Source organism: Gobio gobio, assembly GCF_949357685.1.
Source record: "Gobio gobio genome assembly, chromosome: 13".
Classification (NCBI taxonomy): Eukaryota; Metazoa; Chordata; class Actinopteri; order Cypriniformes; family Gobionidae; genus Gobio; species Gobio gobio.
The window spans coordinates 32,202,991-32,320,748 of NC_137106.1; the positions used below are offsets into that span (position 1 = coordinate 32,202,991).

At 38.2% G+C, this 117,758-nt stretch overlaps 4 protein-coding genes across 9 annotated transcripts; 2 read left to right on the forward strand and 2 right to left on the reverse strand.

Moving 5' to 3' along the window:
- The first annotated feature begins 49,148 nt into the window (after nucleotides 1–49,148).
- Nucleotides 49,149–73,894, forward strand: pnoca (prepronociceptin a). The gene is made up of 3 exons (XM_079833694.1): nucleotides 49,149–49,236; nucleotides 61,521–61,673; nucleotides 71,927–73,894. Exons 2-3 carry the CDS (start codon nucleotides 61,548–61,550, stop codon nucleotides 72,515–72,517), a joined length of 717 nt encoding a protein of 238 aa, XP_079689820.1. The 5' UTR covers nucleotides 49,149–49,236; nucleotides 61,521–61,547; the 3' UTR covers nucleotides 72,518–73,894.
- A 4-nt stretch (nucleotides 73,895–73,898) lies between these two features.
- znf395a (zinc finger protein 395a) lies at nucleotides 73,899–85,737 on the reverse strand. 4 transcript variants are annotated; one of them, XM_079833690.1, is made up of 10 exons: nucleotides 85,420–85,737; nucleotides 82,442–82,675; nucleotides 82,172–82,359; nucleotides 81,979–82,085; nucleotides 80,298–80,491; nucleotides 80,104–80,204; nucleotides 79,769–80,000; nucleotides 79,502–79,600; nucleotides 76,516–76,634; nucleotides 73,899–75,303 (listed from the first exon to the last, which is right to left on the reverse strand). In XM_079833690.1, the coding sequence occupies exons 2-10, from the start codon at nucleotides 82,583–82,585 to the stop codon at nucleotides 75,192–75,194; spliced, it is 1,296 nt and encodes a 431-aa protein (XP_079689816.1). In that variant the 5' UTR covers nucleotides 82,586–82,675; nucleotides 85,420–85,737; the 3' UTR covers nucleotides 73,899–75,191. The 4 variants fall into 4 exon arrangements, with proteins under 4 accessions (XP_079689816.1, XP_079689818.1, XP_079689817.1 ...); XM_079833692.1 differs by having other exon boundaries at nucleotides 82,442–82,652; nucleotides 85,420–85,467; XM_079833691.1 differs by having other exon boundaries at nucleotides 85,312–85,426.
- A 1,156-nt stretch (nucleotides 85,738–86,893) lies between these two features.
- LOC307136552 (uncharacterized protein) lies at nucleotides 86,894–100,380 on the reverse strand. 2 transcript variants are annotated; one of them, XM_079833698.1, is made up of 8 exons: nucleotides 100,286–100,380; nucleotides 99,798–99,896; nucleotides 97,286–97,424; nucleotides 96,394–96,457; nucleotides 90,465–90,534; nucleotides 90,273–90,350; nucleotides 90,019–90,082; nucleotides 86,894–88,856 (listed from the first exon to the last, which is right to left on the reverse strand). In XM_079833698.1, the coding sequence occupies exons 3-7, from the start codon at nucleotides 97,411–97,413 to the stop codon at nucleotides 90,036–90,038; spliced, it is 387 nt and encodes a 128-aa protein (XP_079689824.1). In that variant the 5' UTR covers nucleotides 97,414–97,424; nucleotides 99,798–99,896; nucleotides 100,286–100,380; the 3' UTR covers nucleotides 86,894–88,856; nucleotides 90,019–90,035. The 2 variants fall into 2 exon arrangements, with proteins under 2 accessions (XP_079689824.1, XP_079689823.1); XM_079833697.1 differs by lacking the exon at nucleotides 100,286–100,380 and having other exon boundaries at nucleotides 99,798–99,973.
- Nucleotides 100,381–101,849: 1,469 nt separating this feature from the next.
- On the forward strand, nucleotides 101,850–117,081 carry map7a (microtubule-associated protein 7a). Of its 2 annotated transcripts, XM_079833695.1 has the most exons (15): nucleotides 101,850–102,255; nucleotides 106,763–106,873; nucleotides 107,120–107,194; nucleotides 107,290–107,453; nucleotides 108,870–108,969; nucleotides 109,100–109,213; nucleotides 109,422–109,546; nucleotides 109,658–109,770; nucleotides 110,152–110,342; nucleotides 110,849–111,005; nucleotides 111,289–111,460; nucleotides 113,748–113,849; nucleotides 114,362–114,412; nucleotides 114,485–114,677; nucleotides 115,760–117,080. In XM_079833695.1, the coding sequence occupies exons 1-15, from the start codon at nucleotides 102,123–102,125 to the stop codon at nucleotides 115,768–115,770; spliced, it is 1,812 nt and encodes a 603-aa protein (XP_079689821.1). In that variant the 5' UTR covers nucleotides 101,850–102,122; the 3' UTR covers nucleotides 115,771–117,080. The 2 variants fall into 2 exon arrangements, with proteins under 2 accessions (XP_079689821.1, XP_079689822.1); XM_079833696.1 differs by lacking the exon at nucleotides 109,100–109,213 and having other exon boundaries at nucleotides 102,034–102,255; nucleotides 115,760–117,081.
- The last annotated feature ends 677 nt before the right edge of the window (nucleotides 117,082–117,758 follow it).

Here is a 117,758-nt window from a genome sequence, read left to right on the forward strand (position 1 = left end):
TGTGCGTGTTGTGGCTTCACAAATGCTTTGCTGCATACCTCGGTTGTAACGATTGGTTATTTCAGTCAAAGTTGCTCTTCTATCAGCTTGAATCAGTCGGCCCATTCTCCTCTGACCTCTAGCATCAACAAGGCATTTTCGCCCTCAGGACTGCCGCATACTGTATGTTTTTCCCTTTTCACACAATTCTTTGTAAACCCTAGAAATGGTTGTGCGTGAAAATCCCAATAACTGAGCAGATTGTGAAATACTCAGACCGGCCCTTCTGGCACCAACAACCATGCCACGCTCAAAATGGCTTAAATCACCTTTCTTTCCCATTCTGACATTCAGTTTGGAGTTCAGGAGATTGTCTTGACCAGGACCACACCCCTAAATGCATTGAAGCAACTGCCATGTGATTGGTTGATTAGATAATTGCATTAATGAGAAATTGAACAGGTGTTCCTAATAATCCTTTTAGGTGAGTGTATATACAGTGGGGCAAAAAAGTATTTAGTCAGCCACCAATTGTGCATGTTCTCCCACTTAAAAAGATGAGAGAGGCCTGTAATTTTCATAGGTTACACTTCAACTATGAGAGACAGAATGAGAAAAAGAAATCCAGAAAATCACATTAATTTATCACAAGAATTTATTTGCAAATTATGGTGGAAAATAAGTATTTGGTCACCTACAAAAAAGCAAGATTTCTGGCTCTCACATACCTGTAACTTCTTCTTTAAGAGGCTCCTCTGTCCTCCACTCCTTACCTGTATTAATGGCACCTGTTTGAACTCATTATCAGTATAAAAGACACCTGTCCACAACCTCAACAGTCAGACTCCAAACTCCACTATGGCCAAGACCAAAGAGCTGTCAAAGGACACCAGAAACAAAATTGTAGACCTGCACCAGGCTGGGAAGACTGAATCTGCAATAGGCAAGCAGCTTGGTGTGAAGAAATCAACAGTGGGAGCAATTATTAGAAAATGGAAGACATACAAGACCACTGATAATCTCCCTCTATCTGGGGCTCCACGCAAGATCTCACGCCGTGGGGTCAAAATGATCACAAGAACGGTGAGCAAAAATCCCAGAACCACACGGGGGGACCTAGTGAATGACCTGCAGAGAGCTGGGACCAAAGTAACAAAAGCTACCATCAGTAACACACTACGCCGCCAGGGACTCAAATCCTGCAGTGCCAGGCATGTCCCCCTGCTTAAGCCAGTACATGTCCGGGCCCATCTGAAGTTTGCTAGAGAGCATTTGGATGATCCAGAAGAGGATTGGGAGAATGTCATATGGTCAGATGAAACCAAAATATAACTTTTTGGTAAATACTCAGCTTGTCGTGTTTGGAGGAGAAAGAATGCTGAGTTGCATCCAAAGATCACCATACCTACTGTGAAGCATGGGGGTGGAAACATCATGCTTTGGGGCTGTTTTTCTCCAAAGGGACCAGGACGACTGATCCGTGTAAAGGAAAGAATGAATGGGGCAATGTATCGTGAGATTTTAAGTAAAAACCTCCTTCCATCAGTAAGGGCATTGAAGATAAAACGTGGCTGGGTCTTTCAGCATGACAATGATCCCAAACACACCACCCGGGCAACGAAGGAGTGGCTTCGTAAGAAGCATTTCAAGGTCCTGGAGTGGCCTAGCCAGTCTCCAGATCTCAACCCCATAGAAAATCTTTGGAGGGAGTTGATAATCCGTGTTGCCCAGCGACAGCCCCAAAACATCACTGCTCTAGAGATCTGCATGGAGGAATGGGCCAAACTACCAGCAACAGTGTGTAAAAACCTTGTGGAGACTTACAGAAAACGTTTGACCTCTTTCATTGCCAACAAAGGGTATATAACAAAGTATTGAGTTTAACTTTTGTTATTGACCAAATACTTATTTTCCACCATAATTTGCAAATAAATTCTTTAAAAATCAGACTGTGATTTTCAGGATTTTTTTTCTCATTCTGTCTCTCATAGTTGAAGTGTACCTATGATGAAAATTACAGGCCTCTCTCATCTTTTTAAGTGGGAGAACTTGCACAATTGGTGGCTGACTAAATACTTGTTTGCCCCACTGTATATATATATACAGTGGGGTTAACAGTTATAAGGTTGTTATAACTGTTATAAGGTTAACAGTTTGTAATATTAAAATAGGGGGATTTATATGTCAGATGCGACCAGAAGAGGCTTTTCTATAGTGTAGATTTAAAGTTATATTTATTTGAGATAATTATTTGTTGTCTTGTCCAACAGTTTATTGGTTATGTAATACATTTATACCCCACTAGAGGATGCTGCATTCTCAAATAAAACCAGCCAAATTCACTTTTGTGATACCAAAGGATATTAATGTAGTACATTTTCCACAAGTTCTAAATTTATATTATTAAATTATTATTCACTTATATAAAAACTATTGTTTTGAAAAGTGAGCAGGAATATATTGTCAAAAAAGTTTGGTCAAGATTTGTCACTAAGTTTGCTCGAAGCCGAGTCACTACAATCACACCCACTGCACTTACATGTCTGTAACTGAAAGGTCATGGTCCACCCTATACACAAAGGTTTAATTTGACTGTCCTTTAAGTAAAAGAAAAAAGTTGTGTGCACATGTTTAGGCCTATTCATCAGTGTTGAAGTGAAAACATGTCTGCTCAAGAACATGGAGAAAACCCAACACAATTAATACAGCTGAAATGCAAATACAATTTGACGTTTGCTGATTGTATCATTTATTTAGAGTTGCCGCAATTGTGCAATTATTGGCAAAGACCCTATTAAAGTCTAAATTAGATTTAGATCAGCTTACGGAACAAATCACATACATTAATCACAAGGTACGCAAAATTCCACAGAGAAATTGAATCCTCGTGGGGTTTTTTTCAGCATCATTGCAGTCTGGGTACATACAGTGCACTTTGAAGCTTGGTAATTTAGTGTAAATGTTAGAGCGTGAGGGGTCTGACGGGGCCTGAGAGGGAACTCCTGTGATCTGTGTGGCTACAAGAGGAGGGGCCTTCCAGGGGAAAGGGCATCTGCTTTGAATCCCACCCTGCGGGCAGCCTACACCCCACTGTTATGCTTTCTCCTCCTATCAGACCTGAAGATACATAAGATCAGCAAACCACATCCACTTCAGACCAATATTAATGAGCTCAGTTCCATTGCATTACTATGAACAAATATTTGTTTATTGTATAAGGTTAGGCAAACCTGTGTTAAATAACATAATAGTCACACACTATTACAGTTTGGTTCATTTCTCGAACCATCCTTAAAATTTGAAAACCAGTAAATGCATTTCTCGAACCAATTTAAATGATGACAATGGTTGGAAATGCACAAGACTGCAATATTTCCTGTATGGCATATATCAATTTTAACTACAAATTGACACATTACTGTTGAGACGCGAAGGCTGAGGATCCAAGCACAGCTTTATTAAGGGGTAATCCACAATCGTAGACAAAAAACAGGCAAAAAGTCATACACAGACAAGCAGTCCAAACAGGCAAACAAGACAGGAGAGACAGGCAAAAGGGTAATCCACAGAATGGGCAAGTAATCCAAAACCAAGAGACAAGAAACCAGGGAAAACGCTCAGAAATGCAGTAATACAACAAACAAGACTTTGCAGTGAATGACAGGGTGAACAGGCTAGATATAGGCAGAGGTAAAGTGGTAAATCAGACACAGGCGTAAACAATGAGTGCTTAGTCAGATGACCACCATGGCGGAGCAGACGACCACCACAGCAGTACCGATGGGCTTGAAGACCCCCACGGTGGAGATGACCACCACAGCAGTGCAGATGGTCTTTAAGAATCCCATGTCGGAGCAGACGACCACCGCAGCTGACTAGATGGGCTAGAACAGTGGTTCCCAAACCTGTCCTGGAGGACCACCAGCACTGCACATTTTGTATGTCTCCCTCATCAAACACACCTGATTCAACTCATGAGCTCATTAGTAGAGACTACAAAACATGAAATGGGTGTGTCAGATATAGGGAGACATACAAAATGTGCAGGGCTGGTGGTCCTCCAGGACAGGTTTGGGAACCACTGGGCTAGAAGACCCCACGGCGGAGCAGGTGGCCCGGCCAGAGCACTTTCTGGACTCGGAGACGGAGTCTTCTCTGGACTCGGGACTGGAGACGTAGTCCTCTCTGTACTCGGGACAGAAGACGTAGTCCTCTCTAGACTCGGGACTGGAGACGGAGTCAGGCAGGCGGCCAGGGCAGGATGCCGGGACTGGAGACTGGAGATGGGGTCCTCTCTGGTATCAGTATATGGTATATTGATTTCCAGAGAGTGGACAGGATTCACGGTTACACTTTTACTGTTGGTCTGTCAAAAAAAATTACAGTACAATGTCATTGCGATATATACAAGAACAAGACAAGACTATTTATATATACAGCATTTTTTAGAGTGTATGTATACGTGTGTTTGTGTGACTTGTATCTACAGTAAAGTGTATTTACTGTAATAATGCTACTGTAATATGAATTACAGTTTTTCTCAGTTGCTTTGGTACATTTCTCAAAACTACTTGTTCAACCTCCACATCACCTAGTCACTTGTGCACATCATAAAGCAATTTCTCATCATTCTTAACAAATTGCAAATGCTTTGGTACATTCATGCCGCTGATTATGTACAATTGTCTGTTGTTTCCTACATTATCAATGGCTTATGTCATGTTGATCAAAATATATTATACTGGTTCTCTGTTGAATAGTCTTACACCTCAAAACAAAAGCATTAGATCATTGCATTAGTCATTAAATACAAAATGGTTGAACTAGTTGTCATGAACTGTCAACCATATTTTCTATACATTTCTATTAGATCCTTTTTTTCTTTTTTTTTTGTATATGTGCCAGGGCTAAATTGATAAATTCTGGAGGAGAGTTTTGAATTTCACTAATGAAGGGAAACATCATTAGATCAACAAATGATCAACAAGTTCTGTAAAATAGCTCAGAGGTGCATCTCATGAAGCTCAGTTTGGAAAGCATAGACAGAGCACAACACAGTGTTACACATTCTGACAATGGAAGAACAACAAGGAAACAAACATGCAGTGTCAACAGCCGGGAAGAAGAAGAGGAGTAAGGATGCCTGGTGGAAGAGTCTGGAGGAAAAACAGTGGAAGAGGTAGAAGAGGCCAAGATTGTAGACATATTTTATTTGACTATTGTGGCCCATGTTCTCAATGTTCGAGGTGGGTCTAAAGGTGCATCTGAATATTGGGAGAACAACTTTGTCCTCAATTATTCAAACGTTTGTTGACAGAACAGGGAGCCCGATCGCATGAAATGTGGAATGTATACGCCAAAATGAGTTTTGGCATGCATATGGTACACAGTTTTTTTGCGTGCGTATGATACGCACTTTATGGCGTAGCCCCCCCCCCCCCCCCCCCGCAATGAAATCGCAATGACATTGTACTGTACTTTGTTGACAGACCAACAGTAAGTAACTGTGAATCCTGTCCAGTCTCTTGCAATCAATATCCCACATAGAGTAATGTGTACAATTACTCTATGTACTGTTAAAATGTATATGTGCTATGCAGTTAAAGTGCAGTCTTGTGCATTTTCATTCATTGTCATCAAAATCGTAGCTGTTATATTGACATATTGATATTGACAACATGACTAAGCATTTTGGCTATCTTGTTTATGATGACACTAATATGTTCATTGACATAAATACTTACTTTTTAGAGATGAACTAAGGATTTTGGGAAAGTTACAGACTTTTGCAGGTAATCATTGTGAGGTGCTGTTTGTATGAAGTGTTTTGAGAAATGCACTTATTGGTTTGCAAATATGGATGATTCAACAATGTACCAAAGCGACTGAGAAAAACTAAGTATTAGAATCCAGTGCACATTGATGAAACGCAAACCTGTTCTGTTCTGCACTCTTCGTCCACAATATAGTCCTTATTTCATCAGAAACGTGCCTTATCTTCCTCTTCCACTGTTTTGCCTCTCTACCCTTCCACCACATCCTTACTCCTCTTCTTCCCAGCTGTCTGAAACTGTTTGTTTCACTGAAAAAAAAATGTCACTGTTTCCACAAACTGTTTTCTACATTGATAATAATAAGAAATCCTTCTTGAGCCCATAAATCAGCATATTAGAATGATTTCTGAAGGATCATGTGACACTGAAGACCAGAGTAATGATCAGGGATGTGGACTCGAGTCACATGACTTAGACATGGACTCGAGTCCCAAATTGGATGACTTGCGACTCGACAATGACTCACGACTTTACTGGGACTTGAGCCCTCTGACTTGGAAAGACTTGACCTAACTTCTAAATGGTCAAAGAATTGTAATCATCACTGTAGGATTGTCTCCGCAGAACATGATCACACCGCTAAGATTAGCGCTGCTTTCACACTTTTGGCACTGAGCCAGGCACTCGTCAGTTGCCATTTATCACAACTGTACAGTGTTTTCAACCATATTTTTTTTCTTCAGGTATTTAAATACACAAGTACTAGCAAACCATTTACCATTTGAAAAAAAAAAAAAAAAACATGGATGTCTGCATGTTTCCTCTCTCAGTAAAAAGTAAAGTAGCAGTTATTTTTTATGCATCTGTGTTTCTCACGTTTTTCTTAATCTGTTTATTTGAGGTTCCAAATAATGGGCAGACAAATTCTCTCTCATGTACACATACAAAGTGAATAGCAGTTATTTCTATGAAATTTAGTTTTTGTTACTCTCAGTTAGCAATATATTAGTTTTTTCTCACTGCTTTTCCTTATTTTGTCACACATAAGCACAATCCCTAAATTGAACCGATGGGTGCCCTTGGTGAAAATTGTTTATACCTCATCTCACAAGAAATTGAGCTGTTAAATCATAAACATATTTTAAATGCCTTCCTGATTTAAATATACGTTTCTACTGCGACACTAATTTGTGATAAAAATCACTGATTACTTGTTTAAGACTTGAAGCTTACAGTTTTTTTCAGTCGCTTTGGTACATTTCTCAGATCAGAATTGAAATTCTCAAAACTACCTGTTCAATCTTCACATCATTGCGTCACTTGTGCACATCAAAAAAGCAGTTTCTCATTTCTTTTAATAATTTGCAAGTGCTTTGGTACATCCATGCAAATGATTATGTACATTATCTGCTGTTTCCTACATTATCAATTGCTTATGTCATGTTGATCAAAATGTATTATACTGGGTCTCTGTTGAATAGTCTCACCCCACACAACATTTAGGCATTAGTTCACAAAATGGTTGAACAAGTTGTCATAATATGTCAAGCATATTTCTATACATTTCCATTAGACGTTCAAATTTCTACTTTTGTTTTTCTTTGTGCTATGCAGTGCTGTCTTTTCCTTTCTGTATCGCAATGACATGGTCTGGCAACAAATTACAGTACAAACAGTAAAAGCGTAAATGTGAATCTTGTCCAATCTCTTGCAATCAAACTCTTACATGCACTACGGTGTAACCTACACTTTACAATAATTGTCTTAATAAACTTTAGCCATAGTTAACATCAGAACATCTCTCCAGAGTACACTATTATATTGACAACATGACTAAGCAATTTGACCGTACACAATGACTTGTCATTCTGATGGCACGGACATGTTCATTGACACAGATATTTACTTTTGAGAGATGAACTAAGGATTTTGAGCAAGAGACTGGCTTTTACAGGTAATCCATCGTGTTTTGCTATTTGTACGAATTGTTTTGAGAAATGCACTTACTGTTTTGCAAATGTCGAGGATGATTCGAAAATGTACCAAAGCGACTGAGAAAAACTGTAAAGTTGAGGATTTGCAACTTGACTTGGACTTGTCTATCTTGACTCGGTACTTGACTCTTGGCTTGAATGTAAAGACTCGAGACTTACTTGTGACTTGCAAAACAATGACTTGGTCCCACCTCTGGTAATGATGCTGAAAATTCAGCTTTGCCAACACAGGAATACATTGTTAAATTTAAATGGAAAACAGATATTTTTTATTGAATTAATATTTCATCATATAAATACAGCCTTGTTGAGCAGAAGAGAATTCTTTAAAAAAAAATTAAAAATCTTACCAACCCCAAACTTTTGAATGGTAGCCCACTTATAATTCAAAAGTTCCAAACTATATAGAATAGAGAATTGAGGGTGGGCTATTTTGACATGGGCCACATAGCAACCACCTACAACACTCTAGTAACAGCATAGCAATGTCCTAACAACCATTCAGAACAGCTTGGCAACCACATACAGTAGCAACAGAATGCCAAACATGGTGGCTAAATTTGCATGGACTATTAACATTTAATTAGCCCATAGGAAAAATTTAAAAAATATTGTTTTTTTTTTTGCATACTACAAGCTAGTTATTAACTCATTTTTTTTTTGCTAACATTGTTTTTCCACACATTAAACGTTGCTCGGTCATGATGATTTAACTTAATAGCTTGATTCTGAATTAGATAAACCATCAACTGTCAATAACAAACAACTGTAAACACCCGCAATGGGAACTTTATGTTGTCTTCTCCTCGACTTAATTCATCTTTTTATGAAGGGCGATAAGGGACAGTATTCTGTGTAGGCGAAGGTCTTCTGGATTACTGGCCCCAAAGGCGGCTTATCGTGGGGGTTCGTTAAGATGACACGATTAAGATAATTGTTCCGGCAGCTAATCAGACGGAAGCGTGGCAGGCAGAGGGTTCGATTTCAGGGACGACACTTATCTTTACAGAGAGGGTTCAAAGGGGGTAGGTGGCATGGGTAATCAATTAACTGTTCCCCAGGCTTAGAGAAGTGCAGTCTTATGAATGGTCCTGTCGACAACCTTACAGAGAGGACAAGATCTAAAGCCGAACATCTGATGATGAGTGCAAATGTTCTCAAATTTGGGTATAATTACTTTTCACGCTTTCATAAGTGTGATTGTTTGCACTATCGACATAAATGTAACACTTCATCAAATATTTTGCTGTGCCCAAAATAGACCTGAAATCACAGTAAGCATGAATCATAAACCTGAGTAGGTTAAACCAGCGGTAAAAAGATGGAAATATACATCAGCAGTTTTTCAAGAATAAACTCCAAATTAAATGCAGTCTCCTGCCCTTCTTGTCCCGTAGAGAACGCAGACGAAGCTGCGCTGCTCCATGTGTTAGATGACTCATGCTATGCAAAAGCAGGATTAGTTGATGGGAAATGGGTTTCCGGAAAATCAGAGGTGAGCAACCATCTTCTCTCACTCAGCACGATGTTTCATTTCTCAGCTTTGTCTTCTCTAAAGTTGTTTTACACAAATTATAGCCTGAACACAAAAGAGACATCAATGTTAGGGAGGTGATAGATCGATATGGGAGAAAAAGGATGGATGGATGGATGGATGGATGGATGGATGGATGAACAATGAATAGCCTCCAGCATTTGGGAGAACAATCTCACAAAAAACATCAAGAGATGCCTGGAACATATTTCACTGCCAAATCTAAAAAAATAAATAAAAAAAAACTTATTTTACAGACATTTTTTATTTAATTAATGTATTTATATAGTGCTTTATACAACACATATAGTGTCAATGCAGCTTCACATTAATAAAAATAGTAAAATAACAGTCTTAACAGTATAAAACAAATTAATTTTTAACAGTATTTTAAAGGGGGGTCTAATGCTATTTCATGCATTCTGACTTACACTGTTAAAGAGTTGGATTCTCATGCTAAACATGGTCGAAATTGCAACAACAAAAAAATTTGTGCCAAATACACTCCTTCAGGATTCGAACAAGTTTCAGGAATTTTTTTTGAGTATGGCCCTGTATGAAGTCAAGGGCGGAATTGCTTGTATGGGGACTTCTTTCGGATGAGCGCGTGCACACATCAACCAGAGCAAGAGCATGTCCATTACATCAACGAGCATTGTTCGCTTACCAGAGTCGTCGGCAGTGCTGTCATTTTGTTTTTTTGACCACGAAATCAACAATGTCACTAAAGAAGACAAGATAACCTTGTTCAGCTTCCCAAATAACCCTGAGTTACGGAAACAGTATATGCAGTTTGTTTTTCCAGAACATCAACAGAGTTCTGCAAGTGTGTTTGTTTGTTCCGATCATGAGTCGAAACCGCAAGTGGCGAGTGAAACTGCATCAAATGTTTGTGTTTTGTTGGAAATCGGCACGCAAGTGCAAATAATGTAAACAACACAAACGTATAGTTAATCGAAAGTTATCCAGGGAGTGTATGTGTGCTCGAGATTCTTTTGCTCCGCCTTCATGAGTTCGGCTGTTTTCGGCAAGCATCGGTACAGTCTTTTATAAATATAATAAAACTATAGACTCTTCATGGATATGAAGGATGCAATACTACTACTTGAGTATGGGTACTCAAGATTAACATGAGATTGGCAGAAACTGTGTGTTATGCCCCCTTTAACAGTATTTTAGCTGTAAAGCAGCTCTATAGAAATAGTGTCATTATCCAGCTAAATTTAGGGTGCTTTCACACCTGCCTCATTTAGTTCGGTTGAATCGTACTAGAGTTTGTTTTCCCCTTTGGTGTGGTTCGTTTGGTCAGGTGTGAAAGCAGCAGTTGCACTCGGGTGCGCACCAAAAGCGGACCAAACAAGCGTACCGAGACCTCCATGAAGAGGTGGTCTCGGTATGCTTTCAAACGAACTCTGGAGCGGTTCGTTTGTGGTGAGAACGTGATCCGACCCAACTGCAAAAAGTACTGATCATTTTTGGACTACCAGCTGCCGTAGTCAATGCATTATGTGATGAGGAAGTGTTTGTTGACAGTTTGGACTTTAGCATGGCAGCTCGCGGACAAAGTTGGAGTAGTGAGGAGGTGCGGAGTCTCATAGAAATTTGTTCTTATGACCATATTAGGTCCCAACTTTCGAAAACTCACAAGAACAGCGTGATCTTCGCTTGAAGTGACGAGCGAAGCGTGTTCGCAGTGCATTAGAGCGTTGTTTTAAAGCCGCATCCGCGCTTCATTATAGAAATGTATTTTTGCATATTGGGGTATATAAAAACAATGTAATAGATTATGGCCAGGGACAAAACCAGCCCAATTAAACCTGTTGGTTGGAGCTAAACTCTGCAGGACAGCGGCCCTCCAGGACCGAGTTTGGAGACCCCTGAGTTTGAAGATCAAGGTAAATTGTAGGCCTACTCAATTTGTCTTCTGGGAAACATGCAATAATCTTCTGTTGCTTCTGAAGGGCAGTACTAAATTAAAAAAACAATTATATTTCAACAACATAAGAAAAATTTGGACATCTTCATCCTGCTCAAAAGTTTTCACCACCGGCTCTTAATGCATCGTGTTTCCTTCTGGAGCATCAGTGAATGTTTCAACCTTTTTTTAATAGCTGTGTTTGAGTCCCTCAATTATCCTCAGTGTGAAAAGATGGATCTCAAAATCATACAGTCACTGAAAAGGTTCAAATATGGAAAGGATGCTGGAAAACTGAACTGAGTTTGAGGGACCTGGAGGATTTGTCTGAAAAACATTGGGCAGTTTAACTGCACAGGACAAACAAGGGACTCGAACAACCATCACAAAACAAAAAAACAGCCGTGGATCATTCAGGGAATGACACTCAGTATTGAGAATCAATGGTTCATAAACTTTTGAATGGAGTATATTTTAATCAATTCAGCTATTTTTACAGGTATTTCTTGTGGACTAGATGTAAACATTTTTTTATGTAAAATTTCTTATTCAGGACAGCTCAAAAAAAAAAGCATTTTGTATGTCTTTTATTTTGTTAAAATTATTCACATTTTCACAGATTCTGCAAGTAGTTCACATACTTTTTCTTGCAACTGTATATATATTTATGTATTTTATTTTATTTTTTGTGGTGCAATATGGCCTAGACATTTCCAGTTTTCCATTGGAAATTCAATTCTGAGGTTTGTGTTCGATGCATTAAAACATCCGCTGCATTAGTGAATTTCAAAAGGGATGCCATACACACAGAGCTCTCAGTGGTGCAGGTGTATCGCTGTGTTTTTATGGTCCCTTTCTAATGAGTCCTGTGGCAGAATATTGTTTCACATTATGCGGGAGTCAAATGAATTGAGCACGTTTATGGGGAGGAGTCATTGCCTATGACAAAGAACCTCATCTGGGCCTTTACCATACGCAAAATGACTCAAATTAGATTGTGGGTGATGTAAGCTCTACTAAATTCAGTGAGTAGCCCTCTGGGTACTTTTCTTATTCTGGTGATATTGAATGAGGTGATGGAGAGTGTGATTTGTGTGATTTGATATTTGGCATATAAGAGTTGGACTATCAAATGTACAGTCAACAGCAAGTTCCCATTCCAATGCCAAATATACATAATATTTACCAGATTTTTTTTTAAACAAACGTGCTACAGTAAATTTAAAAATCATATTTGAAAATAATAAGTACAACAGTGAATTTTATTAGCACTATTCTGTTTGACATTTCTTTTTCAAAACAAGTTTTTTACCAAACATTCTAAATGTTGAATATATATATATATATATATATATATATATATATATATATATATATATATATATATATATATATATATATATATATATATATATATATATATATATATATATATATATATATATATATACATATACACACACACACACACACACACACACACACACACAGACATAAACAAATACATTTGTTAAATAACTTTACTTTTTACAAGTTCAGTGTCCTCTTCGTTTCATCAGTATAAGTCATGGGGACACAAACAGAGCACAAATGGCAACATTTCCCGTGAATGACCAAAGAGCAGATGCAGTATCAAAGCCCATAAGAGCCTCGTGTCAATTGAAAGTAGCTCTGGAAATTCACTTTTGTCCTGGAAATGGAACAAACGTGCCACCTTTCCTTCAGCAGTTTGTCTAGAATATCACCCCTTGACCAGGTGCATGGGGCAATAGGGCAGCTCTCTCCATCAGTTTTTACAATTGTATTAGCTTTATTTTTTACATATTTTTATTACAAATGAATTACAGTAGTACATTTTTAAAAATCTAAATCCAGTCTTAACCTGCCTACAAAATACACCAGATTATTGATACTACTACTATTATTTAGATTTTTAAAAAATGTACTGCAAGGGAATACTAATATTTGTTATATTTTAAAAGCTATTTGTAATGAAGGGTCAACAGGGAGTGGATCCATTTGCAGCTTTATTAGAGACAGCAGAAGTACAGACAGGGATAGAGCAATACCGTAAACAGGGACAGGCAAGGGTCGAGCAGGGTTGCTCGATTGCTCCTATGCCACATTACAGCCTAAACACAAAGAGCAAGAGTGCATCTAACATTCATGCACAAACTATTCGTTGAGAACTAGCAAAAGTGTTTGTTTTCCAGTAGATGGCAGCAATCTTCCACTAAACTATGAGCATTCATGTTTTCACCAGGAATTCAACTGAGAAATTTTGATATTTAATGTGAATTTTCCATAAAATGTTGCTATTTTAAATAAACCTGTATATAAATATCATTACTAATTTCAGCAAATACATTTTAAAATTGCTATACACCCCCTTAAAACTGCACAACTGAAGATTAAAAACATTAGGCTATTAAAAAAAGTGATATTAAATGCGTTTAATATTTGTATAGTATTTATTTTTTACAAAATCACACTGGCTGTGGCCTCTGGAGAACCCAGAACAGCGGCTTGCATAAAGTTTAAGGTAAAAATAACTGGAATGAATTAGCAAACATTAGTATTTTACTACTATGCAATTAAATAAACTGCTCATTAATTTGCCTACATCACTTTACTTCTGTCTTTACACTGCAAAAAATGCTCTTCTTATTTAGAATCTTTTTCTTGTTTCCAGTCCAAATAACTAAAAATTCTTAAAACAAGTTGCATTTACTAGATAAGTAATAAATTTTTCTTGTTTACTTGAAAATAAAATCAAAATTAAGTGAGTTTTTGCTTAAAACAAGCAAAATTATCTGCCAATGGGGTGAGAAAAATAATCTTATTTCTGTTTGGGACACAAACAAGATTTCAATCAGAAACAAGATTATTTTTCTCACTCCATTGGCAGATAATTTTGCTTGTTTTAAGCAAAAACTCACTTCATTTTGATTTTATTTTCAAGAAATCAAGAAAAATGTATTACTTATCTAGTAAATGCACCTTGTTTTAAGATTTTTTTTTTAGATATTTAGACTAGAAACAAGACACAAATACTACGTAAGAAGAGCAGTGTATCCCTTATCTTCCCTGCATCAGAGGGCTTTTGTCTTTTTTGACACTTCAATTCGGCACATCCGTCATAAATAGGCCTAATCAGGCAACTTACACCGTGTCAACACCTGGCGCGAACGGCCAAGCACCCTAAAAAATTAAAGCAATCCTGTCTACGTTGGATGCGGCGAGAGGCGACGAAACACAACAAATTCCCCTAACGATAAACTGATCGCGCGTTGTATTTCTGACGCACTTCAAGATCGGCGGGGGGAGATTGATGAGGCGGACCGGGAAGAGGCGGGGGACTTAGTTACGGGTTTTTTTGCGCTTTATTTGGTAATATTTCAAAATAACTAATATTAATAAAATAGTATCAGTAATAAATTTTGGCGCCCCTATGGATGAGTGGCGCCCCTAGCATTTGCCTATTCCACCTATGCCACGGGCCGGCACTGGGGTCGAGGCTGGTAGCAGGAATCAGAGTCGGGTCACAGGCAAGGATCAAGACAGGCGGCAAACAATCACAGTCCAGTATACAGGCAAGGTTCAGGGCAGGCGGCAGATCACAGCAACAAACAGTCCAGGTAACAACAAGATATCAGTCCACAGCAAACGCTCAGAAATGACTACCGTAGCAAATCAAGACATCACGAATATGTGCTGTGTGTGTGTGTGTGTGTGTGTGATCAGTCCCAGGAATGAGGGCCTATGGGCCTATGGAGCCTGACTGATCGTGAATCAATATTCCGGTGATGGCTCCTTCCGGTGGTCCGGAGGATGAACCGGGGAAGCGCTATTCATGACACTATTACAATAATGAAAATATGACACGTTTTTTTGGTGTTTATAATTCAGAGAAAATTATTACATTCTGAACATTTTATTATAACAATAATGTAATACTTATTACATTATGTACAGTTTGTACATTATGTGCAGTTATTACATTACGAGTTGCTACAAACCTCAAACTGCCTTTCTTGTGAATCACTGCAGTGATAAAGAAATCCCATTAAGATTTTGCCAGTTAGGACACCACATCAATCTCACTTGTAGCAATGAGGAAGTCAAAGTGTGTGAGAGGCAAGTGAATGATCGTTGGACACATGCAGGGACTTGTTTAAAGCCCATTGCTTTCACCCATAAAAAGTCTGAAAGGAACACCAGACACTCTTTGCTTTGAATTTTTTTCTTTCTAAATGAACTATCAAATATATTGAAATATTCTTTCAAATATCTGAGTAAAGAGTGATATAAAATAGCCAGACACCCAGGACGTCCTCTGCCTGCAGCTGTGAGACCATCGCCAAGCTGCAACAGGCAATGATAAGACGGCATTGACATCTCATTGATTCAGCTTCATCTCATTGATTTGGCTCCTGTCATGTGCGTCACAGAGGGACAGGAACCTTTGGATCTGTCTGTGTCTTTCTGCTCCTGCTAGCCCACTGGAGAGCAATGGGGGTTACAAAATAATTAAATATATACAAAATTAATAAAACTATTTCCAAAGATCGTTATAGAGACATTTGCCATTTAATACAGCATATAAATCTTGTGTAAAATTGATTACATGATTATTTATGAATGCCCATTTTTTCTCTTTTTGGGGTTATTGATATTGAGTGCATTATCTATAAAAATCAATAACTTTGCTCTACTCTAATATTGCAAAGGTTTATTTGAGTTTTCAAAATGAATTCTGTAAAAAAGTAAATAAATTAAAGAGAAGACAAACTCACATTGCTAGAGCTCAGTAGTGGCAGCGCAACAGCAGAGAAAACGCTGTGATCTAATCTGTTCAGTGACGTCGATGAGCATGTGACTGCAATTTCACTGTCACGCAGAGACCACTTCGAAAAGTCACACATTTATTTTCAGGATTACAATGTATGCACATCTGAAGGTTAAACTACATTAGCATAACTCTAAAAATCATATTATTAGTGCATATCTCTATCAAAGGTATTTATTTTCCAAACAGAGAGATGTGCAGCTGTGTGTGTTTAGTTAGCTATAGTTTGAGGACAAAGCAGTCCCCAGAACTTAATTGTCATGTTGGTTTCGATTTTGGTTCAAGTTTATGCTTTCATGTCTTCTAATTTGTAATTTTGCCATGTGTAATTTGTAATTTTGCCTTAGTCGTGTGTAGTAACTCATCATGTAAAAACTGCACATAATTTAATTATCACAGCAGTGTTTCCCACACATAGACTTTGTGGCGGTGCGCCACAGAATCAACAATTTTTTTAACGCTATTTAAAACACGCAGCGTATTCGTTCAGCTGCATTTCGTTTCCCTGCTCTCCCTCCGTCTCTCTGTCACTCACGCGCATCTCTCGCTCTCAAATTGCCAAACCTGCTTTTGATATGAGGTCTAAGCTTTTAAGTTTTAATACCGTATTAAATAGGCCTACTATTTGTGCAATAATTATGGTCCATTAACGACCATTTAATGAATTAAAATATATTTCTTCTGATATTTTTCTTATTTATATTACAATTAGTGTAGTAATTAAGGATAAAATAGAGAATTCCAATGCAAAGAGGCAAATTAGAGTCATTTTGTGGCTGGAAAAATAATACATTTCATTTGTAATGCCATGGTTTACCCACTATAGGTGCCTGTATGCACTCTAAAAAATGCTGGGTTAAAAATAACCCAAGTTGGGTTGAAAATGGACTAACCCAGCTATTGGGTTGTTTTAACCCAGCATTTGGGTTGTTTTAACCCAGCGGTTGGGTTAAATGTTTGCTTAAAACAACCCAATTGCTGGGTTAAAACAACTGAATCGCTGGGTTAAAGCAACCCAATTGCTGGGTTAGTCCATTTTCAACCCAACTTGGGTTATTTTTAACCCAGCATTTTTTAGAGTGTGGCTCTTCAATAAATATGCATGTATCTATTTGCTCAAAAAAGTATTGCAGATCATAACTGCTTACTTATTTTTAGGTTTTATTCATATACATATGAATTGATACTGAATCAAGATCGAAATCGATATTTGTGCCAATCACCAACCCCAAATATCCCGCCCTCGCATTTATTTGTAAAATTATTACATTATAAACTCACCAAAAACATGTCATATGTTCATTATTGTAATAGTTTTTAAAACAAGAAAAAATGTAGTATTCCCTTGCAGTACATTTGTAAAAATCTAAGGCCAGTCTTAAACTACCAGAGAAATGCAACATTTAATTATTCATACAATTTTCATTATTATTATGTTTATTAAACAAAGCATTAGCATTCCTTTGCAGGACATTTTAAAATGCCATTTCTTTGTTTATTGACTTTGGACTTTCTTGAATATTGACAATGCTTTATTGTTGAGCAGTTCCTCGTTTACTGTGGGAATTGTGGATGAGGGACTCCGCAATCCCGCAGTACCCACCATGCCAGAGCTTTGTCATGTCATGGCCACAAAGCCAGAGCCTCGTCACATCATGGCCGCCAAACCAGAGCCTCGTCACATCATGGTTGCAAACCAAGAGCCTCATTACGTCATGCATGACAAGCCAGAGCCTCGTCACATCATGGCCACAACGCCAGAGCCTCTTTACGTCATGGCCGCCACGCTAGAGCCTCTTCACGTCATTAGTATCTGTGTATATATAACCCTCATGTTACCATTGTCTCTAGTCTAGCTTTGTTCCCTGTAACCACGGTTGGCGAGTTATGTTTTATGTTCATGTTTAAGTCAAGTTGTCAAGCCAAGTCCTTGTTTATTTTGCTCATGCTTATTTGAATAAATCTGCAAATGGGTTCTTCAAACTTGCCTTCAGTGGATATTCGTTACATTATTTAAATTGAACAAAATTTACCTACATTGTTGAGACCTAATGTCCCCATTAAGACAGTTAAACTTGAAATCACCTACATTGTGAAAACCAGTCACCATGAGGAAAACAGCTCAATAAGCATTCTAAATAATGTCTCAATAAAAAAATCGGAAAACTTTGAATAGGTTCAAAGTTAGGGAATAGAAAGTAGAAAAACTACTCTATAAAGTAATTAACAATAAATCTAATTAAAATAACATTAAAAAAGTAAAAACATTTGCAAAATGCTACTATTAGCTAGTCCTTGAGGTAGAATCTATTTAGAGAAGTATAATTCAAGGCCAGAACCACTATGAGTCTCGCAGGCCCAAGACGGCTGCCATCTGTGTCGCCAGCAGACATGTTTTTGACCCCAATTAGCTCCCCTGTCTCTCCCTAGCACCTCAATGACAGTCTTCTCCACCACACACAGACAGGTCCTTGCTTTTACAACTCCTGTGAAGTCACTATGGTTAACAAACAGGTAAATATATTACTCTCCTCTAACCAAAAAAAGAAAAACTGATATCTGAGGCTTTGAAAGTGTGTAGCTTTGAACACTGAACTGTCTGATCAAATGTTTACTTCCTAGGAAAAACAACCTTGAGGTTAAATATGCCCTTTGATTTTATTTTATTTTTTATACCAAAACGCTAAATAGCAATTAACATTATCACAGCACTTATCTAAACGCTGTTTGAGACTATGCAGTCTGGGCAATCCAGATTAATGAGGCCATCGGCTGAAATGACAAAACATCAAATTTGAGGCAATTTAATATATTTTTTAAAATGTGTATTTTTAATGTAATTTTTGTGTGTGTGTGCATATATATATATATATATATATATATATATATATATATATATGGATTTTGTCCCTTTAGCTGCTTTTATATTTACATGACTTTTAATCAGAACAAGCTTTTTTATCATTCATTAATCAATATTCAATAAAAAATTATATTTTTCAATTGTCCAAATTTAGGACCAGAAATCTTGTCTGATAGTTTTGTTTACCAATTGCAAATCCATATGCTGCTTGAGTGACATCTGTGCAAATATGATAAAAAATGCAGTAACTACACTTTCACTTGTTTTTACACTAATAGGCATGTTATTTTTGTATTGCTTTCTATCTAGCTCTCTCTAAAATTGAAGGCAGCACCCTGACCCTCACCAGCTGTCCATCATTACCGTGTTTAGTAAGCCAGTTAATAGACTGCCGCTCGGATCACAGGTCAGCCACTCGCATGAATGTTATCTGAACTCTGAACAGTCTCGTTATTACTTTTTTGTATTTGAATTCCTTACGCAGACTTAGTAAGCAGAAACAGAAATGCATGACTGAATCACTTGTTAAACCCAGTTGAAATAAACGTAAATATAATTATTTGCATCCCTTAAAGTTAACCCTTTTTTGGCATATTGACTGCTTTTATGATTTTTTTTTATTTCTTTATGTATGTTTTGGTGAGCTTGACAACGTTTCCTTTTTTTCTCTATGCATTTCTGTTTTACTGAAATAAATTACAGCATTAATATAAATTTATCAACACAAGTCAATATTTTTCATTTTTAGGTGAAATATCTAGCTCAGCCATGAAACTAGAGGGCACAGACTGAAATGTCCTTTACATGTAATCTGCAAGAAATCACATCATTTCCGCATGGCACAAGCTGATTGGCCTCTGCTGATCCAGCAGCCAATAAGTTTTGCTTGCTCAACATTAGGGCTGCACGATTAATCGAAATCAAACCGCGATCGTGATTTGGCTTTTGTGCGATTATGAAAGAGTAAAGGCTATGATTTTAATATTCAATCTAAAACTATTTTGAGAATTGTCATGATTGAACTATTCAGGTATTTCCTGATATGTGGAATATCTAAACAAAAAGAAAAAAGGTAATTAATGCACTTTGTTGCCTAATTATTCAATAGTCATCACCACCACTCCTTTAAGTCAAGCTGCTGGTTTCTTTTAGGAATTGATGTTGAATTCAGCTTCTGCTGATTATCTTAAACCCATTCGCTCTCTCACACATCACAGAGCATTTATTTCATCTTTGGGCTTATTCACCTCACAGCCCTCGTCTTGTAGCCTATGCAGTGCAGCAACAGAACAGTAAAATGCATTTTCAGGTCCGTCAGCTGCTGAGTTCAGTCGATTGGGAGTATTTATCATGGGGGTGCTTTCTATCTTTAGAAAGCCTATCAACACGTCAGAGTGTTCAGGACAAGTGTCCACAGAGCTCTGTCATCGGAAGACGTCCATGTCTCCCGGCCAGGAGGGAAAGAGAACTGGTGCGTCCGCTTGGTTCAGTGAGCTGATGATTGCCTCAGTGAGAGAATGGCCCACATTACATCTCAAATGGAAGATTCAGTCAAGGGGAACAAGTTAAAACAAAGCTTTTTGTTCAATTTCATCGCAACACAGATATCATCTGATCAATGCAGTTACACATACCCGAATAGAATGTTTCAACTGTAAAGTCACAGAAACACTCGCCTTCTTATTCTATGTAATCACTTCAAAAACAGTTTGCCTACCCAAACCCTTCCAGTATCCAAAGGCCATTTCTCTCGAGCTGTTTATGGGCAAGATACATGCAGTGATTCATTTCCCATTGTTATTTCTCATCTCGTATTTTCTTTGTTTTCAATAACCAATTATGCTTCCATTACTGCTTTTGTGGCACCACATGTCGCAAACAATATGACATACAGCTCTTGAAGATAAAAGCCATAAACGATTAGCCATCTGAAATATGATTTGCAATAAAACCAAGATAGTCTTCTTATCTATTCAATATGTCTGCAGCACTCTTTGAGAAGATAATGGTGATGAAGGATCAATACATGTTCATATTCATCTCTCAGGGTCACAGAGGTTATTGCTAATACAAATTCCCAAGCCAATGATGTTCAGAGCCATTCTAAAATGGAATGTCTTAAAGGGACAGTAAACCCAGAAAAAAATTCTGTCATCATTTACTCACCCTCATGTTTCTTCAATGGAGTCCGTAGCCACTGCAAAAAAAATACAATAAAATAAAAATTATATATACAGTGAGGAAAATAAGTATTTGAAAACCCTGCTATTTTGCAAGTTCTCCCACTTAGAAATCAAGGAGGGGTCTGAAATTGTCATCATAGGTGCTAGGGATGGGCGATATGGACTTAAAAATTTATCCCGATATTTTCTTGTATTTATTGCGATAACGATATCAATGACGATAAATGTAGTATCATTCCCCATGTTTTTGGATACAAGTGAAAGCTGCATGCATTCTTGCGAGTTTCAGAAAAACAAACAATGATCTAAAGTAAAACGTACATGTCATCAAATAGGCTCCTATAATACATTAAAAATAATAATAATAAAAAATAAAAAATAAAAAATAAATATATATATATATATATATATATATATATATATATATATATATATATATATATATATATATATATATATATATATATATATATATATAATATATATATATATATATATATTTAATTAATTAATAAAACAAATTTTTTTATGTAAAATTCCACACCAGCCTTTTCAGAAATGGACAAGTTGCAGATATAATTGTCTTCTGTAAAAGTGCAGGTAATGTTTAAATAGTGCAACTGTGCTGAAAAACATCACACAATACAAACAATAATAATTCAAATCAATGACAAGTTTTACATGTAAACTGATTCTGTATTTATTCATACACTCATGGTGCAGTGGTAAAAATAGCAGAAACAGCAAAAGTAATAATCCCAAAAATGTCTTCAGGTACAAAAAAGTTATGATTTAATAATGATTTAATGATAGAACTTCAGTAATTTGAGTTGATAAGATAATACCACGAATTCTTCTACTAATAAAAATAAACTGCACTAAGGAATAATGAGCTTCTGGGTTCATGAATATTAATCACGTTGTCAGCGCTCATTCTAACTGATTTACTGAAATCAAAACAGGCACCGTAATAGGTGCACGCCAGCCAATGAGATTCCCGTCTGTGCATTCGTTTCTTCCTGTTCATGAAAGGCTGAATAATTCCAAATAAACGCCATTATTTTACAGGAAACTACAACAAAGGATATTGTTTACATGTAGCACGTCAATTCTGTGTGGTATATGAGACTCTCTCGCTCTCTCTTTGAGTGTGTGTGAAACACTGAGCGCTCTCAGTCGCGCGCCTCACACTGTTTAATGTGATTGTGCGTCAAATACACTGCGCATTCATTGAGATGAACTGAAATAGTATGCTTTACCGATCGATTGAGACAGAGCGAATCTCTTAAGCGCTCAGTCCAAGTGCTCAGCGAGTGAAAATACATCTGTATGTACAGGTTCAGATTACCCTCAGGTGCCCCTCGTTTAGCTATGAACTCTTCCGCAGCTTCTAGTTGTTTTCGCTCTGCACGTGAGATGCGGATTCAGTGCCGCCGCTCCCATTGCGCGGCGCTTAGGGCACCGAGTGCTGCGGGGGGCACCACAAGTAAATTCTCTCTCCAACCCCCGTTCAGCTATACAAATTGACGAACGCAGCCACCGCGGCCATCAAAAAGTAATAACGCTTAGGGCATCAAGAGACGGCCAGCGGTGGCACGGTGCGGATGGGTCGCGCTATCAACTAGGCTTTATCGTTATTATCGCGGGAAGACAAATTCTTATCGTGGGGAGAATTTTTACCGGTATATCGCAAACGATAAGATATCGCCCATCCCTAATAGGTGCATGTCCACTGTGAGAGACATAATCTAAAAACAAAATCCAGAAATCACAATGTATGATTTTTTAACTATTTATTTGTATGATACAGCTGCAAATAAGTATTTGAACACCTGTCTATCAGCTAGAATTCTGACCTTCAAAGACCTGTTAGTTTGCCTTTAAAATGTCCACCTCCACTCCATTTATTATCCTAAATTAGATGCACCTGTTTGAGGTCGTTAGCTGCATAAAGACACCTGTCCAACCCATACAATCAGTAAGAATCCAACTACTAACATGGCCAAGACCGAAGAGCTGTCCAAAGACACTAGAGACAAAATTGACAAAATCTCCCTCGGACTGGGGCTCCATGCAAGATCTCACCTCGTGGGGTCTCAATGATCCTAAGAAAGGTGAGAAATCAGCCCAGAACTACACGGGAGGAGCAGGTCAATGACCTGAAAAGAGCTGGGACCACCGTTTCCAAGGTTACTGTTGGTAATACACTAAGACGTCATGGTTTGAAATCATGCATGGCATGGAAGGTTCCCCTGCTTAAACCAGCACATGTCCAGGCCCGTCTTAAGTTTGCCAATGACCATATGGATGATCCAGAGGAGTCATGGGAGAAAGTCATGTGGTCAGATGAGACCAAAATAGAACTTTTTGGTCATAATTCCACTAAACGTGTTTGGAGGAAGAAGAATGATGAGTACCATAAGAAGAACACCATCCCTACTGTGAAGCATGGGGGTGGTAGCATCATGCTCTGGGGGTGTTTCTGCACATGGGACAGGGCGACTGCACTGTATTATGGAGAGGATGACCGGGGCCATGTATTGCGAGATTTTGGGGAACAACCTCCTTCCCTCAGTTAGAGCATTGAAGATGGGTCAAGGCTGGGTCTTCCAACATGACAATGACCCGAAGCACACAGCCAGGATAACCAAGGAGTGGCTCTGTAAGAAGCATATCAAGGTTCTGGCGTGGCCTAGCCAGTCTCCAGATCTAAACCCAATAGAGAATCTTTGGAGGGAGCTCAAACTCTGTGTTTCTCAGCGACAGGCCAGAAACCTGACTGATCTAGAGAAGATCTGTGTGGAGGAGTGGGCCAAAATCGTGTGCAAACCTGGTGAAAAACTACAGGAAACGTTTGACCTCTGTAATTGCAAACAAAGGCTACTGTACCAAATATTAACATTGATTTTATCAGGTGTTCAAATACTTATTTGCAGCTGTATCATACAAATAAATTGTAAAAAAATCATACATTGTGATTTCTGGATTTTTTTTTTTTTTAGATTATGTCTCTCACAGTGGACATGCACCTACGATGACAATTTCAGACCCCTCCATGATTTCTAAGTGGGAGAACTTGCAACATAGCAGGGTGTTCAAATACTTATTTTCCTCAATGTATATATATATATATATATATATATGTACATCTTTTGTGTTCAACAGAAATTATTAAAGATAAAAAATATGAAAAAAAAATGTAAGTAAACTCACTGACACTTTTATATGGAAATGTAAAATATTTGTAAAAACAATAAATACATACATTAAAAAAAATGCAAAAAAAAAATGTACTTAATAAATTGACAAAACTTTGAGCAAATTTTTTTTCAAAATTCCATCTAAAAAATCCATATTTTTACAAAGACTTGGGGTAGGTATACAAAAGTATTTTCTCTGAACCTTTGATTAAAATATGTAAATTACATCGCTGAGGCTAACAAATTGTATGAATTTTTAAAGTACAAGGGGGGGGGGGGTTAATTGGGTCAAATGAAAAAAAATTGGGTCAATTTTCCCCCGTTATGTATTCAATATTAAGTAAATATGGCTATTTTGGTTTCATAACAACCCTCTCTAATGTGAGTAAATCACTTGCATATGTGACCAGATTTCACAACTAAAAGATGTCTTTAATTAGCCAATGGCTAGTAAATTGTACGATTTCACTCTTGAGTTAGAGGCAAAATATAAGTTTAGCACAAATATGATTTCATTGCATCATTGCACCGTCGCTTGGCTGAGAGCACCCTCTATTACTTTCTCACACATGCACACTCAACGTGAGAGAAACAGAGATGCTCACATGCCACAAAAAGAGAATTGACACACTAAATCTAAAGGCAGGGCTCGACAACACTGCATCATCTTGAAAGTTATTATTTGCATATGTTTTTAAGCCTTGCCAATTTAAACGTTCAAGCACAAGACGACTCAAAAGAGAACTAAATTCTGTACTTGCACGCTGTGTGAGAAGTTTTTGTGTGTCCAGAAAGCCAAGCCTGACAGCACGCGAATACTGAATTTATCAGGAGAGCACACCAATCACTAACAGATTCCATTCACAAACAACATGATCCCTCTGTGAACACAGGAAATATTGCAAAATCGATTGTATCAAACATTACTTTAAAGAAAACAAACTGCAAAAAAAGAAATGCCGCTTCTAGTGTATGGACTGCTTTTGGGGGCTGGGGGGAAGAAAAATAATTAGATGAAGTAGTGGAGATGGTGTGAACATGGACTCAGCTAGATGTGAGTCTTCAGTCAGCTTGCTTTCTGATTGGGTATTGTTTCATTTCACATGATAATCTTCTCCCCACACAACAGAATTTCTGTTCTTACGTTCTTCCGAGCAGATTCAGTCACTCTTAACCCACCTCACACAACAGGAAAATAGGATAAAATAGAACTATCAGAATAATCAGGACTAAACCTAGGATTGTCGGAAGGGGAAAAATCGGCCCAAAATCTCCCTGATTATCTTGTAGTATGTACTAGGGATGGACGATATGGACTTAAAAATATATCATTGCATATATTGCTATAACGATATCAATGACGATATAAATTTAGAACCATTCCCAGTGTTTTTTGGCTACAAGTGAGAGATGCATGCATTCTTGAGAGCCTCAGAAAAACAAACAATGGTCTAAAGTAAAACGTACCTGTCATCAAATAGGCTCCTATAATAAACAAATTACATAAAAGAATAAAATAAAAAAAAACTGTAAAAATCCAAACACCAGCCTTTTCAGAAATGGAAAAGTTGCAGATATACTTTTCTTCTGTAAGAGTGCAAGTAATGTTTATATAGTGCAACTGTGCTGAAAAACATCACACAAAACAAACAATAATAATTCAAATCAATGACAAGTTTGTAATGTAAACAGATTCAGTATTTATTCATATTCTCATGGTGCAAACAGTTGCAAAAACTGAGCTCCGATTGCCCCCCTATAACAGGCAAAATTGTACAAAAGGAGGAGCTGGGGAGGAGGAGGGATGCTGCAAGTACTAACAACAGGAAGAGGTAAGCTGCTGGTTTTATACCTTGGTATTAATTGAAAGATTAGATGGGCGTACTCCTCCTGAAATTACATTTAATACACTAATTTTGAAATGAACGCCATTATTTTACAGGAAAATACAACAAAGAATATTGTTTACATGTAGCACGTCAATTCTGTGTTGTATAAGACTCTCTCACTCGCTCCCTGAGTGTGCAAGAAAAACTGAGCGCTCTCAGCAAAGCTGAGCATCAAATACACTGTGAATTCATTGAGATGAATTGAAATAGTGTGCTTTAAGGATCACTAGGCTTTATCGTTATTATGTAACTTTTCCGTCCACTAGAGGTCGCCCATTCAAAACAAAGGCATAGTTTGATGATGCCACTTTTGAGCGCAGAATCTTGGGACGTGGTCTTCACCTCACAGCAGGTGGAAAAGAGTTGGGATAGGACTCAGGCAGAAATCATGTTCATGGATGTAATTATTATCGTTACTGTAGTATGAAGCAGAGCAGGACCGATTGTTAATAAGAAGAGCGCAACACAAGCCTCGCGAGCAGCGGGACCTTTATTATGGCATAGTCGCTGGTGGGACTTTTATTATGCCACAGTCGCCGGCGCCATTTGCGCTTTTCCGGCCATGAGTATGAGATAACGCAGCTCTGTTTATCATATTAGATACATCTGAGTGTGTTGAAAATGAAGTTGTGACGTTACTCTGTGCGTTCGCTCGGAGGCTGCTATGACACTTGTTGCACAATGTAGCCTAGTAATAGTAAAGCGTTTCTGCAAAACAGAGGATAACGCAGATATGACGCAATCGACAGGCGAATTCCTCACACGTCCCGGTTCCTTGGTTAAAATAGCAATTTCTCACGATTTACAAATAGTTGGAAACATTTGGGATATTGTAAGTACTAAACTGAACAACATATAACACTGGCCTAGTGGTTTTTGGATATTTTACTGAACAAATGTTACATAGTGCACCTTTAAGTGAACGTAAACAGTCAAGAAAGATAACGAATGTGGCATGTGTAACAGCATCAGTATAAGGTATCTGTGCATTATGTCTTCATGTGTTTTGGTAACAAAAGACAAAAAAAAAATTACTCACTGCTCTTGACTGAAAAAATTAATCTGTATTTAATTTGTGAAGACTAAAACTTTTTAAATTTTCTGTGCCTAATCGAATCTGTATCTAACTACTATTAGATCTACCTGAAAAGCACTGTTTATTTAATTTTTCTGTTGTTTATTTATATTATATTTATATAGATTTTTTTGTATTTGCGTTGTTCTTTTAAGAACTTTAGCCAATGGCATCTCGAGCTTCAGTGTGTCCATAGGGTGAACGTGATTTTACCAAGTACAGTTTATAGGCTTACAACCGGGGTTAGGTTCTTCTACATAAGTGTTATTCACCTATCATTTCCCTCTTATTTTAGGGATAACTTATAGGGTTAGGTTTAGGGCTGAATTCTCTGACAGGAATGCTGTTCCAGAATCAACTAAATATGTTGATCCATATGTTGATTTTGCCAAGACGCACTTTGCCAGTAACCATGTCCAGGGTTGCATTATCTCTTTTTTTTCTTCAAAAACTTGCCTGGAATAGTTCCTCTGGGAGGCATTATGGAAAGGCAGATAAATTATAGCCACGCTGGCCCGTGAGATGTATTTACGTATACACAGAGTAATTATCAATTAAGCCCAAGTCTAATGGACCTTTCCTCTCATCTAAATTCATTCCTACATGAACCACAGATTTCTTCCACCTCCGATGCTACAGCGTTGTTAGCGGCCAACATCTGCATTTTAAGTGAGTAAAAAAAAAAAAAGTAATTATGTCACGATCCTTAAAAGCCTTTTCCTTTTAAGATTCTGAATCAGCGGCGGAACGAATTGATTAAGAAGTCGTGTTCAAAAAGGCTTTTTTCTAGTTAAGGAGGGAATCCCCATCTAAGCCTGTTGTGATTTCCTCCATTATTCTTTACTGGCTTATCTTGTTAAGAACTTTACTTTAGGAGAAGTGGAGCACTGAAAGGGGTATGTGAGTGCGAAAGTACTGAGTTGTACACTTTAAATGCACAATCAAACACTTCCGTCGTCACACAGAATATCTGTCAACACCGGAGAACTGGAAATGTGTGCTACATCACGATGGGTCCATTAACTTAATGGACAGAGGGTGGTTGTGAAAAGAAAAAATTGATGGGGAGTGTGTTAGAGAGACAGGAGGGGGCTGGGACAGTAACCTTTGGGCTTTTTATTGGAATGAGATGACACACTCGAGCAGCTCTTAAATGAATGGCATCTGTAGTGCGGATTCTGCTGAGAGGGTTGCCCTTTTCCTTACAGCATGGTCCAACTGAAAATGAAACACTGCCTCTTTCAGCTCCTCAGAGTCATCCTTTCTAGCCTCACTGTGCCCTTGCCGGATGTGGCATCAATGCGCTTTTTTTTAATCGAACTGTAATGTTGGGTTTAATCTGAAGTCCGACACTGGTGAAACTTCCTGTTCAAAAGGTTAGCTTCAGTTTCACAGAAAGACTAAATAGCTTTTTTGAATAGCGACATTGTCCAAATGACGCAATTTCATTACGACAAGCCTCGTATAGAAAATTCTTTAAAAGCAATTACCAACATTCTTATCATTGTCCCATTTGAGGATTCTAATGTTCATTGGTTCTTTTTGAAGAGTCGTCTCTGAGCAGTTAATTATTTAATCATTTTTAATGTCCACGCACCAAGCATACAGACGAGCCATGCTTCCATAATTCCTCGCTCTGTTGCACTTACAGAGATTGCTGTTTTAGGAATTACACCCAAATTGCTCTCTGCTTTCTTGCTTGATAACACCCAAGGACCTCATATCCGACGTGGAGGATTTCCTTGTATCACCTTAAATGAGAAAGACAGGCCTCTTAAAGTGGACTTATCAAGAATGTACAGAGAAAATTTCACAGTTGGCCTAGCAGCATAAAACACGCACACAGTTCCTGGTCCTTCACAGTTAAAAATAAATAAATAACTCTTTTGGGATTTTCATATTATATATTGCTCTGTAAATGTCTAAAAAGGTTCTAAAAGAAAGCTGATTATATTTCTTCCCTACGTATAATGATTACGATTTATTATAGTAAAAAATAATACGCACCGTTTACCTATCACAATTTATCCTGCTCTTTTGTCCTCTAATGATTATGGTATACATGACAGGTTTGTGAAACACTGAAGCTTTTGAGTATTGTTAAAGGGGTGGTAAAACACATTCTTTTGAAGGCTTGACTGTGTTTGTGGGGTGCACTGTAACATGTGTTCATGCTTCGTTTTAAAAAAAATTGCCTTATTTTTCATATATTTGACCTTTATTCTACACTGCTCTGTCCCTCCTTGTAAAACGGTCTGATGCTTTCCGGGTTGTCTGAAGCCAGTCCCTCAAAAATACGCAGTGGGCTCTGATTGGTTAGCTGGCCCAGTGTGTTGTGATTCGCTAACCGCAGTGTACGGTTGTCGGAAACGTCACGCCCCTTACCTGGAGGCTGTGCTTTAACAACGGCGTCAATAAAACCATCTGAGCCCGAATCAGACCCAGAACATTTGAGTGAAGATGATCAAGCAGAACCTGTTCAGTCCTCAAGAGTAAAGACTGCGGATCTATAATGATCGCTACTGAATGGCACTTTAACTTTTGTATTTTTAGAACGATTATAGCCAAATATCTGTCGCAAGAACTATTAACCCAAAACGAACACTAAGCACTGGCTTTACTAGTAAGTTAGCCAAATCACACACAGAACCATGTTTAGCATGCCTGAAGATAAACAATACATAAAAGCTCTAATCAAAGAATAATTTACACTAATGCCAAGTTCGCTGTTGAGATTTTAACGTTAGTGTTTGTAACGATAGGTGTTCGTCGGATAACGTTAAGTATGAATGAGCATTTAACAGACTGGTTTGCAGAACAGCGCTGTCATCTGTTTACTTCCTTGCTACAACCTATTACAGGAAAACACATAGATGAAATATAAATCAGACTTACAGGTTGTGGCCCGTGAACAGCTTCTGTTTGTAAATCCAGCTTTCAGGACAAGCCGTTGTGCATATCCTGTATTGAACTCGCGAAGTTTGTGGAAGTTTGTGTTGTCCTCCGTGAAATGTGCAGTGCGCGCGTCGTGCATCCACGCACCGGCAGTGTTTTTTTCACGCAGCTGACGTTGTGCAAATCTGGCATTGAACTCGCGAAGTTTGTGTTGTCCTCCGTGAAATGTGCAGCGCGCGCGTCGTGCATCCACGCACCGGCAGTGTTTTTTTCACGCAGCTGACGTTGTGCAAATCCAGCATTGAACGCGCGAAGACGGTGGATGTTTTCCTCTGTTAGATGTGCTGCAGAGAGCCCTGCGCGCCTGATTCCCCGCTGACTCAAACACACGTGCATATAACATGCTGTATGTTAAAGGAAGGCTTAGCAGAGCAAGTACCCCAGACCTGCAATCCGGATGGAAATAACAGCGTTTCCTCGGCATCGCGGCAACAACACTCCAGCCTAACTAACTTATACCACAACAGCGCCGCGATACAAAATGGCCTCACCCCCCCTTATTTAATATTCTCGGAGGAGGGGTTTATGTAAATATTGAGCCTGTTGATGTCACCAACCCTGGAGGAATGTGTGTAGTCGCCTACTGGCCGTTTGCTGTAGTTCTTAGAAACTGATTTCTTTAAAAGCAAATATCTCCCTTTGCTTTAAACTTTGAACGTTGTAACTTTGCAGATGTTGTTTATGCTCAAACAGCAACATTACACGCTAGCTAAAGTTAGAATAGTGAAATCGTGGTTTACCACCCATTTAAACAGCCAAGAACATTATGAAAATGCATCTAAGAAAAATCTTATGGAATAGCATTGAAAGGTGATTCTGAAATCTACTGCCGCTTCAATATAATTGTATATATCCTAATTAAATTTATAATCTTATAATTTATAATAAATTTAATGATTTTTAATGATTCTTTCCAGTTATGCTTTTGCTCAATCAATCGGACCAATGATTGTTTCTTCCTTTATATTTTCAAAAGTTTGTGTTTGGTCTCTGAGAGGTGACAGAGCATAAATTAAATGACTCACGCAATTGTACGCAATTGGATAGTCTTTCAACCAATCAGACCACAAGAGTCGTGATCAATGGGCATAATTCAAATGACTCTGTATCAGTGGCGGCTGGTCAATAGAGGGCGCTGGGGCGCCGCCCCCATCAAAATTCCAGAAATATACATGTACACAAAACTGATATAAAAGTGAAATAAAAATAAAATAGTTTACTCATACAATGTGCTGGCTGTTATTAAGAGCCTCAGCATTGAATAAAAACTGGCTTTGATGGGTTAACAATTTTATATGTTCTTCAATATGTTTCATGCGGTTTCATGCGTGAGGGACGCCGGACAAATGGACGTCTATCTGAGTCTAAAAATATATGGGCAGCATGTGACCTGAAGCTGGTCTCTAATTGGTTCTTAAAGATCCTCCACCGGACGCAGGTCGTTGCGTCCCTGGCGAATCAGAATTGGATGCGTGTTATTTTATCCAATCTGATTGGTTCTTGTCACCTGTCATTCAACTTTACACTCTTGGCCACTAAAGCGAAAGTGCGCGGGCGACAGTCACTCCGACTCTGCCAAAACCTTATTAGGATGATCATTTTCGTAGAGATGGCAGCAGTTAAACCAAATTCTTTCACAAGGCGTTCGTTGGAAGAAAAAAAATGATAAAGGATCCTGAACCAGACCAACGCGATTTACAAATCCAGCAGCAGGCCAGTGACAGGACGCAGCTGCACTCGGAGCTTCCCACGCTTGTTATGAGAAACGTAGGTGGCTGGCTGGATGTGTTGTTAGCAATGCCCTTTATTGCTTTCCCTGTCTTTTATCTCAAAGTGTCGGTACTGAAGTTTTGTGGACAACAACGGGGGTAAGAGGCCTCAAATATCTGACTGAACTATGCAAACGTCATGACACTACTGAGATGACTGACTTTAATCAGAGAGTCATTGAGAAATTTGCTGGCCATAAAGAAAGGAGAGCAAAATGTATGTTCAAGTAGTCAACATGCTTTTTTATTCTTTTGTTTTTCCTTTCCTCATTCAATTATATGTGGGAAATGAATGTGTAAAAAGATAAAAGTGAAGACACTGTTTTCTCTTTAATTCGTTGAATTTAGTCAACATGCATCTTGATACTGCCCCCCCCCCCCACACACACACACACCCAGAAATAATTATCACCAGCCGCCACTGCTCTGTATGCAATTGGATAGTCCTTCAACCAATCAGACCACAAGAGGCGTGATCAACGGACATAATTCAAATGATTCTGTATGCAATTGGATAGTCCTTCAACCAATCAGACCACAAGAGGTGTGATCAACGGGCAACGACCCATCGCTTCTCTATCCATCATCGTGTTAAACCCAAGCCAGTCTGTGATTGGTTCCCGCAAAAGTGTAACAGAAGCAGTAGAAATGAATGTACAGGTTTCCAGACTGAGTTGCAGGGCAAAATCAAATCGCCGGCAGATCAGGCTGGGTTTACCCAGTCTAGCGTTTGTCCACTGACACAGCAAATATGCAAATAAGGACTTTAGGAATGTGCAGTGTGAAATGGCAGTTTATGAATACTCAGGATTAACTGTTAACCCATGGGTTTAGAATGACCCAGGGTTAATTATTTAAAGTGTGAAAAGCCTTTATGATATATTTGTGATCATTAAAATGTTTTTTTTTTTTTTATTTTAATAAATGATATATTTTATGTTTTATGTATAAAAAATATACCTCTACACTCACACACATATACATATACACACACATACATATATATATACATATACATATATATATATAAGAAAAAAGAGGATCTAAATGCAGTTTAAATGTATTAACAAGAACTCAAAAGGAAACAAAAACAGAAACACCCAGGAACAAACTCTCAGGCAGGAACAGAACAACCAAGCTTAGCGCAATATAATGGACAACTGAACCAAACACAGGGCTTGAATACACAGTGAACTGATCAACGAAACAAGACACAGTTGACATGGCTAATTACACAATGAGTAACCTCGAAGACTAGAAGCGGGAACAAAGGAAACAGGGAGAGAAAACTGCTAAACCAACTCGACATTAAAGGGGTACTTCAGTGCTGGGAAGATGAATGTGTATTTAAACTGGGTCATTTATGTAGTAGAAATGTGAAATTATTTTTGAATTTGGTGCCTTCTAGACTGAGAAAAGACAGAACATTTATTTTTGTCTCATGTGGATGAAAGACAACAACTCCCAGAATGCACTTGCTTCGCTGCCCAACGAGGCCACTCCCAAGCCACGGCTACTGGTTATCACTTGCCCACCATGACACCGCCCCCACCGTCATTTTGATTTTCATAGTAATACAATAATTTCGTTCAGTCAGAGAACAGACGCTAAAATTAAAAACTGAACGTGTCTTTTCAATAAAGTGTGAATGAGCCGAACAAACGCAGCAGGAGTCAGATTTCATTCATCACGAGAGCGAAGAACTGAGCAGAGCTGAGGTAAGCGCGGCAGTCATTCACGGCGCATGTCCAGTCTGGTACGTTTTCAGATCATGCCTATGGAAGCTTAACTTTCATAGGAATTCATTGAAAAGTTGAAACAATCACTTTGCTCCGCACCATTCCGTTATTAATGCCCAAGCCGAGCGGCCGTGCACATTTACATTCTGTGAGTGAGATCCCTCCCCTGTGGGCGGGTTGAAAACATGCGGAACAGCTCCTTCTACAGGCTGTAGTCTCTAGCCTCTGTCCAAAAAATCCTCCGATGATGCAAAATGACGATATTTGCGTCATCTGAGGATTTTTTCCAGAAATAAAATGCTTAATTCTCTCATCTCAGGGGGACATGAGGGGGGAAAGTACAATAATTTGAATATACTACCGGGTCTCTAATGATACAAAGCTTAATGCTAAATCGCTGAAGTAACCCTTTAAACAGATCAAAAATAACCCTGGCAAGTGTATACTGAACTGTATTCATTAGTAAATACCATTTAATTCAGAATATAGTCACATACCAACTATACAATGATTGAATTATTTAGATAATCATGTCAAAAAATAAGCAAATGTATATAGGTCAATTCTTTTTGCAAATACCTCTCTCAGAAGAGCAGAGTTACATTCTACATGCTACACACCTGCCAAAAGTTTGGCATAGTGAATCCAAAAAAGAATAAATGCCTTTTATTTTTTCACAAACATACTGGATCTACACAAGTTCAAGAGTCAATTAATTCTTTCTGAAATTCCCTGATTGGATCGCAGTCTCAAACACCTGCAGAAAGAGAGATAAGCTACTTATCTTCGCAATGTTCCAAACCCCAGTGTTTTCCGCATCCTTTCACACTGGATTATGGGGAAACATAAAAAAATATAATTGCTCATTTACTGTCATAATTACAGCATCGCACAGCTTGGCAAAGTGTTTTCTTACAGTCACAGCATTATTAAATGCAAATCAAAATTGTCAGATGAACTAAAGCAAAGATGAGATTCGTGTTGATATATTTTAGTTTGTTTCAGTGTGCACTAAACTGGAAAAAAGGAAATCATTGGCTTAGTTATTGCTGTTTTCTTTAAATATAGCCTGGACGCAGCAAAGTGTGCCCCTTCGAAAACTCTCTGTTATTCCTCCTCAGGGTAATCATAAATGAGCTGTAACTCCTAATGACTATTTAATTAGGGGCTAAAATGACTGAAATAATGAAAGGGATTTTTCATGGCTTGACCGTCAAATGCATTAACTTACACCATTCTACAATATAAGTTTACATAATGCTTGCAGAATCTATAAGATGCATTTTTAAAAAAATTGTCAACTGCATAACACATACACTATATTGCCAAAAGTATTGGGACACCCCTCCAAATCATTGAATTCAGGTGTTCCAATCACTTCCATGGCCACAGATGTCTAAAATCAAGCACCTTTGCAAGAATGATTCTACAAACATTTGTGAAGGAATGGGTCGCTCTAAGGAGCTCAGTGAATTCAAGCGTGGTACCGTGAGAGGCTGCCACCTGTGCATTAAGTCCATTCGTGAAATTTCCTCACTATTAAATATTCCAAGGTCGACTGTTAGTGGTATTATAACAAAGTGGAAGCAATTGACCGTTCGCAAAGACCCTTTAGTTACTGTTGCTATGTCCGACAAGCCGGGCTCACACACCACACATCATGTTCTCACACAGTGAAAAACACATCACAGAGCAAAGAGGACACTGACAACGCACTGACAGACAGGACAGAGCAGGTTACTTTTAATATGAAAAAAAAGTCTCAACTCTAAAATTTGGTCATTTAAAAAAAAAAAAAGATATGTAAACAATAAATACTGTTTTATGGCTCTTTAATGTGTGGTGACAGATCGCTGTAGCACCTCAGTTAAAGCTGCTTGTGAACCGATCATCTCTTCCTTCTAGTTTATTTATAGTATCAAATAAACATGAATGAACTTCATAAGGAATGTTGTTTCAGCCGCGGAAAGACGTCAGATTCCCTACAGAAACCCTACAGATTAAGAATGGGATGTCATTAAAGTTCATGTGCATGTAAAGGCAGGCGTCCCAAAACTTTTGGCAGTATGTATTATACATGTCCTACATAACAAAATAATAACTGAATTTACCCAAATTTTCCGGTTGCATATAGCCACTGTGAAGCAGAACTCAATGTGCAGAGAATGCTGGGAAACCAAAGAACTTAAAGGACCTGGAAGATTTTTATCAAGAACAACTTTCATGAATGGCTGCAAACATGAAAACAACACACAGTATTAAGAACTAAGGGTATGCAAACATTTAAACAAAATAAAGTTATCATGAAAATGTTTTACATTTATAAATAAAAAATTGAATACTAAATAAATACTAAATATAATCAAATGCAATTACAACTTTATCTAAGGAATGTAAAGAAAATTGCAAACATATTTAAAGATCGAATTGTCTCAAAAAACGTGGTCTAACCAAACGTCAAGTTCACCTCACATGTCTTGCAGCATCTGTTTTGGCTCCTACAGGCAGAATATTGAACATCATAGCTGCGTCACATTCATTTGGCAGAAAAGCTCTCTGACAAAATAAATGTGTGGTTTTGTTGCACAATGGTGATTCATTTTCAAGGAGATTTTGTTCAGCGAATGGCTGCTTTCCATGATGTATCATTGGTGACAACTGTCTGCTGTGACGTGTGATTAATTACTTGAGTACCTTACTGTGAGTACGGCAGTAATATTATAAATGTTTAGTTTGACAACATTAGTACTAGGGATGTCAATTTACACAAATGATCGATCGTCATTTAAATTTATCAATTAACCAATTAATTATTAGCCTTAAAGGTGCCATATAATGGAAAACTGTATTTACCTGGGCATAATTACATAATAAGAGTTCTGTACATGAAACTGACATACCATGAGCCTCAAACACTATTGTTTCCTCCTTCATATGTAAATCAAAAGACCACAAATCCCAACACAACGCTGATTGTGACGTAACAGTCGGGATCATTAATATTTACGCCCCCAAAATTTGCATATACCAGCCCATGTTCAAGGCCAGGCAGAATGTGGACTTACACAGCCGAATCATCAGATTGTGCATTGTATTGGGTATTGTGCAAGTCTGTAGCACTCCTCTCACAAACTGAAGCCTCCGCGCCTCGATCGCCCCCAGGTGGTTGGTCCTAGTATAGGTCCTAACCCCCGCCCCTCCGTGTTTTCTAATGGACGCGAGACAAACTAAACAATCAAATTACACTTCAACTAAAAATCAAAAGTTGGTTTCTGTCATTGTAGGCAGTTTTTATCACGATGATTTCATTTCAAGTGTTGTTTTTTTTTTAAGTTTAGTTTTAGTTAGTTATTTGATGTTATAAAAACAGGGGTGTGACGTCATGAATGAGAGCTGAGATTGACGGCTTCTCTGAGTGAAGTTGTCACTGAGGCACTAACTGACTTTTTTCTGGATTTTTGGGAGGAGATTGGAGCTTTAGCTTTAATTTCTACATACTGTTTATTTCACACCAACATAATGAATTGTTCTGCATCTGTGAGAGTGTGGGCAGGCTTTTGATGTCGCACCTCGACTTCCTGCTCTCTACCGCGCAGATTCCAGTCCCGGGATTTCTGCTGCGCAGACTTGGTCCCAAATCTGCATAAGATGTCAGCGCCATATTCGGACCTCCAGTGGCTTCAGTTACTTCAGTGGAAGCAAATGAAGTCACGGCGTCCATATTTTTTTACGGCCTATGGTATTGTGAAGAAGCAAGAAAGGACAATAGTGAAAATGGCAGATCATGGATATAAACGTTATGTTCCAGGCTGTGCAGGGGATGTGAGCACTTTTCATACCCTTCCCACAGAACAGAACTGTCAACAGGCATGGTTGATGTTTATGATACCCACTTTTGCTGGTCGTCCCCCGCTCCAAGACCAAGGCCTGCTGGAGATAGCCCATGCCCATCCGATGGCAGGCCACCTGGGTCCCCAGAATACGGTACAGCGTCTTCGGGACTGGTTTCACTGGCCCGGCCTGGAGGCCGAGGTCAAGAGGTTCTGCCAGGCCTGCCCCACCTGCCAGCGGACATCGCCCCATCGTTCTCCCCCCAGTCCGCTGATTCCGCTGCCCATCATGGAGGTACCCTTCGAGCGGATAGGAATGGATCTGGTAGGGCCGCTTCCAAAGTCCGCCCGGGGCCATGAGCACATTCTGGTCATTGTCGACTATGCCACCCGCTACCCAGAAGCCGTCCCTCTCCGCAAGGTCATCGCTCAAGAGCTGTTCCTGCTCAGTAGTCGGGTTGGCATACCGACGGCCTCGTGGAGCGGTTCAACCAGACGCTGAAACGGATGCTGCGCCGGGTGGAGGCTGAGGGCACGCGCGACTGGGACCAGATGCTGCCTTACGTGCTCTTCCGGGAGGTTCCCCAGGGCGGCCCAGCCCGAGAGTTCCGGCGGGGTGACCACGTCCTGGTCCTGGTGCCCACGGCCACCTGGCAGGGGCCGTTCACCGTCACAGAGAAGGTCGGCCCTGTTACCTACCGCGTGCGCCAGCCGGGGAAGAGAAAGGAAGACCAGTTATACCATGTGAACCTCCTAAAGGGGTGGGTCAGGACAGGACCCCAGCTCTCCGCCCTCGCTGCCGGGGCTCCTGTGGTGGTCGACATGGACCCTCAGCTCTCCGCCACCCAAAAGTCCGAGCTACAGCACCTGGTCAGTCAGTTTTCTGCGGTGTTCTCTCCTCGACCCGGGCGGACTCACGTTCTGGAGCACGACGTCCGCACACCCATGGGGGTCGTCGTACGGCAGCGGCCCTACCGGGTTCCGGAGGCTCGGCGACACGCCATCGAGGAAGAGGTGGAGGAGATGTTGAAGTTGGGGGTCATCGAACTATCTCGCAGCCCATGGTCCAGCCCCATCGTCATGGTCCCCAAGCCCGACGGCACCTTCTGCTTCTGCAACGACTTCCGCCGGTTGAACGAGGTCTCCGAGTTTGATGTTACCCCATGCCCCGAGTCGACGAACTCCTGGATCGCTTGGGAAGGGCCCGGTACATCTCGACCCTGGACCTGACGAAAGGTTACTGGCAGGTGCCCCTGACGGAAAATGCCAAGTCCAAGACCGCCTTCTCCACCCCAGGTGGCCACTGGCCTGCACGGGGCCCCAGCCACGTTCCAGCGGATGATGGACATCCTCCTGCAGCCGCACCAAACCTACGCAGCCGCGTATCTGGACGACATCGTCATCCACTTGGAGACCTGGGAGGACCATCTGGACCGGCTGCGGAAGGTGCTGTCGGAGCTCCGCCAGGCTGGATTGACCGCCAACCCCCGCAATTGTCATCTAGCCCTAGCCGAAGTAAAATACCTGGGCTACCAGGTGGGACGATGCCTGATCCGGCCATAGGAGAAGAAAGTGACCGCGATCCGCTCCGTGCCGCGTCCCACCTCCAAAACTCAGGTACGAGCATTCTTGGGGTTGGCGGGGTACTACCGGTGTCTTATCCCTAACTTCTCCTCCTTAGCCTCTCCCCTGACAGACCTGACCAGGAAGGGGCAACCGGAGAAGGTTCCGTGGTCGACGGAGACAGAAACAGAGTTCCAGCGGATAAAGACGGCCCTCACGGCAGAGCCCATGCTCCGGGCTCCCGACTTCAACCGCCCCTTCCTGCTACAGACGGACGCATCCGACACCGGGTTGGGAGCCGTTCTGTCCCAGGTCCTGAACGGTGAGGAACACCTGGTGATCTACATCAGTCGAAAGCTGACCCCCGCCGAACAACGGTACGCGACCGTTGAGAAGGAGGCGTTAGCCGTCAAGTGGGCAGTCCTGGAGCTGCGCTACTACCTCCTCGGATGTCACTTCACCCTGGTAACCCACAACGAGCCTTTACAGTGGATGGCCCGAGCGAAGGATACGAATGCCAGGGTGACTCGATGGTTCCTCGCTCTCCAGGACTTCAGCTTCACCGTCCAACACCGAGCAGGGACGGCCAACGCCGACTGCCTCTCCAGGATGTGGGCAGCTTTCGCGGGTCTGTCAGGGTCCACTCCCCACCCACCCCCAGCTTCCCCACGTCTCCGCCGGAACAGGTCAACGCTTGGGGGGGGGGGTGACAAACGTCCCGAGCCTCTATCAGCGTCGCCCTGGAAACGGACCAGACACACCTGCACCCGCTCATCACGGGCTGAGCGGTCACAGCTGCTGGTCATCAACCACCCGCTATATGAGACTCAGAGACAAGCAGAGAGGGGAGAGATGTCTCCAGAAGACTCGGCTAACCTTACTTCTGCTATTCCCCACAGACAGCAGCGTGTGACCGCCAGCCCACTCACGGGAGAAGAGCACGGATCCACACTGCACTGCACCGCACTGGGAGAACGAAGGACGAGACGCCGAGCACCCACAGACTACACGCCAAACGGCCCACTTTCACTCTGACACTTTATAAAACCCACCCTTCGGGGAACTCACCTGCAACCTTGTGTCGTGTGCTTCTTCACCCCGTCACAATATATATATATATATATATATATATATATATATGTATATATATATATATATATATATATATATGTTACTTTTTTATGAGAGTCTGTTCTTTCTTTTGATATATTCATATATGTTCAGGTATTCATATATATACTCACCTAAAAGATTATTAGGAACACCTGTTCAATTTCTCATTAATGCAATTATCTAATCAACCAATCACATGGCAGTTGCTTCAATGCATTTAGGGGTGTGGTCCTGGTCAAGACAATCTCCTGAACTACAAACTGAATGTCAGAATGGGAAAGAAAGGTGATTTAAGCAATTTTGACCGTGGCATGGTTGTTGGTGCCAGACGGGCCGTTATTTCAACCATTTCTAGGATTTACAAACAATGGTGTGAAAAGGGAAAAACATCCAGTATGCGGCAGTCCTGTGGGCGAAAATGCCTTGTTGATGCTAGAGGTCAGAGGAGAATGGGCCGACTGATTCAAGCTGATAGAAGAGCAACTTTGACTGAAATAACCACTTGTGCAAACGAGGTATGCAGCAAAGCATTTGTGAAGCCATAATACGCACAACCTTGAGCCGGATGGGCTACAACAGCAGAAGACCCCACCGGGTACCACTCATCTCCACTACAAATAGGAAAAAGAGGCTACAATTTGCACAAGCTCACCAAAATTGGACAGTTGAAGACTGGAAAAATGTTGCCTGGTCTGATGAGTCTCGATTTCTGTTGAGACATTCAGATGGTAGAGTCAGAATTTGGTGTAAACAGAATGAGAACATGGATCCATCATGCCTTGTCACCACTGTGCAGGCTGGTGGTGGTGGTCTAATGGTGTGGGGGATGTTTTCTTGGCACACTTTAGGCCCCTTAGTGCCAATTGGGCATCGTTTAAATGCCACGGCCTACCTGAGCATTGTTTCTGACCATGTCCATCCCTTTATGACCACCATGTACCCATCCACTGACGGCTACTTCCAATTTGATAATGCACCATGTCACAAAGCTCGAATAATTTCAAATTGGTTTCTTGAACATGACAATGAGTTCACTGTACTAAAATGGCCCCCACAGTCAGCAGATCTCAACCCAATAGAGCATCTTTGGGATGTGGTGGAACGGGAGCTTCGTGCCTTGGATGTGCATCCCACAAATCTCCATCAACTGCAAGATGCTATCCTATCAATATGGGCCAACATTTCTAAAGAATGCTTTCAGCCCCTTGTTGAATCAATGCCACGTAGAATTAAGGCAGTTCTGAAGGCGAAAGGGGGTCAAACACAGTATGGTGTTCCTAATAATCCTTTAGGTGAGTGTATATATATGCTTATATAAAAAGCAACATACAGTATATGGAGTAGATCGAATCCATCAACACCCCCAAAGCTTACACAGTCCTATAGCTCGTCCTAGCGAGCCATAGCGGGTCAACATTTCATTCAGAAGCCTAATGTTAGGCAGTTTTGATTTATATGCTGTTTAATGTTGATGATTGCGTTATTTTACATATGCATCTGCTTACATACAGTAAGTTATCAGTTTCTGATTATTTTTCACATCTTTTGATGCAGAGATTCTGTATTCTTTCAAAAGATGTGTAACACCACTCCCTATCATATAACAGTGAAAACACGGAAAGGCGGAAAATTCAGTCAGTCAATGGATAGCTAGCTACAGAGAAACTGGCAGCCAATCCTGAGTGGCAACGTCACTATGCACATTCTACCAGCACGGTTCACGGTTCAGTATTCTGGACCGAGAACGGTTTGTAATTGCGCCGTGCTCAACCAAGCTCAAGTGGAAAATAACTGGAATGGTTCGGCATTCAAAGCAGATGCAAACCGACAAGTTTCATATACCAGTCCTTCCAGAAAAATGCGGCTTTTTTTTGTGATTGTTGCGGGCAAAAATCCTTGATTATGCGGCACGTTTTCTTAAAAAATGCGATGAAAAATGCGGGATATTTATGCAATTTTATGCGATAAAATTGCGGGAACTTGCAAAAACTGCGGTTTGATGAGAAAGAGAAAAAAAGCACTACATCACAGAAAGTGCTGGAATATTTAAGTTCTCATCTTGTTTTATTGAAGACCTTAATAATAGCTCAAATTTACAAAACATTTAGTCAAGTTCTGTAGCTTTACAAAAGGAATATGCTACAACTTCTGAAAAAATTAATAAATAACTTCCTGTTTTACAGATGTCGCTATACAAAACAGACATTTTGAGTGCTTCCAATGCACAAAGTGCAATCTCTTAAAGGGTTAGTTCACCTAAAAATGAAAATTCTGTCATTAATGACTTCCCTTTATGTTGTTGGACACAAATTAAGATATTTTAGTTGAATTCCGATGGCTCAGAAAGGCCTCCATTGGCACAATGTACACTCTCAAGACCCATAAAAGGTAGCCTACTAAAGACGTCGTTACAAAGTCCATCTCACTACAGTGGTTCTACAATAACTTTATGAAGCGACGATAATAGTTATTGTGTGCAAAAAAAACTAAATAACGACTTATATAGTGATGACTGATTTCAAAACACAGCATCATGATGCTATGAATCATCGAGTCGATTCATGATTCGGATCGCGTGTCAAACTGCTGAAATACGTGACTTTGGCCAACCCGCTGAATCGACTCATTGATTCATAACGCTTCAAAGCTTCATGATGCTGTGTTTTGAAATCAGTCAGCACACAGGGAAACTGCTTTGCTCTTTTGCTGTTATTTTTGTTGGCCAATGGGAGTTTGTGCTTCATCATGGTTTCACCGGTATCTATGGTTTCTCCACGGGGTTTGAAGCTTTTCGATGACGTTCACGTCGGGTAATCACGTCACTTCAAAACGTTCCCATGGCAATAGGCGGAAATGGCGGCTCTTGTGTGAAGTAAACGAAAATTTTTCAACTTTCTCCTAATATATATGACTTTTTTTGCAACGAAAATGCGGAGATTATGAAATCATGATAGACCCGCATATTTTGCACGCGGAAATAGGCAATTTATGCGGCGAAAGTGTGGCGTATTTGAAAAAATGCGGCCCCCGCATGAATATGCGGACTTTGGCTGATTATGCGTTAAATCACGCGATCGCATAATCGCGTTTTTCTGGAGGGACTGATAATATACTGTACAATTTTATGAAGGGTTTTTAAATTGTAAAATTTTAACAATTCCTCTGTGTATGCAATGTAACTCCTGAACAATAGGGACTTATTAGTCAGTGTGATTAATCATCTTTAGGCCAAATATACTGTAACCCAATCTGTTTATTGAGCAGTGATGAAATAATCAGCTGATAATATATTCAGATGAAGTGTGCTGTGGTGAATCACTGTGAGTAGCCGTCTAATGCCTGCTGGTGACTGCCTGTTTAGTGCAAAGCACAAGTCAACCAATGTTAGCCTTCCATCTGGAGCCGGCTTTAGTGCACATGCTGTTGCCCCGATCTCAAGCTCTCACTGTCTCTCAGTTTCTAAAGCACTAAGCATGGTCATTAAACATCAACATGGCCACTTTCCTGTGTAAATGTACAATGGTTGATTTGGTCAGAGTGTCCAGAAACCCATATGTATGGACATCATATGACCATGAGAAAGAGGATATAATGTTTGACCAGAGTATAGTCCAGCTATTTACTCTCAGGTTGGAAAACATGTTTTTGACATCCTGTTAAATAGCAAATACACTTGAGCTGTGGAAAGCATTATGGATACTATTTTTCTTAATTGAGGAACTATGCAACAATGAATACCTAAACAATGTTTTTAATTTGTTGGCTTCTTTAAGATACTGCAAATACCCTTTGGCAATGACACCCTATATAAATATCATGAGCTGAATTTTTCAATTAAGTTTCAACATGAAGCTCATATACTTTGATTGACAACCACTCCAAAACCATTTTACTCTTTTGCAGTTCGCCCTTGGCGATAGAAATTGATATGACGTTGTTATACTTCGGCTATGCTAACTGACAAGGGCAAATTGGAGCTGTCTTGAATTTTCTAATAGTTCCACTGCATTCATGGATCCTAAAAATAGCTGGTCTAGACACTCAAAGACAAACTGGTCTGATTCCACAAATAACATCATTTAAATGTGAAACAATCACATTCATGGATAATATACATGGAATTTAAAGGGATAGTTCACCCTAAAATGAAAATTAAGTCACAAATGACTCCCCCTGGTGTTGTTCTAATGCTGTATGCCCTTCTTTCTTTTATGGACCACAAAAGGATATTTATTTTTTTAAACGCCCCGCTTGCGTACATCTATTAAATGGGAAAGTGAATAGTGACCAGCATCACTCTTTTTAAAAAATATGCAAAAAATTATCTCATGCGACATGTGTCGTATTCTAAGTGTTCTGGTAGAAGGTAGAAGAAGAAGGTACATGGATTATATTTTGTGTCGTGTTTTTGTTAATTTCTCACAATTTGTGTATTTTCTGGGCGAGATGGAGTGAACTGCAGCGTTAACAGCTACACAAACACTCGCGGACCAATGGCCAAGGTCAGGATTTTTGAATAATATATAAAATGTCATATTGTATATCCCCAGAACACTTGGAATATATGAAATGGGATCATTCTGTGATACTTTTGTGTCTTTTTTTAAAAAGCTTGATGCTGGTCGCTATTCACTGTCATTTTATGGGTGAACACGAGCGGGACATTTTGTACAAATTCTCCTTTTGTGGTCCTTAAAAGAAAGAAGGGTATTAGAACAACCCCAGGGTGAGTAAATTACGACTTAATTTTAATTTTAGGGCGAACTATCCCTTTAAGAAAACTAAATGTTTCAGCCATTTATTTTTATACACTTGTACGATGCTTTCATACAAAGCAACATGTTTTCAAGCTGCACATTTTTACAGTATGTGTGTCTGGGAATCAAACCCATGACATTGGCGTTGCTAGCACTGTTCTGTACCAGTTACAGGAACAGTTTAACCTTTGAAGAACACTGAAGTTGATAATGTTCTTCAAAGGTATTTAGGAATCATTTGGTAAAAATGAATGGCCAGAACATTTTTTATAATTAAGATGATAAATATGTAAGATGAGTAAAATGATTCATTTGTATCTGCAGTTATAATGATTTTCTATGAATAAACAAAAGAACTGAACAAAGGAATAAATTACTGCAAAGGCGTATAAATCTGGTAAACACTGAATGTTCATTGTTTGATATCAGAGTACTTGTTAAGAAAATACATAATTTAAATCCCATTCACTACCTCAGGCATTTTAAAGAGCTTATGTGATAACAGTTTTCATGATTCTGAAAACAAAGTAATTTTGTTTTGTTATTGTGTGAATTTACAGCCTTGTTCTGTTCTGGTTTACCTTTGCTCTATTTGCTCTAAAAAGTTTAGTGCATCTGTATCTCTTCTCAGAAGAAGAAAAATATAAAGTAATCTGTTTACGTCATAGGAATAATCCCGTGGGATTCTAGCAGTGCAGTGCAGCTCTATTAATCAAACTGATTGCATATGATGCATCTCTGTTCTCTCTCATGTTTTAATGACACTGGGGATTTCTTAGGCCCTTGATTGATTGCATTCATTTTTATCAATGACTCTGATTTTGGTCGAAACAACTTGGGAATGTTTACTGAACAATCAAGATGATGATGCCAGGAAGGAAATACAGCTGTACAAAGACCTTTGGGAGGGTTTCTGAAATTGCACAGTTCTGACATTACCAGTGTTGAATCAACAAAAAGGTCTTCAGACACAAGTTTGTGATATCATTATGAAATTTAAAGATCTAAGAAAGCACACTGCCATCATCAACAAGGGAATCTGTTACGTTGGGGCACATTCCATGAATATGTTGCACTTTGGTGACTCTTTCTGGTGTCTTTTTTTAAAGCGCACAAATCCAATCTTTTTTTTATTTTATTTTTTACATGAGACCCATTACATATTTTTGATAAACTACTATCTACAAAAGTAAAATTAATCTAGCTAAAAAGTAACTAGTTTTAAACACATTAAAACTAATTTGGGCCTATGCCTGTATTAAACAAATAAAATAAGGGTGTCAAGACAATCTACTAAATCCAGCATATAGCGTTAGTTCTGGCAGTTCACGTTAGACAAACTCGCATCAGCTGACTTTCAGCTGATCACGTCTACCTATAGGAATACGACGTCTATCACAGCATATAAGCTCCTTCAGTATCATCAGCTGCTATCGCGTTTCTCCGGAGCTAATTACCCTCATCCATCCCCAGCTCCTCCACTCGTCAGTCAGGATTTGGCATCTGATTCCCCCTGAATCAGACTAAATTCCCGAATTAGGTTCTACAATTTAATATTGACATTAATGCTATCTTCATACATCGTTGTTTCTGTTCTGTTTACCCTATAGGGGGTTTATCACTGCTCTCACTGCATGGATCCGCAGGGAGTTTTTGCCCAGAACAGAACCATACCGCCAATCTAAACTATATGCTAACTGTCTATCATTTTGACGATAGTGGTCCTGACAGAAACTCATATTCATTTAACTGTTTAAATACCAAAATCATATTTAGCTGCATCTCACATTTAGCATGCAACTGTATTACCACATTATTTTTCCCTATTACAAAACAAAACGGTAACATTTCAAAATGTGACGTGACACTCAATTTAACCAGGTTAATTATTACATGAAAATTGCTGTATTCACTATTTTTCTTTAATTTATGGGACAAAAGTTTATCAATACCTGCAGCCCATCTTTTTGTTGCAAACTGGCTGGCGCCACTGTGATGAATTGATATAGAATTGCAACTCTGTTACCCATTCTGGCACTTTTTTAATGTATGTTTGATGTTACTTTTCAAGCACTAATTCATAGAAGGTGCCAAGTGATGACACAGAAAATAACACTTAAATTAGGTTGGATATTCTGCTGAGGGATTCTTTTGAAGCCTTTCCTTTGTTTTTCACTGCATTGTGTGGGACTTGAACTTCTCTAATATGCACATTTTATCTTCCATGTATCATGCCCTGTGTCCAGAACACAATAATCAGCAACCAGTGCGGATTCAAACCAACAGTTCTGCCCATCGCAGACTCACCCTAGAGCTGATCCCCAGAATATCTCACAAAATGCTTTCTGCTCTCTCAGCATGACTTTCGTCTCTGGCTCCATTTCCTCAGCATGGTGACACGCTGAAGCCAGATCAGCGAACACAACTCATCCTGTAATACGCTTATCAGATCTCCCCCTCCATGCTATCCAACTGAGAGATACAATGATACATCATTTGGGCCAGAAGCCCTTCTTAGCATCACGAGATGGTCATCTCAGCGAGAGGCTGTTTTTACCATGACCATAATCAGAGGTTCTATATACCCGCCCAAGGACAAACACATGACTGTTTAAACTCACTTTATAAGATCTGGCTTAAGCAACTGTGGAGGCCACAGCTGGGAGGGCCAATTTTCTGGTCCCTTCACCTGTGGACAGAGTGCTGGCCTGTTCTGATTTGGCTGTTTTGGACTTGCCAGACAAGACTGGGTTTCAATTCACAAGCGACTCACAGCTAGAAAAGCAATCTCAACACTTTCAAGTCCTTACAATGCATTTTGGATTTTGTGGTTTCACCATGAAATAGTTTTATTTTGAAACTGCCATTCATTGTGAGACTATGCAAAGGAGCTTTCACTATCTGTCGGGCACATTTATCTACAGGCTATTTCATGTAAAACACACACTCATCTTCAGAGTGCTGTGAATTTCTCACCTCACTGGTGTGACTGTCAGTACTCCTTAATGGAGATGTCTTGAAAAAGGATTGATTTTTTAAAAACATGTTCAGGGGACGTTGTGCTTAGTATATAGTTTTCTTGAAGATCAATTCTCAAATGAGAATAAATTAGATTGGACAATATATAGAATATAAAAATGCTTGGATGTGATTTTCTATAACTGCAAATTACATTTTATTTCACTTTCTGTCAACCAATTCTGGGTGATGTGATAGTGGTCCTTTTTTTTGTCTATATAAGATAAAAACAGATTGCAGAAATCTCAAGCAAAAACATCTTTAAAAAGAATCTTCCCCAAAGAAAACTCATGATGAATGAGATTTCTTTATCATCTCAACAGTTTTCCCTATATAAAAATATGATTAAATGAAGAACAAATGCGTATGCCTTTTACTTTTTCCCCTGCAAAAAAACCCCTAAAAACAGTCTTCTGTACAATCTTCTATAGAAGTTTCATGTCTCAAACTGTGTTTAGACAAGAGACATTTCAGTACAATACCAAATATTTCTTATCATATTCTTTGAGGGCCAAACAATATGAAATACTTTATCCACTACTGTTGTATACATTGCACTAAATAATTTTCTAATTTACTTCTATTTTTATTAAGACCACTCTATTCTATGAAAACAAGTCTTTGGGTCTGTTTGGTTTAACCTACTAGTTTCCGTCGGTTACCCTCGAATTCATAGTTTAAAGTGTTTATTGCTTTATCAATGAGATATTTAAAAAATCATGGATTAAAGTTGAATCCATTTCAATGCCAATGGTAACGCTTTATGCACAGCTCCCAAAACATCATTGTCTTGGAGCATCACTTCATCAGAGCCGCACAGAGGATGGATGGACAGAGGACACACTGTGAATGAGTGTGCGAGTATTCTGGGAAAATGTTTTGCTTGTATTTTTAGTTCTCTAGCTTTTTCTGAGAGACAGCAATCCTTGACGTAGAAGACAAGTCTTGACGTCCACCCATCCCAATACGCAATACGAGTCTTCTCCTGTGTCCTCTCGTTCTCTCTCTCTCTCTCTCTCTCTCTCTCTCTCTCTCTCTCTCTCTCTCTCTCAAACACACACACACACTTGTAAAAGGGGGTTAGGGGTTGGACCACAGGGAGGGGTGTGTCTCTATAAGACGACTGAGCAACAGCATCCTCTTAGGAAATAAACAGAAGCGGGCAATAGGAGAATATAACCGCCTTCAGTTCCAGCAGATCTGCTCAGGACAGGTGCCTGAACCGCACACAGCTCAGGTAGGCTGACAGAGGGTGGGGGAGAACACTTTAGATTCTCATCAATTTACTTAGGCCACTTTACATGAACTGATTGCTGATTATTTGGAAATTTGAGACTGTGCAATTAGAGTAAAACATTTTTTTGTTAAACTTGCATGTTAAAGGTACAGTTCACTCATTTACACAACCTCATGTTATTCCAAAACTCTTTTACTTTCTTTCCCAACGTATAATATCTTCTTTTGAAAGAAAGTCATACAGGTTTTGAACAACATGGGGGTGTAATAGACAATATTTTCCTTTCTGGGTGAACCATCCCATCAGATCAGTAGTTTATTGCAAGTGTATACAGAATAACTTATTCTAAATAACACTTTTGTCAACTTTTAAATGCTATACTTTTCAAAGAATTGAAATAAAATCATAGTTAACCATGCGCAGGAAATTTAAAAAAAATGTCCCCCATAATTTACTGATATAAAAGATATGGTTTACGGCTGTTATATGTCTTCTGTATTCTGACTTGTGAATGACAGGGAAATATTTTTCATTTTACTCTCATAATTGTGTCATCGATTGATACATAGTGGAATCAATGCATCTCTTTACAGGGCATAATCCAGGCTACTTTACACCTCATTTAACTTTAGGGAGAAATTGACTGTACTCTGAGGTGTTTGATTCAGCTGAGAGGGAATATCGGCAGTACTGTGAAATATTTTTGAAGACGAGCTGACTTTTGGTGGAGCAAAATGCCCAGCACCTGCTCCGTTCATGGGCCATTACCATGCAATTTTCTACTATCTGTGGTCAGTGCCTATAAATGTCTTATCTGCTGCAGTTAGTTTGGATTTAGTGCTCAGGTTACAAAAATGAAGAGTGACAAATTGTACGTTGATTTCATGTAATTCTACCTTGGATGATTCAAAATGCAACTTTCTGATGTTGCACTATTATAATAGATCATTTCATAACTAACTTGTTCTAAACACTCGAGTGTCATTAAAAGATTAGAGCTGAGTTTGCAAGAACTGTGGCTGATCATAAATACAATTTTAAAAAGTGGTAATACAGTTTATATATAACAAATAGAATCGAGTTATAACTCGTGCTATTGATTCTTAATGCAAATTCTTAATGTTGTATTTTAAGAGAATAATAATGCCAATACTCTCAGTGCCTCTTTAAAAAAAGAACAAATCTTCACAAGTATGATACATTCTCAGAAAAAAAGGTACAAAAGTAGTCAGTTATTTAACCTTTAAGGATGCATATTAATACATCAAAGTTAAGTACATGTTCATATTAGTACCTAAATAGTACAATGGTACCAAACCAGTGTCAGCTTTGGTTCTTTTTTTTTTTGGTACGTTTTTGACAGTTGAACAATCATTGAGGGGAAGTGATGCTATGATGATTTGCAGAATCTAAGAATAGTCAGATTATTCCTCAGAATTCCCTGAGGCCAATTTATTATCTTTATATTTGAAATTGACTCCTGAATAGATGTCCAGGTGGTGCTTTAATTTTTTTTTTCAAATTCCAAGTAGTTTATATACCATTTAGACCAGGGATAGGCAGCGTCAGTCCTGGAGTGCCACTGTCCTGCAGAGTTTTCAGGATCACTTAGGGCTGGTTTACACAGACTGCGTTTTTGCATTGAAAAACACGAGATGCGTGCAGTGAAATGGGGAAAAACCACAAGGTCTCGAGACACATCTTTTAAAAGTTGAACTTATTTTAACTTGAACGCTGGGTTTTTAGAACGTTGTGTCAAAGCGTAAGACATTCTGTCTAGCACGTTTGAAAAAGTAGCGGACTGGAATGGAAAACGCATTCTGTGCGAACGACCCCTATGGGTTGGAGCAGGACAGCAACATTCCAGGACCCTTGATCTAGACTAACATGTCTGTTTGATGCTGGACTATGAAATGCTCTAGAGTGAGGGAGTGCACTGCAGCATGATAATTTATCAAGGAGTTTCTCTGCCCTTAATTTGAGTTAAACTGCATTCAATACCGCAGATGAAACAATTACTTTTGCATCACAAGCATGAAAACAACCTTAAGCTTTTTTGATTAGATAATCTATCTTTATATCATGGGTGTCAAAGCAAAGTCCATCCTGTCTGCTGTTTTAAGTGTGGTGAATCCTTCCATTGCAGCCCCTGATTATTTCTTATAAAAAAGTTTCAGCTGTGGTTATTGAGGCAATTTTGCATTCAATTTGTGCCTGCGTTGATCTGCTTGTGAGTTTGTAGGTGTGTGTGTGTGTGTGTGTCCGCACAAATGTTTGTCTTTGACCTTCTTGGGCTGCAGCGGCCTGCTGAGACATACAGGTGACCAAAGTACTGCACTACACTATTCTTTCCCCTCTCATTTCCTTTCATCTTACCTGTAATCAAACATCAGAGATTGCAATATAAACCCAAACATCTCTCATCAGATTCTTCTAAAACAAAATTATATCTGTCTGTACTGTCATTCACCTTCATTTTATAGCTCTACACTCTCACTGTACATCAACAATTGTCTCTTTTTTATCTCTCCTATGGAATTTAGGGAGAAACATAAATAATCATTAAGTGAAGCCAAACTGAGACTCACCATTAAGTCTCCTGAGCTATGTTAAGACCAACATATTAGCAATAAAATGTTCCTCAGGGGTGTTGCTGCATCGCTGGTCATTTCATTGACATTCATTATGTTTACAGCCAATAATAATGATACTTGTGCAAATCAACTATTGGATACTAAAGGCTCTTGGGTTAATACTGGATTAGTAATAATGGTCATTGATTTCTTCTTTTTGTAACTGATCTAATGCGTCATGCTTGAAGTAAATTGACGTCATTAATTCAAACCATGGTATGGCTGTTAGCGTCATATAGTCTCCACCCCAGTGGCCAGCCCAATATGATCATTTAGCAACATTTATTTCCTTAGGTTATGGTGTTCATTCTGTGTCATACAGACATAATGTAAACTCTATATGTGATTGATCGTAATTACGTGTTTGTCAGCTCACAGACCCCTTGCAGCAATTTCTTTCCAGCTTTCCATCTGCAGTTGCACAATTCTGGTCTAATTAGACACAGCAGTGAACCTCGCATCTCCGCCACTAAGAAACCCCTCTGGTATTTAACTTTGATTATGACGCGTTTGATTGAGAAATGGGCTGTGCAAAACTACCCCCATTTTCTTCTGGAGTTTAATTGAGCCAGTGAGTGTCTTTAACCAATACATTCAAAATCTCAGGAGACAACACGTCTGAAATGATGGACAATATCTCCACGAGAGTAGCCACTGGTGATGGAGATGGGAAATGAAGCAGAACATGGAATTCTTTCCACTTGCTTTGCTTACTGGACAACGTCTGATATTTCTCATCATATTTATGAGCATCAATGAGAGAGATGCTGCAGTGTACTCATTAGAATCCATTAATTCATAGTGTCTTTGGAAAAGAAGCTGGCATAATAGAAGGTGTATTAAAGTATAAGGACGGCGCGGAACACATTAAAGCTTATGGGCTAAATGAACACATAGGGTTGTTTACACAGCTGAGACAAAGTTGCTTGGAGGAGGCTGTGTGCAGATCAGAGGCAGATCTGGTGCTGCTTTTGTTCTGTACATTTATATAAAATGCAGCAGCAGAACACTGAAACTTTGCTGTTGTAATGCCAGAGTATACTATTTAATTATACTTACATTTTTTTATTTGTAATTTTGTATTTTCTTTCAACATTTCAATATTATAAGGAAGCCCATTTTGGAGCGAAAATTACGACAGTTTATTGTGAGATTCATTTTAAATTAAGGAATGAAGCAACACTGAGATATAAAGTCATATAGCAACAGGGCTTGAATTTCAGCATGGAATTTCGGTTTTGCACATAATCATTCCTGCAGGTCTCGCACTTATAATGCGGGAAATTCCTGCAAACATTCATTCACTTTATCATGTAGGTTGTATAAATTAAATTAATCTACACAGATTATAAATATTATAAAGATTATAAATTATTTAAAACTTTCTGCGAGATGCAATTTCACAGCATGAGTGATTCAGTGATTCAGTGACTCTCTCTTTCTCTCTCTATCTCAAAATGGATTTCACAAGGCAAGCGCCAAGTGCGCTGCAGGTGGCGATACCAGACTCTCGCGTTTCGGGAGTCGAGTTGACGGAATTGTCACATGCATGATCAGGCCAGTGTTGCATCATCACTAAAGTTTATAATTTGCACATCTTTTTAAATCCTACCAATTTAAACATTCAAGCGATTTTAAACTCTTCAGTACGCGCTCTCTGGGAGATGGTTTTCTCTGCGCACATACATAAAGCCGCCTCACAAACAGCTCGCGGGTAACGCTTTAATGCTCAAAAACACACAAAATTGTGTCAAAATTCAGGTCTTACTGTGCGCGTTCACACCACCACCGACGAGAGCATCAAAGTGGCCAGGTCATGAGCTATGACGCCCTCCTCTTGAGACAATTCCAGAGAACGCTGTCGTGTAAACTTTGGTTCCAACCAAACATTAGTTCTGTCTTCTCCGCAGGTAGAGCACTGTCACACCAAACGCAACAACTTGATGATCTATAATGTGAATTTGATAAGAAGTGCAACACTATTTATAGGCAACATTTTCGCTCTCCAATGCTTGTTTTTCAGCGGGAATACAATTAATTTGCTCAAAACAAACAACGATTTGACCAATTGCATTAAGGCTACACTTCAACCAGGACAGTTCTTTCCATCGATCAATTTCTTTCTTTCACATTTAAAAGATTTCATGAAGTTAACTTATACTCTGTTGTGGTCAGTCTGCACAAATACTGATCAACATACTTGTTTGCTTGTTCCCTTTAAATAAAGTAAAAAAAAAGACCAAGCATTCGATCTACGTTCCACAAATCGGTCTATACCGTTGTTGGTGGGGCAGCCAGAGCGACTTTTGATGCACAGAAAAGGTACTTGCACACAGTCCGAAATTCTCGCCCGAAATTTCCGCACGTTAAAAAATAAATACAATCTCACGTTGTGTCAATCAGGTTGAAAGCTTTCTTGTGTTGTGTAAACTCGAGCAACAAATTACCCCATTGGAAAAACACAAATACAATGAGTAAGCAAACATTCAGGTGAGATAAATCGAATTTAAAAAAATTGTCTAAAAATGCCCCCCACCGCTAGCCTGGTTTTACCAGACTCTTGTACATTTCATTTGTACAGAGAGTCTGGCCACTCTTCATTGACAAGCGTTTACTTCCTTTAAGGCGGGTACTCTGTTGAAGTTTAAAACTATTGGATCTGCCCAGGGCCACTCTGGATCTGCCATAATCAATCACTAACGTTTGGTCGTAACGTATGTCATGCGCCGTTCGCCTCTGTTTCTCACATGGAAATCCGTAAAAATAACTGTGCAGATTGTGCACACCACCTCAGTGATAAAACCTAAAACTTGTGCATTCGTGCATTGTGATTTATTCACAGTGGAGGGGAGAGTTTTGTGATCGGGAACGCGCTGGTCACGTGGTCCGTAACATGATTGCTGTAAATAAAATGTCATATGCTTGGTATGATAAGAATAAATACTGCCGTAAAAAGCGGCCCAATTCAAATGTTTACGTGCTTTTCTTCCTTTTATTTGAGCGGTGATTAAATATATTGCTCTTGTAAATACTTGCCAGCATTTAAAGAAATACAATTAGAAATGCATCCAAATTACAGAGCAACCACATGGTGCGATTGTGGATTCGGACAGCAATTAAATTACCACACGACCTTGGTGTTTGTGTAAAACAGTAGGTAACTCGGCCGGGGATTTTTACGCGGGTGGTGGGAGACGGACGGCAATAAAATCACTGACTAGCCCCTGTAAATTATGACAATACCTTCCGACCCCACGAGAAACAATTACCATCCGAATAGGGCTTCAGCCCACTCCTTCACCACTAACGGAGCGAGCTGGAAAGGCTTTAACTTCTGGATATTCGGCCGCGGTGCCACAACTGAATGAATGGCTTCGCTCGCATCTTTCTCCACCGCCATTGCTGAACTACAACCAAACTAGCGCACGACATCAACGTCATCGTTCTCAGCCACTCCCTCTGTTCGCTGATTGGACCGTTAAAAATTTGTTCGGAGAAAACCTAAGAATATACCGCAGTCCCAGACGGAGTACTGAAGGAAAATGAAAATTGAGCGGAAGTACGTAGGAGGGCGGAGCCAGGCTACCCCACTGCCCCAACTCCCTCCTCAAATTCAAAAAACCTTCCCATGAGAATCACCTAAAGGGGAAATTTTCCAAAACGAAATTTAGGCTCTGAGCAAGATATAAAATGTGAGAAATAAAGTTTCAATTGTGAGCTGTAAAGTCATATTGTGTGATTAAATCTTGTAATTTTAAAAATTAAGTCACAATTAAGAGAAATAATGTCGCAATTGTGAGATTAAAAAGTCATACTGCAAGATATAAAGACTCAAATGTGACAAATAAAGTTGCAATCGTGAGCTATAAAGTGAAATTGCGTCATATAAAGTTCAAATCAAGTCACAATTACAAGAAATAAAGGCACACTGTGACTGAGATATGAAGTCTGGACTGTGAAAAACATATATGGAAATATAGTCGCAATTAACTTTAAAACAGGCTTTAGTATGTTTCACATTTAAGATTAGATTCGTAGATTAGAATAGATTCTTTATTGTCATTGCTTACACAACAAAAAACTCTCAAGGAATGGCGACATATAAGATACAAAATAACAGGACATAATTATCAATAAAGGTATCCACAGCTCATGTGGTTCATTCAATGTTTCAAGAAAATATTAATTTCCTAAGTTTATTTATACAATTGTAATTTCCGAGTAGAGGTGGGAGAAAAAAAAATCGATTCATCGTGATTCTCTCTCCAACGATTCTGTATAGATTCTGAGCTTTCTGAGTTTTTAACCGAAGATGTGCGAAATCCTTTTCACATTTCCGGGAGTGGAAGTCGTCATAGTTTCAAAAAGAGGGGAAAAAAATAGAGTGAGATTCATAACGGCTGTGAAAAGAGAAAATATATTAATTACGTCACTCCCATAGACGCTGTATTAGAAACACTGTCACATCAGCGGTAACTTGTTTTTTATAATTTGATGCAAAAGTAATATAATACAAGTTTGTGTAAATTAATCTTATTGTGGTATTAGTGTTATAAATGTACATGCATTAAAAAAAAAAAATGAAAATACAAAAAACTTTGCAGGATATTGATGACGTTAAAACACATCATCACAGTCTGTGAAAAGGGTCCATTCCTCACAGACACACACCACTCAAACCATCCATAAAATAATCTTTCATTAAAGGTCCCATGGCATGAAATTTTCATTTTATGAGGTTTTTCAACATTAATATGAGTTCCCCTAGCCTGAATATTGTCCCCAAGTGGATAGAAATGTTGATCTGTGTAAAACCGAGTTGTGGCTGTCTTTCTCTGCCTTTGAGAAAATGACAGGCCAGACTAGCCAATCCTGAAGTCTCCTGGTTTGACGTCCAAGCAGGAACGGTTCCCTCCCTTTCCTCCGCCCAGAGAATCTGGCACGCCCAGTGTTTGGATGTACAAATGAAAACAGAAGTCTTTTTTCAGTTCCTTCTGATCTGTGATCAGTGATTTCTTATGTGTAGCTAATTATTTATTATTCGAGCACACACTGCGGCTTCGAAACACAGAACGGTGTTTTCGTGTTTTCTATCTTGTGAGTCAGTGTTTTTCTTCGTCCTCGTTGCGTCTATCTGTTCTAAAATGTGCATACAGTCGTTTCTGCTCAACATTAGTTGAGTCACATCTTTAGAGATAAACCTCACACACGCCGAAGCTCGGGCTGCACTGGCGGGTCGGCCTTCAACATCCCCGACCCCCAGTACTGCATCTGGCCCACAGCGGAGGCACCAAACGCGGCGCGAGATTAAGCAGAAGGGGGGTAAGCGTGAGGGTATCCGGGCTAGCCAGCCTAGCTCCACAATAAACTGGATTACATTCGATTACTGCTGTTGTGTCTTTGTTTGCGCTGTGTACTCAATGCGCGTCACTGACGGTTTTCATATGATAGGAACATATCTAAAAATAATGTTATTATCAACACTTACTCGTAACTCGTTCATCTCGACAGCTGTAATGGTACTTTGCATGTGTTACAAAGTTGGTAATGAAGAAGAAGGACTCGGTGTGACTGGGACTCGTGTTTATTCAGAACTCTCAGATACAAACACAATAAACTCGCGCTGACTGACAGCGCTCTCATAACTCAGTAGTTACTATAAATAACTTTGTTAGCAATCGCTGAGCTCCGTCTCTGGTACGTTAGTGATGTCCGGTTCGCGAACGATCTTTCTTTTGAACCGGTTCTTTTTAGTGAACCGAATCAGTTCACCAAATCGGACTGAACCGTTCTAAATGGTTCGCGTCTCCAGTCAGCGCTGACCCATAATTTACTAAAGTTACTAACTTTCTGACATGAGTGACAGTCCCTCCGACTAGAAATAAAATAATAACCTGAAGTATATGCTATAACTACAACCGTTCACTGAACTTAGACTGACAGAACTGTTGTGAAGTGAACTCCGGTCCATCCGTCTCTCTGGCAGCAGCTCGTGCCTGCTCGTGCCTCGTTAAACCACGCCCCCTCCGCTCATTTCAAATGCAAAGATGTCAGCCAATCACAACAGTGGGCGTTTTTACTGAAGTCTCACAGCAGACACGCCTCTTGAAGCAGGGCATTCAGCCACAGGGCAAACATCAGTATTGAAAAAAATGCCTTTTATTTCTAAAATATATCACATTTTATGATGTAAAAATCATACTAACAATATAAGTACATCTCAGGAAACATTATAAAATAATAGAAAAATGCCATGCCATGGGACCTTTAAGTTTGGAAAGGTTGAAGCATATTATGTGCTGTGAGAAACGCCCGCTCTGCTTGACGTTACGTTTGCAGTGTGCGGTCTCGTCCCCCGGTATTTTCCTTACAAATGCTCTACAAAGGCATAATTTATATTGTTTGGAATACAGTGGGCTTATATATTCAAAATATGAAACTCACTCTGACAGAATGCTGACGTGCACTTTGTGAAGAGCGCTCACGCATGCGGCTGTGCACGACTCTGTGTAAGTGGTTACATGTAGGCTACTTGCATCTTTCTCAAAAATCTTTTTTGATGAGAAATTAATGTAAACAGTCAGTTACGTCTTAAAGGATAAGACACACAGGACAAACCACATCTTATATTTCAAAAGAGATCCGTGCATGAGTTTGAATGCAAGTTGTTAGATCTCCCACTGTCTATGATGTCATTAATAATCAAACAACAGTAAAGCTGAGATAGCTTTAGAATAAGCTGAGAAAACCACTCCGCTTCCATTCAGCTCTTGAATGGAAAATGTTCAGATGCTCTTAAATACTAAAAGCATTTAAGTAATTTGTGTTTGTATTTGCACCTATTACTACTTGCTTTTATATTTTGAAGCTATATAAGTTTATTTAAAATTCTTAACATACATAATATTGTTTTTTAAATTTGTAATTATTTTAAAAAGAGCTTATAATTACATATGTAGTTAAATAAAAAAATATTGTAAGATTTAAGTCAGTAAACTGGTTAATAATAAAAAAAAGTAGATTATGAATCGTTTTCGAATTGTCTCGTGACTCCCAGAATTGGAATCGGATCGTGAGGTGCCTGAAGATTCCCACCCCATATTTCTGAGTAAATGAATTTATGCCGCCATTTATGTGCAGCAATAAACAGTTTGTGTAAATGAATCTTATTGTGGTATAAGTCCCACTTCAGATGCAGTGTAAAGATGGCATTAGACAATGTCACAAATCCCCACATGCGCTGCAACAGCAGAAAAGATATGAAACGCTGTCGTTCTGTAAATAGAGCACTGATGCTTTCCTTTCCAAAACAGAAAAGCTTTCTTATGATATAAAAAGCACAGTTTCTCAAACTGCACCAATTTCCTCCCACTTAGTCAATGAGAGAGTGTTCTTTCCTTTGGGTATATGAGATAATTCCAAAGGTCAGGAGTTAAATCACTGTGTCTATCTTGGTTAAGTCTTTTTTATTACATAATTGAGTTAGTTAATTACATTTTGAAGGCCTGTCAAGCTCTGCATCCCACATGTATGTATAGGTCTGTACAAACTGCAGTGAGATTAAGAACTTCTGGGGCACCTGAGGTGGACAGAAAACGTGTACTGGTAATCTAAATTCAAATGAGAAACTTCAACAAGAAAAAATAGCTGCTGAAGAGAAAAACTGTCGTTGTAACAAACAATCTTCACTTGAAATATCACCTCCAAACAATGCTTCACCCTAGCCAGTATCCATTTGTGTGCCATCTTGTAGTTTCCAAGAAGAGAGAAAAAAAAGTAAATTAACTAAAGGGAGTGGCGAAAATCAATATCCAGTTCGTTCCCACTGCATAGTGTTGTGTGTAATTCACTCACACACTTATAATTATGTCTTTCCCAGTCTGTTGATCATACAGTGACCGAATTCAATAAAACTCACTGGAGGGGTGCCTATCGATTTTCTGTGACTTGCACCTTTGCTTTTGTTCCTGGTGACACCTTCAGTACAAGTGTAATGCAGGTGAAATTGATGTATCTTGAAGTTGCTTTTGAAGCAACTAAACAACTGATGGTTTGGCGGGCAGCTTGTCAGGCCTGAAATGTACATTCTCATCTGTGCTTTATTTGCTTGACAAGGAAGCCGCAGAATAAGGTTATTATTCTTAAAGCGCTTAAATGCTGAAGCTTTATAGTCCTTTCTATTGTTTGGAATAATGTGGTGACTAAGACTGCTTAACCAGCATGCATCACAGCGGCTCAAATCCTCCTCCTCCTCTCCATTCTGCTCCCAATACGCCACAAGCACTAATTCTAGCTTCAATTACAACAGATGATGAGTTTTGCTAATGAAGTACATGCAAATGCTAAGTCGCTCAAATACAATCAAAAGTACCTGTAAATATAGTTTTTTTTTATGTCTAAATCTAGTTTAGATTATGTGAGGGATAAAGTACATTCAGAAAAATAATCTCACCACAAGGGGGATTTTTGGAATGACCTCCTGACTGTACATTATTCTGCTCATTACATGGCTACTTGCCAAAGAAACAAATAAATTGATCATTAAATATTGAACTGAGTTGAAATTATTGTATTAAATTCATTTATCTAAAGCTTTCACAAAGAACAACAGTCCATTACAACTTATTAAACAAGTCGCCCAGCAACCAGCCAAACACTGCAACAATATAACAACATTAATAAATAATAAATGATGTTAAATCTGCAATCAAGTTCATTTTTATATGGACTAGGTAACATATTTAGCTCTAATGTCTCTATTTTAAGTTCTCTCTCTCAGTTCAGTGAGTCTATAGTCCTTCTAAAACAATTTCATTTTCTAACTGGGGACTCTTGAGCTTCTAGCCAGATATTAAAGGGTTTATGTTCATCAATAATATTCAGATTTTAGAGTCAGTAAGTTGTTTTGTTTATTTTTTTGTTGAGAAATTAATACTTTTATTTAGCAAGGATGCAGTCATGTCAAGTCATTAATATAGTTCTTTATACAATATAGATTCTCAGTAATAAACAGGAAAGTAACAGAATCTATTATGCAAAATTCAAGCGACAGTGAATACATCATATTTTTTTCAAGAAATTTGAATTCTATTCATCAAAGAATCCTGAAAAAAATGTTTCCTCAAATATATTAGGAAGTACAACTGTTTTTAACATTGTTAATAATAATAAATGTTTCTTGAGCAGAAAATCAGCATATTAGAATGATTTCTGAAAGATCATGTGACGCTGAAGACTGGTGATGCTGAAAATTCAGCTTTGATATCACAGGAATAAATTACTATTTAAAATATATTAAAATAGTAACCAGTTATTTTAAATTGTAATAATATTTCACGATATTACTGTTTTTACTTAATTTTAACGTTCAAAAACATTAACAAATCTTATCCAACACTACCCAAACTTGTGATTGTTATTTATTACAATTCTTAAGTCATTCCGGCCATATTACAGCTGATTTTTGATATTGAGTTTATTAGATTTGAGTCAGATAGTGCTAATGATGATGTTCTTGACCAATCTGAAGTATACCAGGAAAGTCTTTTAATAAGTTGAACTAACACATACTGTTGTGCCATGTTTTACTTACAGAACTGTAACCTATATTCTCTCTCTCACCATCATGTCTTTTCTTTATCCTCTCTACAGACTGCACTTCAGCTGTTAACACACTCCATGATGAAGACACCACTGTGGACGCTACTGCTGCTTGGACTGTGTAACCCAGCATGGTGTGACTGCCAGAAGGATTGCCTCTTCTGCAGCCAAAAACTGCCTAATGAATATGCCTTCAACAATTTGGTAATTCCTTACAGTTGGCCATCACTTCCCAAATTCACATAGGACAGAATGTCACAAATGAATCTCTTCTAGACAGCAATGAGATTCCCACTTTTTTTTATTCTGGGGGAAAAAATACCTCAATGATCTTACATGTGTCTTGCCTAGCGTTTCAGAAGAGATCTCAATGTCACAGATTGTACTCACATACAAACATCTAGATTTAATATGAGCTCAAATTGTATTCTTATTAAATTATTCCAAAACTAAATATACTGGTTACACCATCCAGCATCCACATTATTTTTTATAGCGTTATGCTCTTACTATACGACAATAATTGTCGTTTCTGTTTTCTTTCAAATGCGAAATGTACAAAGTTTATACTCAAATGAAATGAATGAAACCATTTATTCTCATGCATTTTTGTCTGACAGACAATATAACACAAGAAAAAAAATCCTATGCACTTACATTACAGAGCTTCAAACTAACATTTGAGAGCAGTAGCACCGCACCGCACAAACTTTGACAAAAATTGATTTATTGATGATTTGATATTTTATAATAGGGATAGGATTAGATAAATTTAAAAGCAAAATGTGTGGGGAAACTATTAGGGAGTGGAAATGGCTAATAAGCTAATATGTGCTCCTCTGACACCATCAACTGGTTATACTGGTAATTTAATATCTTTTTTATTTTTAAATTAAAAATTAGTTCGTTTTCCTACATCTGGAAACTTTCAGTTTTACAAATGGGCACAATCTTTGATAGATAAACAAATAATGTTTTTGGTCAGCACATTACAAATAACATTTAAACTAGATAATATTTAGAGCTTTGAAGGGCTGTAAAAAGTGTGAAAAATGAATGAAATAATGCTTGAATTTCACTCTCAAAAGGTTGTACGAACCATGAAACGAATAATGTAAAATCATTTAACTATTTCTGCCACAAGACCATGGTTACAGTTAGCGTTACTACATTAAATCCATGACGAATGTTGGCGATTTGTTTTGGGCCTTCTATTGGTCCGAGCTGATAAACGGTCCACGTGAGCAGCTCAAATGAGTTGTGCGGTTTCGTTCCGCTTGACATTTGATGTTTCTCATATGCAACAGAAATGGCAGCTCTTATCAGTTGGGCAATGTGGTTGCACCAGTTCGACCTCTAACAACATTTAGTAGTACTGGCAGGAAAAAGGGTCGCAGTCTAGTTTTTTGGGGTGTAACGATACACCTATGCCACGGTTCGGTTCACATCAAGTGACAAAGAGGTAGCCACCACACTAATTTAAATATACAAAATAATTTATAATTTATCTACAAAATAACATAAAGTGAAAATAAAGTGGCATTTTGAGGTTATGGAAACAAGTTACCATGGCAAATACACAACATGAACTGTTTATGAATCATATGACTGCTCCTGATTAGCACAGATGCATGCAAATCCTTCCCAGCTAACACACAGCGTACATGCTACGTGATTTATTGGTACTTTACTTTTATTTTATGACTTGCGTTGCATGATCATAGTTTCTCTTGCTCTTAATATATGAAGTGATATACAGCGCGTGCTGCCGCGTTTGCACATGCAGTTTAAAGGGTTAGTTCACCCAAAAATGAAAATTCTGGTCATTAATTAAGTCATTAATTACTTACCCTCATGTTGTTCGACACCCGTAAGACATCTGTTTATCTTTGGAACACAAATGAAGATATTTTAGTTGAAATCCGATGGCTCAGAAAGGCCTCCATTGGCACAATGTATTTTTACACTCTAGTGTGTATATTCAGTGTATATTTAGTAAATTATATTATTATTATAATATTTAGTAAAAAATACAGCTCTTGTTAGTTGTTAAAAGTGTACTAAAGACTATTTAATCAAATATCAAGGAAGACAAAAATAAAGTTGTGGCATAAGGTGAAGTGAGACCTGAGCTGGGGCAGCAGGGGGTGGGGCACGTTCGGTTCGTCATGAGAGGATCGCGGTTTGAACCGTGGATGGTGTATCGCTAGCCTGACGTCGTCATACTCAATTCTAGTCAGAATATGAGTCTGATACTGCTCCGTTGGGCTGTGATTAGGGATGCACCGATATGAACATTTTGGCCGATACCGATAACCGATAATTCTTAATATTTGAAAGCCGATAACCGATATATTGGCCGATAAATCTAAATACAAATTTTAATAAACTCTGAGAGCCTGATTACAAAAACAAAAGGCTCACCATTAAAAGCCATGTCCAAAAACACTTCAACATAAATCAAACCTATACACTACAGTAGCCTATTTGAACCAGTGTGAGATTCCTTACCTTTTCAAATTAATTTTACACTCCTATGGCCAAATTTTTTTTTTTAACACTTTACAATAAGGTTTAATTTTTGTTAGTATTAGTTAACCAACAATGAATGAACAATACTTCAACAGGATTTATTAATTTTATTTCATGTTAATCTCAACATATTCAGACCCAAAGTTGTGTCTTTTAACATTAGGTATGAACTGTGAATGGACTGTTACAAAACACAAACATTTTATTACTAAAAGAAACAAAGGTTATTGCTCTCTGTTTGTTCATGATAGTTAATGCATTAATAAAATGAGACCTTATTTGTAAAATGTTACCAAAAATTATATTGTCTAAAAAATAAAAATAATATACCTAAATAATGCAAACAAGTAATTGAACAGCATAATAAAGAATCAGAATGCAAGTGCATGAAATAACCTCCGCACAGACGATAAAGAAATGGTTTTAATCAAACCATATTGTTGATGGAAATGATACGAGAACAATAAAAGTGCTAATTATAAAAAATAATGCCTCTGTGTTTTTGAAAAAAAAAATATGTTTAATATTACAGTAATAGTAAACATCTGTAATATTAGTCTAGTCTATTAGGAATAATGTTGCTGTTTGAGAGCGCGCTGAAGCTGGAGAGAATGAACGAACAACCATAAACTGAAGCGCTTAGAAGTTTAATTAACAACTAAACGCATCATATATGAGAACAATCAGATATTTATACAAAATAAATATAATATTACAACTTATATTAGCACAAAATCACGCATAGGTGAAGGGTTATAACTCCTGTGGATGCTCTTCCCCTGTTTGAGAGCGTGCTGAAGCTGAAGATGATCACCGGTACAGTGAAGCGCTGCGGGTTATTGACTTAACGAAACACATCCTATATGACTTTAATCAGATGTTTATACTACAAAAACGTAATATTACGACTTACATATGCTTAAAATGACGCGAATGCACAAGCGAACTTGACTGTGCTGGTCAGAATGCGTTGTTGACGCTTCCCACAACAGCGCGCTGAAAAACAACTAAACCCAGAGAATTCACTAAGTTTTATAACAGAAATATTCTCATTGCAGTGTTATGTATAGGACAGTCCCAGTAGTTATTAATGCTGTGCATTTCTGTTTGAAATGCGCGCGCCGGTACAATGAAGTGCTTTACTGCATCGTTAATTAACTCAACCAAACGCATCCTATATGATATTACATACACAGAATAATAATAAATATAATATTACAACTTACAATGGCACAAAAGGCTGTGAATGCACAAGCAAACTTGACTGTGCTCGTCATGAAGGTGTAACTCCGTGGGCGCGCTCTTCCCTCAACAAACGCGCTGAAACACAACGCTCTTTTACAGCCTACTCTATTCTCATTATCATTTTATGTAGATTATAGAAGACTTGCGCTGCACATGTTGCACATAACTGTATTTTCCTTTTCGAAGTGATTCCAAACATATTTAGAGCAATTCAAACCCATCATGGTGGACAGCGCGTCCGTCTCAGCTGAAGGAAATAATACATTATCTATCGGCTTGACTATATCGGTCAAATTTTCTTATTGGACCGATAACGATAACATCAAAAATAATCATTTATCGGCCGATAACGATATGTTGCCGATATATCGTGCATCCCTAGCTGTGATTATGGGGCGTGTTTCAACCGAATCAGGAAAGACCTCAATTGGATAGACCTACAACCAATCAGAGCAACGGAGCGACGCATAACATTAGTTGTCAAATGTCAACAGAACTCAACTGACCTGTGTTGCCATGTCCGCGGGTTGAAGCGACCCCAAGTATGTGATATACAGACACAGGTAAACGATCTTTACTGGTGTTGTAAAAAAAAAGGATACACAGAGTTTACTTACCAACACGATCATCATTTCTGAGAGAAATAGTAAAGGTGAATGCATATACGAACAAGTTCTCCGTTTAGGATTAGAACAAACTCAACCCAAGCGCCTTTGATGACGTGGAGGATTACGTTACTGTTGATCATCTGTCCATCATCGTCTAAAGCCCGCCCTGACAATTTCATTGGTTCGAACAGTTTCTGTTCGGGCATAATTACTTCTCTACCGATCAAGTCCAGACCGAACTGCCCGAGTAAAAATGTTGTGGGCGGGGCTAAGTTCGGCTGGCATCCAGGCTAGTGTATCGCAGTTTTTCGGTTCGTTTTGAATATCATTACACCCCTACTAGTTTTATTTGTTGCCCTGCCCAGATCTTCGACAGTTTTGTTCATCTTATTTAAATGTATGTAGGGTACTGTTCAAGACCTGGCCTCAACTGTATTGAATTTCCCTGAGACTCGTCATTAGTTGACATAATTATAATGATCATAACAGCGGAATGTGGTTGTGCACTGCAACTGATTATAGCTCCGAGGAGAGGAGGACATACTCTCTGATTCATGTCAATAAGACGCATTTGCGGAGGCAGAAGTGCTAATTTGGTTAAAGATGGCCTTTTGACTCAAAACAGCTGGGGTGATTCAGTTATCTTGTTGCGTAGGCTAATTAAGTAGAAACACAATAACATAATTTGGCAAGGCTGCTTACGGAAACTGATTGGCCTGAGTAGCCCTCCATAGCGTTGCGAAGGCTCTCCCTGAGGTGTTTTTATCCATTTTCAGCATGAATGACCAGATATATCCTTCCCTCTGTTTCTCCCCCCTTTCTCGTCACTATCAAACTCCCTCGAAACCCGACTTTTAATTCAAATACGTTAATTGATTGCACCGAATTACATGAAAAAGAGCTTGCTCTCTTCCCACTTTAATGTGTGAGGGTCATGACTTGTGACTTTAGTTCCTTGCTTCTCATTACATGTTTCCTTCTTGATCAAATCATATGCATGTTTGACTTGAAGAGGCGCTGCGCGATTGGTGGTTTGACATCAATTAATTAGCCTATACAACAAGATAACTGAATAATAAGTGAATAATGAGTGAATTCACTCGCTTGTTTTAATGCACTCCTCCAATGGGACTATATTAGTGGACTATAATGTCGGGAATCTAGTCTGAAGTTTTTCTATTTTCCGCATGCAGATTCTAAATAAATAAATATGTGACCCGTGCTGGCAAAAGGAGTCGGACTACGCACGGGATAATTTCAAGCTACAGGAAAAACAAGTGGTAAATGTTGATTTTGATTTCTCAAAAATGTGGTCATTAAGCCCTCATCTAGCGATCCCAATGCTCCAATTAGCAATTAAACATCTAAAAGTATCTTTATTTTAACTTTTTCTGGAAGGAGTACCTTTCCTTTGTCCATGAAAAATTATCTTATTCGCACTGACTGACGTGTGTGTACACAGACACCTAGGCAGCGCACAGTCCCGATCACACATACACAGAATTACAGTATTTCAAAATATCTGTATTCACGCAAACATTATCTGTTATGTCTTAAGTGAATGTTTGGTTTAGCCTGACAAGCCAGACCCACATCAAGATGTTGGGTCTGGGAACACACCATTGGCCGGGCTCAATCCGAGGGGCGGGATAAACGGTTGTCTTTCAAATTCCCTCTGCACGCAATAGGATAGCGCTACAACCAACCAGAGCAACGAAGAAGGTGAAGCGGAGCTAGTAGATAGATTAAACTTTCGCCGTATCCGGTCTGTAAAACTCAGAACAAATCTTTCTTTTTTAAGAATGACTTCAGTGCCGTTCTTTGTTCTTTTCTCAAAGAAAAGCTTAACTCTAAGCTTAAGTCTTCCAGAGTCGCGGCCGCCGTCATTATATTAAAGGGTTTGTTCACCCAAAAATAAAAATTCTGTCATTAATTACTCACCCTCATGTCGTTCGAGACCCGTAAGACCTATTCATATTCGGAATACAAATGAAGATATTTTTGTTGAAAGCTGGTGGCTGAGAAAGGCTTCAGATAGGCCTCCATTGGCATTCTGTACACTTATACTCCCAAGACCGATAAAAGGCACTTAAAATGTTGTTACAAAGTCCATCTCACCACAGTGGCTCTACAATAATCTTATGATGCGACGACAATAGTTTTTGTGCGCAAAAAAAATTAAAATAACACCTTTTTCCAACTTGTTACTGCCTTCCGTGTGTGCCTCCACGACGCATGCGCGAGAATATGACGTAGCGCCAGCGTTCGGGAATCCATGAAATGCACACTTAAGCCCCATTTTGAGCACTACACCGAGACCTAAAGCACGATCAATGTAGAATCCAACAGCTTAGACACGCGCGTCTTCCTCTGCTTGTCAACAAATCGCTTCTGGGTCATCTGTCCGAATGCAGGATCTGCGTCATATTCTCGCGCATGCGTCGTGGAGGCACACACGGAAGGCAGTAACAAGTTGGAAAAAGATTTTTTTTGCGCACAAAAACTATTGTCGTCGCATCGTAAGATTATTGTAGAGCCACTGTGGTGAGATGGACTTTGTAACAACATTTTAAGTGCCTTTTATCGGTCTTGGGAGTATAAGTGTACAGAATGCCAATGGAGGCCTATCTGAAGCCTTTCTCAGCCACCAGCTTTCAACAAAAATATCTTAATTTGTGTTCCGAATATGAACGGAGATCTTACGGGTCTCGAACGACATGAGGGTGAGTAATTAATGACAGAATTTTCATTTTTGGGTGAACTAACCCTTTAAGCCCGCCCACCAACTCTATACACAATGTGATTGGCCTGACCAGAGTTTGTTTTTTCCAGCTCGCAAGCCAACGGAGAGTTGCTAGACACCCTGGCTGCAAATGATATTTGCTGCCGCTAGGTTGCGTCTAGATTTCTAGGCTACGTTTGTTTAACTGTTGGTGAAAAACCATAGACTATAAAAAAATATGGACTTAGTGTCTGTGACGTCACCCATAGGATTCTGATGAGCAGTTTTGAAGCGTAAAGTAGGGTCGAGCTGGCCGTTACCATCTGGGCATCTTGGCACGTCACTCCCAGATAATAGAAAATGGGCAAAAAGGCGGGACGTGGGCGGAGCTGAGGTGACGCGATGACTAACAGACTTCAGATAAATGGCTATCCCTCAAAGTGGCCACGCCCTTAATTATGTGGAACTTTAAGGCTTTATATAATGTAAACGAATGAGTTATAAAAAAAATCACCCCCCTCACAGTTGTCATGAAGGGCAAAATTAGCCATATAGACCAAAACCACAATTTGTACCAGACTGTAAACATATTTTTTTCTGCTGTAAAGTTGGGCATTTTAACATGAAGCTCAAAGAGATTCTGCTCCCTTCTGGAGCCTGTCTCTAGCGGTCAGTCGATGAACTGCAGTTTAAGTCACTTCCGTATTGGCTTCAAGAGAAGGAGGTTGCCGCTTGGGAAAAACATACAATGTGTAAGGTCTGTGAGGTACAGTAGGTCTTATAGGCTGTCTGTTTCATTAATGTTGATAAAAAAATTTGTGGTATCATGGAAAAAACGTTGAATATATATTTTTCCTATATATTTTTTGATTTGGTGTGTGCCAAAGTTGGTGTTATTACCAGGGATTTTAAGGTATGGCTCGGTAATTTTGTTTCGGAACCTTCAGAAAACTTTCTCTCAACATGGACTTTGCTGACTCTATATTGACTTCAAACAGGTGTAGCTCAATAATTTGTCCAATTCAAACAAATCATACATAATTTTGACTGTTTTTAATATAGAATGTGGAAATAACAATAACTAATTTTTTTTTTAATTTTGCTCAATGCGCTCATTTTGCCAGCACGGTTCGCATATTTCTGTTTGCACGGTCACTGCAGGTATGGACAGGACACACAATTCATTCAGCAAAACAAATTATTATATTTTTGTTTACTATAACTGCAAACACCAAATAGACCTACTCACTGTCCACAGAAGAAATGGAAACATCTCCATCAACTCGTCTTTCATGTTTCCTTTGAATTCGTGTTTAGTGCAGTCTGGCTGTGATGTGACTGCTCCTGAAACATTTTCTAGGTCCAATACAATCTACAGTACAACGAAAGGTATATTAAGCAGAAACATGAACTCTTGGCAGCATTATCAATCCACAACAGTTATCACTAGATTTTAGGGATTCACGTTAGAAATGACAAACCTCATGGCGGAGAATAGCGCAGGCCTGGACACAGTAGCCTAACTTAAACCTTTCGTCTTCTTTTTTTCTTGAAAGAAACGTAAAGGCTAAAAGAAAGTTTGCAAAAGTAATTAAAATAAGATACGATTAATTAATTTTCACTTCAGTTACCGATGTAATCATCGTTCTCTCAACGGCTGGGCTGAGTTTAAAATGCGGCGGTCATTGTCTCGCGCTTTGTAATCACTCGCGCGGGAGGCATAAAAATCGTCACTTTGCATAAGGGACGAAAGTAACTCTTCACAGCAAATAGATACACCTATAAGTTGTTTTCCGTTTATGTCATAGATCGTTTTATTCATCTGTTTGGATGCTTGAGTTATAAGAATAGAGTTCCAGAATCTAAATGAAACTGAGCATGGCATGTTTCGACATGACAACTGCAATCAGCATGTAGACTCTAGAGGTGGGCAGATCGATACTAATATCGATAATATCGATACCAACGTTGGTATCGGTATTGATTGATACCAACGTGAAAATATCGATACTTAAGTTTCAGTTTCTCTCGTTTCGCGACCTGGCCGTGTTTGTCAAAATGCTGCTGCTGTCACAGAGCAGAGCAAGCTCTCAAGAGTGCTGCTCGTGCTCGACGCTGCTCTCCTCCCCCTCTCCTGTGTTGTACCGTCACGTGACTCACCACTAGCGCTACCACCAGCAGTCAGGCGCGCGCGCCGCTCAGCCGCGCATTTCTAACAGCAGTCAGTCAGAGGCGGAGAATGGCAGCAGAGAGAAAGAGGAGCGTTGTATGTAAAACTTTGTGACTTTGTTTATTTAAGAAAAAAATCATTAAAAGAAGTGCAATAAAGAGGAGAAACATTTTTTGTTAACATGCTATTTGAAAAGAAAATTTGTTTTTACATTTTTTATATTTGTGAAGTAATCATTTTGTAACTTTGTTTATTTAAATAAAACAGAAGTAACCAAAAGTTGTTTCTGAACAAAAGCTTTTGTAGTACTGATTAATAACCCAAAATGCAAATCACAAAAACAAATTAAAAGTCATGAAAATTCATTTAGATTTAGGTTGAAGACGCATCCACCTTAATTATTAAAAAGTATCGATATTGGTATCGGTATCGGCGATACTGGCCCTGTATTTACTTGGTATCGGATCGAGACCAAATCTAGCGGTATCGCACACCTCTAGTAGACTCTATTAAAATAGATAAACCTATGGATTTAAAGAGATTGCCAGTACTGCTAGCTAGCACACAATTCTTAACAGTTTTGATGGTAACCCAATGTATTTAGGTTGATTCACTGATATTAAAATAATATTTTAGACTTAAATAATCCGGTTAATTTAGATGTTACCTTTGTTTTTCAGTGCAGGCTCATGTGGCAATCATTATTTTATAATAAAGGTATTAAACTTATAGAACTAAAAGTAGACCGACATTGTTTATTTTCTTCAGAAGGAAAATGTGCCAAAGTAAAATTAAAGTTAACACCGATATAAGGTACAATAGTGTAATAATTTTAAACAATGTAAATAGACTATAGCCTACATAACGCACTGTTTAGCCCAAATAACCCTTTTGTAACAAAAAAGGGTTCTTTCTCCATATAGAACCTTTTTGGCATAAATTGACCCCAATTGATCTTTTTTCCCCCCTAAGATGTGGTTTTAAACTAGGGTGGCAGATTCTGAACACCCTTTTAGCGGTGGGTTAAATTGTGGGTTAAATCTTAATCTTAAATCAGTCCTGTCAATGGATCAATTATTGTGTTGAAGATAACATCACGAGACATTCTTCACCTCTTTATGCTTCTGAGTGTGTCTGAGCATGTTGATGTTGAAACGTGTGTTTGTGTCTCTTCATTCAGGTGTGTCTGGTAGAGTGTCATGGTAAACTTTCTCCAGGCAACACCTGGGAGATGTGTCGCAGGACCATTGTGGAGCAGAAACCAAAAGCCTCATTATCGGTTGGAGGTGCCATGTTGAAAAGAGCAGATGAGGAGACGGACACCTCTCTGCCTCTAGACCAGGATGATGGGGAGTTTTCTGAAACCCTCCAGAGGTTTGACCACATAACACGTGCTCTGGAAATGGGTGATCAGGACCGAGATGTACAGCTCAGTAAAAAATACAAGTTACTGCAAGTACAGTCGGCACAGGAATCTGATGAAGAGCGAGATGGAGACAACGAGATGGAAGGCGACAAGGAAGAAGCTGCCATCCACCTAATCAAACGCTTTGGAGGCTTCCTGAAAAACAAGTATGGCTACAGGAAGTTCATGGATCCTGGCAGGTCTTTGCAAAAGAGATATGGGGGTTTCATTGGTGTCCGCAAATCCGCTCGCAAATGGAACAACCAGAAGCGTTTTAGCGAGTTCCTCAAGCAGTATTTGGGCATGAGTACTCGAGCTAGCGAGTTCAATAGTATGTCTGCTGATGTCACCCAACAGAATGAGTAAGCTTTGACCTTTGAAACTAATAAACCTACCCAGTAAACCATTTGTTATGCTCATTTGAAAGATATCATGCACCGTTCTCCTTAAACACAAAAAGCTCTCATAGTGCCACAAATGTGCATTTACTCACTGAAGCATCTAATCTGTGTCAAAAAAAGCTAACAATAAGTGATATTAGCTTGAAGTTGGAAGAAAACTCTTCAGATTCAATGCTATACATATATAGATTGCATATAATTGATATATATGAAGGCCCCTGTAGTACATTGTACAAAGACCATTTGAAAGCTTCAGATTCAAATCCATTTCCTCTGCAGCACTGCCACCTATTGGTCAATAAGATTCCCATAATGATAACTCCAAATTGAGACGGGTAATAACTAGGCAGAAATAGAATGATCAAAGGAATAGTTCACCAAAAATGAAAAATCAATCAATAAATAAAAAGTCATGACTCACTTACCATTATGTCGTTTTGAGCTCCAAAATCACAATTAAAGTCTAATGAACCTATGAGAAACATACTTTTTTAAAATACGTTTTTAATTATAACGTGCCATAAAACCTAATTTTAGCTTTCAAATCTCAGATCAAATTTGCAACGCTACAATTTGGTCATGTGACATGCACAAACCAATTATGTTTGGGATGTGATTAATATGTTATATGATTTCAGAAGTCATATGGACTACTTTTTGTCAACTAGTCACCCATTTGGCAAAACGTAAAATAGTTACGAATTGCCATGAGATTGTATTGGGAAAAGAGCAGCTTGAACAATAGGCTTAAAATCTCCTTAATGTTTTAAGGAAGAAATACAATTCAGAACGGTTCAGAACGATTTGAGCATGAATGATAGAATTTTCATTTTTGGGTAAACTATCCTTCCAAGGGGATTAAGGGAAGCTAATCTGTGTTTACCGTCTCCCCCCAAAAAAACAAAGCCAGATTTCACATAAATCATTCCAGCAAAGACTCATCACTGTAATATGCCAATACAAACATAGCAAATTCTGTCATGCACATGCACAGAGTTTGCTTCCTCATCAACTCATTTTATTTTTTTGAAGCTGTCAAAGTTGATTTGAATTTGTGCATATGAAATGATGTATTTATGCAAACATTGCTGAGTCATGCTTTTCCCTTTATTCCAATGATAAAACTCATGTTACTAAATGAACTGTACATAGTAAAACTGAACTGTCAATAAAATAGTTTACTATTTTCTGTGGCTTGTCATGCAGCAAATGTTTGTGTCCTGAAGTATTTTGTTCATCATTAATTTCAGTCTGTTACAATGTAATGTTTCCTACCTGTTCACACTGAAAGCACCCCACCTTTTCATTCTCAAATGGACAAATATTAAACTTGTGGTTGGTCATACTTGTTTGCATAAAAGTTTATTTTAAAAAGGCATGAAGCAACATAAGTTTCATGAAAAGAAATTGTACTTGTATTGACTATACTACTCAGACAGTTCAAGACTTTTCATAAAAGGAAATACTTTCGAAGTACTTTACAAAAATGTACAAAAATATTGTTCTCCATGAGGTTCATCGAATGTCTCTGGTGGAAATGCATAAAGACTTCTGGAGATCTTCAAGAAAGGATACATTCAGTTTTAATGATGTCAAAGCATCAAGCCTTGAGCTACATATAAAAACAAAAAGGATGACACTGATGTGTTATTCGAAAATATTTGGACCCAGTATTAAGAATATGAACCAATCAATGGTTGGTTGCAATATCCTCATAAACGGTCAACAGATACATTTCACATTATTTTTGCAGAGATGTATACGATGCATTATCTTGCTGAGATATTCTTTGGCAAGAACACGGACCAAACAAACGAACGGCAAGTGAGCAGACTGGGGCGAGAAGCACAAAAGCAAATGAATACATTGTATCAGATCATGCATGTTTACACAAATATTTCCTTAATATTGACATGACTGAAAAAGTGAATTATCATATTCCACAGAAGTATAACCTGTGACATATACACTGATAATGACATACGTTTTAACACGGCGCAGATCTCAAAATCGTAATACAAAATCCTGTTTTCTTTTCCTTTTTCCAAAAGTTTTGTTTTACAAAATTTTGCACAGGAAATTGAAAAAACTGCTTCTCAGCAGGTAAACACGGCATACATGAACATAAACGTTATATGATATTGAAACATTTACTCTGCTTTCTTGTTAATCTACAATTAACCATAAGCTGCCAATTTGGCCCCTGAAAGCAACGGGCCGCAGTAAAGACATCTCTCTCCAGTCTCATTTCAGCAATTAAGTTGGAACGATAAATAAACTTTCCATCCGAGTCTGATGACAACAATGTTTAAACCCCGTTAAACAATATACATATACTTTAAGTATATGGCTGCTTACTGCATTTATAAGGAAGGTAACACGTCTTCAGTTCTATGAGACACAGGAAGACTGCAGCAGTTGAGGCAGAGGCTGTCCTTTTTGCTTTAGAATTTTTCCAGCACCAACATGGTTCCATGGTACATTTAATAAAACACAAAAAGACATAATCGTGATAAAAAGTAGAAAAAGTTAAGTCTCAAAGGTGCTCTTTTGGTTTCCTCCAACCATAGTTCCAGATAAGTTCTCCTCTTGTGGATCTCTAAGGTTAGTGTTCTGTTTCCATCAATCTCAAGAAGGATTCAGTCGAGGAAGCGCTGACAGGCCTTTTTCCAGCGGCAGGCGGTGCACCACTGGTCTCGGTGTTCAATACCGTACACCTTTCGGCATTTCTTGGCTTCGCCCCGAATCCTCCTGTTAGTAGAAAATAAATTCAGAGTTAGATTTGACATCTATTCTAAATGCAACAAAACGTTATTCACAACACATTTTGAGGTGAACTGTGTAATATATAATACTGTTTAAAATTGAGGTCCGTAAAAAAAATGATTAATACAGGGGTTTTTTTCCAGCAAGGATGCATTAAATGGAATTTATTTTAATCGTTGATGTTATTTGAGTCTTTTGTCAAATAGATGCCGTTATTTCAAACTTTCTGGTCAAAGAATACTGAAAAAAATGCATCACGGTTTCCAAAAAAATTGAGCAACTGTTTTCAACATTGACAATAATAAGAAATGTTTCTTGAGCCAAATCAGCATATTAGAATGATTTCTGAAGGATCATGTGACACTGAACACTGCAGTAATGATGCTGAAACTTCAGCTTTGCCATCAGAAATAAATTACATTGTAAAATATATTCACACAGAAAAATAATAATATTTCACAATATCACGGATGTTACAGTATTCTTTTACTCAAATAAAAGCAGCTTTATGGAGCACAAGAGACTTTCAAAAACATAAAATCTTACCCTCCCTAAACTAAAATAGTGTGTTTATTAAATATGTATCTGAAAAATAATGCAGAGTGGGTAGATTTAATTCATCAGGATTTAAATACACAAGTTTTATATTAAAATACTAAGATATTACTGGTTACTATTATTTTCCCCTGCCCACCCAACCTTGGTTACATCAACAGAAAAGTCGTAACAGGTGGAGAAATGTAGCACATTTGCATGGGAAAATTATGAAATTAGCCTTTTTGGTCACACTTTAGTTTAGGGTCCAACCCTCAATGTTATCTAACAATTAACTATGACTTTTGCATCAAACTATTAATAGTTAGTAAGGAAGATGTTAAGTTTAGGTATTGATAGGATTAACGGATGTAGAATATGGTCATGCAGAATAAGGCATTTATATGTGCTTTATAAGTACTAGTAAAAGCCAATATCCTATTAATATGCATGCTAATAAACAACTAGGTAATAGTGAGAATTGGATCCTAAACTAAAGTGTTATCGCCTTTTTTTCTTTAGTTTAATTTGCAGTCATTGGCCAATAAAGCCCTTCAGTTTCTGATTTCAATCTCAACATATTTTCGATCAAAACAAACTTTTAAAAAAAATGAAGATCTACTTAAAGAGACCAAGTAATTATTGAAAACGATTTAATTTCACCTGGAAGTGCAATGGTTTCTTGGAGGTGAAACACTGGCAGGATGTGGCCTGAAGGTGGCGTTGGTATTCTGGAGCCACTGTTCACCAACACTAACTGAACGACGGCGGAATGGTGAGCCCTGGGGACGAGCAGAGAGAGAGAGAGAGAAAAAGAGAGACCACCATTAGTCACAGAATGACGCACTGCAGGTTATATTATAGCTGCAAAGACTACACTGCGGTACAAACATTGGATCAGTGCAGTAAAACTGTGAAAAAATATATAATAAGAAATTATTCATTTAAAATAAATATTGTTGTTAAAATTTTTTATCAAAATACGCAGATCACAATATTTTTTACATGCTTTTTCAACCTAGTGTCAAGCATGCTTTTAGACAAAGAGAACACAGTGGCCTCAACTCCACTAGATGGCACTGCAATACCATCAAGCACCTCTTGTGGGCGGAACAAAGGACACAAAAACAACATGAGCATGTCACTCCCATTTCAAGTGAGAAAACACATAATGTTTTTGAGACCATGTGGTGCTTTGTATATTCTGAAAGCCTCAGAGAAAACATTGCATAATCAATCCATTACCTATAAATATTCACAGCGAAAAGGCCTTAAAGACATCTGTGCTTTCTTCGACCTTGTAGATGATAATGGAATCAGTTAAAGAGTGTGTAATGTTGCTGTTTTTAGCCTGAAAAAGGTGTGCAATGTTGCACAGCACAAAGTCACTGCAAAGTGCGTACGGTTTCTGAAACGCCTCGAAAGTAGTCTTGAGTTTTCTACTAGGAATCTAAACATCACAAAGACCTGGTTTTAAGATGTGATCCGCTCGACCAAAACGCAAGTGGACAGGGTTAAATACAGGTGTAAACGGGGTCTAAAACGTTTTGAGCTTGTCCACTTCCAGAGGTAGTCAAAAACGCATTTGACCGGATTGCTCTCATAGTGTAGATGTTCATGTGGTCAAATATTTTCGAACAGCCACAAAAGATTGCCTACTGCCCTAATGCGTAAACATTATGGGAAGCGTGCGTACCAGAAAAGGATTTAAACTTTATCAGCTGGAGACCCAAGTTTGGTTTGGAGACGAAAAATGTACCAAACACAATTTTGTGTCACCATTCCTGATTTCCAAAAGCTGCTGCTCTCCGTTTGTTTTCTGTTGTCTCCCTTCTCATTCATATGTAATTTGCGTGAGCTTATTTTATCCATCAGAATGAAAGATCTGAGAAAAAAAAAAAAAAAAATTACCCATCCATAGACCCTCCCCTCGAAGAAATCAGGACAGAAGTGGTTGAAAGTGGACAAAAGAGACGGATTAAAACACCAGGTGTAAACAGCAATGTGTCTCCCTCGTCTACTTATGATCCGATTGACCAAAGCACATCTTAATACCAGGTGTAAACAGCAATGTGTCTCCCTCGTCTACTTATGATCCGATTGACCAAAGCACATCTTAATACCAGGTGTAAACAGGGCCAATATTCCTCATTTAAATCATTTCTGTCAAGGCATGAAAAAAAGAAATGCGCCATGGGTTTAGTTGCGTTAGTAATGTGTTGAAACCAAGCGGCAACCTCCCGCAGTTTCTCTTGAAGCCAATACGGAAGTGACATAAACTACAATTCATTGACTGGCTCCAGGAGGGAGCAGAATCTCATTGAGCCCCATGTTAAAATGCCCAACTTTACAGCAGATTAAAACATGTTTACAGCCTGGTACAAATTGTGGTTTTGGTCTATACGGTTAATTTTGCCCTTCATGACAACTGTGAGGGGGGTGAATTTTTTTTATAACTCATTTGTTTACATTATATAAAGCATTAAAATTCTGCATAATTAAGGGCGTGGCCACTTCGAGTGACAGGTGGATAGCCATTTATCTGCTGTCTGTTAGTCATCGCGTCACTTCTGCTCCGCCCACGTCCCGCCCCTTTTTCTGTTATCTGGGAGTGACACGCTGCCAAGAATGGCTCATCAGAATCCTATGGGTGACGTCACAGACACTACGTCCATATTTTTTTACAGTCTATGGTTGAAAATCGTGATTATGATAAGGGGCGTGGCATTTCCAAAACCCGCTGAAAGTGTTTGACCAATCACAACACACTGGTCCAGCCGACCAATAAGAGCACATTGCGCTTTACAGGAAGGAAGGGCTTCATTGAGATCGGAACTAAACAGGGGTACGTTTCCCGAAAGCATCGTTAGCCAACTATGGTCACAAGTTACCAGCATAGTTTACCAGCAGCGATTTGCCGTTCGCAAACAGCATCGCAAACTTATGTGATTGGAACTACAGCTCTGAAGCTGTGGTTAAAAGAATAGTTTCTTGTTAAAGTACATGTAATGACATAAATAGATCATGCTCTTGGGAACAATAAGCAGCCTAACATTCAGTTCTATATCAAGCATTCTGTTTAAATATATATAAACATTCATATACATTTTTATTTTATAGCGCGTCAACGATCAGCCCGTTTTTGAAGAACTCCGATTACATATGAGGGAACCCACGATGAATCAAACATCAAATAAAGCAAAATGACATAGAACAAAAACAGGGAAGTAGTCATTAGGTGCCATGTACGTTACAGCAGCATCTCGGAGATCTAGAATAGATTCATTAGCAGAAGTTATTACTCCACCTGTGCATGACGTCATAAACGACAGTCCTGAATTGTTGAACCAATGTTGTTTAAACAACAGAAGTTCGGCCATGTTACTACGGTTTCGGGAAGCAGTTGTGGCTTGTGACTAGTTGGTTATTTTCTCCAGTTCGTACTATGGAAGTTAATCAGCGAGTTACATCGTTGTACGGGAAACGCACCCCAGAGCATTACTGACAGACTGGGAGGAGAGGTGCTGCAACAATGTAATGCATTTTTGAACATTCAAGCATGAAAAACTATTCTAGTAGACCCCAAAAAACAAAATCAAGACTTTGTAAAACGGCATATTATGGCCTATTTAATAAACAAAAGGCTCACCTGTTTACTCTGGTGAACTGTGAGAGGTGGCGTCCAATGACAGGACACCGGAACAGAAACTGGTTTACACAGAGTCACAACCTGAACGGGTGGAGGCGCCTAAAGAATCAACATCAACATATTAAACAGTCATCCATGTTTGTTAATTTAGGACAACATGCAAACAGCGACATGTAACGCCACCCATCAGATCTTTGATGGCACTAAAAAAGCCCTCAAGGTAAACATGGTGTTTAAATGACGTCACAACAATGTAAAGCATCTCACCTGGTAAGAGTGCTCAGAGTGGACCTGCCAGAAGCTGCCTGGGGCCGACTGGCTGAGCAGGCTGGGCTGGACCATCTCCGGGGTGGAGGGAGAAGGAGGCATGTCCCGGCTGGGACTGGATGGGGAAGCACAGGAGGGTCGGTGACCACCAGGGGAAGCTGTCTGCTCCAAGTCCTGATAGACTTCAGTGTAGTAGAAGTCTTCTTCTCTTTGGGAGTGCTCATCACTTTGTCTGCAGAAAACATTATAGAGTGCGTTTAGCATCTAAACATCCCACATTGCTACTTTCATTGGCTAAACACTTCTGGGAGATGTATGACGATTGTGATGCTTACCCAAGGTGAGAATTTCGGATGTGACGTTTGATGCCTACTACCGTGGTCAGGATTTTTCCACAATTTGGCCACAAGCACCGATATGCTACTTTTACTGAGTTCTACAGGATGAAAAACAACACAAACAAGATAATTAAGCTACATACTCCATACAACTAACACCTCATATATTATAAATATAGTTTACAATGTACCTTGCGTTTCCTTGGCGTTGGCTCATTAAACAACATTTGGTCCAATTCCATGTCCAGGCCTTCATCAACCAGAGGGGCGCTCTTGTCCATCTCTGTGATGGGTGGGGATGGAGCAGGGCTTCCGTTTCCATGGTCGCAGCTCCAATATCCACCATCAGACAGTTCGCCACCACCATTTTCCATTCCACACAAAGCTAATACAAACAAAATAGAGGTGACTGAGAAAAAATGCTTCATCATAAAATGTAAATGGTCAGTTCTACAGGGTTCTTACTCCTTTTCCAAAGTCAAATTCAAGCACTTTTCAAGCCTTTCCAACACCTTACAACTGTGGTAAATAACATACTTCTTCATGCTGATCCTCCTGGGACCCACGAATAGACTTTGTCCACTGTAGTGGACATTATATTTGAGTGAATTTCTCTGACATCATACATGTCACATGTCACAGTCTGGATGTCCTGTAAAGAGCACATTCGGGGCTTTGCAGAGATACCAAATGTTTGGAGGTTTCACCAGGACAACAACTTCTTCTTGGTCTTTAAAAATGGCTGACATTAATTTTTAGCACTCTTATGGAAATATGATAATATTTTTTAATTATAATTTAAATCGGATTAATTTTCAAATCGTTTGTTAAAAATCAACATCTCAGGAAAATGTTATGGGGTTTCTAATCAAAATATGACTTTCTGTTACAAAACAGGGCATGGATTTCATAAATGTCTACTGTAGAGACGCCAGGACTTATATCATGTTTATCAGGCATTTTGGAGACATAACAAGTGAATAGGGAAATAAATTACATATCAATATTCCTATGAAATATTAGATATTATTTTGAAAATGTTGCCAATTATTAATCCCATTATTACACTTATTTTTTCATTTCATGTTGCACCAAGAACACATTAATATGCAAATTATATGCAGTGTATAGATACATTGTATTGAATGGGAAAATCCAAGTATGGCCCTTTTACCCACATATTTCATAAAGTAAAATGGTATATCAATGCATTTCATTATATCTTTCATAACATAGTTCAGAATCATCTTTAAAGAAAGTTAGTTTTTTTTTTTAAATCCTGAAACCTAAAAATTGATTGGTGAATTAAAAATAAATCCTATTATTTTCTTAATTTCATGTCATTTATTTTTTTTAACAACCGAGTCCTGGTGTCAACTACAGTGGATATAGCATATGAATAAAATATATTTTTCAAAAAAGTTTTTTTTTTCCATTTGTTTCTTATGCTCTAAACAATGTAATGACATGAAAAAATACTAAATTCAAAGCACTTTTTTTTTCTGGGTCCCAGGAGGATGGAGATATAGATATAGATATATATATATATATATATATATATATTCTTCAGTGTCACACGATCATTCAGAAATCTATAAATTATATATACTTTTTTTTCCCCCCAGAGGTCTCAGTTTAGGCAGTAGGGTCTTATTTAATCCTTTAATTATGATGATATGCAATCCTGTATTATTTCCTGTAAGAGTGTGTTTCACTAGTGAAAACTGTACGTGCAGTTGATAGGGATTTCTTCTTGGTGACTAACGCCCATCTCAGCAAGTGTTCTGAGTAATCTCAGCTGGTTTATGCCAGATTTGTACACTGTACCATCGCTTTGGTTAAGCATTTATGCATGTGTAAGGTTCAACTAACCTGGAGTTACGCTCCCCGGAGCTGCGTGTTGGATGACTGGACTGCACGACAGACTTGTAAGCACCATTGCAGCCATAATCTCATCCATGTCTACTGTCTCTGGACTCCTGCAGTGTTGAAGTAGAGTTATAAGGGAGTGCCTCTCATTCAAAAAGTCAGCATTCATCATTCTGACACCTATAACAAGCCATACCTTCTTGGCACATCAATGGACGAGGAGACTGAGGAGGTAGGAGTGGACGTGGGGCTCGTCCATACGTCTTCTAGCTTGCGATGAACGTGCTGGTTGAGCTGGGGCAGGAAGATAGACACCTCATTGTCCACGTGGTTATGCTGTTCGACCACACCTCCACATTCTTGTCCTCCGCAGTGCACATACACCTGAAACATATCAGGAAAATACCACTGAGAATGCCAGTCATATTTTGATTTACTCTACAATAGCAAAGACATTCGTGCTTACCTTCTGTCCAGGGTAAAGCTTGCTTCTGTGAAGCCCACTTTCAGGGCATCCATGGGACCCCGTTTCTGTCAGGCCGTCCGCTGAGGAACCACACACCAGGGTGCCCAGTGGGGAACGCTTCCCAAGCCTCGTCTTCGGTACCATTTTCCGTTCCTCGCACCTTGTCTCTTCTTAACTGCTTTGAAGAACTCCTGATGGAGATTCAGCAGCGCTATTCAAACAACGAACAGGACACTGATAAGAAGAAGAAAAAACAATTGATTAATGTAGTTCGGGCCAATTTTATGTACATCTCATTTTACTGTGTATATATCAGGCACAGGCCCAAAAATTCTCTCAGTTTAGACACCCTGCTCTAGAGATATCCGTATCAAACCCATAACGGTCGACCACTATTTATTTATGACACAAAATCATAAACATGATTAATCTAAATGTGCAAAAGTTATACATTTATAACTAGACATTAACCTTGCCATTTACAAATTCAAGAAACAAACAAGGTATATGTACAAAATATGAATATTAATCTCCACAATGCTGTCACCAGTTGAATCTGATTCGTGAAATCAGCGCGAGTCACCCACCATGCTTACGTGAAACATCCGGCAACTAAGTGTCAAACTATTAAGAAATCACAGGACGAATGATGCAAAATTCGAAGTTTACGTGCAACTGTGCAGAATTACTATGAGTCATAGTCAGCACACAATGAACCATGCAAAAACTACTTTAACTGACGCAAGACATTAGACTGTTATGGTCATGCTAGCCTTTGTAACCTCAGAATGTTCACCTAAGAGTTTGGGGCACAGAGGAATTGGTAATTACTGCATAAGCATTATTACCAGCTGCAGTCAGGTATTAAGTTTCCTCCGTGATTCCGAGTAATTGCAACTGATTGAACAGAAAATGTTCCTTGGTTGCCAAATACTACATATTTGGCAGCATGGGAGAGTGTGTACTGCTTGTATTATTTATATTATGTTCAAACTAAATAGAGGTGAATAAGAAGATGTACTTCATCAAAAATGTAAATCTCCTGTAAACCAGGGGATAAGTGTGCAACATGTTTTAGCTAAATGCTAAAATATACTGGGAAAAATGATATATGGTCACACTTTAGTTTAGGGTCTAATTCTATATTGTCTTGTATTTTTTATTTTTTTTATCAGCAAGGATATATTAAATTGATCAAAATGACAGTAAAAGACATTTATAATGTTTCAAAAGATTTCCATTTCAAATAAATGCTGTTCTTTTGAACTTTCTATATATCAGAGAAAAGTGAAAAGTGTCCGTTTCTACAAAAATATTAAGCAGCACATAAACTTTGGATTTCTGAAAGCAAATTATTAGTATTAGGTATATCTATAAATGAATACATCTTATCTATATTAGATACTACATTATACTTCCTAACCACATTAATTAATCTGCAGTAGCAAATAAACAACAACGGAGCAGAAAATACTATGCAAACCATTAATATCACATGATATTATTACTACATACTTACTTTGACCTCTACTTGACATGTCAATGGTGCACAATATACAGTGGTAAGAATGTACAGTATACAACAACAGATGTGATTCGTGAATGATTGCTGTTTTGATGTCTCACTGCTTGTTTGTTTTTTGTTTTTGCATCTAATAAGAACTTATTTATTTTCTTATAATCTTATAAAATTGCAGTCTAATTATAACTAGGTGACTATAAAAGTACATTTAGAACTATTGATGGCAATTCGATGATTTTTTTATTGGATTTATCACAGATATAATCACACATGTAAAACAACCCTTTTGATAACAACATAAATCATACAAAAAACAAAATAAAAAGATCAATGCAAAACAAAACGGATAGAGCGCCAGGGGTAATATAAATGACATTATATAAAATAGAGGTGTCTCAAGAGGCACTTATTAGCAATCAGACAAAATGTCACAGAGCACATGTACATTATAGGAAATACTGAATATTATAGGCAATTCGATGACATGCCTCTACGTCATATCGTAATTACGTCATCGCGTGTTCCCTGACACACCGGCGTGGCAGAGCCAAAGCAGGCATTTAGGCACGTAGTGCTGTTTATTACGGTTTTATATTATTATTTGCTTACTGTGATTTAATGTTTATTTTGGTAATACAGCCATGATTAAGCTAAAAAACAAAGTTCTTTAGAAATTAGGACCGATTATTTTGCTTAGAAACAACCTATGGCTGATTTTTACATGTTTTAATAAAATACTAAACCAGCTCTGTAGTCATGTAGGCTATAAAAACAAACCGTATCGAACACGATATTCACATTCAAACTGATTCATTACGTTCAGGCACAGCCAATTCATTGAAGAGATCCAACTCAAAAGAGCCGTTCATTCATGAATCGGACCGCGTATCCAGAACGATGATAAGAACTCGCGAGTCGCTCCTCACAACCACCACATGCTCGCTCGCAGCCGCGTCGCAGAAGGCAGAAGCGATGCGACGAGAACGCGCAGCAGGGGCAGATTATCCATCTAGTATTCACTCAAAGCTTTAAATGCCGTTTTTGCAAAACTGATCAGAATGTAGCAGCTGGACAGTTAATCTCTTCCGATGCGAAAAAGTTCATTGTTGCAGATTATAACCCCGAATTAATGAACCAACAGGCTTTTTTCATTGTGTTGTTGTTGTTTTTGCATTTTATATCAAATGCAAAAGTTCACAGTTGTGTAGAATTGAATCCGTATAGAACAACTAAAACAATATTTCTGCTAAAAGGAAGCACATCGTCGCACAAACACGCCGTAAGTATGTATATCAAACATGACAATCCAAAAGCTTTTCACATGAATTCGCTGATATAATGCACTAACCTTAACTGCGGCAAACAAGGCAGTCTTGTCTGATAAACACACAACGCAACGATAAGATACAAATGCATTTAAAGCGAGAGACAAACTTTCAATGAACGTTGCACGTACCTTCGCCAAATTTCAACACACCCCCTTCCCACAAGGCTCGCTCTGACCGGCTGTAACTTGAAAATGTCCCTTTTCAGAGCCCAGAACGGTTTGTGTTTAGGTATTTCAAATCCCGGCCTGGATTTTACAGAAACCGTAACCGTATTTGTTTGATAAAGCACCAAGGCCTCAAGGACACTACTACTAAATCAGTCTATTCTAATCTATAGTGTTCGCTTTGCATGCCAAAGCTTCTGTTTGATTTAGTTTTAATCCGTATTCCTTCCGTCTTCACCGGGGTGAGACGTTCCAGACTAATCCAGTGCCGGGTTTTCACCCAAGCGCCTTCTAGCGGGCTTCTGCTCTTGTAGTAAACAACCTGACCACGTGGTAGGGATGTCGACGCTCATTGGCTAAGCAGCGCTTTCCAAGACACACGCCCTACAATTCCAACTTGTTTACGCAGAAGTTGAGGAAGGGTCAAGAAACACAATGGACACACATATGACACTGTATTTCATACACCACTTTTATTAAATCTCTGTGGCTTTGCATTACTACAGTAAAAATGCATTTGAACAAAAATGCAGAGAAACAACGTGCAAATGGATGCATTGTTGCTCACTGTGCAAATAATGATTTAAAACGTAGATTCCAGCACATTCTAAAATATGTTTCTGCTTTTTATTGCATAACTGGAATTGTGCATTAAAATGCCGCTCATTTAACTATAATATCTGTCTGAATAATTTTGTATAGTGTTAATTTCTTTGCATGTACATCGTGTACCTTGTAAACTGGCTGATGTTGCATTTTTTCCTTATAGGATTTACCCGGGATCTTCGGGTCAACTTTGATTTGTTTTCAGTTAGGAATATGCTATAAATATATGCTTTATAAAATATGCAATATGACAATTGGTTCAAATGCAAAAATTTAATCGGAACTGTCTTAGTGTTCTTTAACATCTCACACACATTGTGTTTTATTTTCAAATGTCTTCCATAATTGTTTTTATTTTATCACAATACGCAGTTGAACCAGAAACATATGTATCGTATGATTGGTCTTGTACCTTAAACGAGTCGATAGAATTGTTTAAAATGAGAGGGTTAATAAGGTGTCAATCTATTTGTTTAACTAACAGCAGGCGCGTTATCTTTAAATGCACCAAAAAAAAGCATCTTAAGTTCGGTAGCTGTGTTTTCTTTCTTTCTTTTTTAGTAGTGTTTTCTTAAGGGGGAGGGTATGACAAGGTTACATAATACGAGCTTTCCCAGTCCGCTGGCTTCACCGCCGCACGCCATTGGTCGAGCGCTGTGACTCACCTCCCCACGCGCTGCGCTCGTGATCCAGCTGAGGCCAATAAACGCGTACGTGAGAGAGCGCACATACTCGTGCCAGAAGTTCAGAACATACAGAACCCCCATCCAGCACGTCGGCCACAGATCAGGGTGCGTTTCCCAAACGCTGCAAGAACAGGCGTGACGTGAAGAACGTTTTAAACACAACAGTGCTTTTTTATTATAATTATTGTTTAATTACTTACCATTGAACGTGAGTATTACGCGTTACAGACAATACAACAAAGATCACATGTCAAAGAAATACGTTCAAATATATTTTAGATTTTTTTTAGGCTGTTGTCAAGGTTGTGATATGTTTTAACAGTATGTGGGACCTAATAAATAGACGGATGTATTTATGATTATGATAAACGCTTGATGCACCTTTCTGCAGCAGTCTTTTTTTCTTTCGTATTTTCACAATGTATTATTTGTGATTCTGAGTATGTATAATGTGCAAGCAAAAACAAAAGCATTTAATTACACACATTATTGATAGGGATTTATTAGATAGGGAGTGCAAAATAACCCTTAGTCTTTTTTTATTCCAAGCTCTTGCAATATCGCAAAAAACATGCTATGCTTTTCCTGATCTTAAAATAACTGGTTTTAAACAAAATGTCCATTTGAACATAAATAAAAACGCCTTCTATTAAAAAAAAAAGTTACATGCTTGGTGACAAAGACCCCAGATTATCTAACATTTGATAGATTACATAATATGTTTCTTTAGATCTAGCTGAGTCAGGGTCAGTGCAGTGTCCGTTCAATTAATTGATTCAAGTAGCAGATTTAATATAAGGGTCAATGACTTAAAAGGAAATTACAAAAAGGAGTCTCCTTTTTAAATAAATTGTTTAAAACCATGGTTTAAGTTCTCAGAAATGTAATTATGTTGGTTTCATACAGTTTTGATTTAAAAAGTTCAGCATATTCTGAATGATTAATGACTAAAAAGCCCCCCAAAATTATATCCATATTTTTCAGTAACAAATATTTTACAAAAATCATGCATTTTCATGAATAGGTTCTTAAAATGGCTTCTTATAATGTTCACACAATTAGGCCTACTGAATCATTAAATAGCTTACTAACAGTCGGTTCACTGCAATTTTTCCTATTCATATTTTTCAGTAACACATTTTCATGAAAAATTATCTTAAAATGGCTTCTAGCATGTTTACACAATTAAATCATTGAATATTAATACAGTTGTTTCACTGCTTATTTTTTTAAAGAAATAAAATATTTTTAAATCTTATTTCGAAGATGAAGGCATGTCTTGTCATTGACCCATAAATGCCCTCATAAAAGAAAAAACTAAACAAAAAGAAGAGGCCCAATTCTACAGAGCAAATATTTCCCCTAAATAAAGTCAATCTCACCAGAACAGAAGGGGTAATTCTAAAGAGCCTGTTACTTTAATTACATTTTCAAAGTGTTTATCAGATGTATTCATGTCCACTGAAATTTGTTCAAAACCTAAAAATATTCACCAGTGCTTCCGTGTAAATCCATAAAGTTAAACATATCCAGATCAGTCGATCTGACAGACGAAACCTATGCATCACCCCTAATACGAATGAATATGAATACAGAATAAATTTCACAATACTGGTATTCATCAGAAAAAGAAACAGAAAAAAATTAATTTCTTCATGTCTCTTTGGTAGCGATGGTGGCGACACTTCCACCTCGTCTTCAGATGGAAATGTGACTGGTTTTTCTTGTCTAGGTCGCATTTAATTGGTGACCACCCGAAGTGTGACCTCTATTTGTCAGAACAGGTGTGGCCAGAAGATCAGTCTCCTTCCCTCTGAACTGTTGCATAAGGATTCAGCTTTAAATCAGTCTGGTCAATGCTGAGGGAAAGGGGGTTCCAATATTTCCTATAAAGTTTGATGGGTACTTTATTGGAGTCAACACCACAAAGCAGGATTTCAGCCTGGCTCCAGAAGAATACAGAAAGCAGATATCTCCAAATAGTGAGGGGTTTTGTTTAGTATGAGCATTTCAGGTTGCATAATAAAGATGGTAGAACTCTAAAGCCTTGTTGTTTCCACCGCAAAGTCTGTGGTGTTACGCCTACGTCATCGATGCCATTTTTATTATCTGAATTAAAAAAAAAATCAGAGATTGTCATTTGAAATTTCACTCAAATGCAACTTAAAGGAATAGTTCACACCAAAATGAAAATGATCCCATAATTTACTTACCCTCAAGCCATTCTAGGTGTAGATGACTTCAGCCGAACACAATCGGACTAAATAATATCCTGGCTCTTCCCAGCTTTGTAATAGCAACAAATTATCAACGCGTGTACGGCCGTTGCCGGAAGTCAGTGTTTATAGTTTATAAATGGGTGCATATAACCGGAAAACACTGAGAGAAGCACTTTTTGAGGGACAGGGACACGTTTACTAACTGGAGTAGGATTTTTTTGTTTTGCAATCATGATGATAAGTGTGTTTATTAATTATTAGTTGTTAATAGCGGTGCAACAGATCGCATGATCCGTACGGACCAGGCCCCACGGTTCGGCACACGTTATTCACGGATTAACTTCCAGGTTTAACCATCATAGAGTGAAAGTTTATCATTAAGACGTGTTTTGTCTTGCCAATTTACACATTCAAACGATTTTAAATGCGAAAGAAGAGGTGAAAATTGGGACTCGTATGCTGTTATCGGTGCGCACGCAGAGAGAGGCGCACATTTCAGACAACACTCGAACAACAAATTGATTCCTCTTTCGAGTTTACTTGCGCTTGAACGGACACACACAGACACAAAATTATGTCAAAATATCCGTCTCGTCAAGTATTCTCTCAGTTACGTCAAAAGTGACCAGGGAGAAAGACACATTTCACCATGTTAGAGAGAAAAGAAGATGGTAAGGAGAGTAGTCAGGAGGAAAGTGATGACGACAGCTTGTAGGATAAGTGTGCCGCATAAAGTGTGAGTATCTCCAGGTGCTCCCTTGAGAACCAGACCAAAAAAAAGTTATGAGCACCCCAGTTTATAAGGTTTAAATAAATATGTATTTTAAATATGTATTTTTCTTGCCCTTTTTGGAGATTCAAAAACTTCAATGCCATTATAAAGCTGGGAAGAGCCAGGATATTATTTAATATAAACTCATATATTATGTCATATACTATATCTGTAGACCTGGCTTGAGTGCGAGTAAATTATGGGATCCTTTTTCATTTTTGGGTGAACTATTCCTTTAAGGGCATTTTAAAAATCGAACAGAATCATCTGAAGTGCTTACAATTTTTCCATGTAGCGTTACTGAACCCCAACACCACCATTTATTTGAGCTGGTAGGCTTGAACCTGCAGAAAGCACATACATTGTTGTGTGTTAGAGTCTAACAGAAATAACTCAGATAACTAACAGTTGGAATAGTCTGTGCATTTCTCATTTCCGGGATCAAAATGTGTGCCGAGAAGTAAAGCAATTTCACAGGGATTCATTTAATTTAGTGGTTTAAATTCCTTGCAATTATCTGTTTGTGTCACATACCGTGAGTGAGAGTGTGACTTCTCCAGGGTTTGTACGCGATTCCTCCTTGAGAGATAGCTACATCCTCAGGCTCTAAACCTTCAAAAGACAAGATTAAAGAGCATCTGCTGAGTGGGCTTGATAGCATTGCAAAGAGATAAACAGCTATTCAGATTTTAAAAGAAATTCATTGTCATTGACAACTCAGTTTACCGATTTCATCACCCATGATTTCATTAGCAGCAGGGTTGTGTCTGGCTCCTGATGAATCGCCCATTCTTGCCTGTTCAATTGAGAATTAGAGTAGCACACGATTTACATCACATTTGACCATTTATACACTCTTAGAAGAAAAGGGTTCTGTCAGATGCTTCATGTATAAAACTTTTTAGGTGTTCCTATCATGGGATCATTGTGTCAATTCATTTTATTAAAGTGCCCCTATTATGCTTTTATTGAATATTACCTTTCATGCAGTGTCTAATATAGCTGTTTGTGAATTTGCGAAATGTCTGCAAAGTTTTAAAGATCAAAGTGCATGACAAATAAAGTGGTCTCCAAGAAGAAAGAATCGATTCTGAACTGCTGAAGCAAGTCAACAGCAATTGACCGTTCACAAAGACACGCCCCCTTTAGTTACTGTTGCCATGTCCGACAAGCCGCGCTCTCACACCACACGTTCTCACGCAGTGAAAAACACATCACAGAGCAAAGAGGACACTGACAGACAGGACAGAGCAGGCTATTTTTAATATGAAAAAGTCTCAACTCTAAAATTTGGTCATTTTTTTAAAGAAATGTAAACAATAAATACCGTTTTGTGGCTCTTTAAGGTGCTACAGCGACCTGTCACCACACATTAAAGCTGCTCGTGAACCAATCATCTCTTCCTTCTAGTTAATTTATAGTATCAAATAAACATGAATGAACTTCATAAGGAATGTTGTTTCAACAGCGGAAAGACATCAGTACACACCGTTTTTTCAAGTTCAAGTCCACCACGTTTATCTACAAACTCTCTTGACTGCTTTGTCGGACAAAAAGGCGGATTCGGCGGATGGTGAATTATGATTGGTCAGATCGTCTGTCAATCAAACTCCCTGCGAAGGGTAAATTCCAGTCTCACTTCCTGTTACATTCCTACATAACAAATTTGCATCACGCCAGCCTATGGTCTTAACTGCCCATAAACATTGTCTACTTTGACCCGCCCTCGAACGATATAGTTGTAGCTGAGACCTGAAAGAGTTTGACTCATGCTGGAATTGATATGGTAAAACCGACGCCATCATTCATATCACTGTGTATCAAGCACTGAGTAAGCCCCCAGAGCTGAAATGAAGATATGGTAATAGGCGTTTCCATAGACCAATCACAACAGATTGGGCCATCTGACCAATCAGAGCAGAGTAGGCTGGCAGTAAGAAGGGGTTTAGAGAGACTGAAAAATCTTGACTGACTCTTTGAGAAATTAGGTGATGTGCAATGTATATAAGGCCCGTTCACACAAAGGACGATAACTATAAAGATAAAGATAAAAATATAGTTCTAAAAATCGTTCTCAATATTAAAGAATAGCAAAGTCCTTGCTAATAATGATAACGCCACAGAGAAACGATATTGCTGGAATCACTTTCAGAATGATTTTATCCAGCTAATGAACAATAAAAGCACAATCTTAGAATAAACCAGACTGGTTTTTGCCATTTTGGCGTGCTATCAAGACGCATAATCGTTTTTTAGCGTGTTTATCAATGGCGTTTCATTCTATCCCCCTACACTGCCCTTACCCCTAAACCTACCCATCACACACACACACACTGCCCCTAAACCTACCCATCACAAGAAACATTCTGCATTTTTACATTTGCAAAAATACATAATTTAGTATGTTTATAAATCCACCATTTACATTGTGGACACACACACACACACACACACACACACACGGTTAGTTTCGGCATAGACATACACGCGGAATCACACGGCGTAGACATACACTCCGCAGATGATGGTTCATTTCGGCATGCACATACACGCGGAATCACACGGCGTAGACATACACGCGGATAGCTCAAAATGCGTACAGATAACACGCCATTTGGCTTTAGAAAGTGGCGTGTATGTGTACGCAAAGTCATGATGTCATGTTGAATAAACAATGTTATCGTCCACTGGTGGTGTTGTTTTTTATCTTTGTTATCCATATTTATCGTTGTTTGTATGAACAGGCCTTTATGAGAAAATTTAAGTATTTGAGCTTCGATGCATCATGGTTGGTTGCAGCAATAAGAGTTGTGAGGCTGCATCTAAAATCGCAGCAGTCGCTTTATTTAACAATACAAACAAAATACATCACATAACCAACTTAACAAGATGTGAACGGACCAAGACAAACAAAAGTGAGGGCTATAAATACAGACTAAAGGGCTATTTTACGCAACACCATTTTCAACTAACAATGGAAAAATTTATGCTGTTAGCTGTTCATTTTCACGACAACAGCGTTTTGGGAGCCTGAAAATGAAAACTTTTGAAAACACGATTCAATGTTCAAGTTTTTAAAAACGATACCGTTATCGTCTCCGTTTTCACAAATGCACTTTTTTGTAGTTTACACAGTGACGTCATGCGCATGCATATTACGTGTTCAGTCTATAGGCGCTTAGTGATTCTTTACAGTGACATCAACTACTGGCCTGACATGAATAATACAACGTTTTTGGGTGTTTTTGCAGATCTATGTGAACGGGGATCGTTTTGACAACATTGTTATCTGTATGAGGGGGAAAAAAACTGTTTTAAGTACATTGTTGCCGTGTAAACACCCTCAGTGAAGGGAGAAAACAAGGAACAGGTGGGGTTAATCAATTAACAAATGAGTAACCATGGAAACTAATGGGAACATACCAATGATCTATGACAGCTAATGAACAGGGACAAAGCAAGCAAGAACTAACACGTAAAACAAATGTAAACCTATTGTAGGTTTAAAAAAAAAATTGGAATTAGGAACCTTTAAAATAGCTTAATAGGGGCACTTTAAGCAGCTTGTAAACATACTTTATAATAAATAAAAAAAAACAGTAACACATGATAGTATTATGTTATCATTTAAGACATTTCTCAATCATTTAAGACATTTTGGCATAAAGCATTATTTAAAATAGAGCCAAGAACCCAAGGGGTTTATGCAGAACCCCACTTGCAACATACAAAAAGGGACGGGACGATTACCTGCTTCACGATAAAATGTACTGACGGTTAGTATTATTGTTTAAAATGTAATTATCACTGAAAACGTGTTTGATTATCGCGACTTTGAAAAAAATCGTGTCCAGTCAGCATCAGTCTGGCGCAGACACAATGCGCAATGTTTTTTGAATGAGAAGAAATGGCGGAAGGCAGTGACAGTGCTCTGGAGATTTTTCAGCCTTCTAAAAGAACCAATCTGGTCATATTTTGGCTTTTACAAAAGTCCTGAGGGAACCTTAATTGAGGATGGTCACCCTGTCTGCAGAACATGCAAAAAGAAAGTCGCTGCAATAGGAGCAAACACTTCAAATCTGATGAGTTGTTTGTGTGACCATCACACACTGTTGACCTCAATACCAAAACTACGTCTGGGAAATAATTAGACACAAAATGTTGTTTTGAGTTGAAATATTTTATCTCACTCACTTGAAATTAACATGAAACTTCCACAAAGAAAAGTTTGCAGCAAGTGGCTTTGAGCCAAGGACGAACGAACAACGGACTATTAAGGGTGACATTTAAGGGACGCTAATGTATATTCATTGTACACTTATTACAAAGATTTTCTTTTTTTACCACGGGGACATATTGAATTGAGATTAATGTTTTAAATCTTACATGTTTATACAAAACAATCGTCCAGACAAGATGATCTCAATAATAGTATTAATCTGATTTCATTTTCAATACAATCAAAAACGGAGACGCAAGACGGCAAGTTGCATTTGAATGAAGCAAGAGTTTTGATACATGGATGTGCGCTGTGTTATGATGCGTGGCTATTGACGACGGTTATTATAAGGAAGGAAATGCCACAGAATAGAATCTTGCTTCAAAAAGTGCATTGCGCTGCTTGTTTTATTTGTTGTTTGCTGAAATGTTTTCAGTGTGTGCATCAGTTGTTTTTGAATGCCATCATCTAATGTTGAGATATATCCAGCTGCAGCACCGCAGCACCACAGTTTCAGAACAGCAGTTTCAGAACAGCAGTTTCAGAACAGCAGTTTCAGAACAGCAGTTTCAGAACCGGAACTTAGGGGCGGGGCTTAAACAGTCATAGTTGCGCTAACCATACACGTTATTTTCTTTTGTTAAATATAAGCTCTTTTCACATGGATTTTGTCATATAATATGCATATCATGATGTACATTGATCAAAATTTTAAAACATAGCCTTTGATCATGCTTAATGTCAATGAATGTATACAAACACAGTAGTTTACTTAATGGATACAGTCTACAACTATACACCGTTTTTATTTTATTTTTAATATTAATAAATGTGTAACATGTTGTACATACCCATTTGACTGTATAGATATACAAATACCGGTCAAAAGTTTTATAACGGTAAGATTTTTAAATGTTTTTAAAGAAGTCTCTTCTGCTCACCAAGGCTGCATTTATGTTATTAAAATACCCAAAAAAATAAAATGTAATTTATTCCTGTGATCAAACCTGCATTTTCAGCATCATTACTCCAGTCTTCAGTGTCACATGATCCTTCAGAAATCATTCTGATAATTTGCTGCTCAAGAAACATTTATTATTATTATAATCAATGATGAAAACAGTTGTGTAAATTTTTTTTTTCAAAAGAACAGTTTTTATCTGATCACAGGAATAAATTGCATGTATTCAAATAGAAAAGTTATTTTAAATTGTAAAAATATTTCACAAAATTTCTCTATTTCTTTAAAAACATTACAATTTTATTGGTCTGAAACTTTTGACCGGTAATGTTGCCTATGAGGAGATTTAATGTTAATGGACACTATAGTTTACTGTTACTTCAACTACAACTTTTATTATTTAAAAAATATATTAAAATGTGTAACATGTTGTAAAGTGTTTCCCATTTGACTGCATATTCAATCATATTTCCTTCATGTTCATGTTGTTACAAATAATACTTATTTGAGAATGTGACATTTCAAATTTGAAAATAAAAATAATTTAATACAAGGAACAAGTGAAACGTGTTTCTCTGAATGAAAACAAAGAGGACATCTATAAAGTATTTCTAAAATAATAGGTTTCAAATGTATTTAAACGGCTCATAATAAAAAAAAAACATGCAAACAACAAATAAACATCTTTTTGTTTAGAGTCAAAAAATTGTGACTCTTAGGCCCATATCATGGCATTTCTGCAGAAAGATTTGAAAAGATTAAAGTCTTTTCATCCCTGAAAACAAAATGAATGTTTTATTAATACATAATTATTTAATATTAAGACAAATAATATAATATCCTTTGACAAATGCAAAAAAAACGTTACTGATAAAACGTGAAAGACGTGAACAGATTCAATATTTGTTCACATCATGACAGAAATGGGCCTATCACACGCAACTCAACATATTCTCCTTCATGCTTCTGTTGTCAAATGTCTCATTGGCTCAAATGTGACTAGAAAAGTGACTTTATTTAAAAGTATTGTTGTTAAATATTGTAGTCATCGATCCAATTAAAATCCATGTGAAAACAGCGTGAAAATAACGTATATGGTAGCGCCGTTAACTTCCGGTTCTGAATTTGTGGACACGGTTCTGAAAATGCGGTTCTGAAACTGTGGTGCTGCGGGGCTTCAGCAGGATACTATTGCTAATTTTAACAAAACCGTGATAATACAATCGTGATCATTTTGGTCACTATAATCGTGATATGAAATGTTTCATACCGTCCCATCCCTACATACAAAATATAAAACCGTTTTATATGCGTTTGGTGTAATGCATTACTAAGTAATTTTAGAGTTACTTCTGATGTCATTTCATTAAATACTGAATATACTATGCACACATATATACACACACACACACACACACAGTCCATTGTCTTGGGTTTATGCCGTTTCATGCAGTAAGATGTTATTTGTCACTCACCACGCTCACAAGTGTTGATGCTTTCTGCTCTGGTGCACTGCTGCTCTCTAACTCAAATGAATGTCTGTTGAGTAAAAAAATGAATCAAAATTATTTGTGATTTAAAGCATGGCCATGCCTCTTATGAACTTTTGCAGTTATTGTGTGTAAAAGCGTGTAACGTTGCTGTTTGAGCATAAACAACATCTGCAAAGTTACAATGCTCAAAGTTCAAAGTAAAGGGAGATATTTTATTTTATAGAAATCGCATCCGTCTTTTCACCTTTATTGCAACACAGTACGCAACTCAAATATAAAATTAAAACAAAAGTTTAAAAAAGTTTTCCAACACATTTATCATGCACTGGAGGCTGGCCTCTAGTGGTTGAGATTAAAACTGCAACTACTGTTACAGCTCCAAATAAATGTGAATAAATCTTTTTATTGTAATATTTATTAGGAATGTACCTAAATTAGTTTAAACAATGTGAATGAGACTGACATGCTAACTGGCATTTGACCCACTGGCTTATATATCATCACTATGCAGACAATCTGCATATAGACTTCAGAGATTTCAACCCCACAATATACTGCTTATTTACTTGGTCTCATTTTCATGTCGTCTTATGTTAAGCATGAATGAGCAAGTATGTGTAAGACACAGCTCTCTGTGTTTTGTGACAGGGCCACATTCCTGCCTCATTCCTTACACATTTCCGTAGTAGAAAAACTTGACAGTGATGTCTAGGAATGTTGCTTACAGCAATAGGGCAGGTGACTTTCTGCTACATACCTACAGGACATGTATTGTTGCCTGTTTCCAGGTGACTTCATCTTTTGAGGCATGTTTTTTTTTTTAACCAAAAGCAAGATAAAATCACTTAAAAGGTCACACAGGAACCTTACTTACTTTTTACAGCTTGCACAGAGAACCAAGAGTGCGATGCCAACAATGAAGAGGACGATTATGGAGAGAAATGCAGCCTCTGGTTGCTCTGAGATCACCCAGCCCAACAGATCTGGCCTGATTGGTGCCATGATTATGGTACCTACAGGAAGACAGATCAATTGTTGAATAGATTGTCAGTCAGTCTGGACCTCATACCATTTTCAATTGAGCCTGGATAGTGCTTCACACATTAAAAATAGGTTCAGAAACCTATTGCAAAGACAGGTCAGGTCACATACTTACTATTCAATTCAAAAACACCCCAGAGATGAACAACAATTGTTACATGGCTATGCATCATCAGGCATTTTATATTGACCATTTTGCCTATGTCATGAAGCACATCGATTACCACAGAAATATGTTTTTACATAATGATTCCATTAGCATCACCACCAGAAGATGGTTTTGATGTTGAGAAATGCTGCAACGAATCCCTTTAGAAGGACCAAAACACCCCACTCCAAATTGTAAAAGCCACAGTTCACTCTTGATAAACCAGTTGAGGCCTCTTGTTCTTCTCCTAAGGGCCCTTAAACATGAAACACCATCACAGGGATCATTCATTCAAAAATGGAAATTCTCATCCTCCAAACCTGTGACTTGGTTTTTCCAATGTGAATAAAAAGAACAGGGACTGAAGTTTTCAAGCTTCAAAAATGATACAAAAATACCATAAGAGCCTCATAAAAGTGGTCTATATAACTATATTTCTAATCTTCTGAGACCATACTATAGCTTTGCATAAGAAACAGTCAAGCGATGCTTTATTCGTGAATGAATCACTCGTTTGAGTCAGGCCTTTTTAATACATTGGTTGGTCTAGTTCAGAAAAAAACTGCCTGAAACTGGATCTGACGGAGCCAGTCCTAGAGTTGACTCAATTTCCCGGACACAGTGGTTAACAGCTCATTGCGGAGGAATATTTTAATCGAAATGCCATGCAAATTTTAGTCTGTTTCTCATGCAAACCTATTTTTGTTTCCTTTTTGAAGCTTGAAAGTTTCCATGCCTTTTCATTGTAATCAGTGTTATTCTGTGAATAACCAAAACCAAATTTCTTTGTTCCACAGTAAAAAAAATATAGCTTTGGAATGACTTGGACGACAGAGGTTTCATTTTTGTGTGAACTGTGGTGAATATAGAAGGCACAGCCACATTCTATGTTTTTAATATTACTTGTTTATTCGTATAGCTGAAAGTGTTGTTGTAATTTTACCAGGACAACTAATCATAAACCAGATTAACCACTTTTTAATGAAAGTAACCATATTTCTTGGTAGGTATACTGTAGTGACGGAATCTTTTACCATATTTGTAATTCCAACAGTACTACGGGTAGGGTAAGTAAACCTCACCCAAAACCAAAATGACACATGGAACAGATTCCAGAGCTAAACTTAGACATCCACCTGCTCTTAGTCATTTAAAAATGATAAAACTGCACCTCTCCCAGTTAACCTGTTCAATTATTAAGCTCGCTGAACAATAAGACCACTTATTGCAAGACAAAAGAAACTCCCTTAAAGAGACAGAAACTAAAGAATGAATTATATCATTGTTGTTGTTTTTTTAAAAATAAATCTCAATGAAACAAAATTTAAGTGGTAATGAATAGGTCTAGACTAAAAAAAGGCTGAAAGGTTTCGGACATTTTCAGTGTGTGTCTGCGTAAGGTAATCGGAGCTGCTAACACAAGCTCTTGAAGCTCCGCCCTCTTCCGGAAAGCAGGCCGGGAACAACAGCTCAGTTGCTCATTTAAAGGGACACACAAAAACAGTGTGTTTTTGCTCACCCTCAAAAAGTGACAATTTTAACATGCTATAAAAAAAATGATCTGTGGTGTATTTTGAGCTAAAACTTCCCATACACACTCTGGGGACATCAGAGACTTATTTTACATGTATAATAGGACCCCTTTAATGTAACTTTCTCCCTTTAAATACTTTGGTCAGTTCAAGAATAATTTATGCAATTTTGTATTATTTATTTGAAAGAATTAAAAAGAACTTTCGTGTCAAGCTTGATATGGGATTTAGAAAGTAATTAGTAATGCGATACTTTTTAGAGAGAGAAATTAGTACAGTAATCTAATTACACTGTTGAATATGTAATTAGTAGCTACAAATGACTTTTTAGAGCAACTTACCCAACACTGATTATTCTAAACAAGAAGTATTGCCCAACATTTGTTTCACTAACAGAGCTAAACTTAGACATCCACCCGCTCTTAGTCATTTAAAAATGATAAAACTGAACCTCTCCCAGTTACACTGTTCAATTATTATGCTCACTGAACAATAAGAAAGCAGAAGAAAAGAAACTTCCTTAAAGAGACCAAAGAATTATTTACATAATTGTTTTTGTTTTTTAAAGAAATCTCCATATGAAACAAAAGTTAAGTGGCAATGAATAGGTCTAGACTCACTTGCATTCAACATGACAGGTGGAATATATGAGCAAAATAAAGTACCTGTATAGATGATAATTCAGTGACCTCCTTCAGTCAGTGAACTGTTGTATAAAGCGTTCAGATACAGTCCCTGGGCAGTCTCTCCTTTGCTCTTGAAACCTACATATCGGTGCAGACAACAAACGCCCGTCAGCCAGCTCCTGTCAGCATAACACTGACTCTACCTTTCTGACAGGAAGGGGAAAAAGAGCTTTGACAAGCTCCATTTCCTCATTCTTTCACTCGTCATGACATCAGACAAAATGCCAATCACTCATCCATTGACTCCTCATGTAGATTCCTCTCGCTCACACCCATTTTTAGATGTACTTACCGATATCTACTTTCAGAAGCAAATCAAACCAAAAAGACTTCACAATGTCACACTACCAAAGTCATTATATTATAAGCTCTCAAAAATTTTTTTTTTTTTTTTATTAAAATCACAAATGAAATACGATCTGTATAGAATATTACTGTAAACATCTGTATGAACTCAGAAATCTTACCATTCCAGCTAGCCTTCAGACATGCAGCTTTCTGACGAACCTGGAAGTGCTGCCATCACCCTGGAAAGTCTCACCTAACCTGATTATAATCAACTAGTCTCTCTGTGGGTATGCTGTATAAGGTAACTAACAGGACATTTGCATTTACACAAATTAAAAGAATTCTTTTGACACTGACATATGTAATGTTATGTTATGTATAGATGAGACTGAGGCTAGCTGTCACAATGGCTATAAGGTTTTGAGTTAAATGACAAAACAAAAAAACAACAACTGTATAATATAAAATGTATAAAATTACAACATTTAAATGTATGTATTAAATAATAATATTTCATGCATAAATAATTTGATTTGATATAGTGATGTCCCATGTAAAATTAAAGTATTTCATAGTTTTAGGTTTAAAAAAAATATTTAAATAAAAAATCAAATATGAATATTAGATGACAAAAATTAAAAGGAAAATAAGAGATATTTAACTAACTGAAATAAATAGGTTTAAGTCGAAATACTTAAATTACTAAAACTGAAATAAAAATGAATCAATCAAAGCTTTACAGAAATATTAAAAATATTATAAGTGTATATTAAAACACTTGGTTTCACAGCAAAAACATTACTGCCGTACGTCTTGAGAATTTCTCATGAATTGCTTTACTGTCTAATTTTTGCAGAAAAGCCTATAGTAGGCAAGGTTATATTGTGACAACATGCCCCGCCCCAACTGATCAATTTATGATCAATAATTTTCAATAGCATTTTTTGTAGCCAAACAATGATTTTTGTACCGAAATTGAATTTATTTAGGTTTAACTGTGTGGAAAAGTATGACGGCCAACTATAGCCCCTTGTCTCCACCACATGAGTGGTGTGTGGCTTATTGGTTTCCAGTTAAGCTTGAAGGCTCAAAACTGAGTGCTGAAAGGTTGATTTATGAGTTCGCCCAACCCATTCCTCAAGGGCGTTTGTCCCTAAACATGTACTGCAAGTTGCATTGGATAGCAAATATTTGCCAAAAAAAAGACTCAAGTAATACAAGAGAGCTATTACTGTACATAAAACCACCAATATGGATCCACAGTTGTTACTGATAGTGGAGGCATAACGTCATCTTTCTGTCTGAGAGCAGATCTGAAGAAAAGCAATATGGAATGTAAAAAACGCATCCAAGATACAGAACTAGAACTTTCCCCTTTAATCTTGATCTGTGATTGGTTGTATTTTTGATGTTATGAGTCAGTAATCCTTGTGCAGAATGAAAGCGTGTTTTCTTTGCAGGGTGCACAGTCTGCTGCTATTTCTGGATGCTGGCGTGCAATGTCATGCCTCCATTCAATCTCACAATTTTGCATATCACGATCCCCCAGGCAACCACTTAGAATTATTTATTTTTTTTGTGAATATTGCATCCTCGCTGCAGCTGCTTGTATGCTGTCAATGTGACCTGGCAATGCAAGGCAAGGGGCTCTATGGATTTTTAAAGAGAAACACACCTTCAATAATCACAGCTGCTACCAGCTGGGTGGGTTTCTTTTGTGAGAGGATGGCACGTGTGCACTCTGCACATACGTATGCACGCTGAGTTTGCTTGCCGTGCATGTGTGCTGGACGCAGCCCAGACAGGAGCAAATCAGCTGCTCACACAGTTTCCCTCAGGAAGAATTTCTGTCTCATACTCAGTCTCTCTCTCTCTCTCTCTCTACCAGTCTATTCCCTGTTAGGGATGCACTGATAAGTGGTTAGCTGGAGTGGAAGATTTCTGCACTGGGAACACAGATGCGCTGTATGTATTAGACGGACACACACAGACTCACAGGAGCTTTGAAACAGCAAGATGCCAGCTCATCTGAGCCTGGCAGAGCAGAAACGGGAGTGGAGGAAGACAGGCAGAACGGCAGAGCTGGGTCTCGCTGCGATCGCAGAGAAAGGACCGCTGAAGATGTACGACACTGCGAGGAAGCGGAAAGGTTGGTGAGAAGCAGATGATAAATATGACCTTCATTCCCATCAAAAAACACTATTCTGTTGACATTCATTGCATCTGCTAATTTAGGGTCCAAAATAAACAGTGTACAACTTTGACTGGGCATATGTATCCTAAAATTCTGTGTACAAACATGGACTGATTCCTCTTAGGAGCCATAAACCATTACCCATCTGAGAGTATACTAAATTACAAGGAATTTCTTCATGGTTAGCTCAGATAGTGACGTATTAAAAATATATATGTGTGGGTGTGTGTGTGTGTGTTGGCTAGCTGAGCTTAAGGTGTTTATAAGGGCCTTGCGTCACATGTTAGATGTTTGTTATGCAATGTGCCCTGATGACAACTACCTGCTTTAATTTTCTAAGAGCAGCTGACTTATAATATTCATAGAAGCAAATTCAGCAGTTCTGAATGCATCGTGCTGCACACGTCACCCCTCGATATCACTGTTGTGGTGCTATGGAGTATCAAGTTAACCTATTAAGGAGTTCACACTCAACACTTCAGTCAGGCGCTGAATTTGTTGTTCTACACAGCAACAGTAAAACAAATGTTGCCTTTGTAATAGTGTACAGGCCTTGGGCTGTCTTGATTCATTGGACAAAGTCACAACTGGCACGAGACAGGTCTCATGTTCATCTTTATATCTGCCTTTTGGCCCTCAAGTTTTGTTTACAATAAGGTGACCAGACGTCCCCGTTTTCCGGGGACAGTCCCGGTTTTTAGTGTTCTGTCCCCGGAAATGTCCCCGTTTTACAGCTCGTTCAAAACAACCCTCAGATATATTGCAAAAAAGCGCCCAATCACCATACAGCAGCTGCTGTTTATAGGAGCAATCATGTAGTGACTATTTTCACCAGCAGATGGCGCTGTGAGCTACGCTGACTCTACTTGGACGCGCGTGCACGCCACTACTAACGTTACTTCATGAAGAACGTAACCGAGAGCAGAGCGCCATTATCGCCAAATATCAAAAGAAACATCATTATCACTTTCAAGGTAGTAACATACTAACTATTCATGTTAAATTAAAGTAATACTGTTTGTATGTGCTTTATAACAGAGCCTCAACAGGGTGCGGGACTCTGAGAGTTCCGCAGTCATAAAGCAGTGATTAACTTACCACACATCTGAACTATAAAAAAGCATAAATAATTACACCTGTACCAAATACATGTGCAGAATACACATACTTTCTCCTTAAAATAAGCCTAAAATGCTAAATAATAAGACCAATTGGATAGTAAGAGTTGTTTTCAAACACAAACGTAACAAAACAGTAAAAAAAAAGTAATCTATATAGTATAAACTTGTGAAAATAAAAATACAATTATAAAATGATTATTTATCATATGTTGTTTTATTTTTGTAATGTGTTTTTGTGAAGTCATGTTCTAATATTGTTTTGAACTGCTTGTTATTTACAATGATTACTATTAACTGGTTTCATTTTTTTTTTTTTTTTTTTTTGCGGGTGCGTTGAATTGTATTAAATCCAGACCAAAAATCCTAATAATCAGACTAAATCATAATTATTCATGTTAAAAATAATATACACTCACCTAAAGGATTATTAGGAACAACTGTTCAATTTCTCAATTAATGAAATTATCTAATCAACCAATCACATGGCAGTTGCTTCAATGCATTTAGAGGTGTGGTCCTGGTCAAGACAATCTCCTGAACTCCAAACTGAATGTCGGAATGGGAAAGAAAGGTGATTTAAGCAATTTGGAGCATGGCATGGTTTTTGTTGCCAGACAGGCCAGTCTGAGTATTGCACAATCTGCTCAGTTACTGGGATTTTCACACACAACCATTTCTAGGGTTTACAAAGAATGGTGTGAAAAGGGAAAAACATACAGTATGCGGCAGTCCTGTGGGTGAAAATGCCTTGTTGATGCTAGAGGTCAGAGGAGAATGGGCCGACTGATTCAAGCTGATAGAAGAGCAACTTTGACTGAAATAACCACTCGTTACAACCGAGGTATGCAGCAAAGCATTTGTGAAGCCACAACACACAAAACCTTGAGGCGGATGGGCTACAACAGCAGAAGACCCCACCGGGTACCACTCATCTCCACTACAAATAGGAAAAAGAGGCTACAATTTGCACAAGCTCACCAAAATTGGACAGTTAAAGACTGGAAAAATGTTGCCTAGTCTGATGATTCTCGATTTCTGTTGAGACATTCAGATGGTAGAGTCAGAATTTGGCGTAAACAGAATGAGAACATGGATCCATCATGCCTTGTCACCACTGTGCAGGCTGGTGGTGGTGGTGGTGTAATGGTGTGGGGGATGTTTTCTTGGCACACTTTAGGCCCCTTAGTGCCAATTGGGCATCGTTTAAATGCCACGGCCTACCTGAGCATTGTTTCTGACCATGTCCATCCTTTTATGACCACCATGTACCCATCCTCTGATGGCTATTTCCAGCAGGATAATGCACCATGTCACAAAGCTTGAATCACTTCAAATTGGTTTCTTGAACATGACAATGAGTTCACTGTACTAAAATGGCCCCACAGTCACCAGATCTCAACCCAATAGAGCATCTTTGGGATGTGGTGGAACGGGAGCTTCGTGCCCTGGATGTGCATCCCACAAATCTCCATCAACTGCAAGATGCTATCCTATCAATATGGGCCAACATTTCTAAAGAATGCTTTCAGCACCTTGTTGAATCAATGCCACGTAGAATTAAGGCAGTTCTGAAGGCGAAAGGGGGGTCAAACACAGTATTTGTATGGTGTTCCTAATAATCCTTTAGGTGAGTGTAGGGAGCCCACAACAACAATAACAACAAAACCATTCAAAAAAATTTATTGTCCCTGTTTTTTAATTAAAAAGATAATAACAAATTAGATTTTAGTGATATTTTGACCACTCAAATAGGAAATGTCCCCGGTTTCCATTTCAGAAATCTGGTCACCTTAGTTTACGAAGGCGTTTTTAAATGAACACGTTGACTTTTTGGGGACGTTAGCTTATTCACCATATCCCCCAGAGTTAGATAAGTCCATACATACCATTCTCATCTCCGTGCATGCCATAACTCTTTCTGACGCACCCACCGCTAGCCTAGCTTAGCACAAAGACTGGAGGTAAACGGCTCCAGCTAGCCTACTGCTCAATAAGTGAGAAAATAACGGCAATAATAATCAAGAGCTTTGAGCCGTACCATGAGTGCAGCGGCACAATGATATTACGCAGCGCCTGAAAATAGTCCCCAGCACGGTCCCTGTAAGCAGGTTCCAATTGTGTACAGAGACAATTTTTGCTTGTTTATCACGCCTCTTGTGCAGTATAAAGTACATAGCAGACTCCCCAGACCAATGTTCAATCTTAAATTGAGCTTGGTCTGGTGATAGCCAGACAACTGAGATATATCTGATCTGAGAGTTTTTATTAAAATAATATTAAAACCGAACATGTATTTCGAACAGGCAAAATCAAATGACCTCATCTTTTGCAGTCAAAACTGACTGCATCCACACAAGCAGCGTGCATATAGGTTGCGTGCAGAGTATGTTGCCTTATCAAATCACACTACATTACTGCCGTTCTAGACAATGTACCTTTGTAAAAGTGGGGTTTTAGCACTTACTAACATGAAGCACTAATATAGAGACAGACTGTGCATTGAGATCGATTAAGACTCAAACTCCCTTTGATACAAAAACATACCCTGTGTGCTTTCTTGTTTTTAATATTTATGTTGTTATTATACGAGCAAGAATGCCATTTTCCCCAAATATCCACACAATTGCAAATCTGACATTGATTTTATACAACAGTTCACCCAGTATTGTTTGCTCCATTTTGCAATGAAATAATAGTTCCAACGAAAGCCATACCAGAACTGTTGTGCGTCTCCAAGCAATACACAGCTGTGTCACGTTGGTGAACTAATCTACAGCTTTGAACAAATCTGGAGAGTCAATGACTCAATGACCCATTCATAAATAAATACAGCCACTTGTTTCGTCATTGAATGAATGAATGACTAGATGGCTCACTCATTAAGACAGTGACTTAATGTCACCTACTGGCAGTTCTAGTTCAACATTTAAAAGTATCACTTTGTTTCTACCATCATTGCATATTTCTCTATTGAACATTTACATGAAAATATGAAACATTTATTTTAAAATGGTATTTATAAATGTTAAAAAATGCACCTGAAAAGTGACTGCAGAAGTGGAAGAGAGGGGGTACTCAGAAGGATGTTAAATGCCTCAGGGGGTACGCCACTTTAAAAAATTTGGGAACCAAGCACTCAGCTAAGCATTCCTCATTTTTGTTGTAATGTTGTAAATCATCACACCCCTTACATTCCAACCTGCCAGTATGCTTTTCAAACTGGGTTGGAGAATCAGCAGAATTTTTAGAGACCATAAAAACTAAGATTTTTTTGTTTGGTGTTTATATTTAATAGATAAATATATCTTTTTTTAAAATCCTAAACAAGTTTTTTTTTCCAGATTCCAGCTCTGACGTGAAACCCACTGCCCTGGAACAGAAAAGAAAAGCATGTGCTCCACCACACTCCACGGCGCAGATTAATATCAAAAAACGAAATGGAAATAATGCAGGTCTGAAATGGCTAATATTTATCCATCAATTCAATTAGCATTTTCCTTTTCAAACCCTTCCATTTTCTGATACTGCTGCCATGGATACAAAGTCAATAAAGATGCAATACTTTGGATTCAAGTCTTTGAAGCTGAATCTTTGCGGAGCTCCTCCCAGCAGCTCATTTTTGTCATTTACACCAACCTAGTTTAATTTATTATATTACATGCAAAAACACATTTCTGATTAATTATTTTGTAATTTAGAGTCGAATGCGCTAAAAGTGGACGAAAGACTGCGACTGGCCCGGGAACGGAGAGAGGCGTACCAAAAACAGCTGGGTATTTTCCTTACTCTAAACATTTAACAATTACCAACTGAAGTACAAACAGAAAGGTTTATTACAAAAGTTTTTATTGGTGTACCTGAACTGTAGCACTGCGGGAGCACGGCTGGCTGGCGAGGGAGGAGCGGGCCAAGCAGTTCTATGAGAAACACCTGGAGGAGCGACGGAAGAAGTTGGAGGAGCAGCGACAAAGAGAGGAAAAGAGGAGGATGGCGGTCGAGGAGAAACGCAGACAGAGGATCAAAGAAGAAAGAGTGAGTTAAAATTATGAAAAATGCTTGGTTGGAGAGAATTTGTTAGTATAGCTTATATATGCTACCAAATGAAAATGTTGGGGACATCCATTTGGGGAAATTAATGAATGAATAACATTTTCAAAATAACTCAGAGTATAACACCATATAACAGGTTGCCACCTGTGCAATAAGACCATTCATGAAATTTCCTCACTACTAAATATTCCACGGTCGACTGTTAGTGGTATTAAAACAAAAGTGGAATCAATTGGGAACAGAAGCAGCTCATTCACGAAGTGGAAAGCCACGTTGAAAAAAATAATAATAATAATGTTATATATATATATATATATATATATAACATTATTATTATTATTTTTTTCACATATTCACAGAGTGGGGTCAGCGCATACTGAGGCGCACAGAAGAAGTCAGCAACTTTCTGCAGTCAATAGCTACAGACCTCCAAACTTCGTTTGGCCTTCAGTTTAGCTCAAGAACATTGAGTAAAGAGCTTCATGGAATGAGTTTCCATGGTCGAGCAGCTGCATCCAAGCCTTGAAATGCAAGTGCAATGTAAAGTGTCGGATAGTGGTGTAGCGGAAATGTGTTCACGGGGGTGACGAATCACGTTTCTCTGTCTGGCAATCCGATGGACGAGTCTAGGTTTGGCGGTTGTCAGGAGAACGGTACTTGCCTGACTGCTTTACACTGTGCCAAGTGTAAAGTTTGGTGGAGGGGGGGGGGGTTGTGGGGTTGTTTTTCAGGGGTTGGGCATGGCCCCTTAGTTCCAGTAAAAGGAACTCTTAATGCTTCAGCATACCAAGACATTTTGGACAATTTCATGCTCCCAACCTTGTGGGAACAGTTTGGGGATGGCCCCTTCCTCTTCCAACACGACTGTGCACCAGTGCACAAAGCAAGGTCCATAAAGACATGGATGAGCGAGTTTGGTGTGAGTCCTGACCTCAACCCGATGAATTAAAGCAGAGACGGCAAGCTAGGCCTTCTTGTCCAACATCAGTACCTGACCTCACAAATGCGCTTATAGAAGAATGGTCAAAAATTCCCATAAACACACTCCTAAACCTTGTGGAAAGCCTTCCCAGAAGGGTTGAAGCCGTTATTGCTGCAAAGAGTGGGCCAACTCCATATTAAACCCAACGGATTAAGAATGGGATGTCATTAAAATTCATGTGCATGTAAAGGCAGGCGTCCCAAAACTTTTGGCAATATAGTGTTTATAGATCAAAAGGTTTTAAGCTCATAAATTGAGTTAAGAGTGTCCACATTTTTGATTGGTAGTGTATATTGTCAGTTTAATATGCACTGATTGCAGCAACAATGATGAAACATTTCTCTTGAGATTTTGCAACCATGATTAAAAACATATGGAGCATGGGATGATGGGAATGTTTTCATCCCATGTTTTAGGAGCGTTATGAGTCTGTGGTGCGGAAGACGATGGAAAAGAGTCAGAAGGCCAAACAGAAACACTGCACACGAAGGGTCAACAAGAACGAAAACAAAAATGGTGAATATCTCAATGCATGACTCAAAACGCAGAAACTGGCACTAAAACTGTCTTCTAGTCTTGCATCCATTTTCCCAATTCCTTTTCTGACCACTTCCTGTTAGTCGCTCTGCTTTCTGCTCTTCTCCAGCTAAACACCGCTCTCTTAGTCAGTGGGAGATTGACCTTGTCCGTCGTCTTCAGACCCCTACCGTCTCTTATCTAGCCAGAAGCAGGAGCGCTGTGTGTCTGTCACGAGACACAGGTATCACTTTAGAGTGACAAATTGTATCTTTCATTCAGATATTTAAAGGGAAAAGCATAAGTCTGCAGCTGGGTGTAATAAATATAGGCTCTCTCTTTTCTTCTCCTGCTCATTGCTTCACCCTATTTCTCTGTACTCATTCTTCCTTATCTTAAAAAAAAAAAAACACACCATACATCTTCAGTTGTTCATGTTTGTCGCCGTTCAGCCTCATGTCATACCATGGACTCCAGCACCATGCGAAAGCCAAAGGTGCATTGTGGGAAAGTGCCAAACAGGCCTGCAAGCTCAAGTCCAAACGTCACCATCCGCAGAACCACCAACAGAGAGCTGGTGGGAGTTAGCCCATTTTTTTAAAAAAATATATAACCTCAAAAAAGTGTTACTTTGCTGCATGGAGTAACGCATCTAAACATTTTTTTTTTTTAACATATATTACTTCAGGTGGCAAAAGGTGATTTTGAGGGACAAGACTTGAAAAAGCTACAAACAACAACTGAAATCAAGCCCAAACAGGACACAAACCCACCAGAGAAAACTGTCCTCCCACCATCATGGTACATTTATATTTTTGTAATCTTAGACTTAAACGTCCATTCTCCATGTAATATCATTACTGTCTAGGGGAAACAATTGAGATAATAAAGTTGTATTATATGGCAGTAAATTTCAATTTCATGTAGTTTGTCCTTGCATGTCATGCAGAAAAGCAGTGGTAAAGCACAACTGACATAAACTCAGTAACTTGCAATTTTACATTTCAACCACAGATGGCGACCAAGAGGCTAAAGTTGTGTAGTACAGCTTTAAAAAGATCTCACTTGTGTTTTACTTTCCTACAGGAATGAGTAACACTAAACTTTCCTCACACTCAAAAGTCACAAAATTATACTGTGGGTCATTTTGACCCATTCTATCTTTATATACCCATTCCCAAGGCTGCAGAACAGATCACATGTCAGACACGCCACACTTAAACAAGATAGTTTACCTCCACTGCCAGAAGAGGAGGATCTAGAACCAGAGTATGAACTCTCCTCTGGTCATCTACAACCTGACGAAACACTTACTCAAAGTCTGCTAGATAACCAACTCCAGTTGACTCCAGTAGGCTCTCAGATTCCTAATGGTAAGTGAAAGACTCAAACACATTTTCCAATGATTCCCTCATTTTAATGATATTAAAAGTTCAGTTTAGAACCTTTTATGCTGAAACGGTTCTTTGTGTTTGGTATTTCTATTATTTTTTTCCTGCATTAGGTTCTTGTACTTTTGAACCGAAAAAATAAACTCAACTAAAATATTAATTTAGAACAAACAATGGATGGATTACATTTTTTAAATAAAACAAATTGAATTGCTTAAAGTAAATTAAATGTATTTTGTAAAATGACAAAATATATACTATAAGTGCAAGATTTAATATTAAAAGAAGAGGCAAATTCATAATTTGCTCATGGTTTTGGGAATAGGTTTCAGTATCTTTTACTGAATCTTTGGCAGTTCTTGCCTTGTTTTACAGAGTGCTGTTGACACCAAAGTGTCTCTTAACACAGAGAACACTAAGTGGTTGTGAATATTGTGAAGGTATTGTGAATATCCTGGTGAAATGTCTCTACACTTATTCACTTTCAGGACCAAGTCCGATTGGTGACGGCGCTCAAGTCAGACCTACTACTTGGACTACAGACCCTGAGCAGGCCACTCGCTTACTGGCAGAGAAAAGAAAGCAAGCCCGACTCCAGAGAGAGAAAGAGGAAGAGGAACGCAGACAGAAAGAGGAGACAGAGAGGTATACTTTAGTATTCTTACCTTTCCTCTATCAGTGAAACTATGAAGTTATCTTTTGTGTCTTAGTATTTTAAACTTAACTTTTGATTATAATCAATACAAAATTGTATTTGTAAATGAAAAAGGCCACAATTTAGGCTGGTTCTTTCCTGAAACAACTAGAGTTATACAGTTATATGTTAAAGATAAAATGCAGTACATGAAATCTGAACTTCATGATGGCAGATATAAATTCCCGAAGTGTTTTAGGCATCTCAATGAACTTGTGTGGCTCATCTTTGCAGAAAGAGCAGAGATGAACTGGCCCGTCGGAGAGCTGAAGAACGAGTCAGACAGGAGGCAGAGGGCCTGAGACTGGAGGAGGAAAAAAGGAAGAGAGAGGAAGAAGAGCGACTTCAGGCTGAGGAGGAAAACGCTCGCAGAAAGAAAGAGGAGGAAAAAAGGCTTCAACAGCAGGTATTAAAGCTTTTGGATGTTTAAAGGGCTCACGAACTGCATTGTTTTATAATGTTCCCTGGGGTGCCCTTATAACGTTAGTATGACTTTTACATAAAAATAAAAAAAACCCATCTTTGCATATTAAATAAGTAGCCATTACATGTGGAACTCTCTAGAAAACCTTTCGTATATTTTTACTTAGCTGTCAAGGTTAACTAATTGTGAAAAGTGTTGATTATAGCATTATATTTAGATCTATGGCATTATATTTAGATTGTGGCAGTGATGAGCATTATGTCCGATCACAGACATGTTGAGTGCATGAACGTAGTGATCATTGCAATTCGATTTCTGCACACTAACGAATGCTTTCATCATAACTAACACAACGTAAATAAGAGATTTGTTTATTATAACGGGAGTTTTGTCAAGAGCCCACAACTCCACAAGGGAGCATTCCTTGGTCGCATTCTATACATAATTTAATCACAGTTTAAATAACAGATTATTTTCATCTTACTAAAAGAAACAATGTGAAGTTGACAGCTTAGTCACTGGTTTGATTTACTGGCACAACGAAGAAACGAACGAAGAACATCTGACTGTACATGAATTACATATCAGAAATCACTGGTCACAGATCAGGCATTAGAATGAACAGTTACTTACATGTTGTGGCATTACTGTCGAGTCCATATCGTAAAAGTCTGTTTACAAAGTCTGCGTGAACTGCGACTGATTTACCAAAGAATCCACAGTGAAATGTAACAAATACAAATAAATAGTCAACTGAGACATTCACATTGTTGAAAATAAATAAAGCACATTCCTAGCATTAGGAAGCTTTGGAAGGTAATGTTATTTTTAGTCCAGTGATCCTTTATCTCTTATTTCCTCGTCATCTCACTAACACGCCAGTGGGCGGGGCCGAAGTTGCAATGAAGTAGGCGTTGATACATAGCAGTGGTTCTCAAAGTGCGGTACGCGTACCACAGGCTCCTTCTAGTAGTACACAGAGGAATCACTAAATTAAAGTCCCTGTAAAGGCGATTCTAAAATTTGTTTGTAAACACATTATACATGTTAGAAATGTATTGCTGAAACACGTTAGACTGTGAACTGTGTTGTACTAAAACGGTGGCTCGATGACGCACTGGAGCCACTGAGCCTGGCCCCTCCCCTAACATTATAACAACTAACGTTAGAGCACATTCGCATCAGTTCGCCCGTTCAATCGCGAGTTACTGTCATTACCGTTAGTTACTACAGCCTACAGTTATCTAGCTAGTTATGCCTTCATCACGTAAATGCATTTTACCTAGTTGCGATAAATTACAAATCAGCTTATAAAACAAAATCGATGATATCAAGAAGAGGTGGATTCATTTTGTGAACTGCTATCTTGATCACCACCAACACTGCCTCTGCAGTGATCGCTTTACACCGGATAGTTTTACAAACTTTCATCGGAGACAACTGATAATCCACTGCAGAATGGGTCCGAACCGACTATCACCCTGGACTTCACCCTCCCGTCCCGCTGACATCTGGTGCCATAGTTGGCAGTGCGTGCCCACCAGTGTTGTCTTGTGCTTACTGCAGCTTTCCCGTGAGTGGGCGTGGTTTCAACGCAGACACCGGACACACCCCCGGCATTTGAGAGCAGAGAATGCTGCCTATTTTTTCCAAGATTTTGCTTGGCATTTTTTTTTATCATTCAAATTTGTTTGGGTGGTTAATAACACTTTTTTCCTGTGGTGTGACAAACTCAGAACAAATATTTAATTGGGACTTTACAGAAACTTTAAATATAAATTAATGTAAAAAATATATATATATATATTTAATCTTTATTTGAGTAAAGTTTTTTATATATAGTTCTTATAGTATGATGACCTCTTATACGTCAAAAGCTTAAGGAAAATGTAATTTTTCAGTTCATGGCCCCTTTAAAAAAAATTCCATACTCAGGTCAATATGTAGAAACAATTATAAGACGACCATTTGAAAAGTATTCAGCATCCCAACAAGCCTGACTTGATTTTGAGGCAGGACTGTCTATTTGTCCAACCAGTGACAGATGGAGAAGTGCTCGGGAAACATGTTTGAAAATCATTGGTCAAAACATTTAGCAAAAAACAAACTTCAGCTTTCAGTTATTCATATGCTACTCTTACTGACAATACAATCTTTTTAGCTTCAAACCATTTATTTTTCCTCACTAAAATAAAGCTAGGATCATATAAGATGGATCATTGGCATAAAAGAATAAAAATTCCTATAATGCTCCATAATGTGTTCTCAGAGAGAGGAAGAGGCTCGTCAAAGGGTGCTGGCAGAGCAGCAGAGACTGGAAAGAGAGAGTCGTTTCCAGAGAGAGGAGGCCGAACGCCAAGATCGGAAAAAGGTATGTCTTTGGATACTTTTATACTTTTATTCAGCAAGGATGCATTGAATTGATCAAAAGTCATAGTAAACACATTTATAATGTTAAAAAAAAAGATTTATATTTCAAATGAAAAATCTTTTGAACTTTCAAATCAGTAAACAATCCTGAAAAAAGTTTCACCGCTTCTACAAAAATATTAGTTTTCAGCATTTATGATAAAATGTTTCTTGAGCAGCAAATCAGCACATTAGAATGATTTCTGAAGGATCATGTCACTCATGTGAAGACTGGATATAGTCTATACACAGGAATAGATTATTTGTAATTTATTCATTATTAATGAATAAATTATATACATTATTAATTTGTAGAAACCAGTTATTTTAAATGGTAATACTATTTCACAATATTACTGTTTTACTGTACTTTTGATGAAATGCTGCCTTAGTGAGCATAAGAGACTTCTTTCCAAAAAATCGTACTGACTATATTGTACATAAATATTGTGCTTTCAATTTTCCCCAAATCAGCGCCTGGAACAAATCATGAAAAGAACAAGAAAGACAGACTCCGAAGAAAAGGTAAGACTATCACTGGCAGGCGCTTTGTTTATGCCTCACCTAGAGGCCCTGCTGATTTTTTGTCCCCATTAGAAAACTGCATCGGTGAAGGATAACTTGCCTTGTGAGAATGTCAAGCCTGTAATCAGGCTACCAGGTCCAGGAAAAACGCCAAAGCTGGAGCTGAGGGACGGGGAGGATATGCTTCCTACTGTGGCCTTCAAAGAACGCAGATCCTTCCACAGTCTTTCTGGCCTAGATGAGATACAAGCCCATCAGCAAACTGGTATGCGAATACATTCAATTGTGGATAACTTTTGAAATCTTCATTTAAAGTCCCCCCGTAGTCAATAATTGTATCCCTTGAAACTAATTTTTGATCACCAATATAACATATTTAAAAAACTATTTACAGTGGAAAAAAATGTCTTCATGTCTTAAAATATCTTAAATGTAACTCTACACCCCTGCTTCAGTTAGTATACGTGGATCCTTGCATATGCAAATTAGCCTCCACTCACACCAGCTCAGAGATCCACTCGCTCAACTTTATTGTAGTAAACGCTGCACAAAGGTATCGCTCTTAGCAACGTCGGACACATAACGGTAATTCATATGATAAGCCTTTGGCTTGACTACATTATCAAACAGCAAATAATGTGTTTCTAATGTTACATAAACCATGTTCCCGTTCGCCATCTCAGTCTGCCTTCTAAAAATCAGCATCCTTATAAACGCTTTGAACAACTCAGAACGCCAGTGGAGAAAGGCATGTAGTTCATCATAACATTGCAATATACATCATATAAATAACTATATCCACTATATTGCTAAATGTACATGATTTTTCATATCAACAGAAAAATCTTGAGACTCCCCTGCTTCACAGTGTAGTTAATGATATGCTAAAGCCCGCCCGCTTGATGACGTGATTGGTTACAAGGTAGATTGTGACGTCAGAAACACCAGCGATTTCAAACCATGTTTTTGAGACTGTCTTTGATTCCCTGCTGTTTTAAGGAGAAAATACTCCACAATGGTGTTGAACTATGAATTTGCACATGGTTTGTCTTAAAGCATATTAAAAACATCACATAGACTTATAAAAACATGATTTTAAATATTACAAAGAATTATACATGCTTAAATATTAGGTAAGGATGGTGATTAAAAAGTAATTTACGTAAATATAATTTAAACATATCTGAAGCATAAACATCTGTTCATTACTTGGTATAGTATACTGTTATTAAATGCATTGCCACCTGTTTTTATATTATTAATACATTTGATTTAAATAAATTCATATTTTAAAGCTGTCATACAGTTGGTAGACAAAATATCATTTTTCTCCTCCCCATGCTTTAGAGGTTATTTAACCCACGGACCTGTCATATGATGCCACGACCGTCAGAGCAACTTCAGCAAGCTTGTCTTTCTGAAAAACACAAAAAAAACAACGACAACATATGCACACGATTCCCCTGCACTTTAAAAAAACCTGTAGGTAACAAGTCACAATTCCTTCTACAGCATACAGTTCTTGAACTACTGCTTGATTTGCTAGTGACAACATGCATCGCTGAGTAGCCAGATCTTTTTGGGTATGTTGTAATATTAAATTAATAATAACAACAACAACAACGATGACATACATTACCCACCAAATAATACTTGAATGCTTTGTTTTTTTTAGCTTTATATTTAGTCATTTTATATTTTAGTGAGTATGTTTATGGTGTTATAAAGAGAAATGCTTTCTCTTTGAATCTCTGAGCAGTGATGTAATAGTCTTAAGGATTTAGTTGTCTTATCAAGTACATATAAACAGAAATTCACCATGCATACTGCACACTACTGTTCAAAAGTTTGGGGTCAGTATGATTATTTTTTTTTTTTTTAAACAATTAATACTTTTATTCAGCAATGATGTATTAAAGTAAAAATTTTCTAATCCTGAAAAAATTTATAATTATTTCCACAAAATATTAAGCAGCACAATGGTTTTTAATATTGATAATAATAAGAAATGTTTCTTGAACAGCAAATCAGCATAATAATGATTTCTGAAGGACCATTTGACACTGAAGTAATGACGCTGAAAATTCAGCTTTGATCACAGAAATAAATTACATAAAATATTTTAAAACAGCTGTTTTAAATTGTAATAATATTTTACAATATTACAGCTTTTTTATCAGACAAATGCAGCCTGGGTGAGCATAAGAACAAAAATCGTACTCACCCCAAACGTTTGAATGTTAGCGTATGTATGTGTACAGTATTTGTTTATAACCAGTTATCTATAACCAGTTATCTCTCTTTGCAATGCTGCTGTTTTCACTCATGAGGGTACAAGTGTATACAGAGGTCATTTTCCATCTGTCCTTATTGCTGAATAGCGCTTTTGTATCACAGTATTATGCCAGACAGGTGAGCTCATGAATTTCCACAGTTTGTGTAGCTGGTTTTGCACTGCTGCTATTTAGCTGTTCCAAATAAGAACATCCCCCTCACCCCTTTTTCTTAAATCAAAGTTTATGATTATTACGTGCTCGTCTGCCTTATGAACATTAATATATTGTGCCGGTACCCGCTGACCTTGTGCAATGATAGAGGCTTATGCAAATAAGGTGTAAAGATGTAAACAGTTTAATTCATTTTTTTATTGGTGTAAGTAAATAAGCTTAAAAAAACAGACTGGTTGTTGGTGTGTTTTTTGACCACAGTCTACAAAAACACAATTGAAACGGAGTAAGCATTGGATTTCCAGTTGAGGTTTTGCATTAGCTGAAATGATTGCAGGGGGGCTGAATGTTCTTGTAGCCCAAAAACATTGTTACATGTTTGGTGAGTTGGGCAAATGTTAACAGAAACCTGACCAGATGAGAAGAACCCTGGAGAACATGTCCAGTAGTTCTAATTTATGCCTACCTGGACTGCGAAGAAAATAAAAGCTTAATTTACAAAGAACTTTTAGCTTTAGCTTAGAAGTGCTTACATTGACTAAATGTTACAAATACGTACCATAATCATAAATTTAAATAATTAGTGTGATTTTCCTAGTAAAAATCTTTGAGAAATAGAATTAATCCAAAAAAATGACTTTTAGTAACATGAAGTACATTTTGGTGTGACCCTGGTTGTCTAGGAATAAACATGAAATAACCATAAAATATTTTAAAATATTACAATAAATGTTTTAATATTTTTATTATTTAAATTGTAAATAAAAAAAGGTAAAACATAAAAATGTTTCATGTTATTCAATTTTAAGCAATACATTTACTACAACTGAATTTAACAGATTATGCCCAAAATGTGACATTGTATAATGTTAATAGTTATATACAGACAATACTTCTAA

Coding starts and splice junctions, on each gene's coding strand:
- znf395a (XM_079833690.1), bottom strand. CDS start 82,585: ATGGTACCGAAGACGAGGCTTGGGAAGCGTTCCCCACTGGGCACCCTG. Junction 80,492..81,978: donor TCCGGGGAGCGTAACTCCAG/GTTAGTTGAACC, acceptor TGTTTGTATTAG/CTTTGTGTGGAATGGAAAAT. Junction 80,205..80,297: donor CAACGCCAAGGAAACGCAAG/GTACATTGTAAA, acceptor TTCATCCTGTAG/AACTCAGTAAAAGTAGCATA.
- map7a (XM_079833695.1), top strand. CDS start 102,123: ATGCCAGCTCATCTGAGCCTGGCAGAGCAGAAACGGGAGTGGAGGAAG. Junction 102,256..106,762: donor CACTGCGAGGAAGCGGAAAG/GTTGGTGAGAAG, acceptor TTTTTTTTCCAG/ATTCCAGCTCTGACGTGAAA. Junction 113,850..114,361: donor AACGCCAAGATCGGAAAAAG/GTATGTCTTTGG, acceptor TCCCCAAATCAG/CGCCTGGAACAAATCATGAA.
- LOC307136552 (XM_079833698.1), bottom strand. CDS start 97,413: ATGGCACCAATCAGGCCAGATCTGTTGGGCTGGGTGATCTCAGAGCAA. Junction 96,458..97,285: donor CTCTGTGCAAGCTGTAAAAA/GTAAGTAAGGTT, acceptor TTTACTCAACAG/ACATTCATTTGAGTTAGAGA. Junction 90,083..90,272: donor AAGTCACACTCTCACTCACG/GTATGTGACACA, acceptor TGCTTTCTGCAG/GTTCAAGCCTACCAGCTCAA.
- pnoca (XM_079833694.1), top strand. CDS start 61,548: ATGATGAAGACACCACTGTGGACGCTACTGCTGCTTGGACTGTGTAAC. Junction 61,674..71,926: donor AATATGCCTTCAACAATTTG/GTAATTCCTTAC, acceptor CTCTTCATTCAG/GTGTGTCTGGTAGAGTGTCA.